Here is a 128,167-nt window from a genome sequence, read left to right as displayed (position 1 = left end):
TTTCCTTATATTGATCTAGTAGATTTTCACACATTTGACTTTAAGGAAAAATTAATTAATCATGTAATTTATTCAATTATATAATATATTCAAATTGCTCAAATTACAATATGCATATCATATGTTTATTTGATTCATATATATATATATATATTGCACCATTCTAGGATATTTCTAAATTCTCAATTTTTATATAAATTCAATTAGGCATTTAATTTAACCATTTATTCGTTATAATATTTCTAATATCAAAGTAACTAAAATAAAAGAAATTCATAGCGTACATATAATTTATTTTTTCTCGAGTTCTCACACACCAGATATAAAGATGTACAAACGCCTCAGTTAAACATAGTAATTCAAATAGAAAGGATACAGATGGCTCTCAGGAGCCAAATTCCCGTTGCTTCACCAGAGCTTGATCAAGTAGTAGTTGACCATCCATCAACTTTCAAGTAAAGTAATCAGTCCAATAGAGCACCACTTTACACCAAAATCTGTCCACCAAACATACCCCTTACCGGGTCCGAACGCCTCAACAGGAACAGAGATGGTAATACAAGAAGTATACCGGAAATTCAGAATCTCCAATAACTAAAGATTTCCCAGAAACAGTCCCCATGGTTTGTCAATTTTTTTCGACCAAGTCCTTGCTAACTCGATTCAATTAACTACCAATGAAGTTGAACTCAAATTTCACAGGCACAGGAAAGTCGTTGGATAAGCTTCCAAACGACATCATATCAGGCACAGTAACAGATTCCAGTTTATACAGTAAACAGTCACACAGGCCAGAGAAACGAGTGTGATAAAGTACACCCTGGTCTCGTCCAGAATAAACAGAGATCACAGTCATTCAAGCCACAGATTGCAAGTACAGATAAATCAATTAAGCAACAAATCATGGGAGGGGTACACTCACCAATCAATGGCAACACTTCACTTTAACCCTGGTTCGTCCTCTTGAACTCTCTCGAGTCCTGTGGTCACATATTATATTACAAAGCTAGCAATACAAAGCCAAAATACATGAAGAAATTAAGGTTTCTAAGACTTCATTTCCTTTCACTTAAATCTCCATTCCACTCACAAATCATACTCAAAATGATTTACCAACCCCAAACTTAAAGTGGGAAATGAAAGTAAGAACGGCTCTAGAAAAATAGAATTTTCCAGTTTTGCGCAACACTATTTGGAAAATCATATCTCAAGATTCTTAAGTCCAAAATTGATAAACCTTATACCATCAGAAAATAAATTCAAAGGGTTACAAGTTCTTAGAAGACACATTTGTAAGATTCAGACCACAAGTTAGTCAAATTCGAGTCTCAAGTTGCTGCTTCATCCAGTACAAGATAGAACAGGTATGCAATTTCAGTCAATTTTGAAAAATCATAAATATTCATAGGAATGGATAAAAAGGTTGAAATTTTCATGGTTGATAGTACTTTGACTCTAGTTTCAAACGCAACAAACGGAACTCGATTCTAGCTTTTCTACAACAAGATATAGCATATTTCCTAAGACTGTCCAAGGCTACAAAATTTTCAGCAGCACCTCTTTTGTTTTTACTACTATTTCCAGCCAATTCAAGGCTTCACTCTTACCACAAAACAGCCTCAACTCAATCATATACATACCAAACTAATAACTCACTAAATCAAGCATATAACCATCACTTACTCAAGTTAGCAAATGAAACCCTAAGCTGAAATTTATGCACCCAAGCTGGAAATTTCTTTAGGCAAAGTAAACTAACACATAAACACTAGATTTTTCACATGTCAAAACTAGTCAATCATGGCCAACTCTTAAGCTTCATATATGAGCAGAAAATTATCATAAAAACTGAAAATTTTCACAACATTATTTCAAACCATGAAACTTCCTCATAAAACTACCAATTTTACAACCCTAATCCACTAATTTGCATATAGTTGAAGTAGAGGAAAGTGTATTGCCAAAGATACCTTGTCCCTCCAAGAAAGATGGAAGTTTAGTGCTTTTCCTCCAAAAATCTCTCCACTCAATCCCTTAATCTTCCCTAGTGAACCACTTTTATGAAATATGTTGCAAGCTTGTGGATTGAAACTCAAGATTCAAGCATGAAGTTGAGGTTGAAGATTAAGTTCTTCCCTTGGTTTTTCCCTCTCTCATTTTCGGCCAAGAGGTAAGAAAGAAATGAAATGTGTTGGTCAATTTTGCTTCCAAGATGAAGACTAAAACTAGTCTTGGTCAAAGGTCCAACTTCCAATAGTCTCGCAACAAATGGCACCTTAAGGTTTTGTTCTAATCTTCTTGTCTTTCAAAGCTCATTTATCTAGTTAACCTCTAATTATCTCCTAACACCTTGTAAAATAATATTCCTTTATGCAAGACTTCACCTAGGGCCTGTTTGGAACCTAAGTTTTTTGGGTGTTTGTCTAAAACTTTACTGTAGTGCACTGTAGAAATTTTTGAAAAAATTTTGTAGAAGTTTTTGTAAAGTGAAAAATTTTGTAGAAGTTTGTAAGGTGAAAAACTTTTTTTTCCTTTTCTTTTTTTTCTTTTTTTTTCTTTCTTTTTCTCTTTCTCTTTCTTTTTCTTTTTCTTCTTCTTTCTTTCCTTTTTCTTTTCTTCTTCTTCTTCTTCTTCTTCCCCGTTACCTCTGCCACCCCCAGTAGCAACTCCACCAATGCCACCTCCCGCCACCCCTCTCCTCCCTTTCCCCTTCTCCTCCTCTCCCCCCGCCACCTCCTCTGCCCCGCCTTCCCCCTCCCCCGGCCACCACCTCTGCCCCTTCCCCCTCTGCCCCGCCACCCCCCGCCTCCCCTGTTCCCCTTCTCACTTCTCACCATCTTTATTTTCTTTCTTTTTTTTTCACAGAGAGCTGGGGGAGGAAATGAGGGAGACGCAGAGAGAAAAAAAAAGACAAGAGGGAAGGATGACAGGGGAGGAAGAGGGGGAGAGGGAAAAAAAGGGGAAAAAAAAAGAAGACCGGCACCGGAAATCGACGCCGGAGCCGGTGACTGAGGTGGTGGTGGGGGAGGAAGAAGAAGAAAAGAGGAAGGGAATTTTTTTTTGTTGTGTTTTAGATATTTTAAGTGTGTAGATAAAAAACTTTGGGAAGTTTTTTGGGGTTCCTGTAGCAAAAGTTATTAAAAAACTAGTAGCTAAAAAACTTGATAAAAAACTAGGGTGCCAAACAGGCCCCTAGTCGTCAAAATTTTACCGTACAGACTGCATTAGCGGGTTCCACGTCCATAATACACTTCAAACTTAACGTGTACTAACTTATACCAAGAAAATGATTTAAAATCTTGATTCACTTATAAAAATCTCTGAAAAATTAATATAATAAAGTAAAGTAAAGAAAATGCATGCGAAGAAATAAAATAAATATAACCTAATTTTTCGAGTTCTCACATCATGCGCGCGAGCCCATACTAGTTACTAACTTAACATAAGCCCAATAACAGACTATGCGTTATAAATGATGAAAAGTCTCTTTAATTTTTCGATGTGGGACAAGATCTTTTGAAATAATCCTTTTATTTACAACACTAATTACTCAAAAATCAACCCCAACTGATGTAGGTCACATTTTCTCACTTCCACCTTACCACTTTGACCAATTCTCCAAAGCAAAAAGAAATATCCTTTCGTATTGGTTATGTTTTCTAAATAAAAATCAAAACCCATTTTTGGATCTAAGGAGATTTTACTTGATTTTGACTCTATTTAACATTAGAAGAATATGAGGAAGAAAATTAGCTTTATTAAATATGACAAGAGTATAAAAGGAATTCATGCATAAGTTCTTACTAAATTAATTCCAAAAATGTACTTTGTTAAAAAAAAAAAAAAAGATAACGTGTGTTGCACATTGTATGTATTATTGTTTAAAAATACGCTCTTTTTGTGCAATACTTAGAGTAATTAGTATAGAAGAATATGCGTCACACATTAAACGTATTACTTTTTGTGATACTTAGTCACAAAGTTTTTTTTTCTCATGATTACTAAAAATAAAAGAGAAATTAAGTATGTAAAGTGTTATACTATGACTAAAGCTGCGTTTGATAAAATTAAAATTTAAAAACTAAAATTTAAAGTCTAAAATCTTAAATCTAAATCTATTAAAATGTTGAATTGTTAAGTATTAAATCTGATGCATTTGAGTATATATCACATTTAAGTGATCAGTGAATAACTTATCATTTATTTTTAGAAGCAAGTTTTTCCTAGAAAATTTAGTGCAATTTAATTAAGTTAGATATTCAATTTTTCATTATCAAACACATGTTAACATGTTAAGATGTAAATTCATTAAGTTTAAGTGTTGAATTGGATTATCAAACAAAGCCTAATTTTTTTCTTCAACAAAACATAGAAAAAAACTTTTGTACAAACTTTAATTGATTTTCAATCTTATTGAAAATCATAGATTATCAATATCAAACTAAATTAATATTAAGAAGATAAACTACTCACATCAAACTCCCTAAACAAACTTCTCCAAAAATTTAATGAAATTTTAACGACTTGACAACCACTTTTTTGAGTTTGTTACATCCATATATTGACTATTCAAAGTGAAAGTATTAAAAGGAATATAGAGGATATGATTCTATTCAAGTAAAAAGTAGAAAAGCTCCTCATTAACAAGTTCAAATTTGACGTGTGTAAGATATGCATATAAAATTAGTTCAATTTCACTGTATATGGATAGTGAGTGTAGGGTATAAAGGATCAAACCAGTTGGGAGCACCATGACGCAATTATTAAGGACTTAAGCTTGCTCTACTGTGTAGACTATCAAATAAAGTCATAAAACAAGCAAAATAAATTATACCATGAAAACAGTAAAAACAGGCCAAGAAAAGGTGGAATCAACTAACCCAAGGCTCTGGGGTATAGAATTCACAGCCTCACCATAATCGAGAATCAAATGACTAGGGTCTCACTAATGGCTCGTCTCGCTCAAGGTCATTTCCAATGGTAACTGAGACTCGCTCCCGGCATTTCCAATCCTAAAGTCCCCCCACTTTCGTGGTGGGATTCAAAGTAAATGGTGCATCTACTTCATAAAATGTAAAGCCAATGCCTATTTAAGTGTATCATTACTTTTTTGTGCTTCCTCCTTCGATTTCATTTATTTCCTTTCTATCAATGAATAGCAAAATTTTTTGCCTATCCATCGACTAGTGTGACCTAAGGTTGGTGATCAAGCAACCCTAAGTGTTAAAGCCAAATAAATAAATAAGTCATGCACAAGGTGTTGGATATTTTAATAAAAATATCATTATTATTTTGAATTCATTCACATGCTTATTTTGAATTCAAATGCAATAAGTTACAAAATTTGAAATGAATTTTCAGTTATAAGATCACCATTAAAAAGGGTAACTTATGAGATTTATGCCTTGTTTTTGTAACCTATGTAATGATTAGGTTTTAAGAATTTATTTATTAAATTTTGACTATTATACAATGACCTAGACCTTTTCAAATTTTGTAACTGAAAAATATGACACATTTATTCCATTTAATGGTGGTATTCTAATACTCCTAAATTTTTAGCCTATAAATAGAGATCACTATCAACCAAATTTGACACACCTTTCTTGCTATCTCAAAAAAACTATCTTCCTCTCACTTCTATTGGGTATTAGTTAGGTGTTGAGAAGAGCTTTAGCTTCTCTAAATTGTGTAGATTTAGTAGAAGCAACAGTATAGGTTGGGTTGTTGTATCCCAGAGGCGACATGCCATCAACCTTCTACACGGGACATAATCCCAAGAGGGGCGCGAATCGTCTTAAGAGAGCGACCTAGTCCGCGCCTCACCTAGCCAAAATTACTTTATTTCCCTTTCTTTGACTTTTGTTTTGCAGGTTGATCATGCATATCAAGTTCTAAAGGAACAACAATTTAAGACGATTCGAGTACCATGGAAGTTGCAAGCAATGTTGCAAACGCTACAACTATTGGATCTAGTGATCTCAATAAACCATTTCGCTTTAGTGGCCAACACTTCAAAAGGTGGGCCAAGAAAGTGATGTTCTATTTGAAACTAATGAAGGTTGCCTAGGTCTTATCCACAAAGAATCCAAAAAAGATAGACACCAGTTCAATGACTGATGAAGAAAGGGAGAATCATGCCAAACAACTTCAAAAATGGGAAAATGATGAGGAAGATTGCAGAAATTATATCCTTAATTGTTTGTCTGATGAACTTTATGATTTTTATTCTTCATCTTATACTTCGGCAAAAAGAAGTTGGAGAGCATTGCAACAAAAATATGATACTGAAGAAGCAGGTTCGAAAAAATATGCTTGTAGCCGTTATTTCAAGTTTCAAATGGTGGAAAACAAGCCAGTACTAGAGCAAGTTCATGACTTGCAAATGATCGTCCATGAGATTGAATCTAAAGGAGTCAAAGTCGATCCACAAATGCAAGTTGCAGCCATCATTGACAAACTTCCAACATCATGGAAAGATTTTCAGAAAGGGCTACGTCATAAGCAACAAGAATTGACAATAGCAAATTTGATGGCAAGGTTGCTCATTGAAGAAGCTAGAAAACAAGATAAAGGTGAAGATTTCAATGGGAGTACTAAGGTAAACTTCCTAACTTCTAGTGAAAATGTCTCTAAGGGTCAACAAGACAAAAATAACGCCTATTTGAAGCCTAAAGGGAAGAATATGAAAAACAAGTTTTCAAAAAATTATTTTAACCAGAAAAAGTCAAATCAAGGACCCCCTTCAAAACAAGTTTCAAACACTCCAAATTTTGGAAATAATATGAATAATAGAGCTTGTTTTGTTTGTGGTAAATTGGGTCATCGTGCAAAAAATTGTCGTTTTAGAAATTTTGGACCCAATTTTAAGCCACAAGCAAATGTGACTCAACTAATTGAAGAGTCATTTGTGGCTATGGTTTCTGAAATCAATTTTATTGGAAATACTGAAGGGTGGTGGGCTGATTCTAGTGCCTCTAGGCATGTTTGCTATGATAGAACTTGGTTCAAAAGTTATTCTCCTATTGAAAAAGAAACAAAAGTTCTGCTAGGACATTCACATACAACCAATGTTCTAGGCATGGGCGAAGTTGAACTAAAGTTTACTTCTGGGCGTGTCTTGACCCGAAGAGATGTTCTTCACGTTCCTGAAATTAGGAAGAACTTGGTTTCTTGCTATCTTCTCAATAAGGCTGGTTGTAAATAGTCTATAGAGTCTGATCAATATGTGCTTACAAAGAATGGTACCTTTGTTGGAAAAGGTTATACTTGTGATGGTATGTTTAAACTTAATGTTGAAATGAATGAATTTTCTACTTCTGCTTATATCGTTTCTTGTATAAATATGTGGCATGCACGTCTTTGTCATATAAATAGCAAATACTTAAAAAATATGAGCCGCATAGGGTTAATTCCAAAATTGCATAATGAGTTTGAAAACTGTGAATATTGTAGAATGACTAAAATAACTAAACAACCTCATTCGAAAGTTGAAAGAAAAACAGAATTATTAGAATTAATACATTCTGACATTTGTGAATTTGAAAGCATATTAACACGTGGAGGTAAAAGATATTTTATTACATTTATAGATGATTTTTCAAAATATTGTTATATCTACCTTATGAACATAAAAGTGAGGCTTTTGAGAAATTTACTATTTTTGTTAAAGAGGTTGAAAATCGTTTTGAAAGAAAAATCAAAAGATTTAAAACAGATAGAGGAAAAGAATATGATACTATTGGCCTTATAAATTTTATCAAATCATTAGGAATAATACATGAGGTTACTCCACCATATTCACCTCAATCAAACGGTGTGGCTGAAAGAAAAAATAGATCTTTGATAGATTTAATAAATGCTATGTTAGCAAATTCGAGTGCACCTAAAAATTTATGGGGTAAAGCTATTTTAACAGCTAATTATACTTTAAATAGAGTACCACGTAAAAAAGATTTAATAACTCCTTATGAATTATGGAGGAACAAAAAACCCAATATTGAATATTTTAGAGTATGGGGTTGTTTAGCGTATGTAAGAATTTCTGAACCAAAAATTTCAAAATTAGAAATAAGAGCAATTAGATGTATATTTATTGGATATTCTTTAAACAGTAAAGCATATAGATTTCCAGATCTAGAAAATAATGTAGTAATTGAATCTTTAGATGCAATTTTTCATGAAGATAAATTTCCATTTAAAGATAGTGGGGGTATAAAATTGAATGAATATAGTGGAAAATCCGAAAAAGCTAGTTCTTCTAATGCTAAAGTTTCAACTAGAGGAAAAGAGCAATTGAGAACCAGTAAAAGGGAAAGGACACAAAAAGATTTTGGTCCTGATTTTCAAACTTATAATATAGAGGGGGATCCTATAACTATTTCTGAAGCTTTATCATCTTTTGATTCTAATTTTTCGAGAGAAGCAATTAATGATGAAATGAAATCTTTAATGTCTAATAAAACTTGGAAATTAGTTGATTTATCTCCAGGTTGTAAAACTATAGGTTGTAAATGGATATTAAGGAAAAAATTTAAACCTGATGGCACTATAGATAAATATAAAGCCAAGCTTGTTGCAAAGGGTTTTAAGCAAAAAGGAGAGATAGATTTCTTTGATACTTTTTCACCAGTTACAAGAGTGACTTCTATACGACTTTTAATAGCTATAGCAGCAATTCATGAATTAAAAATACATCAAATGGATGTAAAAACAGCTTTTCTTAATGGTGATTTAAATAAAGAGATTTATATGGATCAACTCGAAGGATTTATTCAACCTGGTTTAGAAAATAAAGTTTGTAAATTGAATAAATCTTTATATGGACTTAAACAAGCACCTAAACAATGGCATGAAAAATTCGATCAATGTGTATTGACTAGTGGCTTTAGGTCAAATGAAAGTGATAAGTGCATTTATTATAAATCGTTTGGAGACTCTCATGTGATAATTTGTTTATATGTTGATGATTTATTGATATTTGGGACTAATATGCAAGTAATTGAGATTACAAAAGCATTACTTAAAAGTAATTACGAAATGAAAGACTTAGGTGAAGCTAAATGTCATACTTGGTGTGAAAATTACAAAAAATTTAGAAGGAATTTTTATTGATCAATCTCACTATATTGAAAAAAAATTAAAGAAATATAATTATTTTGATTGTAAACCAGTTTGTACACCCTTTGATTCTCATGTGTGTTTATTTTCTACTAAAAATGATTCTGATGTGATAAATCAAAAAGAGTATGCTAGTATAATTGGTAGTTTGAGATATGTAACTGATTGTACTAGACCTGATATTGCATATGCGGTTGGTGTACTTAGTAGGTTTACTAGTAAACCCAACTTTACACATTGAAATGCAATTCATAGAATCATGAGATATCTTAAGAGAACTTTAGATTATGGTCTATTTTAAAAAAAAATATCCTGTTGTACTTGAAGGTTTTAGTGATGCAGATTGGAGTTCACAATCTAGTGATTCTTTGTCCAATACTGGTTATTTATTTACATTGGGAGGTGGAGCCATTTGTTGGTGATCCAAAAAACAACATATAATCGCAAAGTCTACCATGAAAGCAGAGTTAATTGCTCTTGCTTCTGCATGTGAAGAAGCAGGTTGGTTATGTGATTTACTATCTGAAATTCCAATGTGGAATAAGCCGATACCTCCTGTTTTAATACATTGTGATAGTACTGCTGCTATTGGCAGAGTTCACAATAAATATTATAATGGAAAATCCAGATCTATAAGGAGAAAACACAGTACTGTGAGATCATATTTAAATAATGGTTCATTAACCATTGATTTTGTGAGATTAGGCGATAATCTTGCCGATCAACTTACAAAAGCTCTAGCTACAGAAAAGATCTGGAAAGCATCAAGAGAGATTGGATTAAAGCCCAAAAATGTAAAAGCTACCGATGAGGATACAATCACCTAGGGACTGGAGATCCCAAGAACTAGATTGGAGACAAACGAATCATAGAGTCGCTTGTTGTGATACATGCAAATTTTTAGTCTAATCATATGATGCTATGCATGTAATTCTGTGACGAATATGAGAGGTTGAGAACTAATCTCTTAATGAGTTCTATAGCCCTTATGGGTGGGATATGTTAGTCACATAAATATCCTTGATAGACTCACCTATATGAGTGTAAGGGTTTGGCCGCCCTTATGAGAAGTTGGGCTAGTTCTCTAAAGCACTCATGAACACTGGGGTAAAGTACATGGCCATAATGCACTGGTTTGAAAAGCTCGGTTAAGAACACCTAGAATGTCATGTGTGTTAAGTTTTCTACGTATCCTCAAGTAATCATAGTTTAAAGGCTAAGTCCACTATGATTCTAATACGGGAAAACTGAAACACTAAGTGGAAGTTTAAAAGCATTGCCACTTTCATAATGTATGATGTTCTCACTATATGCCCGAACTATTTCTATTAAAATAAGTGGGGAATTGTTGGATATTTTAATAAAAATATCATTATTATTTTGAATTCATTCACATGCTTATTTTGAATTCAAATGCAATAAGTTACAAAATTTGAAATGAATTTTCAGTTATAAGATCACCATTAAAAAAGGTAACTTATGAGATTTATGTCTTGTTTTTGTAACCTATGTAATCAGGGGCGGAGCCAGAAAAAATTCTTAGTCGGGGCAAAAACAACACTAAAATTTTTTACCTACTCTTTTTCTAGTTTTTTAAGCAAAAAAAAAAAAAAAAATTCACCAATAAGTACAAATGATGCATATATTCCATGAAAAACATAAAAAGATAAATTCAAAATTATTAATGTAATAATAATTTTATTTCAAAAACAAACTAACCTATTTACAATTGCTCACTGCGAGTTTTTATATTTTGATAACTAATTTGGTTGTGGAAGTAAGAATGGCTTTCGGTTGTAGAGGGAAAATGGGGGACCAGTGGAGGGAAGGGAAATTGGGAAGTGATGACAAAGGAAGTGAATGATATGATTGGATGAATTGATCAAGAGAAAGAGTAGCTAGCTGCTTGGTTGCGGAAGGTAGTGGCTCTCGGTTGTAGGGGAAAAATGGGGGACCAAAGGTGGGAAGGGAAATTGGGGAGTGGGCCCTAAAGAAAGTGAATAATATAATTGGTATTTGCTAGTTAAAATGAAAAGGCTTTTTTTAGCTTATTTCAAATGGAATTTGTGCCCCACGTATCTTTTTAGAATTTTAGTTTATGAACTAACTTAAAAAATCATGTAATTCTTTCACATTCTTTCTAAAAAAACTCTAGGGGCACACTTAAAATTATATTAAAGGAACAAAAGAATAGGCTGGGTTTAATATGCAAGTTGATTTGATCGTGCAGGTTGATAATTTTGATAATGCATATCAAGTTCATATCTTGATAATGCACGATCAAGGCTGGGTTTAACATTGCTTGCAGGTTGATCGTGCATATCAAGTTCTAAAGGAACAACACAAGGCATCAATGAGATCAACCATCATCAACCACAATCACAACTCAAGTGTTTCATCAGTCTCCAAGCAAAAGAATAGCTCGAAATGTCTTTGAAAAAATTGATTTGAAAAAAATTGCTCCATAGTTTAATATTTGAAAAAATTGCTCAAAATGTCTTTTACAATTTGTAAAATTACTTTTTTTCATCCCTTATTTTGAAAAGTGCAATTTTACATTCTTTACAAATTGACATTGATCAAATTTGGTCCCTACCTAAGTTTTCGAATAGTTTTTTGTAGGAATCCACCATGTGCTTTGCACGTGATTATTTCTTAGAGGTAAAATTTTCAATTTATTCAATAAAATGTGAAAGACAATAGATTGAATTATATAAAAATTGATTTGACAATTTTGTCTTTTAAAAATGATCACGTGCAAGGCACGTGATGGATTCCGACAAAAAACTAGTCGAAAATCTAAGTAGGGACCAAATTTGGCCAATATGAATTTGTAAGAGATGTAGAATTATACTTTTTAAAGTGAGGGACAAAAAAAGTCATCTGACAAAATGTAAGCAATGTTTTCAACGATTTTCCCTTAATATTATAATAAAAAAAAGTGACTGCAGAGTGGGATCTTTGAAAGATAGATGTAATGGAGATTGGGATTTTGGTTTCACAAGACGATGGTCAATTTAAAGTTGTTTTAGCTTGATCCATGATGGGCTAACTTGAAACTTAATTAGGAAAGCCTTCGTAAGGCATGTTTTGCCTAAGGGTCCATTATGTATTTGTTGTGGGCTCCAATCCAGTGTAAAATCTTAAGAGGCAAATAACTGCCATTTTCTTTTTGTAATTTCACATTTTACAAATATAAATAGAAAGAAATAGAAAAAATAGCACTAGTATATTGCAAGACGATATTTGATATCACTTTACTTTGTGGTATTGTATTCTAGGATAAATCATTTGCATGAAATAGTAACTAAAATAAGAAAGTAAGAAATTTATTTTTGGATAATATCTAAGTGTAAATGAGCAGTGTGAGTATATGTAACGGCATAGTAAGTTAGGTGTTATTTAAATATCTTAACGAGTTCCTGTATCCTTCATGAATCTTCATTAAATCATTTGCATGAAATTTTATCTTAAATGCAAAGTAAAAAAATTTGTTCTTGGATAATATCTAACCGCAAGTGAGCAATACAAATGAGTATATGTAATGACATAGCAAGTTAGGAATATTTAAATATTTTAACAAGTTCCCCTATCCTTAATCAAACCTTCATTAAATTACATGCATGAAATTTTATCTAAAATAAAAAGTAAGAAAATTTGTTCTTGGATAATATCTAAATGCAAGTGAGCATTACAAGTGAGTATATGTAACAACATAGCAAGTTGAGTATTATTTAAATATCTTAGTTCCCCAATCTTTCATCAAATCTTCATTAAATCATTTGCATGAAATTTCATCTAAAATAAAAAGTAAGAAAATTATTCTTGGATAATATTGAAGTGCAAGTGAGCATTTTCATGAAAACTAAAATAAAAGCAAGAAAATTTTTTCTTGGATAATATCTAAAAGCCAGCAAGCACTTCACTAAGTATATGTAGGGACATAGTAAGTTAGGTGTTATTTAAGTATCTTAATGATTTCTCCTATCTTTCATCAAATCTTCATTAAATCATTTGCATGAAATTTTATCCAAAATAAAAAGTAAGAAAATATATTCTTGGATAATATTTTTTTGAAAGTTAGCATTACAAATGAGTATATCTAACGACATAGTAAGTTAGGTGTTATTTAGATATCTTAATGAGTTCCCCTTGTCCTTTGTCAAATTTTTGTTAAATGATTTGCATGGAATTTTATCTAAAATAAAAAGTAAGAAATTTATTCTTGGATAAAAAGTATGAGTTAGTAAGATAATTTCTTGATAATAAGAAAAATATACCAAAAAAATAATTAAGTAATGTGCAAAATAGTCCATTGGGTTACAAATTACTAATAGTTTAATGGTGGAAATTTGAGGTGCAAGTTACGAATTAGTAATAGTTCAATGGTATATATTTTGCAATTAACCCAAACAATAATTGCTTGATAGTCCGGGCTGATACCACTCAAATTTTTGGCTGAAAAGTGGGCGGGACAAGTGCTGCAAATCCCAAATCACATCTAACACTTTTTTTTTTAAGTGTAAGTAGGAGAACTCGAACCCGAGACCTCTCACTTACACTCCCTCTCCCCGTACCACCCAGCCCAACCCTCTCCCCCTAAATCACATCTAACACTTACCACATGATGATAGTAATAACTCACTGATAATTTAAGAAACTCACCATTATGACAATTCATATATCCAAAATTTAGGAGCTGGTTTAAATAACAATTTCCAGAATTCTACATACCTTATTGTCATAATGTAGTAGGATGAAATTTAACAAAAATTAAAAATTAAAAATTAAAGAATAGGAAAAACAACGTTAAATATGCCTTTGCCAAAAATAGGATCTAAGGAATAATATGATTAGTCCTATTTTTTAATCATTACATAATAACATTTGCAACACTTTCCTTCTCGGTATATACATAGATTTGTTAAACATTCAAATGACATATTCAATTATAACCATTCCTTAACCATTTAACCTATAGCAACTAAATCACTTTTTTTAGCCTTAAACTTATCTTATTAAACAATTATTCCAAACAATGAAATAAATATTCTGACACACAAGTCACCTAGATAATTTTTCACATGCGCAAATTCCATTAGGATTATTTTTCATATAACATGTATATCAAAACGTGCACAAAAACAAATTTTTATATGAATTTTAAATTAATAAAAGGGGCATTTAAATGGTTGTTATTGGAGTTTTTATTAAAAATTTTTAAAAAATATTGTTTAAACAATTATCTTGGGTGGTCGTTACAAAAAAATAGTAGTATTTCGCCAAAATTATACCCAATTACTTTTCTTGACGACTATAATTCTAACTTTTTTTTTCAAAAAAAAACTTGAAAGTAAGATAACAAATTCTAAATAATAAAAAGGAATAGAAAGATAGGAGTATAGCATTGGGAAGGATAAAAGTAAGGTAACAAATCCTAAATAGTAAAAGGACTATAAAGATAGAAATATAGGGCTGGAGAGCGCTAACAATAACCAACCTCTATTTATTTGTGGTCCACACAAACCAAATACAATGAGAAAAAAAAAAGACTACATATCATACTCTATTCATGGACGAATCTCACCTACAACTCTACAAGCATTTCAATCAATGATAGAGTCAAGATTTTTTCTAGGGGGTAAAATTTTTCCTAACAAAATTATTTTAATGTGTTATGTTCAAAATAATTTTCATCTATTTCAATATATGACATCTAAAAACATCAAATATTAGAAATTGTAAAGTTATGTAAAAATAAATACATTTTGAAGAAAAGATTTAATTCAAAGGTGAAACTCTCATAATATAAACTGAAATTGTAAAAAATTAAGAGAGTGTGCCAACTTTATTTTACACATATATTTATACACTATGAATTAAATTTTTCAAAACTTAAGGGGGCCATGGCCCCCCATTAGCCCCTCTTGGCTCTATCATTAATTTCAATAGCATTTTAATTTCAAACTTGCAAGATTGTAAAGGAGAAAACAACTGATCACACAACGGAAGTCTACACACAATGATCCCACTGAAATACTTCAAAAGGCTCAACAAGTTCACTTCTAAGAAAGACAAGTTTCGCTGAACATTTTTTTGTAGTACGAACTTCACAAAATTCAATAGAATTAATTAAACTATCAATATTGGTTTTCGTACAAGATTATCAAATCGAATGTATAATGTTTGTAACTATTTCATTTTGAAACCAAATAAAACATGCAATTACATTCATTTTTATCCATATATCATTCATTTTCTAATATAAATTCTATTATTATTTCAAGATCCATCTTTCACAAAAATGTAATTCTTGAATGATGTATACATTTTATCATACTTTGAACTATTACTAGACAAATCTTTTTAATTATGTCGATACAGTTTTTTTTTCTTTTTTAAATTCACCTTCTCTTTTAATTTCTTTTAATAATATTAGCACCGTGCGTAGCACGAGTATACACACTAGTAATTACGTACTACCGAATATGTGTCCAGCAATGACCAAGCCTATGCAAAATCTAAACATGCAACTTTACATCAGCAGGTTGCTTGTTTATCCTGTCCCATTTTTTCTTTTTTCATTTTATCCTAAAACTATAGGAAAGAAAGTGATTTTACATTAGTGGCTTTGTTAGTCTGACGACATTTTTTTGATAAACACCACTCCTATTATACAATATAACTATTCCACAAATCACTCATCTTACCATATACAATGTAACAAATGGATTAATTGCGGACGAATGTTGGTGTAAGCAAAAGAAACTTACATTTTTTAATTATTGATCTCAAATTTGAAATTCATGAAAATGAAAAGAGCATTTGAGAAAGTTTCCCTACAAGGGGCACGGTCTGACTTGAAGAAGATTAGTCACAAATTACAAAAAAGATGCAAATGTTGTGGCCAAAAATCAAATAATCAAATAATTATTTGGAAATGCAACAAAAATCGAGGGAAGAAAGAGATTGCTCGTCCGCGTTGAAATAACAAGAGCCCCTTCCTGACAGGAGTGGGACCCAAATAATGATTGACGTGATGGTGGGGCCCATAAATTGTGACATGGTAGTGGGACCCACAAAAGTTGCCACGTGGTCCGAGACTCATGAAAACTGTCCACGGGCATGACATGGCCAATTGAGGTCCTAAATTCATGCAAAACTATCCATGCGAATGCAAATCCATCATTTGAGCTTCATTCCCATTAAAAGAATCTAGATTCTCTACTTACAAGTTACAACTTTGGACAAAGCTATGCTCCATTCTCGAATATCAAATCTTCCGGTAGCTAAATAGCAAATTTTCCCTTGTACATAGGCGGAATGCTAAATTCATTTAAGATTAAGTGATCCAATCAGGAGTTTTATCTATATTGTATAGAATTAATCATTTCAATATACTAGACTCATGTCTCCTTTGGTTCATGAAGAATTTAAATTCGAAGTTCGAGAATATAACAATTTTACAAAGATGATTTACAAGTAATTATACATTTATTTATAATATTATTGGGTGTTGAAATAGTTTCAAGCAAAATACAACTAAAATTTGTATAATTAAATCTTAACAAATTGTTACTTGAGAAATGGCAAAGGGAAGCATTTGGATTTGTAAGTTCAAATAGAACTTGGATTGGTTCTTTCCATTTTAAATCATTTATCCTATATTGAGACAATAAAGAAAATTTGCTCTAGTGAAGGAACCAAGGTCTCGTTACAGTTCCATAGACTTGTTAAGATGCTACCACATGATTTGCTGAAATCATTGGTAGGAATCAATGTGAAAATAGAAAGAGTGCCTACGGATAACGCCATGGTTGATCCGTTTACTAAAACTTATTTTAAAGGAAATATGATAGTCATGTACATTTAAATGGGTTTGAGGTTGAATCATATCATTTTGAAATCTGTTCTTTCAATGCAAAGAACGAAGAAAAAAAAGAAATATTCTTTATCTAAAATAAAAAAAATTGCAATTTTCCAAGAATCATTTGATCTTTGACTTATGAGTGATTGGATTTACTGCAAGTGGGAGATTGAAAGTGTATATATTTTAAAGTCAATCAACTTCTAGGTTTAATATGCACTTGACCTATTTATGTCATAATAAGTGACATCTATATTATATTGATTGCTTATGTTTATATAAGTATGATAAAGTCCTTAGAGTATAATCGATGAAATCATATGAGTTATGAAAATGAGGTTCATTTGATTATAAATAATGTTTATTCTTAAATATCTCTAGTTAAAGTACTAACAAGGCAAGACATTGTTCATACAATTAGACTAACATATACTATACTGTTTCTATTTAAAAAGTAGTAGATCTCTTCTACTATAGTGTTTGAGACACCTAAACTAGTATATGAGTGCTTGATAGGATAGTCAAATTTACTAGATTGATCCACCTATAAATATTCTTTAAGTGCCAAAGGATTAATCTCTAAATGACATTTGTGTAATCAATTCTTAGATTAAGATTATTGTGGTATCTTGAATATGAATGGTTATATTTTGTTTGATATATGATTGCTCTTGTAATAGAGAATGTTTACACCATTAGCCTATAAGTATATACTTGAAGCATGAAAAGATGGTGAATAACTTATGAGGATTTACCACCTCTTATGAAAGAAGAGTTATTTCATGTCTGACTATTTGTAGAAGTATAATTCAAAATCCTTAACGTTAAGTGGAAGAGTTTTAAAAAATGTTTTTGAGTATTTATTCATTGGAGTTATCTTTTAGTAGAAGAAATGAACATTAATCAAATAATAGAATAGGCACAACTTATTTTCAAATTAATATGAGATAATTGTGACAAAAAGATATTAATTACATGATAAATGTTCATTAAAATTTTAAATTATTCGCTATGCATTTCCTTACAAAAACGTGACTAGTTCTAACGGCTTTGGGGTACTTTTGTTTTACTAGCTCATGGTGATGGACAATGACAGAGTCAGGGGGCCATAAGTTTTGAAAATTTTAATTCATAATGTGTAAATATATATATAAGACAAAGTTGGCCCCCCTAATTTTTTACAATGAGAGTTTTTATATATATGTGTGTGTGTGTGAATTAGCCACCTTTGATTTAACTTTTGCTTCAAAAAAAGTTATTTATTTTTTATTATGCTAATTATTTAACGTTCAAAAAATTAAACATATAATTGATGATCCATAGTAAATTGACCCAATTTGAAATATTATAAAAGACTCAATTCATAATTATCAATAGGCTAAAACAAAAATAATTACTTTATTGGTCCATATACAAATATACAATTTAGTCTAATTGATAAAAAGTTTAAAATTAGTGATCTATCCTCTTGTTAACCCATATACAAATATACAAATAATTACTTGAAGGCTTGGTGAAGACAAGAAATTGAGTGATCTATCCTGTTATTGACAGATTGATTATATTTGTTCTCACTTTTCCTGTGCCAATTGCAACTATAGAACGAGCATTTTCAATTATGAATATAATCAAAACAAAACTCAAAAACAAGATAAAAGAAAATTTCTTGAATGATTGTCTAACAATGTACCTAAAAAAAAGGAAGTTCAAAAATTTAGCACTGATTCAATTATAGATAAATTTAGTTCTACGAAAGAACGTAAAGCTCAATTTACTTTTAAGAAAAGAAGTTGAAATTTCAAGGTATGCTAACATAACTTTTGTTTTTTATTAATTGAAAATAGTTATATTTATATTGCATAGTTATATTTTTGTTTTGCACAAGTGACATAGTGGAGCATCTTCTCATAATGTACAATTTGGGTAGTTTGTGATGTTATAAGATATTTAATCAAAGGTTATTTCTTGTCGTAATTTTTGTTATGACTATGCTGCATATTTATGAAATAGACATACTTTTATAATTAAAGTTAATATTTGATATTTTAAGATGTCATATATTTAAATAGATGAAAATTGTTTTGAACATAATATATTAAGATAATTTTGTTCAGAAAAATTTTGGCCCCCCTCCCAAGGAAAAAATCCTGGCTCCATTCTATAATCTATAGAATGGACATTTCAATTATGAAAATAATCAAAACAAAAGCTCCAAAACAGGATAAAAGATAATTTCTTGAATGATTGCCTAACAATGTACATAAAGAAAGGAAGTTCTTCAAAAATTTAACATTGATTCAATTATACATGAATTTAGTTCTATGAAAGAACGTAAAGCTCAATTTACTTTTAATAAAAGCGGATGAAATTTCAAAGTATGTTAACATAACTTTTATCTTTTTTTAATTGAAAATAGTTATATTTATGTTGTATAGTTATATTTTTCTTTTTGCACAAGTGACATATTGGAGCATCTTCTCATAATGTGCAACTTAGATGGTTTGTGATGTTATAAGATATTTAATCAAAGGTTATTTCTTGTCTTAATTTTAGTTATAACTATGTTACATATTTATGAAATAGACATACCTTTATAATTAAAGTTAATATTTGAAATTTTAAGATGTCATATATTTAAATAAATGAAAATTATTTTGAACATAACATATTAAGGTAATTTTGTTCGAAAAAATTTTGGCCCCCCCAAGGAAAAAATCCTGGCTCCGTCACTAGTTATATACCAAGGAATATATGCCTAGAAGTGTTAAGAGTGAATGAGAGGAACACCACATAGATGAGTGATTAGAAACTAAGAAGAAAAATCAAGAGATAATCATTAGTTAAAGTTGTGCCACGTGTTGCGTTTTCATTTAATCTTGGAGCCCTTAAGTTTTCATCTTTATCACTTCATTTGGAAAACAAAACAACTCTTCTTTCTTCTTCAAGCTGGCCGAACCTCAAGAGGAGCAAAACCAAGCAAGCTAAGTCCATTTTTCCTTTAATTTTCTTCACCAAATCTTGAGAGATTTCTTTCAATTACCAAAATCTACTCCGATTAACTTTGCATCTAAGGTGATAGCAAGCTAAGGGTGGAGTGTTTTGAGAAGAAAAGGGTTTGCTTTGCTTGTTTCAAGGTGTTGGAAGGTATAATCATTAGAAGCTCCTTTTGTTCTTTAATCTTGCGATTAAGTTATTGGATAACTTGATTTTGATTGATTTTATGGAGATTCTTGCGATTTTAGGGTTGGGATGATAAATTTCAGTTTTATTGATATTTTTTAGATTTTATATACTTTATTTCATCTTTGATTTGGCCTTTATATGATTAGTAGAAGCTAGTTTAGTGTTAAGGTGGCATTTCTAGCTTTTAATCGCAATTAGTGATGGTTATATGCAAATTTTAGCCTAAGAAGTGAAATTTCAGCTTTTGTTAAGTTTGTAACTTTGAGATAGGTTATCCAATCATATTAGAAGGTGGTTGAGCTTTGATATGCATGTCTACAACTTCAATAAGTGATTTTCTTACTTGAATTTGGAAATTTCAGCTTTGATGTCTTTCGGTTAATCTTTATTTGTGTGAATTTTGAAAGGCTTTGATAGACTAGAATAAGGCTTATAATATCTTATGACTCATGGCTTTGATTGTGTTGGGATTGCTATGGTTTACACCTTGATTTTTCAAGGGGAAATGGACCGAAAATAGGGGAGGTGCTGCCGAAGCTTTTGTATCTAGGGTTAAGTTAACAAGAGGTAGCGTAGTGATGTAATCTTGATTGGGTTTGAGTTGGGAGTCAAAACTTGGAAGAAAACTAGCTGTGAATTTCTCCATGTTTTAGACTGAATCAGCTTTTGGACAAAATATAAAAGTTATTGAGATTTTCTACCTGCAAAATTTCATATCAATTGGATCATTTTAGCTTATGATTTGGCCAGAGCACTCCTGACTTCGCAAAAACTCTAATTTTCCTGACCTGTTTTTCATGTGCTTCTAACCATCCATTTTTTACCCTGAAAATGTGAAAACTGGGTGTCGATGTCTTTATGGGAAATGTAGGTCTATGTCTTAGCTTCGAAACGCCATAAAATTTGCCTCAATCCGATAAGTGTAGCTTCAGTTGTGATCAAAACACCAACGGATGGCAAAACTACCACCTTCATTATTTCTCGTTGCCTTTCTTTTGTTTTCCATTTCCTTGGTCCGACTTAACATGTACTTCTCAAGTGTTCTAAACCTAATTTATAACATTCTAAACAAGTATTCAAAACATGGTTTTTAGTTGCACATATTGGCTTTGAACTTAACCGTTTTTTATTATTTTCTTTTACAAATTATGCGTGCACCTTGCCTATATAATTTACTATACTTTTCATGCCGTTTTCCTTTGATATAGAAATATAAGTTATGCAACTTGCACTAGTGTATGATTGGCTCTTTGTGGACCATATTTGATTGCAGATTTCGAGAGTGGCCAAGGTGTCGGCCCTGAACTGAATTTTGATAAAACGTGACATATTTAGGGTGAGTGTTCCTTGCATATATGTGTGCTTTAAATGATTATGTGGAATATTGTGAATGTTGTTTGAATGTTAAATGCTTCCAACGATTGCTAAATGAATTTTTGATTGGCAAGTGTGTACTTTTTCGCACTCGACCCAAACAAAAGTGAATTTTCAATGATTGAATGCTACTTGTACATGAATGTAAGCCTTTTGGCTGAACTGGGCCCTTGCCCTTTGTTGCCAATCGACTCGAGCCAGAAATGGACTCGGTTGGGCGACCGGTGATCTTGGGATAATGTTTGGTATACTCGAGTATGACCACAAAGATTGGTGGAGAACTGGCCAGTGAATTGGCTAGTGACGGGAAATGAAATAAATGAAATGAAATGTTGAAGTTATAAGGGAAGAAATGAATGAAGGAATGAGGGAGAATGACGGGCTGAATGAATGAATGAAGGAACGAAGGGCTCTACATGAACATGTATCCTTTTAATGAGTATACTTTTATTGTTTTTATATTATGAATGTTTTCTCGACTGATTATTATTAAATGAATAATGTCCTTGTTTCAATTGTTTGGTTATATGTATGGGAACCTAACTGAGCTTTAGCTCGTCCCTCTATTCTGCTAAATTTGTTTTCCTTACAGGGTTTAAGAGCAAGGACAGGTGATTAGAGGAAGACTAAACTTTTGATTAGAACTTTTGTTGTGTAATAGTGATAGTATTAGTAGTTGGTTGGATCCTGAACTTTTTGTACTTTACCTTGAGGATTGTATATCTGTGTTAATGATTGTATATATATTAAGTTTGATTGGCACATCTTTACTTGCTCTTAAAGCGATAAGTGAGTGAGCCCCGACCAGAGTTGAGCAGGCGGTCCGCCGAACCCCTTTGGTTCGCCTTAGAGGGAGGTGGGGTTGTGACATAACTACTTCTCATATTGAAGCGGCATAATATATGCTAGTCTAACCGTATTAACAATGCCTTTTCTTGTTAATATTTCGACTAGAAATATTTAAGAACTAGTTTTGTACCCATTCTGATACGTTCCTCGATCAACACGTTTTGAGACACGTAGCACGTTTGCCCAAGAATCTAGCGAGGTTGTCCAACGCTTGGATTGCGGAACCTAGAATCAAACGGACAATCACGATTTCATTAAAGGCGGTAGAACGACAACTCCAAAGAAGGTGATTACTCCAATGGATAGATCGGTAGAACAATCAAGAACAAGACGCAAGATTGCTCAATAACCCTTGCCGAAGCAAGTAGAAGGCTCGAATTCTCTCTTTAAGAGGAAAACGAAAAGACTTAAACTTTTATTCATAAAACTTGTGTTTTCAAACCTTACAAAGCAAGCCTATTTATAGGCTAAAGTTTACTAAAAACCTAAAGGGAATGGGAAGAGGGAAAGTCAGCCATCTTGGAACAAGATGGGCCGCCCCATGCTCTACTTAAGCAACTAATCCAATGCTAAATAAATACTAAGGCCTAAGGCCCTATTCGGCCAACTCTCTTGGAGGCCCACTTGACTCTTCATGGGCTTGGATCATGGTGTAGATGACTTGATTGTCTCTTTCCAAGCCCTCAATATCTCTATGGACTCCATGTTGATCTTGGACAATTCGCACAAGGGTTTGGAGTGATTCTTTGAAGAGCTTGGCCCGTGCACGTATGACTGGGCCCAATGGAACTCGGACTGGATCATTACGTGGGCTAAGGTCCGTGCACACATCACATTCGTTGAACGGGAATCTTTGAAAAATAATAAACTATTTAGTCAATTTTATAAAAATGTCGATATGAAATACAAATTTAATGTATATTCTAGTATAACCTTTCTTAAGTGTATTACTATGTGTGCATCATAATATAAAGTATTCTTATAATATAAATGTGAAAATATAATTCAGTGAATAATAATTCAAAAATGAAAAAAATAACATTCGACAATATCATAAGATTCAAAAACTTGAAAAGAAATAAAAAGTGCAGTAAATAGTATCAAATCATATTCTACTCTTCAGAAACTTTTTTTCGTTTTTCTTCTGTTTGAACATTCTCCTCCATTTATCCGTGCAAATCAGTATTTTTTGATTTTCCATTATCACTGCATGATAGCAAAGTAGGACAACTAAGTATAAAAAAATAAATGATTTATCACATTTAAAGTTGTGTAAGACAATACATAAAGATTATAGATTAAGAAAGTAAAATAGTATATTAAATCTACCTCTTCATGTAAATCTTTTTATGAGGATTCCCTTCCTCTGTAATTTTTGTTGAACCCTCTGATGAATGATTCATAGGAAGTGCATTGAAATGTTGTTGATTAGAACATCTGTTATACTAATTGGGATCTATTAAGAACAAAACCCATGATCACTCACAATTCAAGATGAAAATTTAGTAGACATTTTGTCTTCGCAAAAGGAACGAAAAGAATTTGCCCCTCTCAGTTCATGATCACTCAAGAGGCATAGGCCAAATGCTTATAATATGAATGTTTAACAGCAGTAAAAAACATAAAATAGATAGTTCAACTAAAGTAACTAATAGACTTACATGTGGTTGGGAAAAAAAGGTTGGAGAAAATAACAAATTCAACTCTTGGAATATGCACTAAGCAAGGATCCACAGCACCAGCTACAAGCCCAGTACCCTGAACAAACGAAACAAAGGCAAATTAACAAACATCTAACATGCATCATATAGCATATGAATGTTGTCCAATTCGATGGAAACATCTAACATGTTTCTATATGAAAACTTACGATGAAAATACTATTTTAAATCCTATCTCTTCATACAAAACAAATAGAAAATAAATCAAAACACACAAAATTCAAGATATGTTACTAAATTCTTACAATTGAAGATGAACGTGTCTTTTTAAAAAAGAAAAATGTGTATCAAAGGAAGATTTACGTAATAATCAAGACGAGTGAAAACCCAAAATCGATGGTTTAATGTGCCAAGCGCTTGCACTGAAAATACCTAACCATATAAAGAGGCTATATGTAGGCATAAGAATTGATAAGCATATAAAGAGATATTGATAAAAATATTAAAAGTAGCTTTATCTTAATTTAAGTTGCTGAAAGTACGTAACTTTGGATAGAAAATAAGAATTGATAAGGATATAAAGAGATATTGATAAGAATATTAAAAGTAGTTTTATCTTAATTTAAGTTGCTTAAAGTACATAACTTCGATTATGAAATAAGAATTGATAAGGATATAAAGAGATATTGATAAGAATATAAAAAGATGATAATAAAAAATAGTTTTACTAAAGGCATGCATACTAAAGAAATTGTACGGGTCATACCTTGTTGTTATACCTAGAAGTTCACAAACCAAAAGAGGAGCAAGCAGCCACAAATATATGATTATGATAGAATTATAATCGACCGCGAATATAGGATAGAATGCCAAGGACAGTTTTATAAGTCATACATGGATGATAAGGACGGTTATTTGAAATTTAATTTAGATAGATATTGATAATTGATTTTGTGCATATGAAAAGAGAGAGATAAGCTCCATATAGAGCATAGGTTATTCTTTTTTAAAAAAGGTGGAAATCATGGAATAAATGAACAAAGGCAAAAAAAGAGAGAGATGGAAGAGTGTAGGTTATTTTATAGTGTGTGTTGAAACCACTTGTCCTGTCGTTAAGCCACATAAGAAAGAGAAAACATAAAGCGATAAGAATGAGAATACGACTTTATTATATATATATATATATACATATATGATAAACTTATCTATAATTGAATGAATCTCACCATTATAACTCCATGATTTCATTGATTAGGTTTACTCTAAGAGTTTTATCATACTTATATAAATGTAAGCAATCCATATGATAAAAATATAATTTACTATAACATTAATAGTTCAATTACACATTAAACCCTAGAAGGTAATTGACCTTAGACTTAATATTTGCTCAAACACTTATTCAACAACTGACCTCATTTATTTTCTATTTTTTTCTCGAGCTTTGGTGTACAACTATTAGGTTTATGAGTAAAGGATTATATCTCACATTGGTTCGAAAGATGGAGAAAGAGCACTTAATATGTAAGGTTTCGAGACCTAATAGTTTAAACTTTTGGATCAGAATTGAGTTTCTGACTTACATATTGAATTTTTTGATGGGCTATCTCGAGGTGTTTCTCCCTAACAAGTGGTGTCGCGCCCCATTTTTCGCGATGGAAAATAAGAAAGGAGTTTATAAAATATGTGATTTTATTTAAAATAGGTGAAAAAGGACCTAAAATGGGATTTTAAAAGATGCGACAATTTGGGTCCAAAATTTAGTCTAAAAGGGTTTTTAAGCAAAATAGGAGTCGCCACTTGTTATTGAGTTTTGGTGTACCAAGTCACCCAAAAGTATTTTTTTGACAAAATAAAATAAAATAAAACCATTTTCGACAACTCCAGGTCTTCGAAAAAACAAGAGAAAATGAGTTCGGAAATCACGGTTGAAGAAAGGGAAGGTAAAGATTCGATTAACTCAAATCTAAGACACCCTTTCAATCTAATCTAAGCTAGTTGCGAGATTTAGTCAAAATTTTCCTAATCTAATCCTTAATTTTATCATGTTTGGATGTTTCCTACATGGGTGCAAAAATAAAAATATCGAAAGGAACAAAATGTTCATTCAAGGGTATAATTGAACCAATCGCATTAATTGCGAAGGCCAAAATGATTTCTTGAAAGTGTCACGAGTATGCAAATGATGAAATTGAAAGAAAAGAAAAGAAATTAAATTATACACATAGATATAAGTGATCAAAAAAAAAGGGAATGCAACATAAAGGGTACGAGAGGCAAAAACTCGTGACATAATTTTCTTATACAGGGATTAATGGGATATTTAAACTAAAAAGTTATAATCACCCATTTCCCATGTTTGAATAATAATTCTCCTAATATGAACAAGCAAATGAGCTAACTTATTTTACAATTTCCTAAGTGAAATGCAATTCTAAATGATATGATTAACACATATAGAGGGTAGGGGGTATAGGATAATATAATAAAGAATATCATGCAAATGAGAAAAAATCCTAGAAATAAGAAATATGCATGACAATGTAGTGAATATCACACAAAAATGAATCTAACGCACGAACGTTCTAAGGGTCTAGCGTTGAACTAGCCCATTTCTAAAAATCCTTACTAGCGTTGGACTAACAAGTAAGTGGAGGGAGAAGCCACAACTAGCGTTGGACTAGTGTGGTAACGTCATGCATTAATAATACATAGTAAAATAAATAAGGCATAAATTAAAACAAATAAACACATAAAAGCACGTAGCACGTAACACGTAAGCATAATATCTAGATGCAAAAATTCTAAGCAAAGCGGATAGAACATATAACACATAAACCACATAAACACCCAACCTACCTATTACAGCAGGGAGCCTAACTACAATCTAAAATGGAAAAATAAAGAAAATCCTATCTACCCTATCTATTACAGCAGGGGAAAATATAAACCTAATTACAATCTAAAAGGGGAAAATATAATAAAACAAATCTAATTATCCTATCTATTACATTTTTGAGGTATTTAAATGCCTCTCAAATAATTATGAAAATTAATTAAGAAAATATAGGAAAATTTGGAAGAATATTTAAATCAAATAAATAAAACATATAAAAATATATAAAAACATAGGAACATGTAGGAGCACATAAGAGCACTTAATTGACATTGAAATAATAATAGGGGTACCTCCCTTTTGAAATGGTGACTAAATGGAGTCAAATTGTCCTATTTATACTCAAAATGAACAAAAGAATCATGGCACCAATTTAATTGAATAATAATAATAATAATAATGAAAATACTAAATTCACCTTAACATGTCAAACGTAAATAAATTTAAGAACATCAAAAAATTACAAGTTAAACATACTCAAAAGTAACATAATTAGCTGTTAAAGAAAAGAAGCAATCATAATAAAGAGAGTCAAAATTCACCAGGGACTGAATTGCAAAAATTCAAAAACTTTTGGGGATAAAAAATATATTTTTCCAAAGTTCAGGGGTCAAAATTAAATGAAAGATAAAATACAAGGACCAAAGTGAAATTAATTTAAAGACCTAAGTGAAAGAAATTTAAAATGCTCTGGGCCGCAGTGAGACTATTCCAAAGATCAGGAGCTAAAGTGCAAATTCGCTAGCAAATCTTCTTAAGAAAACAGGCCACTAGGCCATTCTCTATTTTTTTCGGGCTAAAAGCCACCTGGCCCAAACGAAAGTTCAAACCAAAATACCCAGGCCAGCCCCCTTTTATCAGTCAAACCCAACCAAAAATAAAGCATGGGTCTGACCTTCTAACCCAACCGAAAATAAGAAACAAGCCCACTAAAAATAAATAAATAAATTTAGCCCAACCCATTTTCCTCTTCTTCTTTTTTTTCCTTTCTTTCCTTTTTCTTCTCTCTTTTCTTTTTCCTTCTCTTCTTCTTCCTCCCCTTCTTCTCTACCGAGAAAACTAAAGCTTCTCCCTGTGGCGGCTATGGCAGCCGCCGGTGGCGCCACCGCCACCGGACCGCCGCCGGCAACCTCTCCGGTCACCAAATTTCACCAAAATACACCCCCTCACTCGATTTTTCACATAGATTCCATTTCCGAAATTACTTTTTACAAAAAAAAGACCCGAAAGTGGCCAAAATGCCCAAAAACAGCCGCAGTTTTACTTATTTTTAAACCCTCAAATCTTCGCCAAAAAACATAAAATTTATATTACAACACTCCTTGCAACTTCTACATTACAACTATGATTTTAATTTGACAAGAAAACAACATAAAAAGGCTAGAGTAAAGCAAAACAGCCCCTAAAATTCGTTTTTTCTATTTTGGCATTTTCACAAGCACTTGACATGCATTCATGGGCCCGTTTCTTTTTCCTTAATTATATGCATGACTTGTCCCAAAAACTCAGCAACCCAACAACCAAGGAAACCAGCAAAAGCAAAAGAAAATTAAACCATGAAGCATGAATTTAATGTGCTAAACAAAACTAAAAAAATTACCTCAATGTAAGTGGCAAACCCTTGGTTGAAGTTTCTGATGCAAAGCTCCAATTATCCAACCGGTTGCTGCCTCTCTTTTGATGTTTGAAGTAGTGTGTGAGTGTGTTGTGTTTCGTGAGCAAAGAAAAAGCCGAGAGGGAGCTGGGAGGAGGAAGAGTGTCTTTCTTCCTTTTTTTTCGGTTGAGAGCCGAGAGTTTTGTCTGATTTCCCAGAAAGAGCCGAGTGCAGAGTGAGGGATATTGAGTGTTTTTTTTTTCTTCTTGTGTCTGTTTGTTTCTTGTCTTCCGTGTGCGAGAGCCGAGAGAGCATATTTGTAGCCAAAGTAGAGGTTTGTGTGTTGGATTTGCCAAAATGATTATTTCTCAACTAATGAAAAGAAAGGTGCATGTAAAAGATATGATGAATTTTAACCAAAAATGAGAAGAAATGTTAATGAGGATGGAGTGTAAAAATGGATCAATAGTGATTTTGGTGAAACAAAAATGATTAGGATGATTTTTGATTTCTTGATTTTCTTCTTTCTTTTTTTGTTTGTTTGTTTTTCTTTTTTCTTTTTTTTTTTGGATATAAACCTGCAAAAATGTGAAAATTACACATTAAAATGTAAAAAATAAATAAATAACTTATCAAATAGATAAAAATTCAAGAAAATATTAAAAATTGACAACAATTTGGTGTCTACAGTTTGCCCTTCTTTGTCTTAGAGTTTCGAAGAAACTGAAGACAAAGACGTAGACGTCAAATTGCTTATCTGTTTCTTCTAACTGCACCTGAGTTAAAATAAACAAGCCAACACTTGACTATAATTATTGAACAAAATGATACAATAACGTTGCAGAAAACATGACCGAACTCATGTAGAGTTGCCTACGTATCCCACCATGGGAATCAGGTCAAAAGTAGTTCGTATTAAGTGAACCACAATGAAACAAGTACATTAACCATCTGTGATCTTTCAAAGTCGAAGAAATCTGAGCTCTCCGAACTTCTAAACATGAAATGCAAAATGAATGATAAAACACAATTATTGATCAAAATAGTCAAGAAAAATGGGTTGTTATGATTTAGAAAAGATGCATGGAAAGACGTTGTTACGCTCCAAGAAGGGAGGTAGAAGGGTGCGTGGCGGACGCTGAGACTCGCCAACAGGAAATTAAATTTGATTGTCAGGAAATAACGGATTGGTGGGATAAAATCCAAACCCAATAAAATAAAAATGGTCAGTGGGATAAAACCCAAGCTTGCCGAGGTCGGTGGGACAAAAATCCGATCCTAACATGATATACAAAAGATACGTTAGTGGGTTGGACCCAATGCTAACGGATGTGAAAAAAACATAACACACGTTAGTAAGTCATACTAACGGTGAAAGAAAAAACACGTTAGTGGGTTGGACCCGATACTAACGGATATAAAAGATAACACACGTTAGTGAGATATACTCGATACTAACGGTGAAAGAAAAAAACACGTTAGTGGGTTGGACCTGATGCTAACGGATATAAACGGTCTTAAAATAACTTATGAAGTCATAATTTTTCAAAACTTGCCCCAGTGTAGGGATTCCTTTTTTTCTTCTGTTTCTTTTTTTTTTTCTCTCTTTTTCTCTTTTTTTTTGTTTTTGTTTTTTTTTATTTTTTGTTTTTGTTTTTTTTTCTCTTCTCTCTTTCCTTTTTTCTATTTTTTTTCAAGGTGCCCTTTTGGGTTTTCACCTAATGATCAAATCTTGTCGATAGCCCTTATCAACTCAGACATGTGTTTTAAGAAATGATGGCATCAGTGCGACAATCCTTCCCATACAAAATTGGCGAAGGTGTATTGACATAATTTGCCATTTGATTAAGTGATTTTTATTAGAAATACTACTAAGGCGGAGGTCGGGACTTTATGATTTTTATGATGGGGTCAGGTGGGGTATAGAAGAAATGTTAAGGTTTGAAAGCAAATCTTCAGAGAGGTTTCAAAAACCCTAAGACCGCGTTCTATCAATATTTGCCCAGTATGAGGGTATTAAAACTGAAAAAAATTGCTCCAGTTTGGCTTTTGACTCTTTTTTCTTTTTTTTTTTCTTTTCTTCTCTTTTTTTTCTTAATTTTTTAACAAATAGGAGATAAATTTTGCCCCAGTGTGGGGTTTGCGATCTTTAGGAGGGCTACCAAATGAATGATTAAATTATTCTGAAGGTTCAAAGGGAAAAACTAGGGGTAAAATGTTCAAAGAGAAAAGAAGAAGGGTCGCCTTTAATCCACCCTAGATGGTATCTCAAAAGAAAAATCACATAATCAGATAAAGAATTTCTTACACATATCTGCATTGATCGGCAGAGAAGATACCTATCCATCCAGTTCTGTGAGAATGGGCATTCCTCCAGATAGCACTCTTTGAACAATAAATGGTCCTTACCAAGTTGGAGCAAACTTCCTTTAACCTCCTCTTGAATCGGAAGAGTTCGCTTCAAAACTTCATCCCTTACTTCAAATAAGCGAGATTTGCCTTTCTAACCAACGAACCATCTTTTGTTGATAACATTGTCCATGATAGGTAACATTCAACCTCCTTTTCATCCATTGGAGATAGCAACTCATTGTACTCCTTGATCCATTTGATTTCTTCTACTTGAGCCTTCGTCAAAATGCGCAAGGACGGGATCCCAATTTTGGCAGGTATTACCACTTCCATTCGAAGCATAAGAGGATAAGGTGTTGTCCCAACTTAGCAATGTAATCTCCAAGTGAAATGCTCCCAAAGTTCAACAGCAAAAATTTGCAAAATTGAAGGAAAAATTCTTTTTTTTCCACTCCCTTTTTTTCTTTTCTCTTTTTTTTTTTCAAGTTGACTGCTGAAGTATGTACTCCTTCTGAATAAATAGCCGATTCTCCACTTTGCAATGGAGTATTATTGCCCCCCTTTTTATTCGTGATTACTCTCCAAATTTGCAAGATTTTGACTTGCGTCTTTTTCTCGATCTTAACCATAAACACCTGCACAAGGGGAATTTTTCAAAGCATTTGAATTTTTCAAAATTCTTTTGTTTTGTTTTTTTTTTTAAATGATATAACAATTAATGTTCATGCAAAGTGTTGACTTATCAAGATTTGAAAAATATATACTTGACCTTGGACATACCCTACAAATGTATTATAAAAATTTTTGCCTCAATTTGAACTTATTTGGTGAAATCTCACAAATATATTACAAAAAATTTGCCCTAATTTGGGCTTATTTTAATTGCAAAATAATCACATGCAATGTGAATAGAAACTACATTTTTCAAATGAAGAATTTAAATGTCATATCCGAAGTCATATAGAAGATTCCATGATAAATCTCTCAAAATAAGACCAAATTGCAAAAGATCTCTTCCTTATTTTGGGATCGGTGTTCAGGGAAAAGGGTCCCCTTCTTGTTAGCTCATTTTTTAGGACCAATCAACTGGGTATTACTCATGATTTTGAGGTGGCTCAGGGAGTATGTCAGGATCTGTCTTGTTTTTGTGCCCAGATTGTATCTAACACATTCAATATCACATCTTGGTGAAAGCAAATAGTTTATCACCCTTATTTCTTAAGAAAATTCAGTCAACATATAAGCTCTATGGGCTTGTAATGTATGAGTAGAAACGATAGGTAAACATATGAAAACAAGTTATGGCCTTATGATTACGAGTGATTGGTAGGTTCCTTAGAGGCAAGATTTTCACTTCAAATTGTCATGAAAGATAAGTCAGCAATGGACTTTATGAGCTTGTAATGTAACTTGACAACGATAGCTAAAAGAAATAAAATTTTCAAGGACAACGCACTTAAGATCACATTCTTTCCCAAAAATTGCCCCAGTTTTGGACTTAAAACCTGGGACCCTATTTTGACTCTTTTTTTTGTTTTATCAATCACTAGAGGGAATTCGGCATTAGATGTCTTTGCATTTTTTTTTCATTTCATCATTCATCATTTTTTTCACATTTTTTCTTTGTTTCTCCTTTTTTTTTTTTCCCAATGCTGAGATCCCAAATGCCCATGATAGAATTGAAAACTCCCTAATTTTGGAGTATAGATGGCCTCTCTTTCTTTCCGATATTGAAGATCAAAATATCAATGGTAGAGTCAAATTCCCCAACTTGTAATTTTTCTCTTTTTTTTTCTTTCACTCTTTTTCTTTATTTAATGTCCCTTTCAAAAATTTTGAGCATCTTTGCCATTTTTTTTTTCAATTCTCAAATCTCCTTCCCTAGTGTGGGGGTGTAATCATAAGTGCTTTTGAAACAAACCACCAATTTAGACTCAAGCGAGGATGCAAAGGATTGATAGTGTTTAGATAGCAGAAGCAATGGCCAAAGCATCATTCTTACTTCTCATGACAACCAAAGTAAATAATAGCCAATTCGGAAAATCCATTTCCTTTTGACATGTAAAATTATGATCACTAAGGCTCTTATTTGAAACGAAATTGTACTTGTAAAGGTTCAAATGAGAGAACAATTGATAAAATCTGTATAGATAGAGAAACGAAAGCCTAAAGTATCATTCCAAATTTTCAAAACAAATAAGAAGTAATGTACATTTTTGCTTTCACTCAGATGTGGATTGAATCTGGTTAGACACAATGGATATTTTTACAGTAAAAATTGTCTCACTTTGAAGCTAGTCAACCAATGCGACTGACTTTGGAGGTTCAATAGAAGTGAACAAAAAAAATGAAAAAGAAAAGTGGTGGGGTTGATCTGTTATAACAAGCTATCAAATTTGAGTGACTCCTTTTGTTTCCGACTACTCTCAATGAATAGTTTAGACCACAAATTTAGTGTATACAAAGATATTTGGAAATTGGACATACATTCATGAATTTTCAAACAAGAGGTCGAAAAATCTCAATTTAGTTGTATTTATTAGAATTCATCATGAAATCTCCCAATGAGCAAATAAAGAATGAATATATACAAAACAATAATTATCGAAATAAAAACTTTATTATTCAAATGTTTGAAATTTTTTTTTTGTACTCAAAATATAATACATATAAGAAAAGAAAAATCTCTAAAGAATACATTTATATATATATATATACTTTCTTTTTCTATCTTTTGAGACAAAATGTATTAGAAACAATAAATCAAGAGATTTTTGAGATGCTTTAGACTAGCATTTTCAGATAGATTTTTCATTTTTTTTTTACATTGTAGGATCTGCCCAAGAATCAAATAATACCTATAATTTTCAAAACTTATAGACCAAAAATATTATCATATATAAACAAAACATTTTTTTACCCTATTGAAACATCTTTTATAAATGTGGAGAAGGGGGAAAAAATAAAAGAAAAATATCTAGAGTTAGTAAGCAAAACTGTGAAATCAGCATGCATGTCCTATAGGGAGGCCCTTTTATGCCAAGGGTAGGCCTAACATGAAAAATGCAATCCTCAGGGGTAGATACCATACAATACCTGATGGATCCGATCGACTTATTGAAATTCGAATAAAAGACAATTTTGAAAATTTTGACTAATTGGAGTGACAAGAGACAATTTGTCATAACAAAATAAAGACAAAGTCCGAATGGATTGATTGCTTTGATTGACACATAAAGTGATATTAAAAATCAATTTAGTGTGAAAAACTTATTTTTTGAAAGGATTGAAATGTCTCGACTAGTTTCTTTCGGTGAACCATAGATCGACACTTTAAAAAAGAATAAACGGGTTAAATGAATCGAATGAAATTGATGATTAGTTCAAAAATTGACTGGATTATCCTAAAAATGAATAAGACTGATCAAATGGATTGGATGAAATTGAGAATTTATTCAAAAAATAAAAATTGACTAAATGAATTATGAATTGAATGGAATTGACTATTTATTCATAATTGATTGTATTGTCCTAAAAATGAATAAATTGGTCAAATGAATTAAATGAAATTGACTATTTATTTGAAAACTGACTGAATTATCTTAAAAATGAATAAACTAGTAAAATGGATTGAATGAACATGACGATTTGTTCAAAAATTGACTGGATTGTCCTAAAAATGAATAAATTAATAAAATGGATTGGATGGAATTGACTGTTTATTCAAAAATCGATTGGATTGCTTCTCCATTTGTAGTTTCAAAATTCACAAATTTTGTTGCTATGTACTAGTCTATGAGCATTCTAAAATCAAAATTTGACATCGATATATTTATCATCTCAACAATAAAAAATTATTTGTGAATTTCTTCAATTTAATGTTCTTTATGCAAGGGATTTTACCAATTTTGACAAAATGGCCAAAAAATGATTTTTAGATACTCATATTCTAATGCGCAAAAACTATTCCATCATTCTCAATGTCGCCATCGTGGAAGGGATCAGATCCTACCTTACCTTGCGCACTACCCCTTTGGATGGTACAAAAATATAAACGTACAAATCTCATTGGATTATATATCCGAGACACAAAGTAGTTTATTCCTAACGTGGGATTCCCTATGCGGCATTCCTTCTAAAATTAATGCATGATGTCAGTTTATTAAAGTGAGTAAATATGCAATACGGTAATTGAAACATGATCTAAGGGTACCTCATCTAGATGCCGGGTAAGCCTAAAATGACATGCATATATGTATATATGTGATGGACTGAAATTTAGACGTGCTATTTACAAAAGGTGGTCTGTCCTTAACGAGTACCACGTCAGGACTCTTATTTCTAAGGTTAGTGTATACAGAAAAAGAGAAAACAAAAAAAGGTTAGTTCAACAAAAAACACATAGCATGTTGGAACAATAAATGATACAAGAATGGCATATAAAGAAAGCAAAGAAAGAAGGGTGAAATCCCTCCCCTCGTGTCTAGTGTTACTAATCGGATAAGATTGACTCTATCCTAAGTAACTTCTAATATGAATGCATGGGGTTGGGTTTACTAATACATTTAGACTCGATAAGGTTTCAGGTTCCTGTCGCGCCCCATTTTTCGCGATGAAAAAATAAAATGGGTGTTTATAAAAGATGTCATTTTATTTAAAAATAAGTGAAAAAGGACCTAGAATGGGACTTTAAAAAATGCGATAATTTGGGTCCAAAATTTAGTCTAAAAGGATTTTTAAGAAAAAGAGAAGTCGACACTTGGTATTGAGTTTGGGTGTACCAAGTCACCCTAAAAAATATTTTTTGACAAAAATAAAATAAAACAAAACCCTTTTTGACAACTCCAGGTCTTTGAAAAAAAAGAGAAAATGGGTTCAGGAGTCACGGTTGAAGAAAGGGAAGGCGAAGGTTCGATTAACTCAAATCTAAGGCACCCTTTCAACCTAGTCTAAGCTAGTTGCTAGGTTTAGTCAAAATTTTCCTAATCTAACCCTTAATTTTATCACGTTTGGATGTTTCCTACATGGATGCAAATCTAAATTTATAAAAATATCGAAAGGGACAAAATGTTCATTCAAGGGTTTAATTGAACCAATCGCATTAATTGCGAAAGCCAAAATGATTCCTTGAAAGTGTCACGAGTATGCAAATGATGAAATTAAAAGAAAAGAAAAGAAATTAAATTATATACATAGATATAAGTGATCAAAGAAAAAGGGAATGCAACATAATGGATACGGGATACAAAAACTCGTGACATAATTTTCTTATATAGGGATTAATGGGGTATTTAAACTAAAGAGTTATAATCACCCATTTCCTATGTTCAAAGAATAATTCTCCTAATATGAACAAGCAAATGAACTAACTTATTATACAATTTCTTAAATGAGATGCAATTCTAAGTAATATGATTAACACATATAGAGGATAGTGGATAATATAATAGGGAATATCATGCAAATGGGAAAAGATCCTAAAAATGAAAATATGCATGAAAATGTAATTAATATCACACAAAGATAAATCTAACGCAAGACGACCTAAAGGGTCTAGCATTGGACTACCCCATTTCTAAAAATCCTTGCTAGCGTTGGACTAGCAAGTAAGTGGAAGGAGAAGCCACAACTAGCGTTGGACTAGTGTGGTGACGTCATGCATTAATAATTCATAGTAAAACAAATAAAGCATAAATTAAAACAAATAAATACATAAGAGCACGTAGCACATAACGCGTAAACATAATATTTAGATGCAAAATCCTAAGGAAAGCGGGTAAACATATAACACATAAGCCACATAAACACACAAAACCTACCTATTACAACGGGGAATCTAACTACAATCTAAAATGGAAAAATATGAAAAAATAAAACCTATATATTCTATCTATTACAATGGGGGACCTAATTACAAATCTAAAAGGGGAAGATAAAATAAAACAAATCTAGTTATCCTATCTATTACATTTTTGAGATAATTAAATGCCTCTCAAATAATTATAAGAATTAACTAAAAAAAACATAAGCGAATTGGAATAAACATTTAAATCAAATAAATAACAAAACATATAAAAATATATAGACACATAAGAGCACGTATGAGCACATAAAAGCATGTAATTGACACTTAAATAATAATAGGGGTACCTCCCTTTTGAAGTGATGATTAAATGGAGTCGAATAGCCCTCTTTATACTCAAAATGAACAAAAGAATTATGGTACCAATTTAATTGAAAAATATAATAACAAAAATACTAAATTCACACTAATATGTCAAACATAAAGAAATTTAAGAACATCTAAAAATTACAAGTTAAGTATATTCAAAAGTAGCATAATTAGCTATTAAAGAAAAGAAACAATCATAATAAAGAGAGTCAAAATTCATCAGGGACTGAACTGCAAAAATTGAAAAACTTTTGGGGACAACAATATAATTTTGCAAAAGTTAAGGGGTCAAAATTAAATAAAAGATAAAGTTTAAGGACTATAATGCAATTAATTTAAGGACCTAAGTGAAACAAATTTAAAATGTTCTGGGCCGAAGTGAAACTACTCCAAAAATCAGGGGCTAAAGTGAAAATTTCACTAGCAGACCTTCTTAAGAAAAACAGGCCACTGGGCCATTCTCTATTTCTTCTTTGGGCCACGGCCATCCGGCTCTACCGAGGAGCTGAAGCTCCCTTCTGGCTGGCGGCTATGGCGGTCGCCGGCAATCTTTCCGTTCGCCAAAATTTCTCAAAATACACCCTCACTCGATTTTTCGCGTAGATTTCATTTTTGGGTTTAGTTTTAATAAAAATTGACCCTAAAGTGGCCAAAAAGCAAAAGACAGATCAGTTTTTATTTTTTCCAAATCACCATATCTTTCACTAAAAATTATAAAAAAATATACTACAACACTCCTTGTGATTTTTACAACCTAACTATGAACTGAAATCAATAAAAGCAACAACAAATGTGACAAAATTAAAATAAAACAGTCCAAAATGAAGAAAAATTATTCACATGCTTCTAAAGTTCAAACTCCCAAAATGTTTGAGCAACATCACGTTTTCAGGCCTTGCACTAACCATAATCATCTATTTTAACAAACAAAATGCACAATAATGGGTACTTTAATTCGGTTTTTGATTTAGGCATTTTTTCAAACACCTAACATGCATATACAAAATTTATCTCCCTTTTCTCTAATCTAGCTCAAGCTATTTCCCAAATTTTCATCCATACAATACTAACAAAAACCAGCAAAATAAAAACAACCAAAAAAGTAACCACACATACATTCAATCTAGTTAATTAAAAAAAGAAAAGCTGAAAAAAAGAGAGAGAAATACCTCAATGAAGAGTTTGGTCCCTTTGCCAAGGTTTTGGATGAAATTGCCCTGCTCCAATCCAACCGGTTACTGCCTTGTGTGCAAATGTGTTGGAAAAATATTGGGGGAGAGGAGAGCCGAGAGGAAGAGAGGAGTTTTTCTTTTTTTTTTTTCTTCTTTTCGGTTGAGACCAGAGAGAGAGCCGAGAGCCTCCCTTTTCTCTTATGTGTTTTTCCCCCCTTTGTTTCAAGAGAGAGCCGAGAGATGTATATGGGAGAAAAAGTGTTAGGTTGTATGCTTGATTGACCAAAATGATGATTTTTTTCTAATGAAAAGAAAGGTCCATGGCCATTGAGTGTGAAATGGGTTAAGTGCATTTGGTGAAAAAAAAATGATTAGGGTGATTTGATTTTCTCCTTTTTTTTTCTTTTTGTTGCTATTTTATTCTTTTTTTGTTTTGTTTTGTTTTTGTTTGTTTTTTTTTTCTTTTCCTAAAATAAACCTGTAAAAAATGAGAAAATTACACATAAAAATGTAAAAAAATAAATAACTTATCACATAGATAAAAATTCAGGAAAATATTAAAAATTAACAAAAATTTGGTGTCTACAGTTCCCAAACCTTTAGACCAAGAGGCGAAGGGTCATCAATCCCAAAGCCTTTGGTCGGTGGCTCGAGTGATCCCCCAAACATTGCTACGTGCACGTCGTGCCACGGTCACATGTCCAAGTGAATCGATCCTAATCCTAACAAGGAGGAGTGGTGTGACAACCACTAAAAGAAAAATAAAATAAAGGGTTAAAGGTAATAACGTATGCACGTATGAAATGTTCCTTTGAGTGGAGGGATTAACATTAAATGCACGTGAAGGCTCTAAGGTAATATTCCCCACCCCAAATGCAAAACGCGATACGAATAAGCAAATAAACAAAAGTAAATAAATAAACCATTTATCACATACACGAGGAATGATGAACGAATACGAGTGTGAAATGCAAAACATCCTAAGTAAGAAAAATGCAACCTAAAACATCCAAATATGATAAATAAAATGGTTAGAAAGAGAAAAGACACTAAGCCAAGTGCTCGGACTCTCTAGCGATCCCCAGTGGAGTCGCCAAGTTGTCGCGCCCCATTTTTCGCGATGGAAAATAAGAAAGGAGTTTATAAAAGATGTGATTTTATTTAAAATAGGTGAAAAAGGACCTAAAATGAGATTTTAAAAGATGCGACAATTTGGGTCCAAAATTTAGTCTAAAAGGGTTTTTAAGCAAAATAGGAGTCGCCACTTGTTATTGAGTTTTGGTGTACCAAGTCACCCAAAAGTATTTTTTTTGACAAAATAAAATAAAATAAAACCCTTTTCGACAACTCCAGGTTTTCGAAAAAACAAGAGAAAATGAGTTCGGGAATCACGGTTGAAGAAAGGGAAGGCAAAGGTTCGATTAACTCAAATCTAAGACACCCTTTCAATCTAATCTAAGCTAGTTGCGAGATTTAGTCAAAATTTTCCTAATCTAACACTTAATTTTATCATGTTTGGATGTTTCCTACATGGGTACAAAAATAAAAATATCGAAAGGAACAAAATGTTCATTCAAGGGTATAATTGAACCAATCGCATTAATTGCGAAGGCCAAAATGATTCATTGAAAGTGTCACCAGTATGCAAATGATGAAATTAAAAGAAAAGAAATTAAATTAAATTATACACATAGATATAAGTGATCAAAGAAAAAGGGAATGCAACATAAAGGGTACGATAGGCAAAAACTCGTGACATAATTTTCTTATACATGGATTAATGGGATATTTAAACTAAAAAGTTATAATAACTCATTTCCCATGTTTGAATAATAATTCTCCTAATATGAACAAGCAAATGAGCTAACTTATTTTACAATTTCCCAAGTGAAATGCAATTCTAAATGATATGATTAACACATATAGAGGGTAGGGGGTATAGGATAATATAATAAAGAATATCATGCAAATGAGAAAAAATCCTAGAAATAAGAAATATGTATGACAATGTAGTGAATATCACACAAAAATGAATCTAACGCACGAACGTTCTAAGGGTCTAGCGTTGAACTAGCTCATTTCTAAAAATCCTTACTAGCGTTGAACTAGCAAGTAAGCGGAGGGAGAAGCCACAACTAGCGTTGGACTAGTGTGGTGACGTCATGCATTAATAATACATAGTAAAATAAATAAGGCATAAATTAAAACAAATAAACACATAAACGCATGTAACACGTAACACATAAGCATAATATCTAGATGCAAAAATCCCAAGGAAAGCGGATAAAACAAAACATATAACACATAAACCACATAAACACCCAACCTATCTATTACAGTAGGGAGCCTAACTACAATCTAAAATGGGGAAATAAAGAAAATCCTATCTACCTTATCTATTACAACAGGGGAAAATATAAATCTAATTACAATCTAAAAGGGGAAAATATAATAAAACAAATCTAATTATCTTATCTATTACATTTTTGAGGTATTTAAATGCCTCTCAAATAATTATAAAAATTAATTAAGCAAATATAAGAAAATTTGGATGAATATTTAAATCAAATAAATAAAGCATATAAAAATATATAAACGCATAGGAACATGTAGGAGCACATAAAAGCATTTAATTGATATTGAAATAATAATAGGGGTACCTCCCTTTTGAAGTGGTGACTAAATGGAGTCAAATTGCCATATTTATACTCAAAATGAACAAAAGAATCATGGCACCAATTTAATTGAATAATAATAATAATAATAATAATAATGAAAATACTAAATTCACCTTAACATGTCAAACGTAAATAAATTTAAGAACATCTAAAAATTACAAGTTAAACATACTCAAAAGTAACATAATTAGCTGTTAAAGAAAAGAAGCAATCATAATAAAGAGAGTCAAAATTCACTAGGGACTGAATTGCAAAAATTCAAAACTTTTAGGGATAAAAAATATATTTTTTCAAAGTTCAGGGGTCAAAATTAAATGAAAGATAAAATACAGGGACCAAAGTGAAATTAATTTAAGGACCTAAGTGGAAGAAATTTAAAATGCTCTGGACCGCAGTGAGACTACTCCAAAGATCAGGAGCTAAAGTGCAAATTCGCTAGCAGATCTTCTTAAGAAAACAGGCCACTGGGCCATTCTCTATTTTTTTCGGGCCAAAGGCCACCAGGCCCAAACGAAAGTTCAAGCCAAAATACCCAGGCCAGCCCCCTTTTATCACTCAAACCCAACCAAAAATAAAGCATGGATCTGAGCTTTTAGCTCAACCGAAAAGAAGAAACAAGCCCACTAAAAATAAATCAATAAATTTAGCCCAACCCATTTTCCTTTTCTTCTTTTTTTTCCTCTCTTTCCTTTTTCTTCTCTCTTTTCTTTTTCCTTCTCTTCTTCTTCCTCCCCTTCTTCTCTACCGAGAAAACTAAAGCTTCTCCCTGTGGCAGCTATGGCAGCTGCCGGTGGCACCGCCACCACGGGACCGCCGCCGGCGACCTCTCCGGTCACCAAATTTCACCCTCTCACTCGATTTTTCGCGTAGATTTCATTTCCGGAGTTACTTTTTACAAAAAAAGACCCGAAGGTGGCCAAAATGCCCAAAAACAGCCGCGGTTTTACTTATTTTTAAACCCTCAAATCTTCACCAAAAAACATAAAATTTATACTACAACACTCCTTGCAACTTCTACATTACAACTATGATTTTAATTTGACAAGAAAACAACATAAAAAGGCTAGAATAAAGCAAAACCGCCCCTACAATTCGTTTTTTCCATGGCATTTTCACAAGCACTTGACATGCATTCATGGGCTCATTTCTTTTTCCTTAATTCTGTGCATGACTTGTCCCAAAAACTCAGCAACCCAACAACCAAGGAAACCAGCAAAAGCAAAAGAAGATTAAACCATGAAGCATGGATTTAATGTGCTAAACAAAACTAAAAAAAATTACCTGAATGTAGGTGGCAATCCCTTGGTTGAAGTTTTGTTTGTTTGTTTTTCTTTTTTCTTTTTTTTTTTTGGAGATAAACCTGCAAAAATGTGAAAATTACACATTAAAATGTAAAAAAAATAAATAACTTATCAAATAGATAAAAATTCAAGAAAATATTAAAAATTGACAACAATTTGGTGTCTACAAGTGGTATTAGAGTTTCAAGTTACTAGATTGAGCTACTCATAGGCAAGTGGATTATTTTCGGAATTGAACCGGTGAAAATTCTATTCTTGGTGGTAGATCGAAGTGCTAAGGAGTTTGGTAGGGGTTCAGAATCCATTTTGGATATTGAAGAATAGTGGGTCCATGATTAGAAGAAAAGGTGGCCTTTGGTGTTAAGGTGGGTTTGCGTTGAGTATTAATGTGAGTTCAGAGAAGAGCCATTAAACTTGGGTTTAATGTGAGGGGTTACTCATGAAGGGAAAGATTTGTTAGATTCATGAGTAAAGGATTATGTCTCACATTGGTTCGAAAGATGGAGAAAGAGCACTTAATATGTAAGTAAGGGTTCGAAACCTAATAGTTTAAGTTTTTGGATCAAAATTGGATTCCTAACTTACATATTGGATTATTTGATGAACACTCTCGAGGCGTTTCTCCCTAACAACAACAACCGATGAAATGAATCCCATTTATTTTAGTAAGGTGCCAAACATGTAGCACCATTTTTCCTCGTCTATTTTAGCGTCTAGATGCCTGAATATCTAACAATATAAAAGAGGGAGTTTGGATTATGAATAGTGATTTTTGGTCAAGTGATTACGTCGCAATTATTATTGGATGTGGAAGCTATTTTCGTCAATTGGCAATTGTAATTAATGTACAAAATACATTGCCCAAGCCCAACACATATGTAGACATTTACATGCAACAAATACCGACCCTACATTACCGCACTTACTATCCCCTATAAATGCCATTAACTCTGCCACAAGATCCACCACTTTACGACAAAAAGCTTACCATCGGTCTAGCACCATTTTACCAGCAAAGAATCAACCACATCAGAGAATTTACTGCACCTTTCTTCTCCAACTTTTGGCCACTTACAGCTTCAGCCACTTGCACAGCTTCACACAGAAGACTACGCTTCTTCCACTTTTTACCGGGTCAGTTTCCAAACTTTTCTTGATATTTGCTTCGTGAAAATTACCACAATTTATATTCACAATCCTTTAAAAAACGCTAACCTAAATACTAAATCTCATCATTATTACAAAAATCATGCACCATCTATTTACTTGTTTCGGCCATTTACAGCTATTATTCTTGAGAAAAAGATTTTAGACTTTCATATGATACATCTTAGTGCCTGTAACCAAAGACATCAACAACATAAATCCACCACAAAATTTGCTTAATTATTTATGCAATTAATTTCACAATATATCACCGTACTGAAACTCCACAATTTTGGCCATCACTCACTTCATCTCCAATTCTTCACAAATACAGAAAGATTCCAAAATCATTTTTCCGTTTCTCTTGTTAGGCCTAAAATAGTACACCCTATATAGAACATTTTCGAGTCAATGATTATACATTTAATTACTTGAAATTTTTTAATAGTTTTCTACAGCACTTAGTGATATAAATACCATTTTAATGATTTTCCACAAATTTCTATGCTAATCATCCCACTTAAACCTCTATATTTGCTAACACACATTTTCCTTAGTTCTTGATCCTTTATTTCTTCCTCAATTACCCATTAAATCCCATTTCCCTGTTCACAAACTAATAACAATTACTTTTCTCATTTTCCCTCTAATTACTATTCAAATTTCATGCTACTATCGTCCAGCTTATACATGCACAGTAATTTCACTATATTCTATACACAAAACATTCCTCAAATATCATGAACATTACTTCATCATAAATGAAGCAGATTAGCAACAAATACACTGTGCACTGCCATGGACTGTGATCCATTCATTTCATGGACAATTACTACTAGAATTACTCCACAAAGACAAAAACTATACAAGTACTATTTAGTCACACAATTTGGAGCCATAACACCAGCTACTACAACTTTTCAGCGAGATACCAAACACTATACTTACAAATACAATGCTAGATTCATTGAGCAACACTCCGACCTAATTGAAGACGTAGGAATCCTCAAATTTAAGAAAACTATGTCAACTCCCCGATAGCAATTAGTGCGAAAATCACGTGTAGATTTGGCTCAAGACACAAGCACGATTGGCCGTCCACAAATGTCACGCTCGAGCTGGAAAATTGGACTTCGGCAATTTGTCCGTTCTTCCATGTCAGTGTAGTTAGTACTATCTGTATACAAGTAAATGTTTTCGCACTAATTGCTATGGCCGATTGTGGCCTTTTGTCAACAAATTTGTATAGTTTTCTCCCTAAATGCTATGGCTCATTGTGATCTTTTGTCAACAAAGTCACCAATGACTTTCGACAAATCCTTCATCTGAATTGTCTTGGACCAAACCAATCTGGGAGAAGGTGGCGGGCATGAATTATATTCTTGACCAATTGATAAGTGCCTCATGCCACGCGTGAGGATGTCTAGAAATTAGGTAGCTTCTTGTATTATCTTGGATAATGTGGATGAAATTATTATTAAATTGTTTTGTTCAGTGAACTAAATGTAGACTTTTCTAACGGTGGCTAGGCAAGCCAGAAGTTTAGTAAAAGATAGACACATTTACTACCCAACGATCAACAAAGCAACGCTGGTCAAATCCCCATTCCAATGTAAGCTCCCAATTCTTTCAATATCCAAACACATTAAAATAATTTTAGAGGGACCCTGACGCACAATAATTGAGGATGGACTTGGCCCACAACTCTACGGAAGCACAATGAGCACAATGATTGCACCTGATAGCACGATCACCTCTCACTCTTTACTCTTCTCAGTCTATATAAGAACCTATCTAAAAGCCCAAGCGATTTCAAATCAGAAGGCAAACTTTTGGAAGACAGAGAGAAGGAATCATGGCAATCAACAAGATTGGTGCAATGGCTATTCTTTTTTGTGGTATGTACAATTTTATTCTTTTGTATACCAGTTAAACTGTTGCGGCAGTTTCAAAAAATAAAAAGAGAAGTACTCATCCCATCTACATATATATATATATACATACATATATATATACACATATATATATACATATATATATATCAATTTCACTATGTTTTCTAACTATGAATGCTACACTTCTATGTGAACTGGTACTTCTTCTGATTATTTTTAATTTATTTAAATCTCCTATATGCATTTCAAATTCTTTTATGTCTTCATTACTAGCTTCTATTTTTGCTGTACTAATTTTTAAATTTGGGTTTAAAATTTCTAACTTATATTCTATTTTATCTTTTTTCTAATGAATGGTTGGATTTTCTCCAAAAATTTCTAGTTTTTCTAACTTACTTATTAATTGGTCTATATCTGTGTGTCCTGTTTCTAACATATATATATATACATACATATATATACATACATATATATACATATGAAGTTTCGAGCTTCTCTCAAAAATTATTAGGACAATTTTTCAAAATATCTGTACATTCACCCCTCTTAAAAGATTTGGTTTGCATATGATTTAAAATGATTTTGGTACTGACAACAGGAATGATTCTTCTGGGGGCAAATGTTGAAGTCAAGGCTGTCAGGCCTGGGCCTGGGCCTGTTTGCCCACAATATTGCATATTGGGGATCGAGTACGTGGACTGTGATGGAGAGAAGATCTACACAGACTGCACCAATTGCTGCTTGTCGGAAGGCTGCACTCTTCACTTTACTGATGGAACTGAAGAGTATTGTGAACCAGTTGGTAAAGGAGTTTACAAGATATAGTACTCTATGGGAGCACTAAATAATGGGTATAATATATGCCCTTTTTAGTATGTATTTCGGTTTCCGCGGGGGTGGGACATAACTTTGTAGTATATCAGTGATTCATGAGATAGTGAATCATGTTCAATAAAATTGAAGTACCTTTCTTACAAGCAGCAACCTGTCATGCATAATGAAATTCGTAATACATCACCTGGAATGATTAATTACATTTCAAAAAAGTAAATGTAATACTCCCAAATATACGAGGGAGAGAGAAAGAGTCTACAACTTCTCCAATTGATTTTTGTCCAATTAATGTAATTCTTACAATATATGCTGTAAACTAACATAATTTCATGATAATTGTTATTTGTCAACTGGTACAAATAAATTCACAATTAATATTATATCAAGCAAGCAAAAATTGGACAAAACTCAACTTACGAAACCCATGTGTTGGATCCTTAATCCAACATTGGACTTATATGTGAATAATTATGTATTGCAAACTGTCAATTAAGGTTAAATCCAATTAAAGTGATCAAATATAGTTTGGGTTTAATGTATTTAATAGGATGTGGGCCCTTTAATGTGTAGAAACTTATGGGCTCCTATTTCAATGATGGGCTGAAATAAGGCTCCAAAAGGTAACAGGAATGTTGCCTATAAATAGGGTTATGGTCCCCAAGTCACAGGTATCGTTTTTAGTTGTCGTATTTCCTAATACCACAAAATAGCTCTTCCATGATATCCCATCGTCAGGAAAGATACCAGAGAGAAACTAAAGGCCTCTTTCAAAGGATCGGTAAATACCTGTTGACCTGGAAGGCCACCCAAAATCTCTAGGGATTCAAGTATCAAGTTTATTAATATGGATTCAGGTACGCTTCCGCTATTTTACAGTTAATGTATTTCTTAATAATCGCCATATAGATCTTGGGTATAAAGGTGATGGTTTTCACCAGTGGTTAGATTTAGATAACCACCCTAACAAGTGGTATCAGAACCCATATGGTTGATTATCGAGAAATACATTGGATTCAATAATTTGTATATATATATTTATGTCTCACGAATTGGGTTTCGGTTATATGGTTGTCAGCTAAACAATAAACTTCTTGGTGATGGCCAACTGTTCACTAATTGGTTTCTTGTTCATGTCATGATTTTGTAACGGTGCGACTTTATGTTTTGGTTTGATGCTTCGGATTTCATGATTCACTGGTTTTTGTATTACATATGAATATGTGGTCCCTACCGTAGTCAAGCATAATTAATTCATGAGTATTGAATTAAGATGCGTAGTTGGCCGATCCATGTATTGAGTCAACATTCAATCCAGTAGGCCCTATGAATTATTAGACATCTATATACTTTGTTATGATGCCAATTCACAGGTTGACTGATGATTCATTGTTTTGTGCTTTGACCATTGAATCAAGTTTGTATTTATGTGGATTCCGCCGTATCTAGGCTTTTGTTGGATGTATTGCGATGGATTGATTAGTCAAATTTTTTTGTGTATAACCAAATTTGAGACAAAACCTTATACGAAGATCTGGACTTCAATTTGCATGTTTATCGGTTGATTCGGTTAAAACTTCAATTTTCTTTGATTTGTCTTCTATTTAAGAGCCAATACACATATATTTGTATGTTAAGGAAATTAGGGTTTTCTTTAATTTAAGTAAACCCTAATAAAGTTAAATAGGACATTTAAGCCCTATAAAATTCATATGTGTGGCCCATTAAATATGTAACTTTTATAAAGTACTTATGGATTTTAAGAAATTTTTGGACTTGACTGTTAATTTTGGGTCAAATTATAGGTATGGACCTTTGGTCCAATAGATCATGATTTAATTTGATTGATTTGACCATGTTTGACCATGTTTTGACCAAAGTTGACTTTGATCAAAATTTTATTTAATTTGGATAATTTTTAAATTTAAATATTGGTATGATTATATATATTTTAGAATAAATTAATTGAAATAATATGCCACCAAAGTGACCTCTATTATGGAAGTTAATTTATTTTAAAATATAATTAGTTGGGTACTAGTAATTTTATGAATATTGATCGGTCCAAAGGAAGGTCAATATTTAATGAAATTACTTGTTCACTTGTGGTAATAAACATGTGATGATTATTCGGTTTCTTACATGTGAATTATAAATTGGCCCAAAGGAAAATTTATTTTTTGACATGTTATTATTGTCAGTGTTTATTACTACGCCAAGATATCACTTAGAAGTTAATGTTTTGTCCAAAGATAAAATATTAATGGAATATCGGTATCTTGAGATGGGGTTACCATTATTTAAATTTATTATTATTTTGGTTTATGTGAGTATAGTTTTAATTATTTTATGTTTTCTGTTCAATTGCGAATGATCTTACAAATATTACTTCCAACATCAATAATATTCCTATGTTGAATGACATAAATTTCAAGTCTTGGAAAGAAAATCTCTTGATAGTACTTGAAGTAATGGATCTCGATCTTGCGTTAAGGATTGATTCTCCCCCACCTCTTACAGACCAGAGTACCTCTGATGAAAAGAAAAATAATGAGAGGTGGGAGAGATCAAATCGCTTGTGTCTGATGATCATTAAAAAGGCCGTTCCAGAAGCATTCAGAGGAACAATGCCAGAAACGACTGTAACTGCTAAAGAGTTCCTTCAAGACATTGAAAAAGGATTTGTCAAGAACGAAAAGGCTGAAGTTAGTACGCTCTTGACACGCCTAGTTTCAATGAAATATAGTGGTAAAGGCAACATCAGAGAGTATATCATGGAGATGTCTCATTTTGTTTCGAAATTAAATGCACTTAAGTTGAAACTCTCTGAAGAGTTACTAGTGCATTTGATTTTAATATCTCTTCCTACACAATTTAGTCAGTTTAAGGTGAGTTACAACTGTCAAAAGGAGACTTGATCTTTAAATGAACTCATCTCACACTGTGTAGAGGAAGAGGAAAGGTTGAAGTAAGAGCAGACAGAAAGTGTCCATCTGGTGTCAACCACTAATAATAAAAGTAGGAAAGAAGGAAAAAGGAGCTGCAGGTACAGCGCCATAAAAGAAACAACAAAAGAAATCAAATGATCAGGGAAAAAATAGTTGTTTCTTCTGTGGAGCTGAAGGGCATCAAAAGAAGCATTGCACCAACTATCACGTTTGGCGTGCTAAGAAAGATATGCTTCTTAATTTGGTTTGTTCTGAAGTTAATTTAACTTCGGTACCTAGACACACATAGTGGTTAGATTCTGGTGCAACAACTCACATCAGTGTGTCTATGCAGGGTTGCCTGAATTGCCGAAAGTCTAATGATAATGAAAGATATATCTATGTGGGCGATGACAAAACAGTTCAAGTTGAGGCAATTGGAGTTTTTAGATTATTGTTAAAAATCGGATTTTATTTGGATCTCTATGAGACATTTGTTGTACCGTCTTTTAGATGGAATTTAATTTCTATTTCTGCTTTGTACAAATTTGATTATTTTTGTTCATTTGAAAATGAAAAATTTGAATTGTTTCATGATTCCAAATTGGTTGGTTTTGGTTCTTTAATGCATTACGATAATCTATATTTAATTGATACGATTGTCTCATTTAATGAATCTCTGCATTTGAGTGCTAAAGGAGTTAAAAGAAAATTAGTCAATGAGAATTCAGCTGTATTATGGCATAAGAGATTGGGACATATTTCCAAACGGAGAATGGAAAGGTTTGTGTCAAATGAAATTCTCGACCCCTTGAATTTTACAGATTTTAACGATTGTATTAACTGTATAAAGGGGAAACAAACCAATCAAAGGAGATTTGAAACCAATAGGTCTTCAGACGTCTTAGAACTTATACATACGGATATTTGTGGACCATTTTCTACATCTGCTTGGAATGGTCAACAATATTTTATAACGTTCGTAGATGATTTTTCAAGATATGGCTACATATATCTCATTTCAGAAAAAATACAGTCACTGGACGTGTTCAAAAATTTTAAAGTTGAAATTGAGAATCAACTCAACAAAAGAATTAAAAGCGTCAGATCTGACCGTGGTGGTGAATACTATGGTAGATATGACGGTTTAGGTGAACAACGTCCAGGACCATTTGCTAAATACCTAGAGGAATGCGGTATCGTCCCACAGTACACTATGTCGGGTTCACCCACTATGAATGGTGTAGATGAAAGACGAAATAGAACGCTTAAAGATATGGTAAGGAATATGATATGTCATTCTATCTTACCGGAGTCATTTTGGGGTGAAACACTTAAGACTGCAGCATATATTCTTAATAGAGTTCCAACTAAAGCAACTATCAAAACCCCTTATGAGATTTGGACAGGGAAAAAGCCCAGTTTAAAGCATATGCATGTTTGGGGGTGTCCAGTTGAGGCAAGGCCTTACAGGCCTAATGAAAAGAAACTGGACTCAAGAACGATTAGTTGTTATTTTATTGGATACTCTGAAAGATCCAGAGGTTACAAGTTTTATGATCCCACATCCAAATCAATTTTTGAGACATGAAATGCTCGGTTCTTTGAGGATGTCGAGTTTGGGGGAGAAAATACAGTAAGGGACATTGTCTTTAAAGAGAAATATATTAATATTCCCACAGGTGTCATTGATCTTGTTTTGGATCCTATTCCTGAATAAGATCATGACATAACAAATCAAGACAATGTCGAAGAACAAATTGTTATAGAAGAACAAACTCTTTCTCTCCAAGAACCAGTGCCATTAAGACGATCCACTAGAGAAAGGAGAAGTGCAGTGCCAGATGATTATATTGTTTTTCTCCAAGAACATGAGGATGACTTGGATTGATGGAAGATGATCCAATCAACTTCCGTCAAGCCATGAAAAGTTCAAATTCTCAAAAGTGAATCGATGCCATGAATAAGGAGATTAAATCCATGAAGGACAATGATGTTTGGGATTTTGTCCCATTGCCAGAAGGTGCGAAACCCATTGGTTGTAAATGGATATTTAAAATCAAAAGGGATTCGAAAGACAATGTGGAAAGATACAAAACTCGTCTTGTCGCTAAGAGATTTACACAAAAAGAAGGTATCGACTATAAAGAAACTTTCTCTCCGGTCTCTTCAAAGGACTCTTTTAGAATTATCATGGCACTAGTGGCGCATTTCGACCTTGAGTTACATTAGATGGATGTAAAGACAGCGTTTCTCAATGGTAACATTGATGAGACGATTTATATGGTGCAACCAGAAAACTTTGTGTCAGGAGATCCAAAGAATATGGTTTGCAAACTTAAAAAATTCATCTATGGGCTCAAACAAGCGTCTCGACAATGATATTTCAAATTTCATCAAGTGATCATCTCATTTGATTTTGAGATGAATTTAGTAGATGATTGCATATACCATAAGTTCTGTGGGAGCAAGTATATTTTTCTGGTATTGTATGTTGATGACATTTTGCTTGCCAGCAACGATATTGGTCTATTGTATGAAACCAAGAAATTTCTAACTAAAAATTTTGAGATGAAAGATCTTGGTGCTGCATCTTTTGTGTTAGGCATACAGATACACCGTGATCACTCTCGGGGTATTTTAGGACTATCACAAAAGAGCTATATCGAAAAGGTTCTCAAAAGATATGCCATGCAAAATTGTAAATCAGGTGACACTCCCGTGGCTAAAGGAGACAAATTTAATCTTGAACAGTGTCCCAAGAATGCTTTTGAGAAAAAAGAGATGCAAAAGATTCCTTATGCATCAGCAGTAGGGAGTCTAATGTATGCTCAAGTATCTACGCGTCCGGATATTGCGTACCTTATTGGAATGTTGGGTAGATATTTGAGTAATTCTGGATTAGATCATTGGAAAGCAACCAAACGGGTCTTACGATATCCACAGAAAACAAAGGACTACATGCTCACGTATCGGAAGTCAGATGAGTTAGAGATCATTGGGTATACTGATTCCGATTATGCTGGATGCAAAGATACTATGAAGTCAGTGTCAGGCTATGTCTACTTGTTGGCTGGAGGTGTCATATCCTAAAAGAGTGCTAAACAGTCCCTCATAGCATCTTCCACTATGGCTGCAGAATTTATAGCTTGTTATGAGGCATCCAACCAAGAAATTTGGCTGCGAAATTTCGTCACAGAATTACGTGTAGTGGATGGTATTGAAAAATCACTCAAATTATTCTGTGACAATAAGTCAGCAGTCTTATATTCCAATAACAACAGGAGCTCGACCAAATCTTGACATATAGATATCAAGTTCCTGACTGTTAAAGAAAGAGTGCAGAATGGACAGTTATCGATAGAGCATATCGGGACAAATTCCATGGTTGCGGATCCGCTTACTAAGGGATTGCCACCCAAAATGTTTCATGAGCATACTGCTCGTATAGGTGTCGTGTTATCAAATGATGTACAGTTTTAATGGGAGTTTGTTATTTTAAATGCTCTTATGATTTTTCTCAGTTATTAAGGATTTAAAGATATTTTATGCATAAATAAAGTTTGGATTTATTTACACTCTGATTTTGGTATGGTTTGATCTCATGAAAATTTAAGGTGGACCAGTTGGAAATAGGCATGTTTTGATCACATTACATGAAATTTTCATGCTACACATCCACATCATGATTCATGTCATTCAATTGCATTGATATACGTGACCATTGATGGGTGTAACAAAGGCCGCTTTGATCCTATATTTGTGTAATTGATGGACCGAATTTGTTACAGATACATTGTGATAATGACAGTAAAGTTGAGCTCATACTGTTAATTGCAAAACATAATTATAAGGTTACACATATAGTCCAAATGGGAGATTGTTGGATCCTTAATCCAACATTGGTATCAGTTCATCAAAAGTTACACATCAGTTCCACCAGTGGTTAGATTTAGATAACCGCCCTAACACCATGTTCATCAAAAGTTTCAAGAACTTGATGATTCTTTCATTTTACTTGATCCACCAACTTCTTGTGCATCATTTGTTCAGTATTATCCAGAAAAACATTATGGAGACGTTAGAGTATAACTGTCATGGATAATGTTCATATATATCTCCATGAGATCAGCATTCTAATCTCTTGACCTGGGCACTAATTACTCAAAATCAACCCCAACCAGCATTAGTCACATTTTCTCACTTCCACCTTACCAATTTGACCAATTCTCCAAGACAAAAAGAAGTATCCTTTCGTACTGGATATGTTTTTTTTTTAAATCAAAATAACAATACATTTTTGGCTCTGCGGAGATTTACTTGATTTTACTCTAAATTAACATTACAAGAATATGAGGAAGAAAATTAGCGTTATTCAATATGACAAATTCATGCATAAGTTCTTACTAAATTAATTCCGGGCAAATTACATAACACAGGCTTATTAAACTTTTTATTTTCCTTTTTCTCTATAAGATTTAGAGTTTTCCTTAAAAATAAGATTAAAAAAATTACGAACTTGTGGTAAAAAAAGGATAAACTGCTTTCTCGGTGACATAAGGGAAAATTATTTTAATTCCTGGCAGTCTATGCATGACGAGATTGGCGCCGCCAAAAACACATGCATTCACTAGGTTTATGAAAAATTTTTTATTCTAGAACTGTAAATTCTTCTTACATTCATGGGCAAATTACATTTTATTCCCCTGTGGTTAATTTTTTTTTTTATACATAACCCCCTTATGATTTGGATTAAAGTGTCAAAGTGACGGAAATAGGCATTCGTAGCAGAACTTCTAAAAATATCAAAATTACCCTTATAAATATATGATACACTAATCTCGTATGATTTTTATGTTTTATCATATAACTCCTTTATGGTTTAATACTTTACTATATAACTCCCTTAAGGTTTTCAAAATATACACATAAACCTCCTTGTTTAATAAATAATTTTTAACTTTATATAAGGATATTTTTAATATTTTAGGCGATTCCATTATAAATGATCATTTCCATCATTTTAACACTTTAAATCAAACCATGAAAGAGTTATATATAACTTTTAAAACTATAAAGGGATTTTGTACAAAAATACTAAATCACATAGGATAAAGTGGAATTTTCCCTACATTTATCGATGACCAAGCCTAAACTTTAACGGAGCATTGAGAAAATCTGGGCACTGCGGTTTGGTTTCTAAAGCATCAATGAATTTCATTTTTGCTTTCCTTGATAGGGTGGGATCCCCAAATAATGATGTGACGTGGTGGTGAACCAGCAATAATAATTTCATTTTTTTTTTGGCTTCCATGCTAAGAGTGGGGACACAAATGATAATGTGCCTGGACTCGTACAAAACCATTGTTTTGAAACTCAGACCAGTGATTAAACTAGTAAAGTAGTTGGATCAGGTTCAATCGGTTCAATCCCAAGTCATTGTTTTATTTATTTATTTTTTATTTTTGAAATAAAAAATACCAAATAAGAAAAAATGTGTAAAATCAACACAAAAATCCAAATTTTGTAATGTCATCTAGGGAAGATTTACTGGGCTAGTACCCTCCAATTCATCTACCAAATAAAAGAAAAAGTATTTCATAAAAAAATAAAGAATCAACAAAATTATGAACAAATCTATCCAATATCTAAAATTGAACAAAGAAGAGTTTAACTTTCCCAACTCAAAAAGAAATCTGATAGGATTTGTAAAATTAACTCCAAGGAAATGGTAGAAAAAATCATGGATATGAAAACCAAAGGTAGAAGTGGAAGGGAAAAACAAGTGTGTTTCTTTATCTACTGAGCTTAACTTCATTATTGTTTTCACCACCAATAGTGTAAAAAAAGGGGATAGAAGAGAAGAGGAGAAAAAAAGAGGAAATGACTAGAACTTGTAGAGCGACTGCTGGAGGTGACGATTCTTAGAAGAGGAAGAGTGTTACTTTAGTTTCTAGTTGGATTAGTCATTTTGTTTTTAAGTTGAACCAACTAAGGTTCCTTTTAATTTGACAAAAAAAAAGCCCATCAACCAACTTAATTATAGTAGCAAAGAATTAGTTGTAGTTGTTGGACTTTGATAGAACACAAAAGTTCAAAAAAACGAGCACCCCATAAATAAAAGTCCAAGTCCCAAGTCAAAATAAGAAAGAGACTTTAAAAAATTTTAGAGGGGACAATATAGACAAGAAAGAGAATTTCAAAAATATTAGGGGCAACTTTGATAAGAATGAGAATTTTAAATATTTCAAGGGTGCAAAAAAGGACAACTTAAAAATTTTCAAAAGTTCCATGCCTAAAATAAAAATTTCTCAAAGTCGGGAGGGCAATTGGTCATCCTCAGCTCCATTTGGCTCTGCCTCTATTATTAATGCATCAGCTTCTGCTGGTAGGTTTTCTTGAGGCTTGCACCTTTGCTATTCCTCCTCTTTCTATGACCACTGCAAATCATTGAGCCAGTTCAGCTTAATAGTACAAGAAAATAATACCAATTATAAGAAAAAAATATATAAATTTTATATATATTAACAGTATACATACAAGTGGGGTTAGATATATATATCATATATGTAAAATATAATATTTAAATTTAAATTGTGATCAGCTATCATGCATCCTGCTCCACTTGTGTATACATTGTCAGTATGCACAAACTTTATCCAAGAATAAATTGGCAATCTAATATTAAATAAGATTAAACTTAATAATGGTTATAGGGTCTCAAGAGTTATTGTTTGATCATATCTTAGTGTATTTGTGTGGGCTTGCTTGGGAGAGAGATGCAGAGGCACCAACAAGAAGCAATCACAAGAAAAGTAAAAGCTATCAGCTCCTTTGATTCTTAATGACCGTCTAGAGATCTTGTGAATGAGTATGATTGGTTCCGTCCTCATTTCACATCCGAACAAGAATTTTCAAATTTGCAGGCACTACTGGGGATGCTTCTTTTGTCCGTCCACAAGACCCATTATATAATCTTCTGAAAATCGATCTCCTGTGCATGTAAAACTTCACATTCATTGTTACCAAAAGAGAGGGAGTAAAAAAAAAAAAAAAGCAATTTTGAATACTAGATACAAGTTTTCATTGTATCAAATGTCTGAATACAAGAGGGACGAGTAACATGAATTTTTGTTTTCAGTACTGAGAATTTAGCTCCTCGTATAGATATATCTTGATTGTTTCCATCCTAAAGAAGACAAACGTACAAGTGTATTACTTTAGCGTCCATCACTACAAAAATGGAAGAGGAATCAACAAAAGATTTTGAATGCTAGTGCCTCAAGCTTTATTCGTTTCCACCAACAAGCCAATGCGTTAATGGCTAACCTCCTGAAATTTATTGAATGAAAAAAATATATTTATTGAAATTCACCTCCTGACTTTAGACATTATATTAAAATCAGCAAAACCAAATCATGCACCTAAATAGCTTAAGTTGTGCCTCCGCCAAGCTTTCTTTACAATTTTGTTCATGGCTAAAAAAATATTGTTGCACGAAAAAGGTTGAAAACAAAGCAATTGGTGACATAAAAACAACAATAATAGGGTAAAAAAAACCGGAATTATTTTAGAATATTCGTCCTTAATGATGTTGTATTTCGAACAAATTAACTCAACAACCGTAGACAAGGAATAAAGAATCGGTATAAACATACATCCAAGAGCACTGACCATACAAGGAAACAATGCAAATATTTCTTATTACTAAAGAGACTAAATAATGACCATTATGAGATGTTTGTATCATATTCTAGCAGATGGCTGCAAGGATTCCTTCTCAAGTGGCTACAAAATTTAGTGGGCAAAATCCTATTTTAGATAGCAGATTCTACAATCCACCAAACTGTAAAGGCAGATTTTAAGAACAAAAATTATTTTGCTATGTGGGCACCCTTAAATTGAACGAGAGACAACGATTTTTTAAAATTTTGACATGACGGTTCAGTTTTTATGTATTGATTGCTTGATTAATGTTGATATGGATACATATCTAACTTGGGCCCTCACAACGAATTAGTGTGGATAGTAAATTATTTACACAAATTTATCTGCTTGTATCATAAATATATTTTTAATCACTTTTTGTCACACAGATATCACATTAGAAAAGTGCTGCACTATTTTTTAAAAAATTTATCCCAAATAATCTCCTATCCAAACAGAGCCACATCGGCCAAAATGGAATATATTTTCATTGAAAAGTGCTACACTATTTTTTTTTTTAAAATTATTTCAAATAATCTCCTATCCCGACGCAGTTGCATTGGTCAAAACTTTACAAAACTGTCGACAGACATAACGTGGCCAATTGAGGTCCTAAATTCATGCAAAACTATCTATGGGCAAATCTATCATTTTAGCTTAATTCCCATTAAAAGAATCCAAACTCCCTACTTATGACTTTGGACAAAATTTTACTCCATCCTTGAATATCAAATCTTTCGCCAATTATATAGCAAATTTTCCCTTATAAATATCTGAACTATAAAAAAAGATTTCCCTTGAAAAAAAATGTTTGTAGACCGCTGTAGACATCAAATTTTTGTCAATTTTTAATATTTTCTTGAATTTTTTCTGTTTAATAAGTTATTTATTTTCTTACATTTTTATGTGTATTTTTCTCATTTTTTGCAGGTTTTTTTAGGAAAAAGAAAAACAAAAGAAAAACAAAAAAACAAAAAGAAAAAAAAAAGAAGATAAAAAAAAGAAAATCAAGAAATCCAAATCATCCTAATTATTTTTGTTTTACCAAAACCACTATTTACTCATTTTTACACTCCATTCTCATTAACATTTCTTCTCATTTTGGTTAAAAAAAAGTTCATCATATTTTTCCCATGCACCTTTCTTGTTATTAGGTAAAAGACGATCATTTTGACCAAACACACACACACAAACTCCAACTCACAAGTCTCTCTTGGCTCTCTCTTTTTCTCTCCAGACAAGCCAAAAAAAAGACTCCACTCACGCTCCAAATAGACAAGCTCTCTGGCTCTCTCTCAAAGGACAAGAGACAAAACCAAAGAAAAACTACCACTACTCCCTCTCGGCTCTCCTCTCTCCCAATACTTTCCCAACACACTTGCACACAACAAAAAGGAGGCAGCGATCGGTTAGGCTATTGGACCTTGGCAAATTTCATCAAAAACTTTGGCCAAGGGACCAAACTCTTCATTGAGGTATTTCTTTTCCTTTTTCCAGTTTTTCTTTTTCTTTAGTTAACTAGATTGAATGTATGTGTGGTTTTTTTTTTGGTTGCTTCATATTGCTGGTTTTGTTGGTACTGTATTGATAAAAAATTTGGGAAATGGCAGGAACCAAAATTAGGAAAAGAAGAATGGTTTTTGGACTTAAATATCAGAACCATTTGAACTGTGCAAACCGAATTGAACTATTGAACCAGCGATTTTTTGGTTTTCAGGTATTAAATTGAAAGAAAATTTAAAAAACAAAGAGCAGGTTTTCTTTAACCTTACAGACTAATTATTAAATGCCATATCCACTCACTTTCTTCTCATTTTTTGCCTTGTATCAAGTTTGCATCTCTATTTTCTATTTTCTTAACGTCCAATTTTTTTTTAAAAGTTGTAATCTCTAAATTCCAAAAAACATGAATTAAAATTTAAACTCACAATATCTAATCTCATATATGCGAATTTGTATAATTACAAAATATTGTGATATTTTTGGATTCGATATAAGATTTTTTTGATAGATATAATTGAAATTGAGATAAAATTTATTTGTTTCAACTTATAATTTAAAAAATTTATTTGTGAAAATCCAAATTCTTTGATCATATAAAGCCCATTGCATGTCTTATTTTATGCACATATTTATACAAACCATTTTTTAAAAAATTCATTGAATCAGGGTTGAACAGGTTTGATAGGTTGAATCTCAACCCGAACACCTTACTGGTTCAATTAATGGTTTGAGTTTCAAAATATTGATATAAATATAAGCAATTAATATGATAAAGATGCCATTTATTATAATATAAATAGTTCAAGTGCATATTAAATCCTAAAAGTTGATTGGCTTTAGGGTATATATACTTTCAATCTCCCACTTGCACTAAAACCAATAACTCATAAATCAAATACCAAATGAGCGTATATGACCATCATGTTTCCTTTAAGATAAAATTTAGTAAACGGATCAACCATGGTGTTATCCACAGGTACTCCTTCTATCTTCAATTTTATTCTTACCAATGATTTCATCAAATCATATGGCAGCACTTTAACAAGCCTATGGATCCGCGATGAGACCTTGATTCTTTTGGCAGGGCAAATTTTCATTATAGTCATAATACAGGATAAAGAATTTAAAATAGAGAGAACCAACCCAAGTTCCTAATTGAACTTACAGATCCAAATGCTTTGTTTTGCCACTTCTCAAATAGCAACTTGTTAAGATTTAATTGTAAAAACTTCAGTTGTGTTTTGTTTGAAACCCTTTCAACACATAATACCAATATTATAAGTGACTGCATAACTTGCAAATCTGCCGTTGTTGAGGATCAGAGGAGCTATAATAACTGCCGCTAACGTTCACTGACAAAGGAGCTCCTGCTAAAGTGTGCACCTCACAAATCTGCCATTGTTGAGGTCTTCAAGCTTCAATGGGATAGATTCTTGGGATATTGTGTTCGTCCTTAGGTCCATTTTCATCTCACCGATCGAAATTTGTTCATTGAGGGGTCTTTGGCACGTTTTGAAGCTTCTCCTAGCTCGAGATCCAATGACGACTAGCTCAACTAAAACACGAGTTCTCTGGTTGGATGATTCTGGAAATATGAATGGAAAAGAATAGGAAATGGAAAATTTTCCACCCTTACCTAGGACTGGCTTAGTAGGACTAAAGATATTAAAGGAGGGGTATAGCAATGGAACACGGAAGTTGGTGAAGGAAGATAAGCTGACTTGGGCTCAAGTAATTGGCAAATCGAAAAATGTCCATGGAGGTATGCATTTATCCTTTATTCCTCCTAAGGCGTCTCTAAATTCTAATGCATTGGTTGGGAAATTGAATACCGAAGATACTGTATCTGGTATTTGCAAATGGAAAAATGCTATTGTTGGATATATGCTAGGTTCCCCTACCCCCTTTTATAATGTTCAACAGCTGGTAAACTCACGATGGAGAGATATGGGTAAAATTGATGTTGTAACGATGAAGAAGTGAATCTATGTATTTAGTTTTGAAGATGCTGATACTAGAGACTTGTAAGTTGATCAGTCCCTTTGACCTTGGGGTAATAAGATGCTATTTCTGAGGCTTTGGAGTCCAGATCTAGAGATGCAAAATATTGAGTTTAAGAGTGTTTCGGTGTGGATTCGTCTTCCAGGATTAAAGCTGCATTACTATACTATGGAGGCTCTAAGTAAACTTGTGAGTTATGTTGGGAAACCCTTGTATACAGATCAACATACTGCACTGTAGACCCAAGTTGCATTTGCAAGGAAATGTGTGGAGTTGGAGGTGGAGTCGTTGAGACCAGAGACCATACCTTTTTTGAATGAGCATGGTCATCTTATGAATCAAGTTGTTGAATATGAATGGATCCCTTCATGTTGTGGTAAATATAAAAGGTTTGGGCATGTTTCAATAAATTAGGTCATAGAAGTACTTAGAAATGGATCCCTAAGGAAGTGCCTGGTGAAATGGGTACTGAGTTACAGCACGATTCCATAGTTAGCATAGCTAAAGAAGGATGTCAGTGTATCATGGGGAGTAGTGATGTCCACTACCATATACAGAAGGATGCTGGTCTTAGTAATGGTCTATTAAATCGCAATGGGGAAGAAATTATTGTTGATGCTAGCGCTAACAGTATCCATAGCAGTGTTAGGGAGAAGGACAGTATGGATAATGATCAAGTAGCATTGACTATGCACGAGCAAGTGGCTACTTGCAATCCTAAAGAAGATACACATATTCCTATTCAAAAAATTGAAATAGTACTTCCAATGGATAAGACCTTTTCTTCTCTATTATCTGTGGTTCTAATGATGAAATGAATGGTAGTAGCTCTGAAGGTGGAAGTCGTGCTAACCCCAAAGTAAGCGAAGAATTAAGAAAAATTCCTTGAGCAATGAAGGTCCTGTGTTGGAATATACGAGGTCTGAATAGACCTATTAAACGAATAGCTATACAAAAACTATTAACCTCTACTAATGCCGATATCATTGGGGTGGTTGAGAATAAAGTCCAGTTATGTAATATAACCAGTATAGTGAATAAGTGTGCACCTGGGTGGGCTTTTTTACATGATTCTACTAATGTTGCAGCTAGTAGAATATTGGTATGTTGGGATAATGATAAAGTTCAATGCCAGCATGTTGTGTCTCATAGACAAACAATATCTTGTAGAGTTCAATCTGGCCTCTTGAGATCCTCTTTTTTTCTTACTGTGGTCTATGGTAAGAATAAATCTGAGGAAATGAGGGAATTATGGGAACAACTGAAGGAATTGAGAGGTTATGCTGGCTCATCACCATGGCTTATTTTGGGAGATTTTAATGCCATAAGGAAAAATGATGAAAGATTGGGCAGTAATGAGTTTGATTATCCAGCTATGGAGGAATTCAATCAATGTATTGAGGATATTGATGTGGTTGAACATCCCAGTAAAGGGTGTTTTATATTTGGAGTAATCATAGGGAAGAAGGGACTGTGTACAGCAAGATTGATAGAGCCCTTGTTAATCATGGTTGGCTTGAGGACTTCACTGCAGTAGAAATTGATTTGCTATCACCTAATGTGTCATATCACTCTCCTACCAATGTCAATATTGCTGATAGTATCAATTTTGGACCTAAGCCCTTTAAGTTTCATAGTTTCTAGATGGAACATAATAAGTATCCAGAAATTGTTGAGCAGGGGTGCAATGAAACTGTGAAAGGGAATCCTGTAAGGGTTGTGTGTGAAAAGTTGAAGTAAAAGCTAGCTTGAAGCTGTTGAATAAAGAATATTATGGCGATATTAGTAGCAAGGTGAAAGCAAAACAAGAGCAGCTGTATAATATCCAGTCCACCTTACAGCACAGCCCATGTGACCTGGAGCTTATTCAACTTTGCAAGGAAGTTACAAAAGAATATACAGAGTTGTTACTTGTAGAAGAAAGGTTCTATAAAGATAAGTCCAGAATTCAATGGCTGAAGATAGGAGACTACAATACTTCCTTTTTTCATAGAGAAATGAAGGGGCACATAGCTTGTAATAGGATCCTTCCTTGATGAATGACCAGGGTGAGCAGGTATATGAATATGAGGAGGTGAAGAAGATGGTAGTTGAATTCTACCAGAATCCCTTTAAGAGGAATGATACTAGTTGGTATGAATCTAGACTCCAGCAAGTGATCTCAGTATCACTGTCAGAAGAACAAAAGGAGCTTTTTTTTTTTTTGTCGAAATGATAGCTTTATATTTCATTGTAAACTCTATACAGTAATTGGACAAAGGTCCAAACAAAAAGGACAACAGTCCTACACTTGACAATGATGCATTAGCATCTAAGAGTGGGATTAACCCATTCTTCATCTAACCAGATGTTAATAGTATACATGCTCAGCTTAATATTACCTACTTTTCCCGAGTTAGCCAAAGAGAGAGAGCACTGATGAAACAAATTATACAAGAACTAAATGTCCTCAACAAGAGTAGCAACCCGCCAATTGTTGTGTCTTGATTCCATTATGTATTCCATCAGTCTTCTGTTGTCTAGCTCTACTTTGATGTGTCTCCAGCCTTGGTTGGCAGCTTTTAATAGAGCAGGTTTCACAGTTTTTGCTTGATCTTGTAATGGATCATCTAACATTCTTTCTCTGAGTGCCCAGGCTGCTTGTAGTTGTCCCAGGTTGTTTGCTGCTGTGATGCCTATCCCCACTACAGATTGACGTTTGTCTTGTTGGGTATGAATCTTGAGTAGCATCTTCCTGACTCCTTCATTATGATTTTGGTTAGTCCTATGTTGTACTTCTGTTTCCTGAGTGATCTTCCTTGGTTCCTTTCCTTTGTTAGCCTCTTCAAACTCCACCCAATCCTTTATAGCCTTCTCAACTATCTTGTGAGGCTCTCTTTCCTTTTGGTTAAACTCTCTATCATTCTTGGCTTTCCATATCTGTCAGAGTATGTTGATGGTTGCATTCACCTGTTTTGCATCATCTCTGCTTTGTTGAGCTTCCATAATTGTTATCCACCATTTTAGAAAACAATCATAAAGGTGTTCCAGGCCATCCCACTGAACTGGCGTCATTTTCCATATTTCCTTTGCTTTCTTACATTGGAGCATCATATGTTCTAATGTTTCTTCTCTTTCTCCACATCCTGCACGCATAGGATTTCCTTGCTTTGTTCTTCTGTAAATTAGTTCCCTTACTGGAAGGGCTCCGTGTAAGCTTTTCCACATGAATACCTTCAGTTTTTGACTCACGTTCTGCTTCCACAGTGATTTCCAGACCTTGCTGATGGTACCTTCATAGCTTCTTCCAGCCTTCTCCCTTACCGCTGAGTTCACCTGGTTCTTTTCCTTTATCCATGTCTTGTAGCCAGACTGGACCATGTATTGACCATTCTGAGAGTGCACCCAATAATAGCTGTCTTCTTTACCTGTAACACTTATTGGTATACTCAGGATTCTCTCTGCATCTTGTGAACTGCAAGTTTTGAGGACAAGAACTCTATTCCATTTGTTATTACTTATCAGATTTGAGAAAAGATTTAGCTGACATCCCTGTGGCTTAGCTAAAGTTGGTTTCCCATGTGGCCTATCTGGTATCCAGTTGACTTCCCAAATTCTCGTGTCTCTACCATTACCAATTTTCCTTGTAGTTCCTTGTTGCAGTTCCTTTCTCACTGCTGATATGCTTTTCCAAATCCAGAAGGCATTTTTGGGCACTTTGCAGTTGAAGAGTAACTGTTTGGGATAGTATTTCTGCTTTAAAACTTTTCTGACTAGCAAGTTTGGTTGTGTAATTAACTTTCATACTTGCTTAGCCAATAAGGTTTTATTGGAGATTTGCATATCTTTGAATCCCATGCCCCCTGCTTCCCTAGTCTGTGTTATCTTCTTCCAGCTGATCCAGTGTATCTTGTTCTTCCCTTCTGTGTCTCTCCACCAATAGTCTGCCATTTTTGAATTGATTTCTCTGCATAATTGGGTGTGCAACCTGAAGCAAGACATGGTGTAAGTAAGCATTGCCAATGCCACTGCTTTAAGCATTATCTCATTCCTTGCCTGGCTCAGTAGTTTGTTTTTCCAATCTTGTAGTTTTTTGTCAATGGAATTCTTTATGAATCCAAAAACTTGCTTTTTAGACCTTGTGATAATCATAGGCAATCCCAAATATTTCCCTTGTCCTACCTGTTGAATTGACCTCACAGCTTGACAGAATTCATTCCTCACTATTTGGTCTGTGTTCTTACTAAAGAATACTGAGGATTTTTCCAAGTTGATGAGCTGTCCCATTGCCTCCTCATACACCTTGAGGACTTTCATTAGTTTCCCAGCTTCTTGAACTTTTGCTTTGCAGAACACCAGTGAGTCGTCTGTAAAGAACAAGTGGGTAATTGTAGGTACTTTTCTACTAACTTTTACCGCCGTCAACTCCTTTTCATGCTTTGCTTTTTGTAAGAGATTTGAAAACCCCTCTGGACACAGCAAAAATAAGTAAGGAGATAGAGGATCTCCTTGTCTTACACCTCTGGAGGGGGTGATGTACTCGTTGTGTTCCCCATTTACCTTGAAAGAGTAGGTTACTGAGCTGATGCAGGATGAAATCCAGCTTATCCAAGTAGAACAGAATCCCATTTTCTCCATAATAGCCTTCAAACATTTCCATTCCACCCTGTCATAGGCTTTGGACATATTCAGTTTCACAGCCATATATCCTTCTCTACCATGTCTTTTGTTTTTGAGAAAGTGCAGTAATTCATGAGATAAAATGACATTATCTAATATTTGCCTACCTGAAACAAATGCAGACCGATTTTTGCTAATGCACCTACTGAGGAAAGGTTGCATTCTACTGACAAGAATTTTGGCTTTGGCTTTATATACCACTTGGCATAGGCTGATAGGTCTATACTGATTAACCTCTATGGGCCAATCTATTTTTGGGATCAAGGAGATGACTGTATGGTTTATAGCTTTAAGGATGACACTGTGATAAAAGAAACCTTGGATTGCATTTACTAGATCCTGTTTAATAATACTCCAGAATCTTTGGAAAAACAAAGGGGACATGTCATCACTTCCAAGAGCTTTATTAGGATCCATAGAGAAGAAAGCAGTCTTAATTTCTTTTTCTTCCACTTTTTTACTCAATTCCTTATTCATTTGTTCAGTTATAGTGACAGGAATCCTATCTAAGATCTTCTCCAGATCCCCAGTAGCTAATGACTTAAACAGCTGCTTATAATAAGTAGCTATTTCTCCTCCACCTCATCTTCATTCACAGTCCATTCACCATTAGCTTTCCTCAATTTCTGCAACCTGTTTCTCTTCCTTCTTCCTTTAACTGTTGCATGGAAAAACTAAGTATTCTTATCCCCCTCATTTAGCCATCTTAGTCTTGATTTCTAATTCTAGTAAGCTTCTTCATCCTTATAGGCCATTTTCAGTTGTCTCTTGACCTCCTGCATTTGTTGCCTTTTGTTTTCTACATTTGATGCCTTTATGTCTTCAAGCTGTTGTTTGCACCATTTGATCTTTCAAGGGAATTCCCTTTCTTGCTACTGCTCTATTTCAGTAACTCAATCCTGCAATTTTTTTTATCTTCTGAGTCACTTTAAACCATCTTGTTCCTTCGCAGGTGGTGTTCCATGCCTCCTTTACCACCCCTTCAACCTCATTAAGCTTCTTCATCCTTATAGGCCATTTTCAGTTGTCTCTTGACCTCCTGCATTTGTTGCCTTTTGTTTTCTGCATTTGATGCCTTTGTGTCTTCAAGCTGTTGTTTGCACCATTTGATCCTTTCAAGTGAATTCCCTTTCTTGCTAATGCTCTATTTCAGTAACTCAATCCTACAATTTTTTTATCTTCTGAGTCACTTTAAACCATCTTGTTCCTTCGTAGGTGGTGTTCCATGCCTCCTTTACCACCCTTTCAACCTCATTATGTTGTAGCCACATTTTATCAAATTGAAACCTTTTTTTTTCCTTTTCCTACCTTCCTTCTAAGTTTCCAGTATCAGCATACAGTGGTCTGAGGCATGGGATTCAATGTGTCTACATTTGGCTTCATTAAAGCATTGTGACTACTCCAAAGTGCATAGTCCCCTATCAATTCTTTCATTTACTTCCCCATCCCCATACCAATTATTGCTCCATGTCCATGGCTTCCCCTTAAAACCAATGTCCTCCAGCTAATTATCATTGATGAACTTCCTAAAATCTTGGAAACTTCTGTCATCTCTATTTCTTCCACCCCATTTCTCATCATTTGAGATTATATCATTGAAGTCTCCCATGATTATCCATTTTTCCCCCAGCCTGCTTTTCTTCTGTTTATTACTTCTCACTGTCTTCTTCTTATTTGATAATCACAACTAGCATATATGCCAATGAACCACCACCTCTCCTGTTTCTCCTCATCAACAATTCTGGCCTCAATCATGAATGTTGTCCCTTGTACTTTTGTAATTTTGACCTCATTGGTCCACAAAAGAGCTATTCCACCTAATCTATTCATGGCTTCAACAACAAAGATATTCTCAAAGTTCAAAATTTTTTTAACTTTTTCCATGAAATTTTTCCTATTTTTTGTTTCACTAAGAAATATTATACTTAGGGAGAGGAGTTTATTTTCCTCCTTCAAGTGGGGAACTGTCAAGGTGCTCCACACCGCCAAGTGTGGAGCACCTTGACAGTTCCACACCAGAGCCCTCATGATTGATTTGGAGACCAGTTTGGGTTGGTCTCTTCCTCCCTTATGTTATGATCTATGCTCTTTTCCATTTTACTAGTTCTGTTCCTTTTGATTGTTTGATTTGTTGACTCCATGTCTGGCATCTCCTCATCTAGAATGAGTAACTTTCTTTTGGTATTCTTGCCAATCCTAAATCCCAGATTTTGGATCTCATTTTGTTCTTGTCTCTTGGATCTGATCCATGTCCTCACCATCCAGCTGCATATCTGTATTCATAGTCATACCTTCTTCTTTCTTATTTCTTTGGTTCCTATTCCCCATGTTTCCTTGATCTAGTAGTAACACCTCGGTTATTGCCTCCTCCATCCCTCTCTCCTCAAGTCCAGTCAACTATTTAACCACATTCCTTTCCTTTTATGCTTTCTCATTCCCTACCACCAACTGTACTTCTAGTGTGCCCCTTTTCTCTGTCCTATTTCTTGAATTCTCACTATAGGTAGATCTTTTTGAGTATTCAACAAAGATTCATCACTTGTGACCTTAAGCAGTTCATCACAATGTTCAGTCCTGGGAGGGTTTTTATCTTTCTCTACTGGTTTCCCTGGTCCTTTCCTGCTCCATTCCCTATTCTGAAACCTCCATACTTGTCTGTCAGGAATGTACGTGTTAGATTTACCATCTTTTTGAGGAGATCCTTTTCCAGATTGAGCTCTCAACCAGGGGCCATACTGATTTTCTTTTTGACCTTTACTGATGGTTACATTGTTCTTGCATTTCTTTTCACTGTGCCCAATTATGCCGCATCTATAGCAGAAGTCTAGGACTCTTTCATATCTGAAGCTTACCCATTTTAATATTCTATTCATCTTAACTGTAGTTCCTCTTAATAAAGGCTGGGTCATATCTGCACAAACTAACAACTTTAGGTGTTTCCTTCCTTACTCCCTGAATGGGGAATTAATACTTCCTTGACCTCCTTGAAGACCATACCTATTTTCTTTCCTACTTCCTTTGTTATCCAGTGAATTGGGAGATTCCATACTTGTACCCAAAGAGGGCAAATTTAAAGGCCTCTGTATTTTCCTCAATTCCTTCCTCCCAACGGTTAAGAACCAGTATTTGGTTGTCAATCAACCATGGTCCATCATTAAGGATTCTTACTCTAGTCTCCTGGTCAGGAATAAAGAACTAGAAGAGATTAGGCCCCAGCTCAGCTATTGTGAAGTCTTTGGGGTACCCCCAAGCTGCTGTGACAAAATTCTTTACCCCAGTAAAGTTAGCCACTTTCTCTCCTCTTATCTTTCCAATGATACTGTTCAAGCACTCAGAGATCCCTGGATCTACATCATCCAGTTCTATCCACGCACCGTTCTGCTCTAAATTTGACAGAGCAAAATTTTTCGACACTTCCTCTAGTTCATCCACCATAGGGTCGATGAGATCTAAGAGGGATTCGTTAAATTATAGACTAACAATGAACAGAACCTGAAAAATCAGAGAAGAAAAGGAACTAGACTACTATCTTTTCTAAGTAAATACACTACCAGGTAGGCAGTATGCAGACCAAATCTATGATATGCATGAGAAGGTTAAGGCCTAGTGGAAGGATATATAAGCTGTAATTACTTGGATTCTCGTTTCCTCCAGCGTTTCCATGAGCATTAATTGCATAGTTTCCTTTTTCCGACTAGACTTTGCTCCCATTTGTGTTCGTAGTCTTGCATTTTGAAGCTTCATAAATGCGAGCTATTAATCACAGTGGTGTGCCAATGAGTCCTTCCTTGTATTCTCTGCTCCAGCACTCCGAGACATTTTGTCTTCGCATCTGAGTTTGTATATTCTATTATGAATCTATTGCATAATTTTGGTCTTGCTATTTTGGTTGTTTAGAAGAGTTGTGGATTTTGAATTTTGAGTCTGTGAAATTTGATTTTTCCTGGTTCCCAGCTCCCACCCAATGGAGAGAAAGCTCTCAAGTAGAGAGTACAAAAGGAGCTTTTAACATCACCCGTTTCTGAGGAGGAAATCACAAATATAGTGTTTAACATGATGAAAGTGAAAGCACCAGGGCTAGATGGATTTACTGGCGAATTCTTTGCAGGAAGTTGGAATGTTGTGAGGGCTGATGTTATAGCATCTTTGAAGCACTATTTTAAGGAACAATACATGTACCAATCTCTGAATAGTACGACAATCTCATTGATTCCCAAAATCAAGAATGCCTCTAAGATGAAGGAATTCAGAGCCATCTCTTGTTGCAATTTCTTTTACAAATGCTACCCTAAAATCTTGGCCAACAGATTAAAGAAGGTACTTCCTAATCTCATTTCCAACAATCAAAATGCTTTTGTCCAAGGCAGGCAGATTACGGATAGTGTTCTCATGATGCATGAAGTGGTGAGAGGGTATCATTGTAAGCATGGTAAAGCAAGAGTTGCCATTAAAGTGGACCTTATGAAAACATATGACACAGTTGATTGGTCTTTCCAGTTTACTACTATAAAGTGGGTTGCAAATAGTATGACTACTGCTATGTTTTCTGTCAATCTTAATGGATCTCAAGGGGACCCTCTTTCCCCTTATTCCTCCTGGCTATGGAAGTTTTTACTGGTCTCTTAAAATGGTATATTGGTAAAAGGGAGTTTGATTTCGATCCAGCATGCAGGGACTTCGAGATATCCCATATGATGTTTGCTGATGATTTATTCTTGCTCTCTACTGCTAATATCCAATCTTTTCAGTTTTTGAAGAAGTCTTAGTAGAGTTTGGACTAATGTCTAGCCTCAAGCTAAATTATCAAAAATGTGATGTCTATTTGTCTTGTGTAACTGACGCACAAGCTCAGGAACTGTGCAGTCTGGTGGAAATGCCTAGAGGGAATCTGCTAGTAAGGTATCTTGGAGTACTGCTGATATCAACGAAGCTCAGCTTCAAAGATTGTCAACAAATCTTTAACAAGATTAAAAGTAAGATTGAGAGTTGGGCAGCAAAGAAGTTAAGCTATGGTGGTAGATTGCAGCTCATCCAATTAGTACTAAGTGGAATATACTTGTACTGGTTTAATGTTTTTATGCTTCCTAAAGATGTTATTCATAAGATTGATGGAATGTTGCTTCTTTTTTATGGTCAGGTGACTTAAAAAGAAAGTATGCAGTTAAGGTGAAATGGAGTGATGTTTGTAAGCCCAAGAGAAAAGGTGGTTTGGGAATAAAAAACACTACACAGTGGAATGTGTGCATTATCTTAAAGTTAGTATGGAACATTTTTAGTAAAAAAGACAATTTATGGGTGAGGTGTATACATTCTGTAATACTGAAGGGGAGAAGTTTTTGGGAGGTTATTAAAACTGATGGCTATTCTTGGATTTGGAGAAAAATAATGTAGTGCAAGGCTCTAGCTCAATCATTTATATGTACTTATATAGGCAATGGAGGCTAAACATCATTTTGGTATGATTTTTGGCATCCGTTGGACCACTCTACAAGATATACCCCATATCCTTGCTCAAGAACTTGGGACTAAATACAAGATCTAAGGTGGCTGATTTTATTCTCAACAAGTGCTGGAAATGGCCTTGGGAAAGAAGACTTAACTCTCTTGTTCAAGATTTCAAGAAGGCAACTCTTACATCTCTATTGCAAAACACACATAGAGAGGACCATGTGAGGTGGCTAGGATCATCAACAGGCATGTTCTCTATCAAATTTGCAATGAGGAGGATATTTCCTAGTGGTGAAACTGTAAAGTGGTATAAAATGGTGTGGGGGAAGGGTTGCATTCCGAAGCTTGCTTTTACTTTATGGTTGGTTGTACAAGGAAAGCTGATGACAAAAGATAGACTGAGAAAATGGGGAATGCAGAATGTTGATCCAACATGTGTACTTTGTAGAGGGATTGAGTCAATAGACCACTTATTTTTTGAGTGTGCTTTTGCTAAGTCAGTTTGGCAAAAAGTACAAAAAAATGTGTTTGGTATATAGAGGAGATATGTGTTGGCAGATGGAGGCGCAATGGTGCAGTGTTTTCTTGAAGGGTGAATCCTTTGCAACTAAACTTAGAAGGCTGGTTCTCTCTGTGATTGTTTGGCACTTATGGCAGGAGAGGAATAGCAGGGTCTTTAAGCAAATCAGCAAAACCAAAGTTCAACTTGTTGCAGCAATTGTAAATTGTGTCCAATCAACGTGTGTATCGTGGGAGAGTGCTCCAAGAACAAATGAAAATCTGGAACTACTGCTCGAATGGGGACTTGAATACAAGTGTTTGATGAGCTAGATAGGTGTTATATATATATGAGCCATTAACTGAGTACTTTTTTTTTTTTACGGAAACGTTAGACATTAACTGAGTACTTAGTTACTATAGAGATAGAGGCTTTAGAGGATATAGTGCTGATAGATATAGGAAATAGAGTAAGATGTAATAGATGTAGAGCTTATTGTACTAAAAAAAACTTGCAAATCATCTTTGTAAGATTATTTATAAGTATATTCTCAAATTACCAATCTTAATTCTTCATGGACCAAAGAACACAATAAGCTTTGTGCATTGAAAGGATTACGTTGTATGATATAGATACATCTCTTCTTAGATCACTTCATGCTAAACGTCTTTAGCATCTTATATATGTACTACAAAAGGCCAAGCAATCATGATCTATCACTATAGATCTTTACTCCTAAAAAGAAAACTATTTCTCCTTAACACCATGGAGAAAATCTTAATCAACTATACCTATAGTTTTGGAGCATAGGTATTTCCAAGTATAATATGTTGACCACATATATAATGATGAAATTATGATACCTCCCACTAAATTGCATATAAGTATAAGGCCTATTCTCAAATTTGATAAAATCAAATTCTTTGATTATCTCATTAAAACGGATGATACAACTCTTGGAAACTTGCTTTAATGGCACACAAGATATAGAAAACTTTAACCTATGTTACATACACAATCATTTATCATTTCCATTCAAGGAAAGTGATTTTAATATCTATTTGCCATGCTATAAGTCATAGTTAAAGAAAGTAAGTAAATCTAAATTAATTTAAACTTATTGACTAGAGAAGGTTTCGTTAAAGATTATTACTTATCTTTAAAGGTAATCTCTCTACCAATTAAACTTTATAGGTAACACTTTTCCTTTTATATTGGTCTTTACTCGAAAAACTCTCTTACACCTAATAGGCCTTTTATACCCTTAGACGAATTGACTATGGTCAATACCTTTTGTCAAACATGAAATTCATTTTAGATTTATAATTCTTAACCATTTCTATGAGTCATAAAACTATTCATAAGTCACTAAGAGCACATGATCAAACACTGACTCTCCACAAGAAATCTATATTTTCGAGACTTATGAAACCCTAATTTTAAGCACTTTTGTTGTGGCTCATCATCATCGTGAAATGCAAGCTCCAATTTCATGTTTTTGTTCAACTTCTTTTTGTGATACTTGAAACTCTTTCAAGTTTTAAATTCTATCTTACTCCCACTACTTTATCTAGAATGAGCAATTTATCTAAAAAATAGTAATTTTGGAGGAAAAAACACTTTTTATTTGGTAATATAACAGTGTTTTTGGAGAAGACAGGGAAACTCAAACTTATGAGTGGATGAAATCAAACCAATGAAACAGAGAGAACCGATTTGCTCTTCTTCTTTTTGGCTGATCTTTCTTTTCCTTTTAATTCTCAAGAACTCTCCACAAAAGATTTTAATCGAATCTTAACTCCAACTTGTCTAATTATAGATGCCTACTTTATAAGTAGGGCAATCCAAACTTTCACAAAGCTTTGAAATTTCTAACACTCTATATCTCACATGATATACTTTAAACAAATATATACATGGAATAAGATTTAGTGTATAAAAGGTAATTTATTTAGGACAAACCTCAAAACTATTTTGGTAAACTTGCATGGTGCATCTAATCTCATAATTCTTTAAGTTCTCAAAACTTTGGATTTGAACTTAAAAGCACATGTGTCCATTTTTGAATAGTTATTAGTGAAAGTACTAAAGTATAAGAAATAATTATCTCTAACATGAATTGTTGATCTTCCACATACATCAGAATGAATGAATTTTAACAATTCTTTAAGCCTTTTCAAACAAAAGACCTATTTAGTCTTGAATAAGATTCACTATCTCAAATGATTCATAATCAATAGAATCCAACCAAATATCATCATGTAATTCAAAGGTATGAAACTTATTCACAAGACTAAGTTTATAAATGTCAAAGATAAGATGATTTCAGGTCGGCTAACATTATATTGAGAAAATAATTTTCTTTTATTTTAGAGATTAATAACACTTATTAAGTTCTAAAATAAGTCCACTAGGTTAAGAAAGATAATTTGTCACTACATCTTAATGAATTAACTTTTATCTCATAAAAGTAGATACTTATTGACAAGGCTCTACCATACCCCAATTTTAATAAAACCTAAATACTCTATTTTCTGCAAGTATACCGATCATTTATCAAGTACAAGGGATGTTAGATATCGATCCCATAGGGAAGATTACCAATTACCGATAGTTTTCAAATTCCTTTATTACTTAAACTATCACAAGTGAAAGAAATTAAATCTACATTATAAACATGAAATAAAAGTAATAAAAGTAACAATAGAAAGCTCCTAGGGTTATGGAATTCTTCACTACTTTTGCAAGTGAAATTATTGATTAATTTAATGCTATCATCTTGGTTAGTTATGGCATAATTTCTAAATATATGTGAAATCAACTCTCATTGTAAATCAACTATACTTATAACTAAATCATACCTACTCTCGTGGTTATGAAATTAACTATAAGTTCATTTATTCTATGAAATTACATAGAACAAACCATTAAAGCCATAAAAGTGCACCTCTACTCTCGTGAGTATACTCCCTAGGTTTAGTACTTCTTTAAACTATTGTTAAATCTCAATTTTCATTATAAACTTAACACCTTAAGATTATCACAATTAATGGCTAGTTAATTATGATTAGAAAAGCAAAAGTTCTAAATAATTTGTTCAAAATAATATCACCAAATAATTAAGTAAACATCACTAACAAGATATAGAAAATTCATCCATAAATTTAGGCATAACTTTAGCAAAACATAAAGAGAATGAAAGAAAAGACCATACTTGTATTATGGCTAAACATGAACTCAAATGCAAAAGAGAAAGTGATAGGAGAGAAATCACCCTTGTCACATGATATGCAAGCTCTCCATCTTGTTCTTCAATTCTTCATCCAAATCTAACTACAAATACAAGATAGATAAACTACACTAACTATATTATACTAATAAACTAAGAAAAACTAATGAAAACTACATTTTTGGTAGTGTTTACAGCCTGCCAAAGTTGTGAAGCAAGTTCAACAAAGGCCCTTTTATAGAATATTAAAGCTCAAAGCGAGTTGTTTCTAGTTGACAATTTTGTCTCTTGAAATCATCAAAAGTTGTTTTTTGAAATCTCTACACTTTTCTTTATAGCTATGGCCGAAATTCTGAGTAAGGGAATAGTTATAAAAACTATGTGAATACAGAACAAATTGATGAGTAAGTTGTAATTGCAATTGAAGCATACGTGACCTCTGAAAATGTGGGCATGAGGTCGCATATTACCCCACATTATGCCTTATTGCAAGTTTCCTCATTTCTGACCAATCTTCAACCTTACTCTGTTTTTGCACCAAATTTTACTAATATTTTCTTGATAATAGAGGTTGAACTAACTTTTTTTTCAAAACACAAAAGTTACGGCCCTTTTAGTTATCTTTTTTAGTTTTCAAGAATCGCTCAATTTGGAGTTCTGCAAACTAAAAAATAACCAAAATATCCTTGATTGGTCAATCTCCTATTTCAGTTTTGACAACAGAAATGGTCAACTGTATTTCGAATTTGTGACTATGAAAACTCATGAACTGGATTTCGATATCTTCATAAGAAATGTTAAGTTATGTCTTACTTCAAAATGGCTCAAGAATCACCTCAATCTGATATTGGTTATTCAAGATATAATTGAAATACCAACAGTTGTCAAAACTGTCAAACTTCTTTTCTTTAATACTTGATTGCATTTCATCTCTTGAGAATTTGGTACTTTATATTCTTTTTAAATCATCAACAATCATCCAAACGTCTTTGCAATTCTTTTCATTTGATGATTGAATCATTAAACCTACAAAAATATGAAATTGTCACCATTTTAACATGTAGAAATGCAATGTTTCACACTTAAACCATAAAATGTAAATTTCACTAGAAACCTAGTTAATTAACTATAAAAATGGATAAAACATACCAAAACTAAATAATAAAACACACTTAAATATCTCAAAATGCATACTTATCATTACCTTTCTCTTTAATTTACTTCTTTTGAATCCTAGCATATTGAATATCTGGTATCTCATACCCAAGGAATTTAATTTAGAAGTAAATATACTAATTAATCTCAATTGTAAACTTAACTTAAAATAAAACTTTCACAAAGTTACATTTTATTCAAGTTAAAATCATGCAATCAAAGTTTGAACTATAAGACTTATTCTTTAAAACCTTTTAACTTATCAACTCTTGATAATTGATTTACCTTATCAACTCTTGATAATTGATTCACCTTATCAACTCTTGATAAGTTATATTCTTTTAGTCAAAACTTGACTTATAGTCCATGACAAAATTTGATTAAACTAATTTTTCAATATAGCTAATCGTTCTCTAATAAATCAATGTTTATTTAGAGAAAATTTTGTCATTTAGTGATGGAATTATTGTTCAAGAATTTCATATATCTTAAACCTTGATTATCTGTTATTCAACGCTTTGAGATGTCTAATTATGGTGAAAGAAAATGAATCCTTGTAACATAAGAGATTTAGGAATCATCTATGACACACTATCGTCATCTCCTTTGTACTTACTATAAGCATATACTATTAATTCCATTCCATCTTCCATGATTGGAAGTATTAAAGTTTTAAAAGATATAACCAGATTTACTTGAAAACTTCTCTCAATTCTCTTTGCCCGTCCAAGAAATTGAAAATATTAATTATATTAAGAATAATATGTAATTACTCATAATTTCTTCAACAAGTTGTAAAGATAAAAGAGAATTGCTATTTATGTAAAAATAAAAATAAGTTTGATTTTGTTCCCACTATTTTAATACTATAATCCTCAAACATGAAACCAGGAATTCAAAAATCCCTAGTGGGTTAGAATCTCATTTTAGTTATTTTAATCTACATTAAGGTGAATAAACCAAGATAACTAAAACAAGTTGGTACTTATTACCAATTACAATAATTATAACTTCTAGATAGTTAAATTGTCAACTTTAGACAAGACACATCTTATGTGTTTCTTAATCTTTGCCTCTACAACATACAACCTTCATTGAGGTGAACAAGTTATATATTGTAGTTAAGTTTAACTTATTATTCCAAGATCTCATCTCATAATAAAATGCGTCCTTGAACAAGAACTCATATTTTACTATAACAATGAAAGGCAACTTGTGTCCAGACTTAACATCTAATTGAGGAATTTTAGACATAATATATCCAAGTTGGGCTCATCAAGTATATAACATGCATATCTATTCATCAAATAAATAAATAAACATACTATAATTAAACATGGATGATTATGGATTTTATTGCTAAACTAGTTTTCTTGAGCCAAAAGAAAACTAGATGGTCAACTGAGAGACAAATAATATCTCCATGCCTTGTACACCTTTTGTATGTCTGTCATGGTAGAATTGGTGCCATCTCCATCTTCTTTGTACATTATAAATATAAACCTAATCTAAATATTTTAGATTCTCAACCTTTCCCCATGCCTAATATAGTACATTACATAATATTGAGAGAAACTTTGACTTACATTCAATGGGAGTGAGATGAAAAGAGCATTTATATTGAGAGTATTTAGAGAAAGCAAGACACATAGGTCCTATTTCGAAAATACCAAAACCAAAACATACATACATTCAACCATTCATATTGGTTTTAGTCCATAACCATCTATCATGAATTCACATAATACAACACTAAATGAAAGCATAATAATGCATTTATTTAATTCTAATCATGAATCATTATATGCTCAAATTTTAAGCCATTTAAAGTTTCAATTCTTGAAAAAACTATGGAATACATTTTCTAATCTCATTAGAACAATTTTCAATATTTTAAAACCATGAACAAAACTTTTGCCTAATCTGATTATGAGCCCAAGTCTAAATAATGATTTTATAGTCCAACTAGAATTTCTTAATTCACTCAGGAAAGGAAATTTTCTTTTAAGTCATTTTAGACTTTCAAATACTAACTTTAGAGTATTTTCCCAATTTAATTTCATTAAATTAGAAAGTTTCTAAAGTATTTCAACACTTGCCAAATTTAATCTCAACAAATTTGGAAGTTTCTAAAGTTGATTAGACTTTCTTAATTTTAGTCTCACCAAAATTTAGTAAGTTTTCAAAACTTAATTGAACAATTTTTTTTCCAATTTGAATTTTTAAGATTTTTTTTTAAAAAATACCATAATTCTAATCATATTAGAAATATAGGAACTTTTCATGTTGTCATAGAAACCCACACGAAAAATGGAAATCAATGACCATATCTTATTTGTCATTGGAAACTTACTGGTTTCCCAATTTTCCTTTCTCCAGAAAATTTTTAGCAATTGTTAACCAATCGAATATCAACTTCACCATCATTACATGGTAGGAATTCGAAGCAACAAGAATAAAAAAATTGCAACAAAGTAGCTGCCGTGGGACTACGTTAAAAACCATTGTAAAACAGTGATTTCATGCAATTTCCAGCAACCAAACAATACAGGCATGAAACGTTTTCATGCATGGAAGAAGAAACCAAGGCAAATCAATTTGACTATGATAAAGATTAGGCCAAGATTCCTAAGTTTACAAAGTCAAACTATTTGAACAATTAATTTGGCTCATCTTAATTCATAGGTATGGCTTCGAGGGTTGCCGCCTGCTTGCCTTAGTTTCTTCTTCCAAGGGTTTCGCTTGTAACATGGCAGCCATGGCTGCCCTCCGGCTGATGCCTGGAGGGCAACCATCTTTGCTCTCTCCCACCTTTGCAATGAAGTCTCTCTCTTCACTCTTCTCTCAGTTGAATCAGCCCCTACTCAATGTCAAGGCTATGCTGTCCTCTCATAGGGGCGAGCTTGCTATATCCTTTGCTCAGGATGATCTTGACACTCTGTCCGCTCCTTTCATGTTTGCTCTCGTCGGCAAATTCTCTAAGGGAAGGCCTAGCATGGAGGTTATATAGAAGTTTTTTCTGACTTTGGATCTCAGGGAAACAACGACGGTAGGCTTACTCGACTCTAGACATGTTCTCATTCGATTGGGGAATGAGCTGGATTTCCTTAGGCTTTGGTCTCGTGGGATTTGGTACATTCATGGTGTTCTTTTGCGAGTGTTTAAATGGTCAACCACTTTCCATGTCGATCGTGAGCCTTCGGTGGTGCGGGTTTGGTTCCAATTGCTGAAATTGCCGATTCATCTCTTTCACAAGGAGTCTCTCTTTCAGATTGTGAGCTGCTTGGGTAAGGCTTTGTTCGTGGACTCTGCAACAGCTTCTGGAGTGCGCCCTAGTGTAGCTAGGGTGTGTGTGGAGATTGATTTGCTACAACCTCTCCCTTCACAGATATGGATTGGTAATGGGGAGCATGGTGGCTTTTGGCAGCAGCTTATCCCGGAACGTCTTCCCCAATACTGCGACTATTGCTTCAAACAGGGACATGACAGGGCTTCATGCTTCGTTCTTCATCCTACTTTGAAGATGGAGAAGGTGGAGAAGAAGGGTGATGAGGTGCGTAGCTCGCCTGTGCCTGTTGAGGGCGTCCCACTGGAGTCTAATGCCAAGGGAAAGGCGACTGCCCAGGAGGAAACTTTGCAGCATGCGGATGGGGATAATCCTGTGGGTAGCGTAGGGGCAAGTGCTAGAGGGGTTGCCGTAGACTGTGCGCAGAACCAAAGCCTGGCTGGGTCAGTCCTTTGATGGAGGATGGGACGGCAGCAGGAAGACTCTACGGAGGAGTTGGCGATGCCGCAAGCCGTGGGTTTGGGGGGAGAACAGCGGCGGCCGCCTGCTGGAACCAGCATGGTGCTTGCAGCAGTTGGAGCCAGTGAGGAAGGGTGGCAGCAGGCCATGCTACGCTGGTGCAGGACCCTTTGCTTGCGCACGGGTTGCCTTTCCAGTAGGTGTTGGTGCAACCATCGCCTGATGGGTTGGTGGATGGAAGGGATGGTGCTGAACCTGGGGCAGCGATTGAGGGAGAGAAGGAGATGGTGTCCGATGGGTAGTTGGAGGAGGAGGCCATTTCCATGGCTAAGCAGAGGGCTGGCAGTCTATCGCCGCAAGGGCAACTAGTCCAACGGCAATGTGAGCCTAGCTCCTTGGTGATCGACATTTTTAACCTTGACCCAATAATTCAACAGATTCAGGAGAAGGCTAATGGTGGGGATGATGTTAAGCTAGTTGATAAACCTAAGCGTAAGGGTGTTCGCTTGTGGGCTCCTACTGATCTTTCTCTACGCTCGAAGGCAAAGGTGTGCTCTAACTCCTTCTTTGCATTATCTGATGATTAATTTCCTATTCTGGAACATTCGAGGTATCTCGCGTACTCCAAATTTTCGTAGATTAAAAAGGTTAATTTTTGAGTTCTCGATTCAATTAGTGGCTATTTGTGAGCCAAAGGTTTGGGCGTGTGACATCTAAATGATATGTGCTCGTCTCAATATGGATAGTTGGATGGTTAATAGGGTGGGATCTATCTGGGTATTCTATAAAAATGGCTTCCAATGTGCTCCTGTTGGGGAATCTCCTCAACACCTGTCCCTTAGAATCTCACCTCAGGTGCTGTCGGCTCCCATTTATTTTTTCTTCGTCCATGCAAGGTGTACTGAGCAAGAGCGAGTTCCGTTGTGGTCAGCGTTGTTAGTGGATAAACCGAGGGATGATCCATGGTTGGTGGTGGGGATTTTAATACCATTGTTAGTGCAGAAGAGAAGCGAGGCGGGTTGCCTTTCCGGGTTGATGAAGGTGTGGAATTGAGATCATTTATGTCCAGGGCTGGGGTGTTTGACGCAGGATTCTCAGGGTCATGTTTCACATGGTGTAACAATAGGGGTGGTCGTGCTCGAATTTGGAAGCGACTAGATAGACTGCTATGTAGTCCGATTGTGACTTTAATGGGGATGACTTTTGGAGTTTGACACCTAGGCAGAGAGCCTTCCGATCATTCCTCCCTCTTGTTATCAGCTTCGACTCGACTTGATAACAAGTTTAGACCTTTTCGTTTCTTAAACGTTTGGACTTCGAAAGTAGAGCTGTTAGATGTCATTAGGATGAGTTGGCCAAGCTATTGCCCAGGACGCCCATTGCAGCGGTTGGCTGCCAAATTACGGCTCACTAAACATGCAATCCAACATTGGTCGCGGGAGCACTTTGGCAATATATTCGATGCAGTGAAGCAGGCAGAGGAGGCAGTAATAGCGGCAGAGGCTGCACTTGATAGTAACCCATCACAACAACAATGGTTAGCACTCCAGGAGGCAATGGCGGTTATGAGAAACTCTATGGTCAAGGAGGAAGCATATTGGAGGCAAAAAATAAGAATCAAGTGGCTTCAGGACGGAGATAAAAACTCAAGGTTCTTTCATGCGGTAGTGGCAGAGAGACGTGCTAAATCAGTTATACACCGGATTCGGAGTAGCACGGGGGAGTGGCTGATTGATGAAGCTCACATTTCGACGGAGGCAGTAGAGTATTTCACATCTTTATTCTCGGCCGAACCTTGTACGGGGTCATGGAGCACTTTGGAGGTCATTCCCAATATTATTTCAAGGGAACAAAATGCTGAGTTGCAGCGCCTTCCCTCGATGAAGGAGATAAAAGAGGTGGTACTCGCAATGGATGGGGAGAGTGCGGCGGGCCCTGATGAATTCACAGGTAGGTTTTTAACCTTTGCATGGAACATAGTGGGGCATGATGTGTTTGAAGCCATCGTTAGCTTCTTCTGTGATCACGAGCTGCTGAGGAGCGTTATGTCGACTTTGATAGTACTGCTTCCAAAGGTGTCCTCACCCCAAGACTTTAGTCAGTTTCGATCCATAAGCCTTTGCAACTTTGTCAATAAGGTTATATCAAAACTGGCGGCTCGATTGTCAAAGGTGCTGCCAAGTATTATCTCTCCTCAGTAGAGTGGCTTTGTTAAGGGTAGGCAAATTTTTGATAATTTTCTGTTGGTCCAAGAGTTTGTGTCGGATATTCACCGGAAAAATAGAGAGAGAAATGTAGTTTTGAATCTCGATATGGCCAAAGCCTACGATAGAGTCTCTTGACCGTTTTTGCTCCAGGTGTTGAGAAGGTTTGGGTTTGGCGAGGTATGGATTGATATGATTTGGAGACTTATCTCGAATGTGTGGTTCTCTGTAATAGTTAAGGGAGCGCTTCAGGGATTCTTCAAATCTAGTCGTGGATTGAGACAAGGAGATCCGATTTCACCGGTGCTCTTTGTGATTAGTACGGAAGTTCTTTCTCGTCTGTTGAACACTTTGAGTAGCTATCGGGGTTTTACGCCTTTTAGAGTTTCGCAGGGCTGCCCGCCTGTTACTCATCTAGCCTCGCTGATGATGTTATTGTCTTCTCTAGTGGTTTGCGGCAATCTGTGCGGTTGGTGCTGAAGGCGCTGGACCCTTATGTTTCAGTGTCAGGTCAAAAAGTGAACCAGCAAAAGAGCTGTGTCTTGGCTCATGCCAATTTTCCCGGGAGCAGGAAACGGTCTATTGCGGAGATGATTGGGTTTCAGTCGAAGGAGTTTCTGGTCAGATATCTGGGTTATCCTTTATATGCAGGGCGGAGGAGGAGATGCTACTTTGCAGGGGTTTGTGACTCGGTCACGAGTAAAGTGTTGTTATGGAAAGAGAGGTTTTTCTTGCATGGTGGTAAATTAGCTCTAATCAAGAGTGTGCTGTCCTCTATGCCGCTTCACACATTCGCTGCTTCAATCCCTCTCAAGTCGATATTTAGTGGGATGGAGAGCATTTTTGCTGATTTTTTATGCAGCTCCTCAAAGGCTAGGCCGTGCTTCCAGTTGTGCAACTCGTATGACAGGCGGGTGCTGGTTTGAAATCTCTTAAGCATGTGTTTGATGCCTTCTCCATGAGATTATGGTGGCACTTCCGGTTGCGACAATTGTTGTAGGTTGAGTTCATGCACTGTAAATATTGCTCCAACCTTCATCCTTCCTTTGCTGATACTTCTCCTGGGGACTCTTGGACTTGGAAGAGACTGGTGGCTATCTAGGGAGTAGCAGAGCAACACATCTATTGGGTTTTGGCTAGGGCTAATGTGAGCTTCTGGCATGATAATTGGTTGGGGACGGACCCATTATGTCGTTCCATGGATACTTTTTAGGAGTACTCGGTTTCCGATTTTATTGAACAGGGTTGTTGGAATGTACAACGGTTAAGCAGGGTAGCGCCTAGCGGATGGGTGGGGAGGATAGTGGGAGTCATGCCTTCCTCGCTGGACCAGACGGATACCATGGTTTGGGCTCCTAGTACCTCCGGTGTCTTCTCATTAGCATCAGCCAACCGGATCGCTCGAGAGGATAGAAACAGCTCTTGGCTCTACTCACCGCTCTGGCTTCAAGGGCAGCCGACAAAGATTTCTTTTTTCATGTTGAGATTGGTAGGGTCCCATTTGCCAGTGATGGACAGGTTGCATAAACTTGGTATATTCGGCCCCTCTTGTTGTGGTTGTTGTCTACACCCATGTCAAGAATCTTCTGATCATATTTTCTGTACCGAAGAGGCGGCAAAGAGGATTTGGGGTTATTTCGAAGGGGTGATCGGAGGGTTTCAGGAGTCCTTTACGATACGCCACAAGTTGGTTAGCTGGTGGTTGAAGCCTACTCGGAACCCATACCTCCAGTACCTTTTCCGTTTATTGCCGTCTTTGATCTGTTGGAATTTATGGAAGATGCGGAATTCGTTTGTCTTTGATGCCCATCTGCGACCCATGGCTCGTGTGTGTGAGGCAATTTTTGGGGACCTCAGGGATATTTTCCTCCTTAAATTTAAAAGCATCACTATCTCTGCTCAGGATTGGCCGGGTTTTTACGGTATGGTGGTTGGCCTGCATAGGGTTTCCAGGACCTTGGTGGTTCAGTGGAGCTGCCCAGTTCATAATGTCGTCAAACTGAACTCGGATGGCTGCTCTCCGGAAAACCTGGGGGTGAGTGGAGGTAGGGGTGCTTTAGTGCTCGGAAGGAAGGTTTATTTTGGGGTACTCGTGCTTCTTTGGGGAGATGACGAGTCTGCAGGCTGAATTGAAAGCGATGATTTTTTGTGTTGGGCTGGCTATTGATCGTGAGTATTCTGAGTTACATTTAGAATCTGACTCTTTGGTTCTGGTTCAGATCATTCAAGGGAAGACTCGGTGTCCGTGGCGGTTGCGAGGGAACTTACAGGACCTGTTAAAAGTTAAAAGATTCGTTAGAGAGGTATCACACTGCTTTCGGGAAGCGAATAAACCGGCTGACCGCCTTGCAAACATCGGAGCGGACTCAGGGAAGACTCTAACGTATGGCTCATTGCGTGATTTGCCTCGCTTGGTGAGGGGTGACTTCGCTTTTGATCAGATGGGTGTTCCAAGTTTGCGTAGAGTTAGAGTGTAGGTTACGCTAGCACTTGTGGTTTCTGGTTTTGTTTGCCATATATGCCCTCCTTTTTTATGAAATAAAGTAACCTGTTTCCAAAAAAAAAAAAAAATAGGTATGGCTTCTATGTTTCTTCTTTAATCGTTGCATTTTGTACTTATGTGATCTCATCACATTTAAACAGTCATCAAGACGTCTATTTGGATTGAAATTTCTTAAAAGAAAAAAATTATTACCTCATATACACGTTTTTCAATTATTCTTTTATCTCATATACATCACATCCCAAAAAAAATTTTAAATAATCTTCAATCCAAACCGAGAATGTTCGATATTCAAAACAAATAAAAAAAATGCATGCCATAAGAAAGCCAAGAACGTTCTGCCATGCAAGATTAATTAAACCTTGGGTCTTGGTCATATGACTTGCATCAATGACAATTTACCCTTGACTTTAATCATGCTGATAACGTCCTACAATTTTCGTCTTAGTTCATGCTTTATGACGAGTACGAGGCATACATATAATAATTTGCTAATCCACAGTCAAGTTTTACATTTATAAAAACATAAATACCCCACACGTAATTTTTCACAAGTATACGAGTCGAGACCGAGTATATGGTATTAAGGGTCGATCCTATAAAGAAGAATGGATAATTACCGGCACTACTAAATTCCTTTATTATTTAGATGTTCAACAAATTAAAAGAAATAAACTAAGGGATAAACGGATAGATAAATGCAAATGAAAACTCCTTGGATAATGGAATCCCTACCTATTCATGCTAGCCTAACTCCCTAACCAAATGAGTACCAAAATCTCGGTTAAATTATGGCATAATTTTCTAATAGATGTGATACCCACTTTCGCTGGCGTACCAACTATACCTATAGTTAATTCATACCTACTTTCGTGGTTATGAAGTCAACTATAAGTTCATTCACTTCTATGAAATTACATGGAACAAAGCCACAAAATCCACAAAGGTGTACCTCTACTTTCATGAGTGTACTTCCTAGGTTTAACACTTCTATGAACTAGTGTCAAATTTCAATTCTCATTGCAAATCTAACACTTTTAGATGATCATAATCGATGGCCAGTTAATCATGATTATAAGAGCAAAAGTGCTAAATAACTCAATCAAGATAATAGCATCATTTAGCCAAGAAATTAACACCAAACAATCATCGAAATTTCAACCAAATACCCAAGGCATATATTTTAAAATAACATCACAAACACAATATCCAAATCTTGCATTAACAAATTTAGAGTTCAATACAAAGATAAAAAGTGGAGATAAGAGAATCCTTGTTACTAGAGTTTCTTGAGCCTCTCATTCTCATCTCCGTAGGCCTCTCCTTGTTGAACCAATACAAGCATGGATAACCACAACTAGACTATACTACACTAACCTACATTAATATAAGAGAAAATAAAGAGAATTACATTTATTAAGGGTTTGTGTCTTGCCCCTTGCCCCAAAGGGCAAGACTTTGGGGCAAGACACAACCCTTTTGTTGTTCTTCTTCTTCCTCCAAACTCTCTCTCTTCTCTCAAGCTAATTTTGAACTCACTGCCCACTCTTCCTCAAACTAGAAGAACTAGCTAGTATATATTCTTGGTTTTCAAGAGCCAATCTCTCTCCTCAATAATGTATTTCTTTGTTGTTAAGAGTCAACAAAAAAGCTCCTAGATCCTCCAAAAGTTGGTACAAATTGTCCTCTTGTGTCTTGTCCAAGATTAAGAAAGAAACAAGAAGCATGCAAGTTGGTAACTTGCAGCTGCCAGGAATCCCTTGGACTAATCCCTGGAGGGATTCTTCCAGGGATTGTACAGAGCAACTATGAATTGAAGTTCTGATCACAAACCGCATGAGAAAATACGAGCAGTTTCTGCCACGGATTCATCTTCTCTCCTTTTGTTTTCTTTTTTCCTTTGCACCACTTCACTTAGCATTTATTGTGACTCCTCAAGCTTCATATCCTTGCTCATTTTACTTATAATTCCACTTAAACTTGATCATTTCACCTACAAAAATAGAGAAGCTTTGCAAGTAAAATGATAAAAAAATCATAAATAATTCATTTATCACAAGAAGGTGCAATTTAGTGACATAAAATGGACAATTCATACCAAATATCTTACAAATTGACTCAAAAACAATATGAAACACATTCAAAAAGACAGCAAATTTAACCATTATCACTTTATCTTCGTTTTTGTGCCGTTCGTGATCTCATCATAAAACGGCCAAAAAAACTTCATTTTTCGATTGAAAACTTCATATTACAAGCATTAAAAAATTTTTAAAAACAATTCTAAAAAATTTTCAATCAACTTTGTTCATATAAAACCCAAAACTAACTTCGAGAATAGCATATAATTGTGATCTAATCATCATCCATGACAATTCAATAAATTTGTCACATGGGTTAATCAAATCTGGCTTTGACACCATTGTAAGGAATTATAGAGATATGCATAGCAAAAAATTTAAAATTTTTTATTCCTTTAGTAGATCCACCTTTGATTAAATCTATGTGACATAAAATTAATTTAAGAAAATTACTTCAACCCATGAAAATCTTCTTAAACCGATGGAGATTTGACAAAGAAGGGCAAAGCGATCCACGTAACAATACAAATGTTCGGTCTTTAACGGTGATCCACATGAACCTAAACTAAGTTGAATCAGTTTAAGCTAGATTAGTGCTCCCTATTGCCAAGGCACTTCCCATAAATTGGTTAGGAAAAACACTAGTTTTTCACTATGAATTACTGCTCCAATGAGAAAAATAAGAGATGTGATTCTTCTCTTATTTTCTTGGACGAATTTTAGGTATTTTTCTCTCAAGATTTTTTCTCAAAAATCTCACAAGACAATTGGTGTATCAATTAGTCTTGATAGCAAAAATGTTTAGTGAGTATTTTTATAAACAAATAACTTGTCCATATCCTTATGAAAACCTGAAACCAGTTTCCAATAGGATTCAACTTCCTTATCCTAATACAACTCTTGTATTCGAAAGACTTAAACTTATTTGCACAACAAATCCCTCAATTTTTATTTGTTTCACAAATTAAACTATAAGTTATAAAAACTATCTATCAAATCCCTACTTGAAATTGATTTAATCTATTTAATGTAGTACTTTATGTGTATGACCCATTAGGTTCTCATATATGTTGGTAATAAGTAAGAGTTATAATTTTTAATAAATGAAAATTAGATAAATTAAAACTTCTTTACTTTGTCATTGATTCTACCAATCAATCAATTCATTTTTATAAACTAAGATTGACATCTAACAATGCATCATGACTACCCAAGTAATGAAAAAAGCGAAGTGGATGATTTCACCTTTCAACGAATGTTAACCATGTAATTAATATTTTTTTACCACACTTATCTCACATTAATATTGGAATAAATTGTGTCTATTCCAATATGAGATTAATGTTCATTTCTTGTACCAAAACATAAATCCAATGAAAAAGTATTTAGAAATACTATCTAAAACTCTTCCATTTAGCACAAAAGAATTTTGAATTATACTTCTACAAGTGGTCAGACATGAGATAACTCCTCTTCCATAAGAGGTGGTAAATTCTTATAGGTATTCACCATTTTTTCATACTTCAAGTATATACGCATTTGCTATTGTTGTGAGCATTCTCTGTTATGGGAGCAATCATATAATAAATAAAGTATAGCCATCTGTATTCAAGATACCATGATAATATTAAATCTAAAAATCACTTGCCCAAATGCTTAGAGATCAATCATTTGGTACTTAAAGGATGTCTCTATACGGATCAATCTAATGAACTTGACCATCTTATCAAGCACCAATATACTAATTTAGAAGTTTCAGACATCATGTATATGAGGTTTACTACTTCTCATATTGAAGCGGCATAGTATATGCTAGTCTAACCGTATTAACAATGCCTTTTCTTGTTAATATTTCGACTAGTAATATTTAAGAATAAACTTATTTATAATTGAATGAATCTCACCATTATAACTCTATGATTTCATTGATTAGGTTTGCTCTAAGAGTTTTATCATACTTATATAAATGTAAGCAATCCATATGATAAAAATATAATTTATTATAACATTAATGGTTCAATTACACATTAAACCCTGGAAGGTAATTGACCTTAGACTTAATATTTGCTCAAACACTTATTCAACAACTGACCTCATTTATTTTCTATTTTTTTCTCGAGCTTTGGTGCACAACTATTAGGTTTATGAGTAAAGGATTATATTTTACATTGGTTCGAAAGATGGAGAAAGAACACTTAATATGTAATGGTCCGAAACCTAATAGTTTAAAGTTTTATATCAGAATTGAGTTTCTGACTTTACATATTGAATTTTTTGATGGGCTATCTCCAGGTGTTCCTCCCTAACAAGTGGTATCAGAGTTTCAGATTGCTAGATTGAGCTACTCATGGGCAAGTGGATTATTTTAGGAATTGATCTGGTGAAAATTCTCTTATTGGTGGTGAATCAAAGTGCTAAGGAGTTTGGTTGATATTGGACCAGGAGCGCCATGGGTTTGGCCGAGGATCGAATTGTCCTTAGACCAAGGAGCCAAGAGTTGGTAGGGGTTCGGAATCCATTTTGGATATTGAAGAATAGTGGATCCATGATTAGAAGAAAAGGTGGCCTTCGGTGTTAAGGTGGGTTTGCGTTGAGTAGTAATGTGAGTTCAGAGAAGAGCCATTAAACTTGGGTTTAATATGAGGGGTTACTCATAAAGGAAAAGATTTGTTAGATTTATGAATAAAGGATTATGTCTCACATTGAATCGAAAGATGGAGAAAGAGCACTTAATATATAAATAAGGGTTCGAGACTTAATAGCTTAAGTTTTTGGATCAGAATTGGATTCTTGATTTATATATTGAATTATTTGATGAGCACTCTCGAAGCGTTTCTCCCTAACAACAACAACCGATGAAATGAATCCCATTTATTTTAGTAAGGTGCCAAACATGCAGCACCATTTTTCCTCGTCTATTTTAGTGTCTAGATGCCTGAATATCCAGTGAAAATCACGTGTAGATTTGGCTCAAGACACAGGCACGGTTGGCCGTCCACAAATGTAACGCTCGAGCTGGAAAATTGGACTTTGGCAATTTGTCCGTTCTTCCATGTCAGTGTAGTTAGTACTATCTGTATACAAGTAAATGTTTTCGCACTAATTGCTATGGCCGATTGTGGCCTTTTGTCAACAAATTTGTATAGTTTTCTCCCCAAATGCTACGGCTTATTGTGATCTTTTGTCAACGAAGTCACTAATGACTTTTGACAAATCCTTCATCTGAATTGTCTTGGACCAATCTGGGAAGGTGGTGGCCATGAATTATATTCTTGACCAATTCAATAAGTGCCTCATGCCACGCGTGAGGATGTCTAGAAATTAGGTAGCTTGTTATATTATCTAGGATAATGTGGATGAAATTATTACTAAATTGTTTTGTTAAGTGAACTAAATGTAGACTTTTCTAACGGTGGCTAGGCAAGCCCTATAAAGAAGTTTCTTAGAACCCGTTTAGCAAAAGGTTGAAACATTCACTACCCAACAATTAACAAAGCAACGCTGATCAAATCCCCATTCCAATGTAGGCTGCCAATTCTTTCCTATCCAAACACATTAAAATAATTTTAGATGGACCCTGACGCACAATAATTGAGGATGGACATGTCCCACAACTCTACGGAAGCACAATGAGCACAATAATTGCACCTAATAGCACGATCAACTCTCACTCTTTACTCTTCTCAGTCTATATAAGAGCCTATCCAAAAGCCCAAGCGATTTCAAATCAGAACGCTAACTTTTGGAAGACCAGGAATCATGGCAATCAACAAGATTGGTGCAATGGCTATTCTTTTTTGTGGTATGTACAATTCTATTCTTTTGTTAAACCTGTTGGGGCAGTTTCAAAAAATAAAAAGAGAAGTACTCATCCCATCTACATATATATACGTACACACACATAAGGATGATTTTTCAAAATATCTGCACTCACCCCTCTTAAAAGGTTTGGTTTGCACATGATTTAAAATGATTTTGGTACTGAAAACAGGAATGATTCTTCTGGGGGCAAATATTGAAGTCAAGGCTGTCAGGCATGGGCTTCTCAGGCCCTGCCCACGAAATTGCATAGGGGGCACCGTGTACAAGATCTGTAATGGAACGAAGACCTACACAGACTGCACCAATTGTTGCGTCTCCGACGGCTGCACTCTTTACTTTGAGGATGGAAGTTCACTATATTGTGATTGGCCTTATGCTAAATATTAATTCCATGATTGGTGTTTGTGCTTTAGACAGCCAATATCAGGCTAAACGAGTACTAAATAATGGGAAAAATATGTCCCTTTTAGTTTGTATTTCAGTTTCCACGAGAGTGGAATGTAACTATGTAGTATATCAGTGATTCATAAGACAGTGAATCATGTTCAATAAAATGGAAGTATATAAATGAGTATTTTTCTTACAAGAAGCAACGTGTCATACATAGTCAAATTCATGATACACCACCTAGAATGACTAGTTAGATCTCGGGATACGGGGCAGGAGCGGTCCTCAGAAGGACCGCTCCTGAACGGTCCCCTCACAGAAAGAAAGGTAAGGCCAGAAATAAACCACGTCAAAAGGCTTCAGTTTGGCCCAAAACGACGTCGTTTTATTAAGTGAGACAATAAAAAAAATGGTTATGCTCTGCTGACCGTAACGGCAAGAAACGGAACGTTATGACCACTAGTAAGCAAAGTCCCGCCCAAACCAAAATGAAAAGCGGCACTTAGACTCCCACCCAAACCAGACGAAGCAGTTGCATGCGAAAAGCCACGAAGGGAGAAATAAGAGGGGAAAATACGAGATTGGCAACACTCTCCGGCGTGACATTGCGAAAAGCTGTGGAAGTGCAACATTGGATACTGAAAAAATAGCAAGGAGAAGCAAGAAGCGGTGGAGTGGTGGACAAATTTCTGGTGATTCGGATTTGTTATAAGAAGAAGAAAGGTGAACCCAAGGTTGAAGAGCGGAAGATCGTAGGCGCGGGAGTAGTGAATGACCGAAAACCAGTCAGGTATTCAAATTTTTTTGAGGCCTACGATGATGCAGTAACATGTGTGATTTGACATGCTTGTTGAAGGACCTTACTTGTGGATGTTGTTGGCGTACAGTAGGATGATCGCTTAGAGGGATATCACGTGAGCACAATTTTGTGTATAGTAATGAGTAAGTGCAGCATGATAGGAGTATTATAAGTTAGTTTTTGAGCATGACAAGTGAGAGTGGGAAAGAAGGGGGAAATCGTGCGGCACAACTGCTTGAGAAAATGTGTGCATGGGTTCGATAGTTAGTATTGAAAAAATGGATGCAGATTATAATTGAAAAAATGTTATCATGAAATTGGGATGGCGTTTTTGGGTCTTGAATGGTGTAAGTTTATTGTATTAGTTCGTGTGCACGAACACAGTGTTGGATAATTGTTACATGTTGTGGTTGAACAGGTACATAGAAATAATAGAGTTCAAATGTTTTGTACTGAGTTGTGCGTCTCATAGTTGCTAATGAAAATGTTATTTTGAAATTGGGATGGCGTTTTTGGGTCTTGAATAGTGTAAGTTTATTGTATTAGTTCGTGTGCACGAACACAGTGTTGGATAATTGTTACATGTTGTGGTTGAACAGGTACATAGAAATAATAGAGTTCAAATGTTTTGTACTGAGTTGTGCGTCTCATAGTTGCTAATGAAAATGTTATTTTGAAATTGGGATGGCGTTTTTGGGTCTTGAATAGTGTAAGTTTATTGTATTAGTTCGTGTGCACGAACACAGTGTTGGATAATTGTTACATGTTGTGGTTGAACAGGTACATAGAAATAATAGAGTTCAAATGTTTTGTACTGAGTTGTGCGTCTCATACTTGCTAATGAAAATGTTATTTTGAAATTGAGATGTCGTATTTGTGTCTTGATTGGTGTAAGTTTATTGTATTAGGGCATGTGCATTAACACAGTGTTGGATAATTGTTACATGTTGTGGTTTAACAGGTACAGAGAAATAACAGAGTTTTAATGTTTTGTACTCAGTTGTGCTTCTCATATTTTCTTTTACATTGATGTTACAGGTTATTGGTTTACTTGCATAAAGAGAGACAAGTTTCTAGGTTGGAAGTGAATGAGTGCGAGAGTAGGTTATAAGTTGGCAATATGAGACAGACGGAATAACAAATCATGAGGTTTAGCATAGTTAGTGTGGAATAACGGTTAAGAATCTTACTAGTTATTGTAGGTGCACATCATGTTGGATAGTCATTACACGCAGTCATTTAATAGTGACACTAGGAGAAGTGCACTGTAAAATTGGATGAACAATGACGTAAAATTGTTTAACGGGTTTGTTGCTTCATTCATATTGTTGAAGAGGGTGATAAATAAAGGAGAATGTGATTGAATTGAACTTGATAGGCAGGGGAATAGATTATGAAATGACTAAATGAGGGATAATTAACCAGAAAATTTGGTATTGAGACAAACAAATTGTGAAAAGGAAGATTACTTGTACAATAATTGTTGTGGTTGGACATCATCTTTGATAGTTGTTACACGTAATAGATCAGAAGTTACAATAATAGAACTGGTCTATAGAATTTCATGAAGATACTATAAATTTGGATGGCCCCTTATTCTACTGCATTGGTATTGTACAGTAGCATAATAAATAGAAGAAGAAATTGATGGATGAAGTACAATCTGATAGGTAGAACAACAGATTATGTAGATTAGTGGCAGTTGGAATAAATAACAAACTGTGAAGAATGAGTTACTGAGTGTGAGAAAAAATGTTACAGGTTGTACTATAACTAGCGTGACTAATATTTGATGCTCATATATTATGTTTAGCAGTACTTCATGATATGTTCTGACTGTGGTTGGAAAAAAAATTTTGGAACTGAAGTGCAATATGTTTGTTAAAAACATTAGTTTACAATGGCAAGAACGCGAGCAGGAAGCACACTTCAGGAAGCAGACAGAGAAGAACTCGCCGAAACAAGTGGTGGTACAGAACACGGTGCAGCACCCACTTCATCGAATAGGTAAGTGGCCAGTGCTTGCGTAAGGTCTTGGCCGGTTAGACTTGGCATCATTATTCAGCATTACAATGTTGACTGTTCAGGGGAAGGATGAGAAGGAAAAGAAGTAGTAAAAGGAATGATCGTTTAGGTGGGGAGGAAGAACTGATTACAGCGGGAACAAGCGAGGTCGCAGAACCAGTCCCACCATTGAATCCATGGATGAAGTTCAGGTAAGATTATTGAATATGAGGGAAAAATAATGGTACTAAATAGCACATATAACTTTGGAGTTTTGAATGTGGACAGGAAAGAGTATCAACACACGGTTTCGGCGAAGGGTGTTAAGCTGACTGAGGTATGCTGTCCTAGCAAAATAAACTGAAGAATCATTGAACCGATGGGGTGCCTAAGGGAAAAATAGTGAAACGAGCAATTATTTTGTGTTTAGTCTAACGTGTTTTTTGATTTTATTTATTCAATGCAGTACAATGACATTGTCCGGGCAGCATATAATAAGTTGAGTGAGGAAGAAATGAGGAAGCGAAAGGAGGAATATTTGAAAGAGAAAGAAGAGTATGAGAAAGAAATGGAACGTCTAGGAAAGCCGATATTGCGAAAAACACGGGTTCAAATCAAGGTAAATACACGGCATGATTCATCAAACATTTAATGAAACTTATATTAGTCTAATGCATATATCTAAAAAATGGTGTAGAATCAGAAGTACACTATCCGATGCTCGCCAAAGCAGATGTCAAGTTTAGTTTCACGAATCGATGAAACTAAGAAGCAGCAGATTAGAGACATAGGATTTGGAGGGCTGCTAGACATACAGTGTCACTGGATTCCTAGTGGCATAGCTACCTGGCTTGTTGACAACTTTAATCCGACATTGAGCAGTTTAAATGTTGGTGGAGATGGTGTGCTACCTTTAACGTCAAAGGATATCAATTTAATCCTGGGGATCCCGAACGAAGGTCCCATTCCAGTTGAAGACACCGATACAACCGAGGTTGGGGGAAGTGGACCAAGTCGTAGGACATACAAATGGAATGAGCTCCCAAATGAGTTGGTAGCCATGAATGCAGGGGAAGAATTCTTAAGACTATTCGTGGCATTTTGTTGTGGATGTCTACTGGCTCCAACCACTAGAGCCGAGCACAAAATAAAGGTTTGGAACTGTACGCAATTGGTTGATAGGGTAGCCAGATTGAACTGGGCTGAGTATGTGAGGATCGTACTATGCAATAAGGTGCTAGAGGTGCAAAAGAAAAGTGAAAAGCAGCACCAATACGTTGGCGGTTGTATCTTCGTTCTGCTGGTAAGATTAGATAGTTGTAGTCATGACGAAAATATGCTCTAATTGTTACACAGTGCACCAGAGAGTCAATTAGTTTTGCGAGCCTTCATAACTACTGTCTGTATTTCCACATTTTATCAAATTCAGTGCGATGGATTGATTAGATTATGCTCAAATGAATGCGTCTACGATGATGTTTTAACAGTGTGGTCAAGTTTATCTACAGTTGAATTAATTACTGTATTGTATTGCAGATTCATTATCTTGATCGGGTACAAATACTGAAGCATAAAGTGTCGAGGACTACTCCGCGAGCTAAGGCATGGACAGATGCTCTGATCTCTGAAAGGGATGCACTTGAGATTAAAAATCTTGGAGCTTATGGAAAAGGAAAACTGGTAAAATGTTATATATTATTGATCTCATTTCATATAAAAGGTAGTGGTCTATGTATTGCGTGGCTTTTCTATTGAAATGGTTGGTTTAATTTGTTGTTAAAGATTGGACAACATGATCCGGAAGATAATGAATATGATGGGCAGAGTACTGAACTACCCCCTGATTTGGTAGGAATGCTGATGAACAGCGGGCACGCCGATATCGGTGTAAGTGGGTCTGTTCCATGATTTAATGAAATTTGTTGTTTGATTAGACGTAATTACTGCATATTGTAAGCAACGTTATTGGTTATTGATAGGCCTATCAACTTCATTCATGTTGTAGTATTGGGAAGATATGTGATACCAATCCCAATATTACATCCCTCTCGAGAGAGTTATTAAAAATTAAGTCACATGAATGGAAATACAGAAATATAGTGATCTCTTGGCCAATCATGTTATAAATGTATGAAGTTTCAATGATCCCGGGTGATCATTTTATTTTTTAGTATATAAGTTACAGTTATAGAACCTATGGCCGCAATTCAAATGTTAAATTAAGAACCTTTGCGTAAATGTACTATTGTATATGCCTGTATTGTATGAAATTGTTGAGAGCATGTGGCTCATTTATGGATTGATAATTTCATCATCTAACTGCAGGCTGAGCTAAATGAGCTGTATAACATTGCTGTTAGTAGCCAACGAAGGATATTGAAGATTGCAGAAATCCTCTCCTCTCAGCCGAGAGCAAAAGCTTCCACTTCTGGGACTGAAGCATTGGACAAAGGAAAAAAACCTGTACAGGAGGACTATACAATGCACAAGAGTCCTGATACCGAAGAAGAGCCGGAATTTCAATCTGCCGAAGAAGGGGCAGACGACGAGGATGATGATGCTGAAGAAATTGATGCGGAAGGGTCTGATGAAGACGAGCATAATGCAGCGCAGGCCGAGAAAGACGATGCCAATACGAGGACAAATATTGAAGGTATCCAAGATCCAGAGCTGAATGAAGATGTAATGGACATGGAGAATCCAATTCCTACCTCTTCAGTCGTACCCGATAACAGCAGTCGCGGATTGGAACAAGGAACCACCATGACAACAACTGCGCAAGGAAGCATTATACAGCTTCAAGAGCAAGAGCAGGAGCAATACAGGTCAAACGTCATAGAACCTGCCGAAGAGGGTCAATGTACGGTGCAACCACCTTTGCACGCCAGTGCATCGACGTCACATCTGCTTGAGCAAGAAATGCCACGAAAGTTGCGATCATATGGTCGAAAGCGGAAAGGTTGGTATACTGTTATTATTCATAAGGTTGTAATTCATGTACTATGACTGTAACATCTATTATCATATACGGTAACTTTGTTTATACCATCATGATGCTACGTACACGGGTCTGAACTCTGGCTTGTCATCATCGAAAACTTGTTAAGCATACTGTCATACCCTGTCCGATATGAAACACATATGAAGTTGATGTAACAAACGTAATTAGGCATATTATGAAAGTATGACTTTATTAATGTTAAGAAGTTAGTGTGTTTCGAAAAATGTTAGTTACATTGCAGTGGAAAAATGTTACAAAATAGTTATTGAAAAGTTACAGTGTGTTTAAAAATTGTTACCAAAAAATGTGGAAACTTATAGATTAAAAGTTAGTATGTTTGAAGAATGTTTACAGTGTGCTTGAAGTTTGTCACGAAATAGTAACCTGAAAGTTACAGTTTGCTCTATTGAATACACAACTCCATATTCGCGGATCGTTAGTCACGGAATTTATTTTACATTATTGTACAATAGTTACCGGAAAGCTATTTCATAATTAATGCAGGTGATGTAATTGAAGAATTTTAGTTACGAAGTGTTTGTAACTTGTTACATGAGTGATGATTTAGATGAAAGTTGAATGTTATTGGAGACTGTTAGTCATTATAATTAATAGATAAGTTACAGTTTCCAAAATTCAAACATAACTCCATATTAAATGATTGCTGTTTAAATGTGTGTTTGTAGGTTGATACTCACTTATTTATTGGTCAAAGTGCATTTGAAAACTCTTAGAAACGGTTAGTTTAGCATACTGTTATGGTGTGATTGAAGTCTGTTACAAATTAGTTATTGAGAAGTTAGTGTGTTTGAAAATTTATCACAACTGTTTGAAAAGTGTTAGTTACAGTGTGTTTGAAGAGTTGTACAAATAGTTCTTATGACAGTTACATTGCATTTAGTGAATTATCGATTGGTGTTTGATGACTGCTAATTGCATTGTGTCTGAAGAATGAAGCAAAATACCTTATAATTTGTTAGACGACAACAAATGAATGTCATATGAAATGCATGTTATTTGTCTTTTGTAGGAGGCCTTGACGTTGAGGTGAAGCACAAGTCTACACGTGCAACAAAGAAGAGCACTGTTCTGCGGTCAGCAGAGTTCATTCTACCAGCACCTGTGACAGTTAGCCTATACGAAAAAAATGTTGCTGCATATGCATGGGATCGGGACCAAAATCCCAAGTAAGATTCTTGACAAAACTATTAATTCGATCTTGTGATCCATTCACTACAATAAGTACGCGTGTGGTTCATAAGAAGATGGCATAGAAAAATAGATTGAATATGGATGAGATTGGAGTTCATATACATTAGTCAGATTTTCGTGTTTTGGAGTAGGAGTAATAATTATTAGTAAATCGTTTAATTGTGTCCTGGATGTGATAGGGACATACTTGTTCAAATGTATCAATTTTCGCTGACTCGGCTTGACTTGAAGACTATGGAAAATGGCATGCATGTGTCTAATCGGGTCAGTAGTTCATTACTTTTAGTCAAAAAGTTTGATTATGTATCTATTGATTGGAATAGTCATACGTAAACTCACCCAAGCAACACTCAATTATATGTTTTGATCACCATTTGCCATTGATTAGGTGATTGATATGTTTGCCCGTCTCATGAATTGGGGTGGAAGAACTGCCAAAATTAGGAAGCTTGAACGCTACATCGTAGAACCTGTTGCAGTTGTGAGTTTGAAATTTGGATTGCATCCTACAGTTGTGTTAAAGATGCTCATCATCATATCTGAATTGGTATTACGATCCAACACACCATTATTAATGTCTTCTATGCACCTTTCACTCGGCTATGTTATTGGTTGCAGGAAGGAATTTTAAAAATGGGAAAATTCGACAAGCTCTCTGATGCCAGCTTATCTGCTAAGCTTCTAAAGCTCTTCAAGGTTCGCAATAACAATACGGGGGTTGATCCTGCAAATTGTGATTGGGTATGCAATTATCAGTTTTAATCCAAAACTTCTTATGTGACTGTTAAACATTCAAAACATAGTCATACTCGGTTATGTAGAATGACCTGTCTGACCTTTTTCATACCTCATTTGGCGCAGATACTTGTGCCAGTATGCATAGAGGGGTCTTGGTTTGTCTACAGCTTCGGTGTCTCAGAGAAAGAAGTGCACGTGCTAGACCCTGATAGCAGTCAAGCAAAGAGCAAAGACATTAGTGTACTGAATCGACTGGTATGTTGGACAAATTGCTAAATGCATTACACGACATGACAGTGACACATTAGTGGATTGTAATCAGTTTTACATAATCTTTGGTGATATAGAAACGTTCACTGGGTTTGGTTGTGGCGGCAAAGTTTGGCAAGGAAATTGACTTCTCCAGTTTCGGATTTTCTGTTGCCGATGTCCCTCATCACTCACCCAACAAAGTGTAAATAGTTTGACTTCTCCTGTCATTATTGTTAGAGCGTGTACTAAGTTTTTTGTCCAACATATATACCATAACTGACTAATGAGAAGACAACGTGACCAGGTGTGACAGTGGTGTTTTCGTTATGACATTCCTAGAGCATTGGAGCGGAAGGTTGGCTGTTCGGCTTACACAGGTATTACAATTGATATTCCTTTTCTCCCTACAATCCATCTGAAATTGATTTAATGCTTGTTACCTCGGCACTCAACTATGCTAATTCCTACCTCTTGTGCTGATAGGAAAATGTTGGCAAGTATCGAGTGCTGTACACAGCTCGATTGTGTAACTCAGCGGCGAACTCAAAGTTTCCGGACAGCTTCGCAAACCTGCAAGTACCTAAACGGGCGCAGTTGAATGTTGGTAATGCCTGATTTATAAGTATTCATGACTGGGAGAGAAAGAAATTCACAAAATTGCATTTGACGTGCTTTTGTATATTATTACATGTGTATTACAGCTTTTGGATTGCTGTAACTAATTTTATTATGGAGTCTACTCAGAAGGACCTTTCTTTTGAGACAGTAGTTTTGTTTTTCTGGAGACATTAGCATCAATACTGATTAGCAATTTTTATCGTGGTGCTGTTTATTTATCATTTGTGGCCATAAATTCTGAATTTAATTCAGATTTTCTATTGACACTAGAATAATGTCAGTAATAACATTAACGGAGCATTAATTGGTTCAATTGTGTCGTGAATCTATGGTTCAAAGATGCTCGTCGTGACTCTGTGCCAACTATACTAGAACCTACATTGAACAATGTGTAACTATAGAACAAGCGCCCAATTAGTTTGTTGCAAAATTAGTTATTGAAAAGTTACAGTTTGAAAATTAATACAAAACTTTCATATATAACTGCTGGTAGTTACAAAGTGTTTGTAGGTTGTTAGTCAAGAATTATTGGGAAGTTACAGTGTTTTGTATGACTGCAACAAAATAGTTATTTGGGAAGTTACAGTTTGAAAATTAATACAAAACTTCATATTTGAAAACTGTTAGTTACGATGTGTTTGTACGTTGTTACAAAATAGTTTTGGGAAAGTTATAGTGTGTTCGTAGAATGTTACAGAATAGTTAGTTGGGAAGTTGCAGTTTGAAAATTAATATAAAACTCCATATTTGAAAACTGTTAATTACAAAGTGTTTGTAGGTTGTTACAAAATAGTTTTTTAAAAGTTACAGTGTGCTCGCTAAGTATTACAAAATAGTTAGTTGGAAAGTTGCAATTTGAAAATTAATACAAAAGTCCATATTTGAAGTCTGTTGGTTACGAAGTGTTTGTAAATTATTACAAAATAGTTATTGGGAAGTTACAGTATGTTCGAAAACCGTTACAAAACAGTTACTCGCAAGGGGATAGTTTGAAAATTTTTACAAAACTCCATATTTGAAAATTGACATTTTTTACGAAGTATTTGTAGGTTGTTACAAAATAGTTATTGGGAAGTTGAATGTTAATAAAGACTATTACAAAATGCTTCAATGGGAAGTTAGAGTGTGAAAATTAATACAAAACTCCATGTTTGATGATTGCATGCTATAGTGTGCTTATAGGTTGTGTCAGTGTAGTTATTGTGACAAATGACGAATGACATTCAAATAAAATAGTTTATTTGAACACACTCGAAAATGGCATGCATGTGTCGAATCGGGTCAGTAGTTTATTACATTTATTCAAAAAATTTGATTATCAATTTATTTATTGGATTAGTGATACGTAAACCCAATTGTAACAGTCAATTACATGTTTTGAGTTTTGTGTATGTCTTAAAAAAACATGTTACTTATTCTATACTTACTAATTGTCCAGAATTTAGTTACTAGCTTATATCGTTTCTTGCCGGACTCGGGGCAGGGACGGTTGCAGGTGCAACCGTCCCTGACAAATTTCCTCTTCATCAACAGCGCGTAACTTCTTTTGTTCACCGTGTAACTTTTTTTCCACTGGTTGTATTTTCACAACAGATAGTGGTGGGCCCCACACTTGACGCGGAAATCGAGTTACCACTTGTTATCTGAGCCGCACATTTTTTTGAGGTCCAATCTGGACCATGAACCGTGCATGTGTCGGTCATACTGATGGGTACTATCACATTGTGGGTCATTGAATGACCAACGCCATTCAGTTTTACACATCTGACTCTGGGCCAAAAAACTGACATTCATTGTGAGATTTTGTGCACAATATTTTGCGTATTACTGTGTATGCACAATGTCGAAATTAAGGTCACTAATGTGTAACTCAGTATTCACATCGGTACCCTTAATGTTGCAATACAGGTCTTACCATGATAAAAATTGCCCAATTGGTATTTTATTTTCTGATGCTGATTAGTGACACGACGTAACACTTATTATTTTATGTATCGATACTAAAAATATAGTTCAACAAATTTTGTCCATACGATTGACAAACTGTTCATATATTGTTACAATTCGTAAGTTATTATTTACCTCTTTGTTCGTTCTGAGTTACAACATACATAAAATTTCTGGTCGAATTTGAAATCTCCTATAGAGCATTGGAGCAGAAGGAGGTACGAACCGGTCATAGAGGTAGTAAATTTGGGTCATACACCGACCAAGGTCATAGAGTGTTACACATCTGACTCTTGGCCAAGAAACTGTTGCATAATTTGGGCTGTCATACCTCCCTGTGACAGTGTAACTGTGCATGCACACAGTGAAATGTACATGAATCTAAGGTGTAACTCTGTATCCACGTGACTCTTAAAAGTTGGTGGACAGGACCAAAATATGATAAAAGCTGCAAACATGTGTTGAAATCTGTAAACGATTGGCAACAGCACGTAACACGTATATTCACTGTCGGTACAACAAATCTGGCCTGGAAACGTAACAAAACTTATCCGACATGGTTCAGGCACTGCATGTGGGTCTACAGTCTCTTCTCCCGTGATGTACTAGTTGCCCTCATATGCGTTCGTGAAGATCTCATTATTTTAATGAGATGTTCGAGAAAGTCTCGCTACGCAATGTTTTGGGGTTCGAAACGATCATCGTAACTATTCTCAATAGATACTTAATAAAGTGTCTAAGAAATTTAATGTGTCAGTGGGAGGAATTATCGTTTCTACCAAGGGCAATAGCACAAACAAGAGAAGAGAAAAGATTCATCGAATATTAACTAGTTGTATTATTACTAGTTGTAATATCGGGGAATATTTAGTTGGAATATTATTCAGTTTTAAATAGAGCAAACGAAAAGCTGCTGATTGCAAATTCATTAGTTATAATAAATTGTAACATACAGCTAACTGGTTGTAACGCAATCCGTACATAGTGAAACGTACAGGTCACTGATGTGTAACTGTTTATCCACATGACCCTTAATATTGGTGTACAGGTCATTTCATGACAAAAGCTGCAAAATATGTTTTATTGTGTGAACAGATTTGACACAATTCAATGGCATGCATCGAACTCTACAGCTTCCACTGCCACGACAAAATTGTTTGGTCTGGAATGCGTTGTCCAGTGATATTTTACTACATTGTGAGGGTCCTGCGGACTATAAAAGGGCGCGGTTGCAGTAGTATATCCCTCAACAACAAAGATTTTTCCGTCAACCTTTCACTACTACACAAACATTTTTCATTTTCAATAACTTCACACTTCCTATTTCATTCTACCGTCTGGGTGGCAATGAACCCGTGCATGAAATTTATTATTAGTATTCTTCAACCCTCCTCTAACCTCAATTGCAGTGTCATCAATAGAGGGTTCACACTGAAATCAAGCTCTTGGGTGCCAAATAGCAGCCAGTAGGTTGCATGATGTTCGAGAAGATCTCGCTAATTTAATGAGATGTTCGAGAAGGCCTCGCTACATCAATTATTTTGGGGTTCGAATCGACCATCTCTATGTTCTCAATAGACACTTAATAAAGTGTCTAAGAAATTGTATGTGTTAGAGGGCCGGACTTATTGTTTGTGCCAAGCGCAATTGCGCAAACGAGAGAAGAGGAAAGGTTCATCGGATATTAACTAGTTGTAGTATCACTAGTTGTAATATCAGGGAATTTCTAGTTGTAATATCAGTAGATTTAACTAGATAAGACGAAAAACTGCCGTTTGCATATTCATTAGTTGTAATCAATTGTAACATATACATAACTGGTTGTAACTCAACATGTACATGGCGTAATCAAAATTTGTTGCATTTTAAATATTAGTTACCCTACTTTCAAATTACTTGTCCCAACGAAGTATCATGTTCTTCTGCGAAACTGTTACTTATTATGTGGTCATGTGGAACCAAGCCAAGCCGCCAATATCAAGTTCATTTCTGTACTGAATGAGTAATACATATTGAAGTGCCTGTAATACTATCTGTAATACTTATCGTTAATACAATTGTAAACAAATTGTCTAAATTTTAACATATAGGCAAATGACAAGGTGCCTGTACAAGAACATCAATAAGAGGTAACATCTTATTAACGTCCTGTAATTTACGTAAATACTGGTGGTAACTTCTTGTTACACAGGAAAAGTAAGGTGACTGATGAATAATTGGGTATTCACCTGACCCAATTGTTCTTGGAGTACAGGTCATGGTCGAATCAAATTCAACAATTATTTCATCCACACACTATACATTTGACTACACGTTGAGTCTATTGTCTCGTTAATAGGTGGTGTCATGCCTTCATCTACTCACCCAGGAGTACCATCCCGTGGAGAACAACATGAAATGACATAGCAAGCAGTTGGTCAAGTTGTCGGAAGAAACCATTTACTATGCATGGTCTTAAATAGGTGCTCTGTTTAAAATTTCTACCTCTTTTTTTCTATCACCTAATTCTTTATCAGTAGATCCTTCCTTTCATCCAACCAAAAAACAGTAGGTATTAGCATAGTCATGCAATCCACAAACGAAGGGTCTCATACAAGCTCACCATCAAATGTTCGGCAAAAAAGACGGAAAGTATCATTGGATCCAACAAATGCCATAAGCAAGTATGAAACACCAGATGGGAGGATTTTATATGGTACCAAACGCGAGTTCAGGAACGCTCCACTTAACACCAACAATTCTCTGGGACTAGCTGGTCACATTTTTAAAAATACCGTCAACGATCATCTACCGCATGGCTATTTCGTTATGGACCATGAACCCATATGGGAGCCTGTTCGTGAGCGAAGAATGGAATTAGAGGTATTTTGTCGCTGGCATTGCATCCGCATCCCGAGAACAAGGTCAGCGGATCTTGTTATAGGACCACAAGCCAATGATGCAAGCGTATTACACAGACTACAGCGAGAAGTTATGCAGACGGAGCGTAGGCTTCACAGGTTCCACGAGATCCAGGCCGCAAAAAAACATGGTATTGGAAAACAATTTAATGTTCAGCACATTTTAGCAGATCCCATGCTTATATCCGATCCGGACCTATCTGACTTTACTGAATCAAGCGACGATGACTTTCAAAGGTACATACCCCATTGTCTAATGCATGACGGCGTTCCCAGGTGTTGTATGGGATACAACTGATAACAAGAGATGTAGTTCAATGTTTGTTAGGGTAGCGGTAAAACTATACTCATTATAATCTCTACTCAAACAAATTGCTTACCATATTTGGATATTAATCATGATTGTTAAACAGTCGTAATTAGTTGTAACGTAACAGTAACAGATCCCTAACTGGTTGTAACCCATTGTGTACTGTTCGTTCTTCCTTTTTGTTGCATTGTAATCCACTTGTCTAAATTTGAAAAGAGTGAAACATCAATGGTGCCTGTATAACCTCGTCAATAAGTTGTAACAGCTTACTAACTGCTTGTAACGTACATATGCAGCATTCTCAAGTTGGGATAACCACTTAATGTCTCGTTCAAAATGTACAGTTACACATCATTCATCAACCTCATTTTGGGGGGAGGCGACGTCAACGCGTAGTTGCAATCCCTGTGTGTTATTTCTTCCCTGAAATGCGTAACGATGGCAAATCAGCAAATATTATTAATAAAACATATGATTAATGATATACGATGTCCAAGTCTCCAATTAATAACATTACATAAATATGTGCTGTAACGATAAAAATTTGTCACCTGAGGTGATGGTGCAAATGCATGATATGCATCAACATCACAGTGTGTTGAAATTGCCCCACGCTCCTCCTACATTATATAATATAAGTAATCGACTGTCAACAAATCATTACCAGTGCCTATATTGCTCACTTATAAAGTTAAATTGGACTAGACATTATAACAAAAATGATATATCAGACCATTAAGACATCTCTGACGGAGTTATGCTTGGAAAAAATAGAAAATCTGGGATGCATCCATTCTGTAGGGACACTTGCAGGAGGCCCCTGATTAGCGAAACGGTGGACCTTGAAATAATAAAAAATAATACGTTATTAAAGCGAGCATACATTAATTACATAATTTGCATGATTTGACAGCCTTCGGGAGCTCACCGTTACAATTAAAGAAAAAAAGGTAGCTCTATTACATGAACAAGAAGGTTTTATTTTAACTACTAAATGTATGCATACCGTTTGATTTTCATCGATATCGGGAGCAACAGCATTTGGAGGGCCATTCACTGTCTGACTCATTGAATGCGTCTACAAGTTTCGTATGGGCAAAATCATTGTATAACACAAATAAAATACGTATATCAGGAGGGATGACGGCCGTAACAACATTATCACATAATGTAACATCAATGTAACTATTTAGGCTGTTAGAAACATCCAGATAAAAGCAAGAGTCATGTCCCTTTTATACTAACCGAAACAGAGTCAGTAGATGAACGGCATCCCATAAACATGTATTCCTCAAATGAAACCGATGTCGGCTCCGATTCTGAGACCTACAGTATTGACACGGTAATAATATTATTTCATAATGAATGTTACCTAAACTTTAGTTAATAGTATAACAATAACTTAATTTTAGCATAAATGTTTCCCAAGTACCAAATTTTGATCCATACCGTAGTCTGTGTAGTCCTTGATAATCTAGATTTTCTTTTTACTCTGTCAAATTTATCGACCCAACTTCGCATCACTCTACTTTTCTTCCCACAGCCTCGTTTTTTAATGCCTCTTGCGACTACTGCCTCCCCCATTTCATTTACAATTTCAATTTTATCTCGTTCCTCCATATTCAGATTTTTTTGATTTTGCAAAGGTTGCTCTTCACTTTCTGAGAGGAGGAGCTCAACTCTCTTTGACAAATCGGATATGACAGTGATTGCTACTTTGCTGGTGTCCTCCGACATTGCTGCTCGAGTTGCGACCTTAATCATGGCTGGAGCGAGCTCCCGATAACGAGTTGAAATCATGACTTTAGGATCAGTCACAACTTCCTGTCCTCGCCGATCAAAACAGTCTCCAGCCCGAGCTCTTTTTGTCCATCGCCTCTTAATGTATTCAAGAGGAATTATTTTTATGCCCACGGTATCAAACACCTTCAACGCGTGCCCACATAAAATGCCTTCATTCTCGTATTTTTTGCAACTGCAACGTACACTTAGATCATTCCGATTGAATACTACTGTTCTTTCAGGTCCTCCATCATACCTCATGACCGTAAACTCCACAAACATCGCTGCATCTTGTTGTCTCAATATAACCATAGCTGTTGACTCACCATATTCATTTTGGAATGCAACAAATACGGTTGGTGAATACGTCTCTGATGCATGCACAAGCATAGGTGTTTGTCTTAACCCTACCATGGGGAGCTTTTGCCTCATTTCATATTCTGCGATCAGTTCATTATATCTCTTTTCATCAACCACCCGATTGAAATGTCTAAAGAACTGCACAAGGTCATGATCCAGTTTCAAATGATTTTTAATTGCTGCATTTAGGCTTTCGCTGAGTTGGGTGCTTCGCATTCCCGCGGTCCATCTTTCTTTCATCATGCACCTTGCCCATTTATCACGAATTTTGTACAACCCTGAGAGCCATTCATTATTTTCAAGATTGTGTTTCTTCACCATCGCCTCCCACACCCTATTGAATTGTTCCACTTCTTCAAACTCATACATGCAGGCACCAAACATGTATGGAAGATCACTATTTTCCTTGTAGTGATTGCCAAGATGTTTCATAAAATTACGCCTTATGTGAAACGTACATAGACCGTGAAATGTTTCAGGCATGACAATTGAAAGAGCGGCTGCCATGGCGTGATCTTGGTCGGTTAGTATGGTACTTGGATGTTTTCCGCACATTGCTTCTAAAAATGTACCAAACACCCATTTGAAAGAATCTATCGTCTCATCATACATAAGGGCAGCACCGAATATCACAATTTGCCTATGCTGGTTAAAACCCACAAATACTCCAAGTGGCCGGTATTCTTTATTTGTTTTGTAGGTTGTGTCGAATGTGACTACGTCTCCAAAAAAGTTGTAGTCAATTAACATTCCTGCATCAGCCCAAAAGATATTCGTTATCTGCTCTTCACAGTCCAGCTGTACGGCATGAAAAAAGGATGGATTCTCGAGTGTTTGCTCTTGAAAATAATTCAGCATGCTACCTGCTTCTCCATATTTCAAGCTCCTTTCCCGTCTCGTTCGAAGATATCGTTTAAGATCATCCCGAGTATATCCCACATTACCCATTCCACCTGCTTCCGTTCCCATAAGCTCATGGCTCTGTTTCAATGAAAGCCCAGCATCCTCGCTTATTTCAGCTTGGAATCCTTGAGCCACACTCACTTTTCTTTGTGATGGCATCATGTGAGCACATTGAGCAATGTGCAACTCATGATTATGCTCTAAGACAAGGTCATGCACACGGTACTTCATTGTCCCTCTAAACAACACGATAACCATCTTAGCTCCACACCCTGTTTTCATCGGCGCTCGTGTCCTCTTTGGCATCACATCACCTTCGTACTTGCGTTTCACACCTTCCTTGCAGCAACTATATCTCCTAGACGTGGTCACGCCGTCTTTATCTTTATTCAGATAGTCTTTACGTACACTGAAACCCATTTTAAAGGCATACTTGTTGTAAAACTTGTACGCATCCTCTTCACTGTTGAACTCCATTCCTAATTCAGGGGTCCCATTTTCTGCCAATTTGCTGTAATCCATTACTTCTACTCCTGCCAATTATGCATCAAACACCCTAATTTGCAACATTTCATGAATAGTATGTACATAAACGACAATATAAATGTATATTACCATTTATAATGTGTTATGAATCACACATTACTCGTATACCAAATCCTATTATTACGCTTATCAATATGATTAATGATTCACATCACCTTACTTTTACTCTAAGACAACGACATTATCTATGTACAAATACAACTCCATGTACACTAACTTATACGGACTGTAATGTATTGGTCACACGATGTAAGTCTATTTTAACTGTATGTACATCCACGCTGGTGATTATATTTTGATTCTAGATTCTTTAACTTACTGGACCTTATGTCATTCGTTAATGACAACCGCATAAACCAACTCCACATTTTCTACTTTTTCTACATTTTGAGGGCCAAACAAGTACTTTCTACTCATTGTAATATATTTCTTACATCATGTAATTGACTTACAACACAAGGTTCACCCATTTATTATTCACATATGTGTCTTTTCCTCTGTTTCACCTCATTCAACTCTGCGCCTCTATTTTATACACACTGTATGGTTAGGAGAGGGGCAAACTAATATTGCTCCATGAGCATGGACCAATTACTAGATGCACAATAATTCATATCAATTGTAATACGGTGGCTATAACATGTAACTAATTTACAACAAGATGTATATTCATTCACTTGTTAAATGTGACTTTGTTTCTCTCATCTTTCCCTAATTCTAGTCGATGGTTTACTTGAATACATAACCCTACTTTCTACTCATTGTAATATATTTCTTACATCATGTAATTGACTTACAACACAAGGTTCACCCATTTATTATTCACATATGTGTCTTTTCCTCTGCTTCACCTCATTCAACTCTACGCCTCCATTTTATACACACTATATGGTCAGGAGAGGGGCAAACTAATATTGCTCCATGAGCATGGACCAATTACTAGATGCACAATGATTCATATCAATTGTAATACGGTGGCTATAACATGTAACTAATTTACAACAGGATGTATATTCATTCACTTGTTAAATGTGACTTTATTTCTCTCATCTTTCCCTAATTCCAGTCGACGGTTTACTTGAATACATAACCCTAGGTCTTCCAAAAACTACTATCCCATTATAGTCCATCACTGAAAAGCTGAATGCTCACACACACACAGATACGGTACACACATACAAATACAGTACAACTTCACTATTCTTCTATCATTTTCATATTATGTCTTCAGTGACTCTAATTTCAGCCTTCCTTTAACAGATGTGCATTTGGGTGATAAATTATTGGTCACAATTACTGACATGGTTCAGTCATGTTACCTTGGTCTGCTAATACGCTTCACGTTTCACCGAAGTCGGAGACGTAGCTGCTTCTGCTATTAAGTTGAAGGACAAAATCTGGTTTCGTGAGATGCTGAATTTCCTCTATTTGCTTCTACCTTACCGCCGCTCTTGCACGCATTCAGAATACATACAACACTCTTATACCCAATTGGAGACCACAACTGCTTCTGCTATTCAGTTTTACGGATAAACTTTGGCTTCATCTCTGTTTGCTTCTTCCATGCCGCCTGCCTCTCCACCCACTTTTCTGTCAATTGCTACCTTCATCAGAGTAGACTACACCCACTTCACCTAGAAACACCTAGTAGGTTGAATCCCACCTGAACTTCAGCTTTCTGCTTTCAGTGAGTGGTTGGTCAGAGTAGATTACCTTCACAAGCACATGAAAACGCTTCCCTCAGTTTTGTTTTCTGCGGCTAATTCAAAATTTCAACTTGAATTTCAAAAACCAATTCTCTTCTGTTTGCTCCGTCTGCTCCCGTTTAGAAGTCAACATTTTTTTATTTGGAACGGCATCGTTTTTGTGCCCTGCTTCAGCCTTGCTGACTTGGCTCATTTGTCTCCTCACGTTTTTTATTGTGAGGAGACCGTTCAGGAGCGGTCGTCTGAGGACCGCTCCTGCCCCGTATCCGGGTAACCCATCAAATCCAATTAACCCATTTAGAATTCTCTTCTCCCCAAGTTTCTTTTTTTCCCCCACCCATTTTTTTTTCAAATTTTTCATTTTGTCATGATGTTAACTACTTTTGTTTCATTATTATTATTATTATTATTATTTGTTTGTTTTATCTTATTATTTTATTTTCTCTTAGTTTGTTAACTTGCTCATTTTTCAGCATTACTAATTTATGATAAATTTTAGCCTATTTTCTTATCTTTCTAAAATGAAATTTTAAATTTATGTATGAAAAAAATGTTAGGGGTTCAAAATTTTTGGATTAAGTTTTTATATTAATTTTTATATTCTTATTATTCAATTATTAAATAATAGGTAATTTTGTGACATAGAGTATAAATGAAAAAAAATTGGTAATTAAGTTTATTGAACATTATAAATTAATATTTAAAACTAATGATGGGTACAAAGAGTGGTATAAATTGATAACTTAGTTTGCAAAAATGAATTTAAATGAGTTTACAAAAAGTTAAAATAAATGGGTTATAAATGGGTAATTGGGTTACTCAATTCATTTTTTGACTTACCCATTTATACCCATCTAATTAAATGGGTATAAATGAGTTGACTCACTTATATCCATTACCCATTTTACCCAACCCAAACCCGTCCAAATCACCCATTTTGGCACCTCTAGGGAGGAGGAAGAGCAATGGTGAGGTGGGGAAGAAAAAGAGGAGAGAAAAAAAAAGGAAAAAGAAAAAGAAAAAAAAATTTACATAACTCAAAAAAAATTTCTATAAATTCTACAGCAACATACATCAAAATTTAATTTTTCTTATAGGGTTAATTACATTTACCTCTCTTAAGTTTCAGCCAAATTACAAGTCCATCCTTCAGCTTAAGTTCTAAGCTACCCATCAAAGGCCTAGCACTCTTCTTCCAATTTTATCCTCTCCAAATCAATATTTTGAAATTCGAACCATTAATTGAACCGGTAAAGTGATCGGATCGAGATTCAATCGGTCGAATTGGTTCAACCCCAGTTCAATAATTATATACACACACCCCCCTGTGCACATACTAAGATATCCCATAGATATAACATGATAAACAGCTAGTGAACATTGTGAGTTACTACCACTACCAGCATCCATCCTAAAATGAGATATTTAAATACAATTAGTCAAACAAATAAATTAATTAAATGGTTAGTTCCAAATTGAGCAAAATCTAATTAATACATTGACAAAAACCTGTTGTCTTTATATTAGTCAATCAAATTGGCAAGTTTATATTGGGTAGGAAAAATGATGCAGAAAATGAAAATCAACAATTTGAGCAAAAATTTAGTGAATTGAGAACTAGCAAGGTCATGAAATTGGACTTCACCAACTAATTAACAACAAGGTCATGAAATTTGTCTTCACCACTATGAAGGGAATTGAGAACTATTAAAGTAATGCACGAATATCTATATAGATGCTTAGGACATATATACATACTAGTTTTGGGGTGCCACGCATTGGCGTGGCACTGCCCAGGTTTGTGTTTAATATGTATATATAATTTTGGTGTTATTTATGAGAAGAGTGTTGTAGGGTAATACTGATGCAATGGCGTGACAGGGTTTAGTTATTATGGGCAACACATACAAAAGAAAAAATAAAAAACTAATAAATAGAAGAGAACTTGAAAGAAAGAAGAGAAGAAAGCTCCCTATAGCCTAACCGAAAGCGAAAAACAATGGAGTTAAAACTGACATCACAGTCACCCAGCGAACTCGAATCAATCCAGCATTTGCTCAACAATGACCAAACGTACCATGCAGCGGCCAGCTGGACAATGACTCAACGCACCATATACACAATATAGCGCCACGCAGTCACCTACAACAGCACCCACTAACATGCACCCGATTCAATAAACCCCACTAAAAGGCAATGCCCAGGTTTAAGCTTAGCATGTATAATTTTAGGATTCTGTTTATAATGCAATGCATGTAATGGTATCCAAATGGAAATTCATGTGCATGTGGTGCGAATATTTGTCTATAATAATGATATACGTGTTATTGAATCTGGAGTAAATATACTTACAGGAGTGATAATTAATTGTATTAGGTTTGTCATGCCTAAATGATTTTTGTTGATAATTTGGAAAGGATTATTTTGTTTTATTTTTTATTGTTCCTTTGATATGTTATAATTTCTTTTATGGGTTATCCTAATTTTTAGGCTCATATAATAACTTAGGTAGTAACTAAGTTAGTATAGTTAAATTCTGATTTTTTTTAACACTCAATTGAATTCTAATTATCATCTACTATTAGCTAGTCAATAGTTTTAGTATAGTTAAATTAGTTAAATTTTTCATTTTGAATTCAAAATTTGATTTTATTATAGTTAAATTAGTTAGCTAGTCAATAGTTTTAGTATAGTTAAATTAGTTAAATTCTAATTAGCTAGTCAACACTCAATTAAATTCTAATTATCATCTACTATTAGCTAGTCAATAGTTTTAGTTTAGCATAGTTAATTTAGTTAAAATTTTCATTTTGATTTTATTATAGTTAAATTAGTTAGCTAGTCAATAGTTTAAGTATAGTTAAATTAGTTAATTTTTTCATTTTGAATTGAAATTTTGATTTTTTTTTTAACACTCTAATTGTAATTAGGAACGATTAGTTCCTTGAATTGGCCAATATTACACCAATAACCGGTCTAATGTGGCTAATATTACACCTATTTGATTTATATCATATATTTCTAATTGTAATTAGGAAAATTTTGATTTTATTATAGTTAAATTAGTTAGCTAGTCAATAGTTTTAGTATTGTTAAATTAGTTAAATTTTTCATTTTGAATTGAAATTTTGATTTTTTTTAACACTCTAATTGTAATTAGGAACGATTAGTTCCTTGAATTGGCCAATATTACACCAATAACCGGTCTAGTGTGGCTAATATTACACCTATTTGATTTTATATCATATATTTCTAATTGTAGGAACGATTAGTTCCTTGAATTGGCCAATATTACACCAATAACCAGTCTAATGTGGCTCCATGCAACCACCAACAAATGAAGAATAGTTATTGGCACCACCGTAACCAAAGGGCCCTCAAATTGGTGTAAATTACTGCAATAACCCACTAAGAGCACATCCCACTAAGACACCCTAACCAAAGGCCCCTCAAATTGATGAAAATTACCGCAATAACCGGACCACAATTGCTACAGTAACTTGAGCTTGGTACCTTTATATCTTGTAAGAAATATATAAAGGCTTTATATATGACCAAAACAAGAAAGAAATAGGATAAGGCTGCAACTATGAATCTATGACATCTTCCGGAAACCACTCCAGTTTCATTTTCTAAACCGACTATGAACTCCAGGCTATCTAACCGTATCATTACAACGTTTAACAAAATGTGTCCCTCTCAAGCAATTTATCAAACAACTGGTAAGCAGACTTTTTTTTTTTTTTCCAGAAACGATAGATTAATTTATTTCTACGAATAGAGAAAATACAATATATGACCAAGGGCTCAAGTTGTGGTTTACAAAGGTGTACTGAGACACCGAGGATCAACGAACTCCTCATCAAAATAGATGTGCATTGCTTGCTTACTCAGTTCATAACTGGTAAGCAGACTTGAGACATCCACATTTCACTAAATAAATGCAATGTTTCTAGCCAGTGACCCAACAAAGACATCGTCAATTATTGAAGTTTCGTAAGAAATATAGTAAAATTTGGATTTTTTTCTTCTAAAGTTTATACAACAATAGTGGATATATTTTAAAATCAACTCAAAATATTTAATTTAACCCATAATTCTAAGTTAAATAGAAAAAATACGGACCATAAAAAACATATACACAGCAAACTAACAATGAGCAAAAAAAAAAAAGGAGAGAAAATGTAAAGCTAACATGGTAATAGCTTGAAATTTCAGAGCTAACTAGCTAACTGCTAAGCCGTGCGCTTCAACTTTTGCAAGAATACATGGAGAAAAAAATATGGTTAGAAGTTAGGATGCTCTGCCATTGAGTAATGAGATTGTATTTTTGAAATAAAAACAAAGAAAATTGGAGATCGAAGAAGTGAATTGAAGTTGGGACTTTTGTCTTAAGAAGGAAACAAAAAGATGGAAGTACAAAGACTAAAGAGAAGAGAAGGCTGGGATTGTGGAATGTGGAGTTAGTCTTAGGGTTAGTTAGACTAGATAGTTGATCGAAATAAGAAATCAAATATTTTAAAAATTAATAAACCACGGTTCTCGGTTTGATATGGTTTGAACGAATTGACTAGTTTTTTCCGGTTTTGACCGGTTTTTGTCAACCCAAGCTATGAACTAGACCAAAGGTATGACCGATTTGCGATTCGATCGATTGAATCAGCCTGTTCGGTCTGATTTTTAAAAACATTGTGAACCCCTCACTCAGATGCCAAGAGCAATTAGATTCAAAATCACAGCAAAATTTTTGAATTGTGATCAGGTTTCTTATGAAATCAAATTGAAATCAGCAAGTGCAATTACCTGTCAAGAGATGGTGTCAAAAATTTCCATGCATCTATGCATACTTTGATTGAAAGGAGAGAGACTGCATCTATTCGGGTCTAGGAGGGAGAGAATGGTGATGGAGGGGATAGCAAGATGAAAGTTTGCAGCGAGTTTCTTGGCAGCAGGGAGAAGTAGTGATTGATGCTTTTGCAACTAGTTGCAGGGTTGCTTATTTCTTCCGTCTTCCGTTTATATGTTCGATAATTTTTTTTCTTTTGTTTTTCGTTTTTTTGTAACTGTATCTCTTTTTCATTTAACTCAGAATTTCCTTTTTCCCTTTGTCTCTTTCTGTATTATTTTTGTTTCCTAGTTACTAACTCTAGATTCTTTAATTTTTGCAAGTATATTTATCTTTTCAAAGGTTGTCAACTCTTTTAGTTAAATTCAGTAAAACAACTCTTTGTTAGTCTTTTAAAAAAAAAAATTAAATGGAACCTTTTTATATTTATTTTTTCCAGAATGAAAATTCTTTTGTACTCTTGTGAAAATGTTTATTAGAGCCTCATCCGAAAAGATGGAAAAAGTGTTCTGTTAAGTTTGCTTCTTTTTTCCCCCTTTTTTAGGTGTTTGAAATTGCTCTCTTATTAAATTCTTATTTCTACTTTTCAGATTGACTATTAAAAAATTATGGTGAATTTTTTTCTATTTTAATTCATACCCGATCCATGAATAATATCACGAAAAATAGATACCAATTTTTGACTGCTACGATTGAACTCGAAATTGAGCTCAAATAGTATTTGAGTCGAGGTTGAACTCTAAAAAAATAGTACATGACAAGGTCGAATACACCCCTGGTATAGAAACCCTCTGGTTTAGGCAATTGTTTAATGAAGTCATGGCTAGCGATTCTCATTTGTGTATATAGACTGTGAGGGCCAAACGTAAGTTTGTGGTTGAGGGCTTGACAACTTTGGTTGATGTTGGGGGTGGCATAAGCAAAATTGCTAAGGCCATTGCCCAAACCTTTCCTAGCATCAACTGCACTGTGTTTGATCCCCCACATATAATTGCTAATCAAGAAGGAGCTGAGAACTTGGACTTCGTTGCCGGAGAATTGTTTGAAAGTGTACCCTATGCCATTGGAATCTTACTCAAGGTAATAAAAGACACTCTTCTAGGGGATTTTAAGATTTTCTGCATCCCTTTTTGCTATTCTCTTCGGAACTGTTTTGCTTGCATGATCTCGAACTAGTATATATCCAAGATGGTAACGTGTGATTTTTATGGTATGAACAGTAGATCCTCCATGATAGGAGTGATCAAGACTGAAAATTCGAAAGAACTACAGAAAGGCCATTCCAGAGAAAGACAATGGTGGTAAAGTGTCATTATAGATAGTCTAATGGAAAGCCAGATACAAGATAAAGTACAACTTCAAACACAGATCGACATGGACATGCAGATGCTGATCACGTTCGGTCCTGCTACAGAAAGAACTGAGAAGGAATGGGAAAACTCTTTGTGGATGCTGGATTTAAGCTACCAAGTATATCCAGTCTGGGTGCAAGGTGTCTGGTTGAGGTTTATCCTCAGATAGAGGAACACTTGCTACTGTGAATGAATGATTAATTGTCGGTTTTACTTTATTTTATTTTATTTTATTTTTGGCTGAGTTACAAATCTCGGCATTTTCTGAAATTCTTTTTATATATATATATATATATATATATAGGAAAAAAGTTTGGATGAATTCAACTCCGATCACCACTACAGGTCAGAATATATATTCGTATGTTTTCGAGACTAGAGTTCGGTTATAGAAATTCTTATAAATCGCTTATCAATACAATTTTTACATTTACAACAGGATTCGAACGCACAATTTTTGTTAGGAAGTAACCTAAGCTGACTAACTGAGCAAGCTTGTGTTGGCTGAAATTCAAAGATAGACCGTGATGACACTAGTTAGCACTTAGCATCCCCACCTCGGAGCCCACTGTCTAATAGATGTCTGGGACCGCTACATCAATTCTGAAATTCATCATCACCATCAGCCCTATATGGTCTCATTTATTGTCTTCACATGCAATTGCAATGCAATGCGTTGTACGTGTGCCCATCTCTCTTTCTTTGGCTTCCTCTCTAACACATCCTACACTGATCCACACCATCTTTTTCTCTGTGAAATTAATTGGGTGGTTGGCTGTGAAGTTTTGATAAGAATTGAGAGATGGGAAATTTAAGATGAACGCATATATGCTTCAACAATGCTTGTAGCCAATGTTTTCAGAATCGGAGCGGACCGGCCGGTTCAACCGGTTGGACCGCGAACCGGCCATGTCACCGGTCCGGTCTAATGCTAAAGCCGGAAGTTCATGGAGAACCATTGAAACCCGGACGAACCGTGTGAACCGTTAAGCACCGTGAACCGGCGATTTTTTAAATTCTTCAACAAAATATCAAGAATGGTGTAGCTATGATTCGAATCTGGGCCTCCAAGTTTGGATATGACAATCTTACCGCTAGACTGTAGTTAAGTTTGTTGAGAATTCTACTTGACTAAAAAATATATTAAAACATCAAGTTTTTCTCTTATTTTTTTTTTCAATTTTTTCTTCTTAACCATTTTTAACCCAAATATCCACAACAAGATTTTCTCAAGTCTTCACCATTATTATCAGGTTATTATCTTTAGCAGATTGTAAACAAGTTGAAAATTTCAACTTTTGTTGTTTTCCAACATCTTGGTAAGTTTAATTTTTTTTCTTTTCAAGGTTTTTTTTCTATATTATTATCTTTAGTTAATTTTTTTGCATTTTCTTCTTTTTCCCCTCAATTTTCATATGTATCCCTCATTTTTGTTTTATTTTTATTTGATTAATTAAGGATGAAATTTTTGCAAAAGTAGTGCACATCCGTGTAGGAATTGGGTAGGAATTACAAATAATAACATTGGACTGATCAAAAATATGGTAGTTGGCACATAATCAAAGCTATTGATAATTGAATTTAAAATAATTAATGGTATAGGATCATTGAATTTAATATAACATGTTAATTAGTAATGTTTAGTAGCAATTAATTTTTTATGTGTTTAACTGTATATTTTTTTTCAAAAATTTTTAATTTTTTTGAGTTTGAGCAATTAGATTTATATTTTTATAATGAAATTTTAACTTTTTCAGCTTAAGTTGATGAAATTGTGAAGGTGGTGTGGTTGCTTATCATGCCATTGATAAAAGTTTGCTATTCAAATGGTTTGTCTTAACTTGAACTGTTTCATGGATTTTTTTAAGGGTTGTAAAAGAATTTTAATATTTAATTTATTTATTTTTTGTGTTTTTATTTGTGATAATTGGTGAACATTTGGATTGTATCTATTTATGTTTATAATGAATTTATGAAAACTTGTGGTGAATTATGATATTTTAATTATATTTATCAATCCATGTTTTATGTATAACTTTTAGTAAATTTATTATTATCATAATTTAAATTAAGTTATGTTGGTAAAGTTCAAGTGTAGAATGAAACCTGCTTAGTACTTAACAAAAAAAAAAAAAAAAAAAACCGTGAACCTGTGAACCGGCCAGTTGGACCGGTCGGACCGCGAACCGGCCACCTCTCCGGTTCACTGACCGGTCCGAGTTTAAAAACATTGCTTGTAGCTACCAACTGCCAGGAAGGCAGCTACTTCTTCTTCGTTTACTCCTGAAAATTGACCCAGTTTTTATTTATTTTTTTAAACAGTTTACCTCTTTACTATTTCTATGACTGCGTGAAGCATAGTCATACTTCCGCACAATTCTTCAAATGTTTCTCTCTTTCTCTTTCTCGAGTCAGTGATTAATTGCCATCTGATAATTAATTGGCTGTCGTTCTTTGTGGTTTTCCTTTTATATTTACGTTTACTCTGGCTCTGGGGTACCGTGAGTCGTTTGAAGATCTACAAGAGATGAAATTAAGGCAATAATTATGGAGAAATTAGACACACAAATTGAGACCCGAGAACACAAACTCACATCTGGTCTTGCCACAAAGTGGAGTTTGACATTGGGCATCATTAGTGCCACAAAATTATGGTGTTCGTTTGCTTGAGCCTTTAAGTCAAGCTAACGATTATGTTTTTCCCGCTCTTTAGTGCAATCCTTTTTCTTGCATGTAGAAAGACTTGATTTTGAATGCACTGTTGTTAACATTGGTTGGAGTATGATCCGTATGCTATTATATTCTATTCTCAAAGTCTTTTTTTTTTATTTTATTGTAGCTGTTCAATCGAAAATTAAATATTTATAATTCATACGTGGTTGTATAAGGCAGTGCATTTTTACATGCCTTAACAAAGTTTAGAATATTATGGGTGATTTAAACTTATTGCAAGTTGATAAGAATTGTTAGGTTTTTTAGTTATTGTTCTATTTAAGAATTTGATCTTTCTCCTAAAATACAAAACTATTTTCTTAAGGTTTCAGGCTTAAACAGATACAGTTTTTGGGACCAAGAAGCAGAGAAAATGCAAAGAATTTTTATCAATCACTTCAAAAGTAATCTTTTAGCTGGAGTTAGCTTTCATGTTATTTCGATTTTTTTTTTTGGCTCTGAATGTTAGATCTTATTTTTACTGCTCTGTTTGGCTAGTTTTACTATGACGGGTGGTGTTTGATTATGAACTATGTCTAGAAAGGTTGAATTTCTATTACAAAACTTCTCTAGAAAGAGGAGAAAATTTTCTTATAGTGTAAATTAATGCCTTATTGTTCCCTCATAGTGCATTCATTTGAATGACATTTCTTCATCTACCTGGTTGAATTCAATGTTATGGTGGCTCAGAACTAGGAGTATGGAATATGCTCTAAACCTTTTTCTTTTTTTTTTTTAGTTTTATGTTAGGTGCTGAAGTATTTCCTTACATTTTTGCATAAAAAATTATCAAAATAGCTTTTCTTGTAGTGTAACAAGATTATTATCTTGATACTTGTGCAAGAGTTACTTCCATTATGCTTCTTGGCAGATCTGAGCTATGTACAACAAAGATCGATGCCGGAACCTTGCGAAGCTAAATGGAGTTTTGCTCTTGAATTCTTGCTACTTTTATAATATGGCAGCCAATTAATAGTCATTATTTACATCAACAATCACTTACTACAATATACACAAATTTTTAATGATGATTTATTTAAATCTTTCAGCACCAATACATTGTTCCAATGGAGCTTAATAATCTTGATCTTTAAACTACTAAGCAAAGGCTAGAGATGGTTGCAAGATTTCTTTTTGATGAATGTAACTTGAATTGTACAACTTATTTACTTTTCACAAGTAATAATTTGCATTAAACATTAGTATAAATTGCTTTTGATTATTTGTATTACTGTGCTATTGGCTTTAGTGTTATTTCCTTTTTTCCAAACCAACTTTCTTATATCCCTAACTTTATACCTAAATCAATCCATTGCTCAATTGAGACACCGCTGCAGTCCTTTCACAATGAAAACGTTTGAACTTTTATTGAAAAAACACAACTACGGCAGGTCTTGGGCATAACTGCTCATGACAATCTGCCAACTACGGCAGGTCTTGCGCACTTGCGTGGTGATCCCCTCCTAGTTTTGTGGAGACGATCGACAAGAGGGTATGAAAAGAAGAAACATGCTCTTTGTTTGCCCCTTGATATCCTTTTTGGATTTATCACTTTTCTAGTTTGTGCCCAATCTCCTAAAGCTAAAAGAATGTGTCCAGAAACAAAGATAAAATGGAAATCTATCCCATTTAAACTTCTAAACAACACTACTATTCAGTGGCATTCTGCCTCACTTTTACCTTTTCCAAGTTAAAGGTTCAAATCAACAGCATTTCCTTACCCCAAGTGTGAGATTTGGCTTTTAACAAAAATTAAGGGGAAAAAAAAAGTCTACAAAAAAGTAGAGTAAAAGTAGGCAATTTTTGAAAGAGATTTCAATCTCTGAAAAACTGAAACCAGTAGTAAGTATAGAAGTGGTAAATTGAGGTACACTTTGGCAAAACATATCCATGATTTGGTGGACAAACAAAAATAATTCATATATATATTAACATGACACATAAAATTACTTTAATTTAACTCTACATCATATTGGTTCCTCCCTGTGAGGTTTAATTGCGTGGCATCAAATTGATTTGTTTCTAAATATATACAAGAGAAAAACCATTATTATACAAATTACTAATTTGTGGCCCTAACAAAAAAGGGAAACAAAAACAATAAGAATTCAAATAGCTTTCCTCTAGAGTTTAGACTACATGTTTAATTTAATTTAGTATTTGAGAATCAATGAAAAAAAAAAAAGAGTCATTCTGTGGTAACAGCCCTGATCAGCCCTCCTGCATCCTCCAATATGCTGAAGGATGATGTTTGATGGCTAACAACCTCAAATCCACTAGGCCAAATTATGGCTGGCTCTCATAAATGACAGGTAGACTGGGCCGACTGCCTTCCAATAATTTACGAAGGACTGGTCCTAAAATTCTTCTGAAAACGATGGACCGGTCCCAAATTTCTAAGGAAGATTGGGTTTGTTTGCATATCATTTTTTTTGTAAAAATATTATATGATTGCATCATAAGCATATTTCTTCAATACCTTTTTTTAATCCTTCTAACTATTATTTTATTTCATATACATCACATCACAAAAAGTGTTATAATATTTTTAAAAATATTTATTTCAAATAATCTCCGATCCAAACACATTCAATAATTTTGGATGGACCCGGAAGCACAATAATTTTGAATGGACTGATCCTAGAATTCTGTGGAAGCACAATAAGCAGAATACTTGCAACCAGTAGCATGATAGACTCTCACTCTTTAGCCTTCTCACAGTCTATATAAGAACCTAGGTATAAGTCCAAGCCATTTCAAATCAAAGGCAAACTTTTGGAAGACAGAGAGAAGGAATCATGATGGCAGTCAACAAGATTGGTGCAATGGCTATTCTTTTTTGTGGTATGTACAATTTTATTCTTTGGTATACGAGTTAAACCTGTTGCGGCAGTTTCAAAATATAAAAAGACAACTATTCATCCCATCTATATATATATATATATATATATATATATATATATATCTAAAAATGAAAACTATTCATCCCATCTCTCAATTGATTTGCACATGATTTAAAATGATTTTGGTACTGAAAACAGGGATGATCCTTCTGGGAGCAAATGTGGAGGTCACGGCTGTCAGGCCTGGGCCGGACCAGATTTGCCCGCTCTATTGCATAGTTGGGATCGAGTACATTGTCTGTGATGGAGAGAAGATCTACACAGACTGCACCAATTGCTGCTTCGCGAACGGCTGCACTCTTCACTTTACTGATGGAACTTCATACTATTGTACTTGGCCGGCTCAGCAAGAATTGGGGTATGGTAAAGGAGTTTACAAGATATAGTACGCCAAAGGAGTACTAAATAATGGGTATAATATATGCCCTTTCTAGTATGTATTTCGGTTTCCGCGATGGTGGGATAAAACTATGCCAAGTACTATGTCAGTGATTCATGAGATAGTGAATCATGTTCAATAAAATGGAAGTATATGAATGAGTACTTTTTCTACAAGAAACAGTATGCCATACATAACCAAATTCATGATACATTACCTGAATTGATTAATTACGTACATAATCCTCCCAATGGTACGAGGGAAACAGCAAGAGAGAGGGAAAGAAGAGTGCTAAAAGTGGATGTACGGGTTCTCCAATTTGATGTAATTGTTACAATATTTGTTATAAACTAACATAATTTCAGGATAATTGAAATTTTCCAACTCATACAATTAAATTAAAGACAATTATACTAAAATTGTATGAATTTACACAGAATATTATAAAATATTATATCAACCAAGCTAAATTGGATAAAACTCAACTTGAGAAACCATTTTGGATAAAAGTTTCAAGAACTTAACTATTCCTTCATTTTACTTGATCCACCAACTTCTTGTGCATCAGTTGTTCAGTATTATCCAGGGTGACATTATGGAGTATAGCCGTCATCATCGATGATGTTCATATATATCCCCATGATATCAACATTCTAATCTCTTGACCTGGGCACTAATTACTCAAAAATCAACCCCAACTAATGCGGGTCACATTTTCTCGCTTCCACTTTACCACTTTGACCAATTCTTCAAGGCAAAAAGAAATATCCTTTCGTATTGGTTATGTTTTCTAAATGAAAATCAAAAAACATTTTTGGATCTAAGGAGATTTTACTTGATTTTGAATCTATTTAACATTAGAAGAATATTAGGAAGAAAATTAGCTTTATTCAATATGACGAATTCATGCATAAGTTCTCACTAAATTAATTCCAAAAATATACCTTGTTATAAAAAAAATGAAGATGACGTATGTTACACATTGTACGTATTATTGTTTAAAATTACGCTCTTTTTGTGCAGTACTTACAGTAATTAGTGTAGGAGAACATGCGTCAAACATTTTACTTGTTACTTTTTGTGATACTTAGTCACAAAGTTTTTTTCTCATGATTACTAAAAATAAAAGAGATATTAAGTATGTAAAGTGTTGTACTATGACTAAAGGTGTGTTTGATAAAATTGAAATTTAAAGTCTAAAATCTAAAATCTAAATCTATTAAAATGTTGAATTGTTAAGTATTAAATCTGATACATTTGAGTATATATCACATTTAAGTGATAAGTGAATAACTTATCATTTATTTTTAGGAGCAACTTTTTTCTAGAAAATTTAGTGTCATTTAATTAATTTAGATATTTAATTTTTCGTAATCAAACGTATGCTAACATATTAAAATCTAAATTTATTAAGCTTAATTGCTGAATTGGATTATCAAACAAAGCTAATTTTTTCTTCAATGAAACATTTGAAAAAAATTTGTACAAACTTTAATTGATTTTCAATCTTATTGAAAATCATAGATTATTAATATCAAACTAAATTAAAAGTAAGAAGATAAACTACTCACATCAAACTCCCTAAACAAACTCCTCCAAAAATTTAATGAAATTTTAACGACTTGACAACTACTTTTTTTAGTTTGTTACATCCATATATTGAATATTCAAAGTGAAAGTATTAAAAGGAAAATGAAGGATATGATTCTATTCAAGTAAAAAGAAGAAAAGCTCCTCGTTAAGTTCAAAATCGACGTACTTAAGATATGCATATAAAATTAAGTTCAATTTCATTGTATACGGATAGTGAGCAAGTATCGGGGCATAAAGGGTCAAACCTGTTGGGAGCACCATGACGCAATTATTAAGGACTTAAACTTGCTCTATTGTGTACACTATCAAATAAAGTCATAAAACAAGCAAAATAAATTATACCATGAAAACAGTAAAACAGGCCAAGAAAAGGTGGAATCAACTAACCCAAGGCTCTGGGGTGTAGAATTCACAACCTCACCGTAATGGAGAATCAAATGACTAGGGTCTCGCTAATGGCTTGTCTCCTTCAGGGTCATTTCCAATGGTAACTGAGACTCGCTCCCAGCATCACCAATCCTAAAGTCCCCCTACTTTCGTGGTGAGATTCAAAGTAAATGGTGCATCTATATATCATAAAATGAAAAGCAAATGCCTAATTAAGTGTATCATTACTTTTGTGTGCTTTCTCCTTCGGTTTCATTTATTTCCTTTCTATCAATGAATAGCAAAGTGTGACCTAAGGTTGGTGATCAAGCAACCCTAAGTATTAAAGCCAAATAAATAAATAAGTCAAGCACAAGGCATCAATGAGATCAACCATCATCAACCTCAATCACAACTCAAGTGTTTCATCAGTCTCCAAGCAAAAGAATAGCTAGACCTAATGAAATTATATACAAAAATAAGCACAAATTACGGTGAATTCTACAAAATAGTGAAGCGTTTTTAACCTTTTTGTTGTAAAGTTAAGAGCAATCAATTACAAGACGACATGTAAGAAATTACTAAATTGACCATCGTTTTGGACCTTTGGTAGAGACGTGATGGGAGAAGCCACCGAGAAAGAATTCGTACAGGTTGCTCGAAAGTTGGGGCCATGCTGAAATAAATTTTGTAAATAACAAAATATAATTTACTAAGACAACACATGCTCTGCACGTTCGAAAAGGTAGCGTTAAGTCCTAGACCCCTAGGAAGCGGGATAAATATCTGCGAGTTATGAAATGTGTCGTCTGCATTTCGTGTTCATAATTTCTCTGATTTTTTGGAGATGGTATAGTTCTTTTGAATTCTCCATAGTCTAATATTTGAAAAAATTGCTCAAAATGTTTATCACAATTTGTAAAAATAACTTTTTTCAACCCTTATTTTAAAAAGTGTAATTTTACATTCTTTACAAATTGACATTAGTTAAATTTGGTGTTTATCTAAGTTTTCGAATAGTTTTTTGTAGGAATCTACCACGTGCCTTATACGTGATTATTTTTTAAGGGTAAAATTTTCAATTCATCAATAAAATGTAAAAAATTGATTTGACAATTTTGTCTCTTAAAAATGATTACATGTGAGGTACGTAGTAGATTTCGACAAAAAACTAGCCGGAAATTTAAGTATGAACCAAATTTGACCAACATAAATTTGTAAGAGATGTAAAATTACATTTTTAAAAATGAGAGACCAAAAAAACCATCTGACAAAATGTAAGCGATGTTTTTAATAATTTTCCCTTAATATTATAATAATAATAAAAAAATGACTGCAAAGTGGGATCTTTGAAAGATAGATGTAATGGAGATTGGGTTGTTGGTGTCACAGACAAGACGATGGTCAATTTAAAGTTGTTTTAGCTTGATCCAGGATGGGCTAACTTGAAACTTAATAGGAAAGCCTTCGTAAGCCATGTTTTGCCTAATGGTCCATTCTGTATTTGTTGTGGGTTCCAACTTCCAATCCAGTGTAAACGTGACTAGTTACAAAATCTTAAGAGGCAAATAACTGCCATTTTCTTTTTGTATTTCACAATTTACAAATATAAATAGAAAGAAATAGGAAAAATAGCACTAGTATATTGCAAGACGATATTTGATATCACTTTACTTTGTGGTATTGTATTCTAGGATAAATCATTTGCATGAAATAGTAACTAAAACAAAAAAGTAAGAAATTTATTTTTGGATAATATCTAAGTGTAAATGAGCAATGCAAGTGAGTATATGTAACGGCATAGTAAGTTAAATATCTTAACGAGTTCCTCTATCCTTCATCGAATCTTCATCAAATCATTTGCATGAAATTTTACCTTAAATGCAAAGTAAAAAATTTTGTTCTTGGATAATATCTAAGCGCAAGTGAGCAATACAAACGAGTATACGTAATGACATAGTAAGTTAGGTATTATTTAAAAATGTTAACAAGTTCCCCTATCCTTAATCAAACGTTAGTTAGATCACTTGCATGAAATTTTATCTAAAATAAAAAGTAAGAAAATTTGTTCTTGGCTAATATCTAAATGCAAGTGAGCATTACAAGTGAGTATATGCAACAACATAACAAGTTGAGTATCGTTTAAATATCTTATTAGTTCCCCAATCTTTCATCAAATCTTCATTAAATCATTTGCATGAAATTTCTTCTAAAATAAAAGGTAAGAAAATTATTCTTGGATAATATCTAAGTGCAAGTGAGCATTTGCATGAAAACTAAAATAAAAGCAAGAAAATTTGTTCTTGGATAATATCTGAGAGCCAGTAAGCACTTCACTGAGTATATGTAGGGACATAGTAAGTTAGGTATTATTTCAGTATCTTAATGATTTCTCCTATGCTTCATCAAATCTTCATTAAATCATTTGCATGAAATTTTATCCAAAATGAAAGTAAGAAAATATATTCTTGGATAATATCTTTTTGAAAGTTAGCATTACAAATGAATATATCTAATGACATAGTAAGTTAGGTGTTATTTATATATCTTAATGAGTTCCCTTGTCCTTTGTCAAATTTTTGTTAAATGATTTGCATGGAATTTTATCTAAAATAAAAAGTAAGAAAATTTATTCTTGGATAAAAAGTATGAGCTAGTAAGATAATTGCTTGATAACAAGAAAAATATACCAAAAAATAATTAAGTAATGTGCAAAATAGTCCACTAGGTTACAAATTAGTAATAGTTTAATGGTGGAAATTTGAGGTGCAAGTTACGAATTAGTAGTAGTTTAATGGTATATATTTTGCAATTAACCCAAACAATAATTGCTTGATAGTCCGGGCTGATACCACTCAAATTTTTGGCTGAAAAGTGGGCGGGACAGGTGTGATGCATGAACAAAAATTTAACACCTTTCACCCAGCCATTTGTAATCACCCACCCTCGATCCGGACTAATGACCTGTGACTCATTTTAGCACTAAATCTATATCTATATATATATTAGAGAATAGATTTTTTGGTAGAGCCTCCACAAATGTCAGAAATCTAAATCCCATTTTACTACAATTTTAGATTTATTTTAATTCGATCATCCTTATTGCTTCTTCTTATCCCATCCCACTTTCTAATTTATGAGATCCACTAACCATAAAATCAAAACTCTAAAATTTTAATTAACAAACAATATCCATCGCTGCAAAATCTCATCTGCAAATCCCAAATCACGTCTAACACTTACCAAATGACGATAGTAATAACTCACTGATAATTTAAGAAACTCACCATTATGACAATTCACATATCCAAAATTTAGGAGCCGGTTTAAATAACAATTTTCACAATTCAACATATCTTATTGTCATAACATAGTAGGAGAAATTTAACAAAAACTAAAAAAAAAAGAAAATTAAAGAATAGGAAAAACAACGTTAAATATGCCTTTGCCAAAAATAGAATCTGGGGAATAATATGATTAGTCCTATTTTTTAATCATTTACATAGTCATATTTGTAGCACTTTCCTTCCTGGTATATACATAGATTTGTCAAATATTCAAATGACATATTCAATTATGAACACTCCTTAACCATTTAACCTATAGCAACACCATCAATTTTTTAGCCTTAAACTTATCTTATTAAACAATTATTCCAACCAATGAAATAAATATTCTGACACACAAGTCACCTAGATAATTTTTCACATGCGCAAATTCCATCAGGATAATTTTTCATATAACACATATATCAAAAATTGCACGTAAAACAAAATTTTTATATGAATTTTGAATTAATAAAAGGACATTTAGATGGTTTTTTTGGAGTTTTTATTAAAAAATTTTAAAAAATATTGTTTGAACAATTATCTTGGGTGGTCGCTACAAAAATAGTAGTATTTTACCAAATTTATACCCAATTACTTTTCTTGACGACTATAATTCTAACTTTTTATTTGAAAAAAATAACACTTGAAAAATGAGATAACAAATTCTAAATAATAAAAAGGAATAGAAAGATAGGCGTAAAGCATTGGGAAGGGTAAAAGTAAGGTAACAAATCTTAAATAGTAAAAGGAGTATAAAGATAGAAGAGGATCGGAGAGGGTCGACAATCACTAACCTCTATTTATTTGTCGTCCACGCAAACCAAATACAATGAGAAAAAAAGACTACATATTATGCGCAAAGACTACATATATTCTTTGAGAGGAACGTCTGCCCATCTCTCTTTCTTTGGCTTCCTCTCTAACACATCCTACACTGATCCACACCATCTTTTTCTCTGTGAAATTAATTGGGTGATTGGCAGTGAAGCTTTGATCAGAATTGAGAGATGGGATATTTAAGATGAACGCATAAATGCTTCAGCAATGCTTGTAGCTACCAGCTGCCAGGAAGGCAGCTACTACTTCTTCTTCATTTACTCCTGAAAATTTGAGGGTTTTCTGAATTTGATATCTTAATTGTCCTTCTTGGGACTTGCTCAATGAGTTGCAAGTGTTTTGCTCATTTAGAAATTGAAATAACTCTAGTGGTGGATATTAGAATAATTGGGAGGCACCAGATATGTTTTTGGTGAAACAATTGGGATCATTTTGGTGGATGGAATAAAAATCGGTGGCAAAAATTTTATTTCCCAATTCAAAAATTAATCTCATGAACGCAAGTTCCAAAAAAAATCTAAAGTAGGTATTCCAGTTGATAACTAAATTAAGTAGTAATTAGGAGACGTCTAAGCCTTAAAAAAGATTCTCAAGATTCTCTCCTTGGAAGACGCCAATTAGGTTGACCATTATCAACAAAACTAGTTCTGTGCCAAAAAAAAAAAAGCGTAAACTTTATGTAGCGTAAACTTAAAAAAGTTTAAACTAAACTTAATTTTAGAATCCAAATAAATTAATCCAATGAGTCATTTTGTGGTAACAGCCCTGATCAACCCTCCTCCGGCCTCCAACGTGCTGAAGGACAATGTTG

General features: G+C 34.3%; 2 protein-coding genes and 4 long non-coding RNA genes across 6 annotated transcripts; 5 read left to right on the top strand and 1 right to left on the bottom strand.

Moving 5' to 3' along the window:
* The first annotated feature begins 50,977 nt into the window (after window positions 1–50,977).
* Window positions 50,978–52,111, top strand: LOC140012785 (secreted RxLR effector protein 161-like). Its single transcript, XM_072061091.1, has 2 exons — window positions 50,978–51,041; window positions 51,624–52,111. Exons 1-2 carry the CDS (start codon window positions 50,978–50,980, stop codon window positions 52,109–52,111), a joined length of 552 nt encoding a protein of 183 aa, XP_071917192.1.
* A 5,868-nt stretch (window positions 52,112–57,979) lies between these two features.
* Window positions 57,980–88,573, top strand: LOC140012529 (uncharacterized). Its single transcript, XR_011819701.1, has 2 exons — window positions 57,980–58,200; window positions 88,045–88,573. It is a non-coding gene; the product is annotated as an uncharacterized lncRNA (long non-coding RNA).
* A 622-nt stretch (window positions 88,574–89,195) lies between these two features.
* LOC140012483 (uncharacterized) lies at window positions 89,196–90,163 on the top strand. Its single transcript, XR_011819642.1, has 2 exons — window positions 89,196–89,554; window positions 89,744–90,163. It is a non-coding gene; the product is annotated as an uncharacterized lncRNA (long non-coding RNA).
* Window positions 90,164–103,874: 13,711 nt separating this feature from the next.
* LOC113736635 (protein FAR1-RELATED SEQUENCE 5-like) lies at window positions 103,875–107,304 on the bottom strand. Its single transcript, XM_072062094.1, has 6 exons — window positions 105,192–107,304; window positions 104,988–105,068; window positions 104,749–104,820; window positions 104,476–104,583; window positions 104,294–104,362; window positions 103,875–104,165 (listed from the first exon to the last, which is right to left on the bottom strand). Exons 1-6 carry the CDS (start codon window positions 107,262–107,264, stop codon window positions 104,094–104,096), a joined length of 2,475 nt encoding a protein of 824 aa, XP_071918195.1. The 5' UTR covers window positions 107,265–107,304; the 3' UTR covers window positions 103,875–104,093.
* A 7,197-nt stretch (window positions 107,305–114,501) lies between these two features.
* Window positions 114,502–115,507, top strand: LOC140013117 (uncharacterized). The gene is made up of 2 exons (XR_011820197.1): window positions 114,502–114,965; window positions 115,106–115,507. It is a non-coding gene; the product is annotated as an uncharacterized lncRNA (long non-coding RNA).
* A 5,147-nt stretch (window positions 115,508–120,654) lies between these two features.
* On the top strand, window positions 120,655–121,411 carry LOC140012484 (uncharacterized). Its single transcript, XR_011819643.1, has 2 exons — window positions 120,655–120,793; window positions 120,991–121,411. It is a non-coding gene; the product is annotated as an uncharacterized lncRNA (long non-coding RNA).
* The last annotated feature ends 6,756 nt before the right edge of the window (window positions 121,412–128,167 follow it).

The sequence above is a fragment of the Coffea arabica genome, chromosome 8e (genome assembly GCF_036785885.1).
Source record: "Coffea arabica cultivar ET-39 chromosome 8e, Coffea Arabica ET-39 HiFi, whole genome shotgun sequence".
Classification (NCBI taxonomy): domain Eukaryota; kingdom Viridiplantae; phylum Streptophyta; class Magnoliopsida; order Gentianales; family Rubiaceae; genus Coffea; species Coffea arabica.
This window is presented reverse-complemented; position numbering and strand designations above follow the sequence as displayed.

Coding starts and splice junctions, on each gene's coding strand:
- LOC140012785 (XM_072061091.1), top strand. CDS start 50,978: ATGAATAAGGAGATTAAATCCATGAAGGACAATGATGTTTGGGATTTT. Junction 51,042..51,623: donor TTTTGTCCCATTGCCAGAAG/GTGCGAAACCCA, acceptor CTTTTGTGTTAG/GCATACAGATACACCGTGAT.
- LOC113736635 (XM_072062094.1), bottom strand. CDS start 107,264: ATGGAGTTCAACAGTGAAGAGGATGCGTACAAGTTTTACAACAAGTAT. Junction 105,069..105,191: donor CAAGGACTACACAGACTACG/GTATGGATCAAA, acceptor TCAATACTGTAG/GTCTCAGAATCGGAGCCGAC. Junction 104,166..104,293: donor CATTTGCACCATCACCTCAG/GTGACAAATTTT, acceptor TACGCATTTCAG/GGAAGAAATAACACACAGGG.